This window comes from Canis aureus, chromosome 11, assembly GCF_053574225.1.
Source record: "Canis aureus isolate CA01 chromosome 11, VMU_Caureus_v.1.0, whole genome shotgun sequence".
Lineage (NCBI taxonomy): Eukaryota > Metazoa > Chordata > Mammalia > Carnivora > Canidae > Canis > Canis aureus.
The window spans coordinates 35,018,271-35,138,176 of NC_135621.1; the positions used below are offsets into that span (position 1 = coordinate 35,018,271).

Consider the following 119,906-nt stretch of genomic DNA (forward strand, 5'->3'; position numbering starts at 1 on the left):
CTGTGGACACAAGGGTCTGCGAAATGTGTAAGGCCTGCGTTTTTCCAGGGGAGACTTTTTCCTTTGCACATAAGCCAAAGATTCCTTCATACACAAATTCTTTCTTACGCAGGTCATCGGATTCTTATTCAGGGGACGTTGACGTGGAGTTCAGGGCGCACCGCTGAATGTAAATGTAGACACCATCCGGTAACTTGAGCGAGTGGACGCGCCGGTGGGAAGGCCGGCGATGCCACCAAGGGCCTGCCCCACGCTGCCTTCACACGTGGCCACTGCACCTGACCTAGGGCTAGTAAATCAGCTGTTGGTTTTCCGGAGTGGCCGCGGCTTCACCCTCCATCATCCTCAGCCTTCGACCCCGGGTCCACTGCGACCAAGGGTACACACAGCGTATTTACTGAGCACCTGTTACGCGGGTCACAGGCACTAGTTCCAGTAGCCCTAGGAGCAGGCACTTTTGGTACCTCATTTTCACAGCGAGGAAACTAAATTTCATACAACACCCGAGATCACCGCGCTAGTAGACGGTGGGGCCAGGATTTGAAGGCAGGGAGCCTGGCTGTAGTCCTCGCTCTGGCCCGGCACCCTCGTGCCTCCTGGCAGATGGGTTTAGGGCTGGCTGAGCTTGGTGTTCAAGGGTCTGAGGGCAAATTCAGGTTTCGCAGAGTAGCCCGCCGTGAATGATTAGGGAACTGCCTAAGGGGATCCAGACACAGAATAGAAGCACATGTCTGGGTATTTGCATCCTTGACTTTATTTCAAAGGTCCTACAACATCTGTACTCTCAGAAACTGTGCCTGTCTCAATCTCTACAAATATTTACTCCTAGATTTTTGTAACATCTGACACTGAGTAAGGTAATTAGAGTAACTCTCCCTGTAGGCAGAGCAGGTAATGAATCACTAACAGCCTTCTGTTTCATTTTCTGGACTGGCATTGGTATATTTCAGGTCCTGACAGATTGTAGATCTACTAGGGGAGTGGGGGGAAGGACCCAGAGTGATGGGAAGGAAGCTGTCCAGTTAACTCAGAAGGGCGGTTTGCTGCTGCTGAGATCCCTGCTCTGGGGACCCTACTGCCCATCTTCTAGTGTAGGAGGTACGTCAGCTGGCTAGGAGGGGGCTTAGGACCCCACTGACTTCCGGGGCCTTGGTGACCCACTCAAAGGGCAGAACAGTCCCTGCCACACGGCAGGCAGGCAGGCACAATGCTGAGGTTTGATTAGGTAAATGATGAAAATCAGGGTGCATCTCTGACCAAAAATGGCTTAGATCTTTTTTTAAAAAAGATTTTATTTATTTGACAGAGAAAGAGAGAGAGAGAGAGAGAGAGAGAAAGAGAGAGAGAGAAGAGGAGAGGGGAGGGGAGGAGAGGAGAGGAGAGGGAGAAACAAGCTGGGGAGAGGGAGAAGGAGAAGCAGACTCTCCACTGAGCATGGAGCCCGATACTGTGGCTTGAACCTAGGACCCTGGGATCATGACCTGAGCCAAGGGCAGATACTTAACTGACTGAGCCCGCTAGGTGCCCCCCGAAAATAGGTTAGATCTAAAATACCAGGCTATGAGCAAATGTGGACAAAAATGGAGATTATAACAACCTTACTTTTTAATAATTGTAACATTATCATCAGATATGAAACAGCAGATTTTACAACTGGAATGAAACTTACTTTATTGATGACCAATACGACTGATGTCACTTTTATCTTCTGTCACTACTGGGACCTTGATGGCAAAACAAGGCTGTGTCATGCTAACATAGTAGAGTCACTCGGTTCCCCAGCAGCACAGTGGCCGTGTCTACAAGAACCAATCCACAGCACTAAACCTGAAACTGAGCTGGAATTGTTCTTGTTGGCTTTGCAGTTCAAACCACTTTCATTAGCATCGTCTGGTTCCGTGGTTCTCAACTGCGAGAGACGGTTGGCAGCGTCTGGAGACACTCTTGTCACAGCTGGGGGATGCTGCTGGCATCTCATGGGTGGAGGCCAGGGGAGCCACTCCGCATCTGGAGAGAGTCGGAAAAGCCCAGCACCAGACTACCCCTGTGGGCCCCAGGAAGCCTTGCTCGCCGGAGGGCATCTGCTGACTCTGTGCTTGGCTTTGGAAGAGGGACTGTGTCCTCCCTGCGAGGACCCGCGAGGACCCGCGAGGACTGGGGTGAGCAGCCGGTGTCGAGACAGACATCCTGGCTTTCCCAGCAGTGACTTCAGAAGGGCCCACTTTTGATGCAGGCTCCGTTTGTGGGGCTGGCAGCAGCTCTGGTGGGCGGCGGGGGGCGGGGGGAGCTGCCGGGGGGAGCAGACACCTGAAGGCCAGAGCCCGCACCCAGCCCGCACCGAGCCCGCACAGGTGAGCAGCAGCAGCGCATCCTCCAGCGACTCTCGCCGTCCCCACCCGCGTCCTCCGTGCAGGCTCTCCTCCGGCAGGTGCAGGGGCCGGGGGATGCCGGGGGATGCCGGAGGGGGGGCGGTGTGGGGGTGCTGGGGGATGCCGAGGGGGCCAGAGGATGCCGGGGGGCGGTCAGAGGATGCCATGGGGGCTGGAGGATGCCAGGTGGAGTCAGAGGATGCCAAGGTGGTCTGGGGAATGCCAGGAGGGGCCAGGGGATGCCAGGGGGGTCAGAGAATGCCAGGGGGACTGGGGGATGCCGGGGGTGGGGGGCTGGAGCCAGCAGGAGGGGCAGGCCAATACAAGCTATGCCTGAGGAGGAGTATAACACCAGCAAAAAAGAGAGGAAAGTGGGCGGCTAGTTCCCAAGAGGTGGGGTGCTTTGGCATTCCCGAAAAATCCAAAGTCTGGCTCTAAGGACAGGATCCAAAACTCTTCAGGTAGCTCACAAGGGTGGACCTCAACTTTTAGCTTGCATTGGGCTTGTTAAGACAGGGATTGCGGGGTCGCAGCAAATATCTACCAAACTCCCGGATGAGGGTGATGCTGCTGGTCCAGGGACCACACTTTGAGGAACACTCCAGTGGCCAGGCTACCCGACCCTCCGGGATCTGTCATTACTTAAATCCAGTTTCTTCAAATACAGCGTTCATAGGAGTCACCAAAGTACAGCAGATGCAACAAGGCTTCACTCACGTTTCTTTATATTAAGAACGTGAGTATAAACTTCACCCCAGCATCCAACACAAAAGAATTTGGATCCCTCATCTGTTTAAATATATTCAGACCATTCCTTGCCTCTATCAACGTGAATGATTGGGACTTAACCAGACTTAAAATTTATTGTGCATAGAATTAGAGCTATTACCTGGATTGAAAAATACTTTAACTCCTCTGACCGTGGTCTGAGATCTTAGCCTCGTGAGTGAACATGTGAGTTTCTGGTTGTTCTGAGACCTTCTGCCCTGATATCCTGGTCACGATAGATCTGATTTGCTGAAGCAAATCTCTTAATTGCTCCTGGAGCCTGTGTCTGAGGTCCCAGTGAATAGCTTGATTTTGGCAACAAACAGCGTATACTTCCGGATTACCACTTGTTGTTTTTCTTTCTTCAATTAAAAACTGCCTAAACTTAAAGCTTGACTTTAATTTCCCACCAACTTGGCCCTGTGGGGGCTAATATAGAAAAACCCAACTTTTGTTCAGCAAATGAAATAAAGTGTTTTCAAGACACATATGGAGTAAATATGGATGGTAAAGAGGTGCTACTTTTACAGTCACTTTTCTGACCATCCGTTTCACAAATTATTTACAGGTCTCTCAGAAACGGGCTTCTCTGTTACTCAGGAGGCCGAGGTGTATGGGCCCAGCCACCAGCCCTAATGCTCATTCTCATGTGACTCATTACGGCAAATAGACGTGTTGGGCCCAAATGCTCTGAAGCAGCTGAAAACTATCCCATTATGTAGCACCCAATCAAGGCCTTTTTCTTCTCTCTTTTGAAATCCGTTTCTTGACTCTCCCCACATGGAAGCGTTTTGAGAACTGGTTCTGAGGGCTCCATGGAGCTATTCCGGGACTCCCGTGCCGCCAACAGGCCTCACTTTGATGTCTGTGGTAAATGGCTGTTCCGGGGAAGTGCGTTCTCTAACCCTCCCACCCTCCTGCCTTCCTATCACCACCAACCCAGGCAGTTTGTGCAAAACCCTACAGTTTCCGCACTTGGTCCCAGTTTCCAAACTCCCTCTTCCAAAGCAAACTCAGCATCTGCCTGTCCTCTTTCCCACGAAGTGGTACTGGCTATGGACTGTCCCAGCAGCGCTGTGGGGGAGAATGGTATCAAAGAAAACATGACAAGCATCTGTGAACATCTGTTAGGTGCCACTGTGCTGAGTCCTTTGGATGTATTATCTCATTTAATCTTAAAAAGGCCCTAGGTGTCAGTATCATTCCCATTTTGAAGATGAGAGAAACCAAAAAATGAGGCAACTAAAAGAATGAAGACAGTTGTGTTCTATTTGGGGTAACAAAGCTATGAAGTTAAGAGACAAACACAGATTTAGAACCTGTGTCCTTTTTTAAAACTTAAAGTATACCATACTCAGAAAAATGGAAAATCCTGTGTATATAGCTCAATGGATTTTCATAAAATAAACACACCCATGTAACCAACACTCAATCCATCCCCCCCCGCCCCCCGCCAATACTACCAGCAAACTAGAGGCCTTCCTGCTCCACTCATTAGCCACCCACTCTACAGACAGGAACTATTATTGTGACTTCTTAGATTTTGGATTAGTTTTGCCTATTTTTGACCTTAAATGGAACCACTACAGTATGTATTGTTTTGTGTGTGCGTTTTTTTTTTACCCAATATTACAGCTGTGAGATGTATCTATAATAGTGTTAAGTTTTTTCTTTGCTGTCTAGTGTTCCATGGTGTGAACATACCAACATTTATCCTATTGCTAGTGGGCAGGGATTATTTATAAACCGGGACCACTATAAATAATGCTGTGGGAAACATTTTGGTACATGCCCATTGGTGACATGTATGGATATGCGTCTGCTGGGCATACATACACCTATGAGGGAGATTGCTGGGTACGTTCAGCTTGAGCAGACACTGCTAGTATTTCCACCTGTGCGTTCCGAGTTGGCAAATGCCTTGAGGACTATTGTGTCCCTCCAAAACTCCTATGTTGAAGCCCCAGCTTCCGATGGGACTGTGTGTGGAGGTAGAGCCTTTAAGGAGGTGATTAATGTTAAGTGAGGTCACAGGAGCCATAATGTGACAGGAAAGGGAATTCTTTCAAGGAGTGGAAGAGACACTAGAGCTTGCTTGCTCTCCTCATGCACATCAAGGAAAGGCTGTGTGAGGACACGGTGGGAAGGTGACCATCTGTGGCCAGAAAGGAACAGAGTCCTCACCAGAAACCAAACCTGTTGGCAAGTACTCTGATCTTGGACTTCAAGCCTCCAGAATGGCAACAACATACATTTCTGTTGTGTAAGCCACCTGGTCTGTGGTATTCTGTTGTGGCAGCCTGAGCAGACTCATAAAAGGGAAAGGTGGTAGAGAAGTTGGGCTCACCTCAATGAGCTTTCTTTCTACTTGGGATGTTGGCCTTTCTTGTTTGGGTGTCTGGGCAACTCTGAGCTCACGGTTTTGTCTTCCAGCTCTTGTGCTCTGCCAAAGCTCAGGTCAGGGCTGTGGCCTCTCAGGCGCTTTGGTGTGGCTTTTCAGTCTCTTGTCCTTGTGCCACTTCCAACATGGCAAATCCTTGAGGGGAAAAGGGCTTCGAGGGTGGCCTGAAAAAGTTTACTCTATCATTACCTAAAATAGGAATCTAATTGGTAGTTGTTAAAACAAGGAACTTACAAATAACTTGAAAAAAGAAAACCATAGCAGGACGAACTCAACAATTTTGGCCACTTCATATTATGGTATTTCTCAAACACCTATTCAAATGCTGTATCTGCTAGTTTATAGAAATATCGACCCGACACAATTTTTTTTCCTCAAGGATGTCTCAGTTTGGAACACGCACTTTCTAATCTTTGTTAGAGAACTGAAAACTTCCTAGAAGGATAGGGAACTCTCCTCAAAATTATCAGAGTTGCCTGGAATGGTTTCTGGGGAAAAAAAAAAAAAAAAAGATATTAAAAAAATATAACCATTCACTTGATCTTTCTCATGAGTAGATGTCAAGATACCAGAACATAAATAAAAGTTTATTTATCTTTTAGGTCACATCCATTTGTGAATCGCATTCAGTACAGGAACAAGACATTGCATCACGGTCCGTGTTGGCAGCATATATCTCCCAGTGCCCGTGGCTCACTGATCAAGGCTGCGTGGTCCATCCCTAGTGTAAGAAAGCCTCCTCATCTTTCTTCTTTGAGGGGGTACATTCAAAGGAATTACAGAAGGAGACGTGGTCCTCAATCCCCTCTACTATCCACTGTGTTGGAACTACCGGTTGTTCTCTTTAAATAATCACCTTTTCTGTCCTTACTCATTGTATTTGGACAGTTTTAACCGGGGGATGATGTTCATAGACTGCAGCTCCTGGAAGAGCAGCTTGCAGGCATATGGGATGCGGAGGGAAGACACATGGCATGATGACTTGCAGTAATGGCACCTGAAACCCAAATCAGTACATGTTAGAGGGACGGCGACTCGGCAACGAAGCCCTGCATATAGAAGTAAGAATTTTCTCTACAAAGTTTTACTGCCATCCTATCAGTCTATTCTATTCATTGGGGTTCAGTCCTGCCTGCTACCAGATATGTACATTGTGCCCCCTCCAAGTCTCCCTCAGTCCCCAAAAAGCAGCATCCAAGAAGCAAAAGGAAAAACAAAACACCTATCACTCCTGCAGTTTTAAAAGCGTGCAATTTCATTCAGTTACTACCATGTTTCTAGATCTTTCTCTTTACAATGCAAAACATTTTCCAATTTACTTGTTTTGAGTGAGGCCCAGAAATCTGAGCCGTCTTGAAGTCACTCAGACTTAGACTTTTTCATTGTTGAAAACTTTGAAAATCAATTCAATCTCCAAGTATTTGATAGAAATTTATTATATTATACTCTTCAAGGCATGATTTTCAACAATTACAATTTCATCTGTCACTGAGACACTTTCAGTGTGATGAGGAACACAAGGCTTTCATATAGAATGTGGTGGCCATCAAATGTTATTTATTTTTCCAGCACTCTTCAAGCTTGGTTATTTCAACTAGTAGAAGCTACTGTACTTACAACATGCTCTCCCTGTGTGCATATATTTCCATCAAATCCCTACAAAAGCCTGTGCTCCTGATCAAGACATGTCTATTCCAATTAGAATTTTCTTTTCTCTTCCTTCAGGAAGAGCCAGGGAACCGAACTTAGTTCTTAATTAATGGCTACAACTAATGAAGAGTCTCCCCAGGGAGAAAGCAAACTATCCTCTCAGGTTTCAGACCAAAATAGGACCTCACCCTACACCTCGAGTCTGGGGCAGCTAAGGCTCACAAACAGATGTCCCAAAAAGAGTCACTAAAATGTTCATAGTGGTCATCTTTGGGTGATGAGAATTAATGTGACTACTTACATTTTTTCTTTATTTTTTTATAACACTGAATACCTTATAAAGTACAGGGATCATTTATAAAATCACCAAAATCAAGCTTTTAATATTTTAGAAAAGAAAAGTACTAAGATTTTGAGTGTGGTGTGAGTGATGCTACAGATGTGAGCTTCTTGAGAAGGGACGGGGGAAAGATGAGCCGGCACAGGCCTGTGCCACCAGTGTGGTCCCCGTGGAGAATTGAGGACACACAGAGAGTGCTGGGTCCCATCAACAGTACTAACACAAACATGGTGAAAGACTTCTTCCTAAAAGATTGCACCTAAAGACCTCTTAATGCATTATCATTTAAGAACTATGTTTTTAATGTGTCTGGTTGACTTAATTTATTCAGGAATCATGTTCATGCTTTAATTAGATTGGAGAAATGGTTTTAACTGAAGCAACTTCTTGCTGGTTCTGTCTATAGTACTCTGCAACTTCAATTCAAGCTTTCTAAAAATTTCCATACGTGCTGGTTTCATAATCCAGGAAGCCCTCAAACCTTCTCTATTATTAAATATTTCTCCATCATTTAAAGTGTTCCAATGCATATACCTACATACACACATACATAGAAATATATATACATATACACACACATACAAATTACAAGCCCTTTGGTTACCTTACCCTATGTCTGGAACAATTTCAAAAGGAAGAAGCTTGACCCAAAACAATAAAATAAACTGACTTTTTAGGGCAAAGGCAGCAAAAGAAGGCAGCTGTGGTTCCACATGAGAAATGACTGTCCAGGGAAACGTCCTCTATGAGCTAATTATCTTAATAGGGATTTTCTTTTCTCTGCAGTTTTCTTCCGGACCTCTCTTTTGTGACTTATGCCCCTCACGTCTACTGCTGAACAACAGTCTTGCTGTAAACATCCCCATAGCAATGCCTTACTAATGTGCAAATCACTGACAAAAGGCCAGTTTCAAGGTTCTGAACTGCTCTAATTACTCAGCCTCCATTGTGCTGTTCATTAAAGAGCGACTTCCTCCTACACACGCCCGTGCTCCCCCGACACTGCCCAGCACACACGCCCAGGTAATGATGGAAAGGCACAGCATCATTATGCTCTTCTGCCAGACAGCCGCACACAAGGAGGCTGTTAAGACTACCAGACTAGATTAGGATTTTTTTCTGTTGGCAACAAGGGTACAAGCGGGCCACTCAAAATCAGACACACTACATCCAGGTCTGTTTAATTACAGAGAATATCCTTAAACTGTGTAACCTGATTTAGCCCTCTTTCAAAGGATTTCAAATATAATACACATGACACACATGAGCTTCAAAATCAGGCACTGCCATCACATGATCTCTAAATGAGACAGAAATGAAGCAGGAAAGAAGGTAAGAATTTAACAGAATAATATTGAGATCAATTACTGCCTTCATTAGTTTCCCTGAAGATTCAGTGATAGAGAGGGCAAGGTTGTCAAAGTACATGAGAGAATCTGGTCTATTGCTTTCTCTTTCTCTCTCTTCTTTGGGTGGGGGGCACAGGAGAAAATGCAGGGAGGATGGAGAAGGAAAGGAAATCCATTCTGAAGTTTCTTGATCCCTATTTTTAATAAAATGGTTCTTCTACCATCTTTTCAAAGCAAATGACTTAAAAATCCTTGTGCCAAATCTGGAGATGCAAGCACAGTGGCATTGGTCCCGGGCACCTTCCTATTACACTGTGTGGCCGTTGTTACACAGCCAGGACAATAAAACACAAATTCAATATGCATTTCAAAAGGCGAATAGAATCTCCGAATTGAAATCCCCACCCCAGTCACTGATACAAGAGCCAGTCTCATGCTTAGAATCATATCACTTGTCTCTGCAACCTAATGAAAGGAATGAGCTGCAAATGGCCACCTCTTGTGTTCGTTTTTAAATGAAATGATTTCTTCATGGACAAGTCTCATCAACTCTTCTATGCAAAAACCCACTGAATAATTGGCTAAAAGGTCTGTCATTTACCAAGCGAGGCATATACTATATTTGAAGATGCTTGCTCACTCTGGCTCTTGATTTGCTTTATTCAACCAAGAAACTGGAGGCCTAGGGTGGCAGGGCTGAGAAGGAGGCTTCACTGAGGGGAGACTCAGCAGGGGAAGGTGGCCCAGGTAACCTTCAAGCCCTCGAACTCTGGCAAGGATTGCACAACTGGGCCTAATTTTCTCCTCCAGGGGATGATGCATCCCTGGGGAGAAGAGGCTCTGGGAGGTCAGGAGAAGGCTGACTAGGGAGTCAAGGCAGCTTCCTGTCCCTGCGGACCCACTTCAGACCTCGTTAGACCTCATCTCTGGTAGGAAAGTAAGTGGAGATGGTAAGCTACAGGTCCTCCTGCCAACAGGCTCAGTCAGGGTCACAAGAGGTGACTAACCCAAGGCACGGTAGCTGTTCCTCAGTGCAAGGAACACCTTTTCTCCACTTAAGAGGTGTAAAGATGCTCTGTCTACACAAACAAAACCAACAAACATGTAGCTTCATCTTTTTTAAAAAAATAAATTTAAAGATCTTTTTGAGAGAGAAAAAGAGCAAGAGAGCACAAGGAGGGGGAGGGGGAAGGAGAGGGAGAGAGAAGCAGGCTCCCACTGAGCAGGGAGCCCCTGCAGGAGGGCTTCCAATGTAGTTGGAATGAACTAGAAGGTAAATTCCCTGTGAGCAGTCATTCATGTGTCTTATTCACCACTGCACTCTGGGCCTGGAAGAGTGCCTGGCACTCAGCAAACTCTGTGTGTTGAGTGAGTGCCTGAGACAGACCTAGGCTCTGCTATCATGGAATTCATGGTGTAAAACAGCTTGCTGTTCAGCTGGAGCACAGACAAGGGGCCAGGGTGTCAGGTCCTGGTCCTGGTCACCAATGTGCTACGTAACCTGCACAACATACCGGGCTCTCTGGGTTTGAAGTTAAATAAGTGCATTCAACAAAATGTTCTCTAAAAAGTTCTAGTTACAACATGCTGTACTTCTCATATCTGACAATGGATCCGCTAGCAATTTTTTTACAGGTAAACAGTGATAAAAGGTGTTTGAAAAAATATTAAAAAGACAAAATCAGGTGCGTAATTGGTTCAGTTGGTTGAGCGTCTGCCTTTGGCTCAGGTCACGATCTGTGGGTCCTAGGATCGGGTCCCAAGTCCTGCTCAGCAGGGAGTCTGCTTCTCCCTCTGCCCTTCCCCGCTACTGCTTGTACTAGTTCTCTCTCTCTCACTCACTTGCAAAATAAAATCTTAAAAAAAAGAAGAAGAGCAAGTCCATACTCCTTGGGTATTTAAACTCTAGTGTAGAAAGCAGAGCATTAGGCAGACAAACTAAACAGATACATATAAAATCCCCAGTTCTAGGAGTGCGTGGATGGGGCAGTATGGGTAATATGTGGGTGGGATCTGGGGTCGATTCCTGAGCTATGATTTAAGAGGCAAGGTGTGCGGTACAAGAGGCATATGGCACCCACTTACCAGCCAGAATACCCCAGAAGTCCACACTGCCCACAGACATCAACTTCAAAGGCATCACTTGAAATCATCAGTCTCTCTAGTAGGAGCATGCTGGCTCCGTAGCCGATTAAACAGTCACGTTCCATTTCTCCAAGACGCAAACCGCCATCACGAGACCGACCTTCAGTGGGCTGCCTTGGAGACAAATCAGACAGATGTGTCATTATTCTGCTGAACCAACAAAGGGCAGCATCCCGTCCTGGCCAAGCACACGAGGCTCCAGAGCAGGCTCACCTTGGTTCAAATCATTCACGGGACGGTAACCTGAGGAGCTGCTCAGCCTGCCCCTCAGCCGCATCTGTACAACATAGGATGTAAGGCTCCCAAAGAGCCATGGGAGGACAATACTAGTGGCTGCTACTGTTATTAAGTGGTAGTAAGAAGTCATATTATGTGATGGAATAATAAATCAACATATCATCATACTACCACCATCATGATACCGTTACTGTTATTGTCCTCACATCAGGGAAGAATGTCTTTGGAGTATTTTCAGAGATGTTTCAGTTCTGTTGTCTGAAAGTGGAGAAACTAAACAGAAGAGAGCGTGGAGGAAGCCTGGGTCCCCCAGTAGTTGTTGGGGCTCCAGTTACTGAGAAACAAACATGGAAAGAATCAAATGGATTTTTTAAAAAATTGGAATAGATCAGGAATCACATGGAATCAGACACTGTCTGAGCTGTCCTTCATGTATGAACATGTTCCATTCCTCCTCAGACGGGGGTGAGCTGGGAGCTATGAGTCCCCTGAAGAGCTTCCCTGTGGCTTATGTATCTGCCGTGCTTGGGAATCCTTCAAAAGGATTCCAGGGTGCAGGGACAGTCAGGGGATTCTGAAACAGCACAGGCAGCCCTAGCCAGGTAGTGCTGACACAAACTATTAAAAAGGAAAAGAGAAAAAAAAAAAAAACAAAAAAAAAAAAAAAAAGAAAAGAAAAAACTGAGCTCCCTGGCTAGTTGATTTTTTTTTTTTAAAGATTTTATTTATTTATTCATGAGAGACAGAGAGAGAGAGAGAGAGAGAGAGAGAGAGAGAGGCAGAGACACAGGCAGAGGGAGAAGCAGGCTCCTAGCAGGGAGCCTGACGTAGGACTCCATCCCAGGTCTCCAGGATCAGGCCCTGGGCTGAAGTTGGCGCTAAACCGCTGAGCCACCAGGGCTGCCCTGGCTAGCTGATTTTGTTTTGTTTTGTTTTGTTTAATTTTTATTTATTTATGATAGGCACACAGTGAGAGAGAGAGGCAGAGACACAGGCAGAGGGAGAAGCAGGCTCCATGCACCGGGAGCCCGACGTGGGACTCGATCCCGGGTCTCCAGGATCACGCCCTGGGCCAAAGGCAGGCGCCAAACCGCTGCGCCACCCAGGGATCTCTGGCTAGCTGACTTTGGAGTGACACTCTCTGGGTCCCGGGGGGACCACCAACATCAAGCTTGCTTTATTTATTTATTTATTTTTTTAATTTTTATTTATTTATGATAGTCACACACACAGAGAGAGAGAGAGAGAGAGAGAGAGAGAGAGGCAGAGACACAGGCAGAGGGAGAAGCAGGCTCCATGCACCGGGAGCCCGACGTGGGACTCGATCCCGGGTCTCCAGGATCGCGCCCTGGGCCAAAGGCAGGCGCCAAACCGCTGCGCCACCCAGGGTTCCCTCAAGCTTGCTTTAGATTTAAAAAGGTAAACAGGGCGTATGCCAACCCATGCTGAAATTTTACCTTTTGTTGTTGCCAAAGTTATATTGGGAGCTCAATTTAAGTTGTAGATTATTCTTTCAAAGACAATCTACGTGTGAAAAACTTACAAATGATCAAAATGAACACACTGTAGTGGAAACTTCATCACTGAGCACAAGGGCTGTCTTTATCTGCTGACAGAATACCTGGGATAGGAGAGGAGTCCCTCCATCTGTGGCCATTGGACAAGTGAAGGTGGCTAGATCACATGTGGGCAGAAACCAAAACTTGGATTAAACCAATCAAAAAAGTGGGCGGACAAATGCACCCCTGGTAGTCTTCCCACAGAATGCACAGAAGTAATAACTCTGTACACAACAAAGTACAAAATAGAAAATAACTGTTTTGACACTCATTCCTCTGGAATAGTTTTTGGATGTTCTAACTGAAATGGAAGCTCCAGAGGGACAGCGCTCAAGGGACAGGAACACCTAAACCAAGTTGGGTCTCACTGCTGGGTCACTAGGGTCTTGAGAATCTTGACTTCACTTCCCTCTTCTGCAATTTGGACCACACACAGCATTTCAACAGGTATGTGCATTTACTCAGTTTTAAATGGTCATGGAACTGAGTCATCCATACCTCTCCCTTGGTTTAAAAAAGTAAAGTCAGACACTGACTGCTTCGCCCTGAACCCTTGCCCTATATGGAACATCGAGCCATGATGAGTGCAAGCAGGCAGGGACCTGGGCAGTTATGGAGCATCCCCCATGGATTGGCACCATATACATTCCGTATCTGAACATCTGACTGTTCCCCACACGCTGTGAAGTGGGCATTACTGTCACCTCTTGACGTATGAGAAAAACTGAAGCTGTGAGAAGCTAAGTGATCTGTCCAAGACTTGTGGTAAAGTTACGAGGTAGAGGTGAGTTCACATCCATGTCTATCTGGCCTCAAGGCCTATGCTCCCTCTCCTGGGAGCAGTTCCTCAGCCTTGGCACGAACCTCATACTGAGCTGGGTCATTTCCTGTGGTGCAGGCTGCCCTGGGCACTGTAGGATCTTCAGCAGCTTTCCTGGCCTCCACCTACCAGGTGCCAGTAGCTCCCTCCCCACACCTCTAGCTGTGACATCCCAAGATGTCAAATGTCCCCTGGGAGGCCAAAGTGCTTGTGGTGGAGAACCAATGCCCTGAAATATGCTTTTCTAGCCAGAAAATGTAGTACCCAGAACACACGAAACTTAGCATTTGTGATTCCCTTCCCAACATTTATACCCAACCATTCATTAACATACAACACTGTGCTTAGAGTGGAGAATACACTGGTGAATGGGGCACACTGGACCCCAGTGCAGGATCTTCTGCTCCAGTAACAGAAGTTTTAATAAATGACAGCTGTGGCTTGGGCTCCCAAACACTGTATGTTTGTGTTTTCTGTGTATACGAGGGAGCATGCAGGTGTATCCATGTGTGTAATGCGGTGGGTCTGTAAGTGTGTCCACATTCTCATATATGAACCTCTTTGAATAAGATGGTCTATGCAGACAGGTACAGTCAAGGACTATATTCAGCGACTACTGACAGGACCAGTGAGGGGTTTGCTCTCAAGCCTCTGGAATGATTCTGAATCAGCCGCTATTGTTTCATGCTAAGCAGACACACAGCATTCCTGTTGATGTCTAACACTCCAAATTTTGACATTTCTAGGAAACCAAAACTTCGCTGAGTCTGCTTATTGCTGCATCTAGGAAATGCAAGATAGACTTGGCTGCATTATAAATTCTGTAACTGCCCTTCTCTTACCTGGTGAGAACAGCTCGTGGCCCCCGGGCTCGGGCATGCATCTTATCCAACACCATGTGCTTCAGTTTCTGATAGTACACCGGGCCAAAATAGATGTATGCTTCTAAGGGCTCGCTGAAAGAAATGTCAGAGTTTTGGGCTAAGAAATCAGGTTTGGGTTAAGAAGAGGTAGCCTTTTCCAGGACCCCTTACTGGCAGGGCCTGGTTTGTTCCAGAACGGGTTCATGAGTGACTGGGAGGGTGATTTTCAGTCTGCATGGAATGAGAAGGCTATATCTGAAAATAGAAACACACCATAGATATATCAGAAGACCTACTGTTTCATTAATAAATGAAAACTCAAAAGGTTGTGAATAAGTACGTACAGGATGGTCCTTCCTTCACCCCTACCCCCCACCCAGGTCCGGCCACCAGGCTTTCTTGCCTGGACCCCCACAGACAGCCCTCTGGCTGCTCTCCCTGCCTCCGTTCCTGTCCCTCAACAATCTGTTTTTCACAAAACAAACCAGAGTGACTCCTAAAATGTAAATCACAGCAAGTTATTCTTCTGCTCTAAATTCCATATGGTTTCCTACCACTCAGAATCCGTATCATCCAAATTTTCTATCACACCATAAGGTTTAATATAATCTGCTTCTTGCCCCTCTCAGACTCACATCCTATTCCCTTTCCCCATTGTTCATTCTGCTCCAGTAATACCAGCCTCTTCATTGCTCTTCAAACATAGCAAGCCTGTCTGCCTCAGGGCCTTTGCACTTACTATTTGTAAAACATTCTTCTACCAGGTATTCACATGGCTGTGAAACATTTCACCCCCAGAGACTTCCTGTTCCCTTATCACCTTATGTAAAGGAGTGCTCCTCCCACCCCACCATCAGTGTGCCCCCACATTGTCTCAACTCTTACCTTGGTTTTACCTTCAGAGCACTTGTCACCACTTGATATTATAACATACATTTATTATTTCCCCGATTATTATAGGTCTTCCCCATCACAGATGAGGAACGCCTCAGGATCAGCACTTTGTCTCCTTGGTCACTATGGCTCTAGCAGCAGTGACCCTGCCTGGCACAGAATTGGTGCTCAGTAAATGTCTGTTAGAACGCAGCTGACTCAATGAATCCTTAGAAAAACTGTAATAAGGGTTATAAAAGACGGTGACTATTTCAGTGCTCTGACAGAAGAAACCTTTCTCCTTTAGTCTGGAGCAACAGCAGGGGTGGGGGGGGGTTGGTGCCTCTAAGAAAGTTTAACTGCCCCACAACCTCCTCAAAAGAAGGGGAGAAGTTACCATGTGCCACCTGCTCCATATAGCATCAGGGGAGGGAGCCACTGTCCTTCCTATCTTGAGGATGAAGGCACAGGCACAGAGAGTCTGAGGGGTTAATGAGAGCTGGTGAGCAGGGCAGCATGTCTAGGGCTCTCCCAGCCGCGCTGGCCCAGCTCAAACACTGTATGTGCACGTGTGGGCCATGGCACCAAGAAGGAGCGGAAACAGCAAAGGCCACGAGCACCACGCGGAGGCCCCTGCGCCCCTGCCTTACCTCCTAGCACCCTCAGCACCACCAGCACCAGTATCTTGGCCTCCAAGCCGCTGTGCCAGTAAGGGATGGCCAAATTCATGGGGACACAGAAGGGACTGCAGGGCACAAAAGACGGAGTGTCGGGAGACATGACCCCTGTCCCAGCTCTGTCATGCAGTCCTTATGTGACCTCCTTATCCCAAGTTTCCTAGTTGTACAAGGGGGTCAGAGCAAGGTCCTTTCCATCTCTGATCATCAATGATTCCAGTCCTCCTCGGTGTGGCTGCTCCTGGTAGACTCACCTAATGCCATCCATCACCCACTGAAGAGAGGCGTGTGCAATTTTCCCTTCTAGTTATGCTCAAGAATTTGGCAAGGGGTGAAGCTGGTGGGTGAATGTGTTTGCAAGCCCTTTGGGAAAACTTTCAACTCACAAGCTACACTACTATTTCTCAAACTTTGCCCCTGAGACAACTGGCAGACATGAAATACTAGCTAGGGCACAGAGGAAGGTGGTGTAGACAGAGCCTAAAGTTATCTATGGGAAGCAGAGCATAACCCATCCAAATTTTTCAGTAAAACTACGTTCAGCAGGCCAAACAAATTCATTCATTGTTCTGTACACTTTTTGGTCAACTTCTGCATTATTTCTGGATGAGGAACAAAACCAAGACCATGTTTTGCCACGGCAAATGCAAATTTTGAAGTGGACCTCAATTACTTCAATGAATCACTTTTGAAATGGACCATTACTCTCTTCCTGTAATGTGATTTTCTAGAACACCTAGGTATGACACACCTAAGGAAATCTATGTTACCACAGTTCGGACAGAACATTTTAGAGACCACTCAATATTTTTAACAGATACCAATTCTGACCATTTTAATCCCACCTGGATAATCTATGTGCAGCACCAAATCAAGTCCTGGGTTCTTACATATACTTTCAGGCCCAGTTTCACTTGTATACAAGCAGTTTGAAGCATCAGAAGAATGGTATAAACACTATGTCCCAGAGTTTTATCTGGCACAAAACACAATGTGTGTCTTAACTTAAGAAACTGAGTTGATCCTTTAAAACCATGTGTGAGTCAAGTTTCAAAAGTCTGTCATTTACGAGAATTTCAGGGATCTCTGGTTCTCCCAAGTTAATGGGAGGAGCAAGAGCTCTGCCCGTGAGAACATTCTTCCCCTTGTGCAGCCTCACCTCCCCTTGGAAGGTGTCAAACTCCCCTCTACAAGAAACAGTCTTCAAATGGGCTACTCTTTTCACCTTTTGTACCTCTGCTGGAACACACTCCACTTCACAGAGGTGTCCTAACCCATTCTCTGCCTCCATTTTGGTGAGAGCTGTTTGTACTGATTTGTTTTCATTTCTTTATTGAATAAATATTTATGGAGAGTCTGCTGTGTGCAGACACAGGAAATAAAACAACCAACAAAACAAATGAGCCCTGCTTTCACGGAGGAGACAGGTAATGGTATTAGTATTATTACACAGGGTATTTGATAATGATGCTAGAGAGAAAAATAAAGTAGGAAATGGGCAATACAGAGTTGTAGTTTCAGATTAAGGAGTCAGGGTAGGCTCTGCTAAGAAGGGACTCTTTTTTGTCTTAATTTTTAATAAGTCTAGAAACAAATATCATTGGTTAGCTCCACAGCTTAAGGACCCTATTCTGTTTGCCATTATATACTTAATGCCTAGCACATGTTAGATCTTTCACACACCAGTGAATGAATATGCAAATGTCAGGTCTCAGGCTATCTGAGCACAATTTACCTGATATTTGTCCTATTAATGCAGAGAAAGTTTAATAGTTATGGGATTTTGCATTATATATAATTAAAAATTGTATAGAAAATCTATGTTGGTAAATTAAGTCTTTTCTCCTTTTAAAATGATTGCCTCACCAGTAAAGCACCACTCCTTAATTTATCAGTTTGGTGAATTTGGATCCCCAATCCCCTTCCCCGCCCCTGTCACAGTTTTATTGAGATATAATTGACATATAACTGTGAACAAGTTTAAAGTGTGCTATGTGTTGATTTGATATGCTGACATAGTGCAACATGATCACTGTAGCATCAGCTAACACCTCCACAGCAAATTTAGATTTTCTTGTGTCCGATTTCTTACAAGAGTGAAGCTCATCTTAAGGTATACCTTAAAGACTCTGACTTCTTATTCTAATAAAATCAAACTTTTTCTTAAAAATGTCTACAAATGTACTTACCCTGTAATGCCAGATGTCACAAAGTCTTTCCCCAAGTAGTTATAACCATGGCGAACGAGGTCTTCACACACATCTTTCACTTTGCTGCCTCCAAACGCAGTGCCATAGTGGAACCTCCCGTCCAGCACGCCAGCCTTGCCCGCCAACAGCTCAATCAGCTTTCCCACCTGGGATGCAACAACCCAAGTGAGCCCCTTCCTGTGGTGTAGAAGATCTATTTATTTAGCTGTGGCCGACTCCCCCCAAAGACTGTGATATTACTACTATTAATAAGAGTGATAAATTAATAGTGGCAAGTATATATTGCTCTCTTAACGTGTGGCCTTAAGGTTGACATGTGGGACCCAGGTTTGTGCCCCCAGAAACTGAGACAGGCAGTTACTTCCCTCCCTGTACACGAGGGAGCTCAAGTATACACAGGTTAAGCAGCTTTCCCAAGTCATATAGCTGCTAAGTGGTGGAGCCAGACTGCCAAACAACAACCATGGAAAGGGAGATCCACTAGGGTCAATACAAGAGGCTCTCTTTGCCGTGGGCTAAGTTCATCCCTCAGAAGACAGCTCTCAAAGGGAAGGGCAGACCTGCTCCGCACGCGAGCCCTCCATAGGGAAGAGTAACCCAGCACAGTCGGGGGAACCTAGTGATGTGGCAAGAGGGTCAAAGGCCCTTTCTAAAAATAAGTTTCAGGGTCACATGGCTAATACTTCCTACGAACCCACTGCTGCTTTCTTCCTTAAAGCAGTACCTTTGAGAAATGTACTGACCGTCATTCGTGATGGGAAGCCGTGTGGGTTCATTATGATGTCCGGACAGATGCCAGAATCACAGAATGGCATGTCTTCCTGCGGGACGATCAAGCCGCAAACACCTGGGGAAGAGAAGATCTCATGCCATGTACAGCACGTGTGGAGAAGAGATGACTATGGTACTTAATTGGAATCTCCCCCTGCTACCTTTATCTCTGTCTCTGTGGTCTCTACCAAGAGTAACAAAAGCAATTTCCAGCAATAAAGCATTTGAAAATGGCTTTCATTGCAGGGAGGCATTGCAGCCTGCGGACCCGACTGCTAGCATGACACAATGATGGTGCTGCTAAGCTGCTCACACAACCTCCTGTGCCACGGAAGCCAAGATGGTGACTTTGGGCCCTGGCCCTGTCACCATCTCTGAAGTTTCCAGTCCACAGCAATTCTGCTCCTCATAAGCTAGTCTGTGATCTGCTGCCTAGTACACCCACCTCAGAGGGATCCGACTCCTCTATCAAACACAGAACTACCTGAAAAGTGTACTGACATTGTGGTTTTAAAAAAACGGTGACAAAAAGTATTCATGTGTGGCTGATGTGCTAATGGGGCAACCAGAGCACTGGCTGGTTGGTTAGCTTTTGCCAGGGCTTCCCTGGCTGAGCCTAAACCACCCTAAGGAATTTTAATTCCTATAGCTGACAACACATTAGAAAGTGATCTCTGATTGAAGTTGTAAAGTTGAACAAGAAAATTAAATGCCAGGTTATTATTGGAAGAAAAGGCTAGAATTAGAAGAATTCTAAGAACAGAAACAGTATAAAACAAAAACCTACCAGCTCTATGCACACTATTGTCTCTAAAATTAACTGTATTTTATTATTCTCTTCATATTAATCTAACCTGTAGGAGATTCTGTTGCTTAAATTGTTTTTAATTTCTCTTTCTTGGTAGGACGGATAAGGGCATAATTTGGATTGTTAACCCCAATCTACATAATTTAAAATTGGGAATGTGCAGTGGCTTTGAACAAAGAAATAAGATCCTTTTATCCTAAGATAAAATTTCTTTTCCTTTGTATATAAAGTTATCAACAATCTGTACCTACTGAAAAAAAATGCTCTCCAAGAAACTTAATTCCTCAGTTTGATTTCTACATAATCACTCAAACTATTTTAAAATAATTTTTTTTGTGATATGTTATAATCACCAAGAGCTAAAGTCTAAAGAAAAAGAAAGCCATTTGCTTATTTCAGTATTGGTTATTAATATTCTGATTTCTAGTGGCTGCCAACAATATGGTAATCAGGTTTGTGGTGTTGAATTCTAGAGCCTGTAGGTACATTTAATTGGCTTTTTGGTTGAAATTGTACTGTTTTATTATAAAAGAACATATGCTTTCCTACATGAAGCACAGAAACGATCATTCAGTTCAGTTTATTTCAAATTCAACTACAATATATTAGAATTTAAATCAAGCTGAGTGTGTGACCCCTTCTTTCTTCCCTCCAAAAATCCATCTTGTCCACACTGAAATTATCTGACAAACACTTGGGCTACTGGGAAATCTTCTCTGAAAGAGATCAAATTGTAAATCTAGGTACATCGACAACAACATTGTGTGGCAGTGACCAAAATGTTAAAAACGGCAATTCCTGCAGAGGCTGGTCCTGGGACGTGCTCTGGACAGAATGTCACTTTGGCTGTTGAGGAGGTGGAGGCTTGGCTAGATCCCTTAAAAACAAAACCAAAGGAAGACCTCGGCACCCTTCAGCAACAGTTCACAGGGGGAAGCTGGCGTCCACCCCCTAACTGGAGAAGGTGGGAGTGAGGGGCAGGAGGTACAGAAGCTCAAGGAGAAGTAGGGAATACTTACAAGGGGGGAGGTTAGGAGAGGGGATTTGCATCTGGTATTTTTAGTTTTCGTTGACACATTTAATCAGGCCCATTTAACTCCGCTATTAAAATGAAAGCAATGCTCCTTCCCCTGAAATCTGAAACTAATAACTTTGCTTGAAATCTGAGTAAAATGTAGTACGCTTTCTTTTTTGGGGGGGAAATAACTCCATTGGCCCCTTTTTGATGCTGCGTTTAAAAACATATAAGTAACTCTGGAAATTTTTCATTCCATTAGAGGAACTGCTTTGGTCACATCCGAATCAAGGGCACCTGTAAGCCAAAAATTAAATCTTAGCTAACTTAAAATTACTTTAGGCTCTGAAAACCCTTTTATATGCCAAGATGGTTCCCATAGCAGACAGCCCTGTGTTGTTTGTTTTGTGTGAAAGTGAATGATAAAAGATCCATGAAATCGACACAGAAAGCCAGAACAGCAGAAAGAACTGAGGGCTCTCCATCACTGGGGCTTCTACCCTCTGCTGACTCGCCGAACAATGGAAGCTACACATCCAACTGCAGATCTAACACAGCTGTGCATTTCATTAGATGAAGAGCACTAGTGACACAAGTAAATAATTAACTTATTCTGGTCCGCTGACTGTGCTTATGAGACCAGTCATAGCTGACAGATTTTAATACAAGTTAACACAAAGAAACCATAATGAGCTTAGAAGTTAAAACAAAATATTTAGACAGAATTTGATGATCTTGAATCTCAAATGAGACAGATGATTTTTAAAAGTTTGTATTCTACAGATTTCATTAGAGGGGAGAAAAGAGCTCTCAGTCTTCGAACCAGACTTTTCTTTTTTAAAAAGGTATTTCTTGGTTTCAGAATCATTCAAATCCTTCCTCAAAGCAAAGGGAGGTTTCTTTTCTTATTTTCAAATGAAAAATTAAAACTGTTTTCTCTAAGGATGGAGGCATAAAATCTCTCCCAATATTTAGAACTCTCGAAAGTTATGGTCATTTTCCTTTAATGCTGGTTTAAAAATGTAAATGATATGCAGTCTGCTCCAGTGTGTTAACACTCCCCTGGATCCTTGAAAAGAGGATGGACTACAAATAAACCATATCTAATGGAAGCTGTTACTGAAACAATTACCGATTCATACCTTAAATGCTTACACAGCATTTCAGATTTTAAAATAAAATTTCATCCCCTGGCTCATGCTGGTGTCTCAACCCCATTGTTTATAGCACAACCTCCTGGCAGCAAAATGCAAATACACCAGTTGAACAGGCCCGGAACATGTCATGGACTCATAGGGGCCAACAGAGAATTAAACCACAGACTACATGACAGGCCTTTTAAGAAATGAAAATAGGTAATAAGGAGAAACCAGAACACAGAATGAGCAGAATGGTTCCACAAATACCCAAAAGATAATAATGTTATTCCATCAACATCAATATTAATTTCAAATTGTAAAGGAGAATAATTTTAGGGAATCTAAAGCCACAAGTCTGACTGCCAAGCCATGCTGGAAAGGCACATCTGGGGACCCACGGTAACAGTTCTGGGTTATGTCCTAGACACTGGAGGATCTTACACCAATTTGTTATTTCTATTTCCGTGGCCTTGCAGAACAACATATAAATCATTTTAAGAATAGGTTTGCCCAGTGAAAGTTCAGTTAATCTAATGAATCATTCTTAGAAAGTATTTCTAATTATAAATAGCAAATGACTTGTTCACAAGTCATTTTTGGCTTTTTTTAAAAACTAGTTTTAGTGTAATGGATCTCTCTTAATTCAAATAGAAAAAAATAAAAAGAAAGTTAAAAAAAAAAAGAAGGAAAACCGAAAGCATTCTAGTACCGTGTCAAGACAGGAAAGGGAGTAGCAACTGGCAGAAGAAAACTGTAATGCAGTCTTTAATTCAAGAGCTGTTTTTGATGTGACTGAAGTGTGCTGAGCATTGACTAGTGAATGGTTTTGTTTTGTTGATAGCCAGGTCTCATTTGAATACCACACTCTGCTTCACTTTTTAATTGTTTCACTTTTTATTTAGCAAGTCTACCCTCCTTGTATAACCACTTTTGGATTCAGTGTAGCACTGTGAGGTTGATCTGTGTTAGGCCTCTCGCTTTTCTGAGTGGGGAGAGAGTCCTTTACCTCAGTTGCCAAGCCCACGCTGTGGGATAAGGGCTGCTTGGGGGAAAGAGGAAGAGGTTCAGGACTCCACTCCACTTGAAAGGTGTCCGATGCAGATTAAAACAACTGAATACTGAAAGTAGAAACATTTATACCACCCAACGTGACACGTTCGAATGCTCTAACTGCTGCAGAGAACACTGGCAGTGGGTTCTGCTGAAATACTACTAATTGGAGGCTAAATGATCTACTTTTACCTTCTGCAGGTACTTACCTCTGAGACAACGCTATTTATTCTGCACAGTTGAACATTGCACCAACTCTGCACATTTGAACATTGCACCAACGAAGGGTGAAATGCTGCTGTGATTTTTCTCTATCAGTCACAGTGTAAGAAAAGTGTTGGTGTTTAGTGAAAGAGTGACGCTCGGCCACGCCCAGTGCTAATGAGGTTCCTAGAGGGAGTGTGGGGGGCGGTTTCTATCTGCAGAGGGCTCATCACCTCCTGGACTCTAAGATCTAAGTAAGGCAGGCTATTGAGGAATCAGGCGACCTTAATTTGACTCTGCTGTTCAAGAGATATTGTGCTACTCTGGGCAGGGAAAGCACCACTTTCTCGGGTGAGCCTTAGTTGTTTGGTCTTTGTAATGGGAACAATTAGCACCTATCTCATGAGGCAATTGTGTGAGAAGAACAGATGAGCTAATGTCTGAGAGGCACTTTAAGGTCCTTAGAAAAAGGCAGCATTCTAAATACAAGGAATTATTATTATATAAGAAACCTAATTACTCTCAGCAGGAAGCAAACTAGCAAAGCAGAGGAGACCGGCCTAATGAATAGAAGGAGTAGCAGCAGTTGCACCAACTGGATGAAGAGGCCGAAAAGCAGTTCACTGGGGCCGGGCTATTCAGATCATCTCCCATTAGCAGGACGGTGTCCCCTACTAACTTTACAACTCACAGGGCCTGGGCTGCGGACTTCTAGGGCAAAAGAGTTGACCAAGTGAGGGAAGCAGGGCTGAGTGGCAGGGGTAAGCCATGGAGATGCTTTCCAGTTTGACTGTCTGCATCAAGGAAGAAATGGTTTTGCTTTGAATGAACTTATCTCGATTAGCCTTCCTATATTCAGAAATGTAAATCTCTAAATCAAAACGGGAAGGCTAACACAGGTGGCTCCTCCTTTCTTCCCTCCATCCTTTCCAGTTATTGAATTAACCTCCTTTTATTTTCCACACCAGCACCTTAAATAATCCCCAGGGGGAGGAGAGAAGACAAAAACTGTTGAATCATATGAGCTTTGTTTTGTCGTTGAATCACTTCCAGATCTATCACATCTCTTGCCATATCCCAGTTGACATAATTTTAATTCGGCTCTTCCTTACATGTTAACAGATAAATAATGCATAAGAAAACTTGATTAGCTTTCTTATTAAAACATCACTCTAAATGAGAGGAGGCGCTAGAAGACAATACAGTTTTTACACGGCTTTCCCATGAGCAGTTGAATGGTTTGATGTGATAAATTTGCATAGTCTGAAGCACACAAAGGGCTGATTAATTGAAACCCTTACAATGCTTCTGGAAGCAGCTATTGTAAAACAATAACCATAGGAACTTTACAAAATACACACGGCTGAATGTGTCAAGAGCTTAATAAAATGTGTTGAGGCTACACTATTTGGAAACAGAATTGGAGATTTTTATTCTGGGCCATAAAACACTAAACACCCTAATTTCAAAGCTTTAGTTGGGTATTTACTGAAAGGTCAGAGGGTTACTGGCTAGCTACCGAAGACCAAAATTTGTTCTTAAAAAAGTAAATCAAATAAAAACTTCTTACAATTAAGGGGTCCATGTGGACTAAATAATCCTGATTTCCAACATTAAAGAGTTCCCAGATTTTGTTTTTGGACCAAAATTCTGAAGGGTCACTTGGCATCCTACACCTCGTCCTGTCCCGGGGCTCCCCCACTGTTAGCTCCATCGGCCCCCTTCTCCCCTCCCACTTAGAATCTTTCATTCAAGCAGGATCAAGCAAAGTAGGGAGCCAAAGACATCCAGACTTTGAAGCTTCAGGCGAGCAGAGAGGATTTTAGGCAGCCTCAAGTGCCACATGTGTACAAGGTGCTGTTAGTATGATTATTATTTTCAATCAGAGTCTTTTCACCCTCTCAATATTAGGAAACAGAATCCAGAAAAAGGAAATACAGGAATACCTGGAAAAAGCAAGGTTTTTAACCAAAGCTGGTTTAACGAATGAACTTTCAGTTTTTCTGCCACACAGAATTGGCGTTTTCTTACTTCCCGAAGCCTCTTTATACCAACCATGTAAGGATTCTGTAATGTGCTGGAAAGTCAGTGTACTTTTTCTTTTCTCCTAATAAACACTCAACCAAAACCGTAATACATTAATTCAGCAAGGTGTGGAATAACTTTTATTCACACGCCACAGAAGTAAGTAGCCTTCGAACGAACTGCCATTGACAGGAGAGGGTCAAAGAAGAATCTTCTAAACCATTTTATCCCTAAATACATGATCTTTATTAACCAAAGATATTCGGAGCCGGTCCATGAAAACACTGTATTTTGACAAGACTATACTTCTATTTTAAAACAAAAGTCAGCGTCACTCTGTTTAAACTGGCTGTCTGAGGATTTACGGGGAGACTCTGAGGAGCATAGGCCTTTATCTCAGATTTGCAGTTATTAAAAAGCTTCTGTTTGCCAGGACAAACATTCTTGCTCAAATACAGTTTTTCCTCTCCTTAGGAGTACTATTTGGTATTGCTGCCCGATTCTGTGATCTACAGGACCTTTGTTGGAGGTGCTAATCCTTTTTCACATGAGAGACTGAGAAATGTGCTTTCAGGGAAGTGATATATTGCTTTTTTTCCCCCCACATCAAAGGAGTCCACTTTTTCCTCCCTCCTTGTGAATGGCAGCAAAAGTAGGAGGAAATCTGGAAATATAGTAATTTGGTTTGTCTGCACACTGAAAGGAAACTTGGGAACTCCTCTGGCCAACAGATAATTTCTGTCAAAAATTCCTTTTTTTAAAAAGGAGCAGGAATCTGCTCACCCTTCTCATAAATGAAATAACCATCAGAAAAAGCAAGGCTCAAGATAATAAATGTTTAGGGGCTCCTGTTAGGGTGGCTCAGTCGGTTAAGTGTCTGCCTTTGGCTCAGGTCGTGATTCAGGGTCCTGGGATCGAGCCCCAGTCTCCCTGCTCAGTGGGGAGCCTGCTTCTTCCTCTCTTCCCTGGCTGTGTTCTCTCTTGCTATCTCTGTTTCTCAAACAAATAAATAAAATCTTAAAAACAAAAACAAAAAAAAAAGAAATAACATTTGCTTTTGATGAGTTCCCTTCAGGAAGAACTTACACCAAAGCTTGAGACGCTTAAACACATAATTTTTTTAAAAAGATTTTATTTATTTATTCATGAGAGACACAGAGAGAGAGACAGAGACAGAGACATAGGGAGACAGAGGGAGAAGCAGGCTCCATTCAGGGAGCCTGATGTGGGACTCAATCCCGGGTCTCCAGGGTCACACCCTGGGCTGAAGGCAGAGCTAAACCACTGAGCCACCCGGGCTGCCCATAAACACGTAATTTTGATTTTAATAAAGTCATATTTCAAACAGAACTCTAATCACATTATATGCGCATGTCTTTTTCTATCTTCAGCTCTGTGTACAAACTAAGGAAGATTATGAAGAGAAAACATGAACATTCTAGGCTCACATACTGCTCTACTTTCCCCCATTCGCAGCCTCACTGTGCCCATATCACAGGTCCTTCTAAGGTACTCAGAGGTCTGGAACATAGGAAAAGAGAATAAGATCTCAGGGTTTTAACACTTCTCCCCAGTGGAGATTGAAACACACTAAACAAAGCTTTTCTTGCTTTGTAAACAAACATAACAAATTCACAATTTTGATGTATGGGAAGTATTCTGGGTTCTACCAAAGGATGAACAGCTCTAGAGATTCTTGATTAAAGGCCCAGCTCTTCTGGGGGGAGCTGATGCAGTGGCAGTTAGTGATGAGATACCTAATAGGCCTTGCAAAGACCCAAAGTAGGGCTGTATTTCATTAAAATTCTTTGAATTTCTCATTAGAAGACTACTGGAATTCCCTTATCTAAAAAGTGTGCTGTGAGTCAATCCTGCCTCCCGCTCAAGCTGGAGTAGTCTCTGTGTTGTGATACCCACTTCTTCATGAAGCACTTCCTTCCTCCTCCACACTGGACTCTCTGCTTAGTGCTCCTCGATATGAGGCCACAGAGGGCAGCGCTGCTTACCACACTGTCACATTTGTAACAGCTCCTGCTCAAACATTTCCATTGTTCAGTCGGCCTTCTCCGATCACTTACCTCCCTGACTGCCTACCCACAGCACTGGTGCTGGCTCCCACTACTTGGTGTTGAGTTCACCCCTGCTCTGTCCCCTTCCACCTGCCTCCTAGGCTGTTACGACACATAAATAGAATGGCCATGTAGCCTCCGCTTCACATTTGTTTCACTGAGCTACTAAAGACCTCACCACCTTTGAACTGATCAGGCCTAGAGCAGGATAGACACTCATGTTCTGTGAAACTAGATTTTGAAGCCTCCTCTAATTGCTGAAGAGGATATTTTAAGAAGCCTTAGGGGCAGAAAATGCAATCTACACACTACAGGTGTACCAAAAGAATCCTTGCTCACAATAGCTTCGTCAAAGTAAACTACTAACAAAGGACAACAATCGGGCAATCTGTAGGGCCACACTGCTTTCTGAACACCAAAGATAACAAATATAATGCTCTAAATGCAAGATGAGGGGCACCTGGGTGGTTCAGTTGTTAAGCATCTGCCTTCGGCTCAGGGCGTGATCCCAAGGTCCAGGGACTGAGTCCCAAATCGGGCTCCTGCAGGGAGCCTGTGTCTGTGTCTCTGCCTCTCTCTGTGTGTCTCTCATGGATAAATAAATAAATAAGATCTCTTAAAAAAATTCAGGATGAAAAAATAAATAGGCATAAAGATACATTAAATTAAAATGATCTTCACATTGTCTCCTAGAACGTATGTACATGTCAAGTTGCAGGACAAAATACCTACGAAGGACAAAATACTATTTCCAGACAATCCTGCCTTCTGAGAGTGGAAACAAAGTCCAGCTAACACTGCTCTTACTCTGGCACATGTCTGGGCCAAAAAGAGAAACAAATCACTGCAGGAATCATGGTATGACACATATACCCTGCAGACTCCCAGCACTGGGGAACTTTTGCTGGCTCATTTCATAACGACCATGGAGAGCACGGCTGAGACTGGGAACTGCCTTCTCCATCCCTTTCACATCCCACTGGCTAACATGCAGCTCTTCCAGGGCCCCACATGAAGGGGATGGGTTGTGTGGTCCCTTACAGATGCCACCAGCTGTGCCCGCTGCATGCGAATGTTCCAAACCAGCTGTCCTCACTGGCTCCATCACAGCTAGCCAGAGGAATCAGGAGAATGGTCAAAGCTGAGGGCTCAATAATTTACTTCCTTTCATATTTGCTCAAATTCTTGATAGAATTTTAACCAAGGCCATGAAAGCCTGGCAGAGGACTGATTAAAGAAGGGAATGGGGACAGTATTTTTCAAGGAGTTGATTCTACAAGGGAAGGGATCCCAGAAAAACACAGCTTTCTGCTAGGAGTAGCTCTTAACATGGGGGTTTGGCAGGTATTTCTTGAACAAAGTACATGAGGATGAGTATTTCCTCCAGATTGGTGGCAGAGAAAAACCATGTAAACCTGCTTATCCAAGAATGGGAATTTTGAAAAATGACCACCTTGAGTACGAGATATAGGAAAGATATAAGAAATATCTTTTTTTAAAAAGATTTATTTATTCATGATAGACATAGAGAGAGCGAGAGGCAGAGACACAGGAGGAAGGAGAAGCAGGCTCTACACCAGGAGCCCGACGCGGGACTTGATCCCGGGACTCCAGGACCGTGCCCTGGGCCAAAGGAAGGCGCTAAACCGCTGAGCCACCCAGGGATCCCAAGAAATATCTTATATCCCTGGGTTCCCAGGGAATATGGCAATCTTAGGGAAGAGTGATAGTGGGCTACCAGGAGAGACAAGAACCACCTTTAACAAGACTGAACAGAATGGGAAATGTACTGATATCAAAACTCTGGATTTGAATCTTGCCTCTGCCAGCACTGAGGTAGTATAGGCAAGTTATCCATCACCTTTCTGAGCCTCAACGTTCTGGTTCTACAGAGTAGGAGTACCAATACCAATTAGTCTGCAGAGGTTAAGGATGGAATGAAAATGCTTGTAAATTATTAATAATGCAGAAGGTAAAAGCTATAAATTTACACACGCACGACTCCCACATTGTATCTGCAGATTTAACCTCTCCCTAGAGCTCCAGACTCTACATCCAAATGCCCACGAAATATCTTCACTTGGGAGTCTCCTGGGCGTCTCAGACCTGAGGTCCCAACTCTCAACCCCTGCCCCTGCCTAACTCTGAATGCTCCCTCCCCAGTCCTCCCTTGCTTGGTAAACAGCATCCAGCAGCTGCTCAGGCCTCATCCTGGCCTTCAGTTCCTGCCCTTCCTCCCCCAAAACCTTGGCCAGCAGCAAGTCTTGCCGGCCAGACCTCCTGAGCACACCCCGAGTCCATCACTTCCCTCCATTTCTCCAGCACTCCTCCCAAGCACCCACTGCCATCCTCTTTGCCTGGACCACCTGACAGTCACCCTGCTTCCTTCCTTGTTCCCCTCTAACCTGCTCTCCACAGGAATCCAGGGTGATCTCTGAAACTGGAATTCAGATCTCCTTGTGCCTTTCTTAGACTCGTCACCCAACAGCCCTCGGGGCTCCCAGCGTATTTCAAACAAGTCTCTGTGGGATGCCCCTCTTGCTTCTCTTACATTGTGTGCTTCTCCACAGGCCACACAGGCCAGAACAGCCTTCATTCAGTCCCTTGAATATGCCAAGATCGCTCATGCTTCAGGGCTTTTCGACTTAATTGTTCCAGGCTTCTGCTTGTCTGGCTCCTTCTCTTCCTTCAATCTTGGCTCAAATATCACTTCCTCCAAGATGCATGCCATTCTTGATCACCAATCTAAAGTGCACCCCACTCACCCTCAAATCAGTCACTCTCCCACGTCATCTTCCATTCACAGCACTTAACAGTATCTTAAATGATCGTGTTCATATTTTTATTTCTTTTCTGTTTCCTCCTCCAGGAAAACATCAGCTCCAGAAGAGCTGAGACCCTGTCAGTCCTGTTTAACCACTGTGAGTCCAGGATCTAGAACAGTGCCTGTCTGGTACACAGTGAAAGCTTGATAAACAGATGAGTTAATGACATAAGCACTCAGCACAATCTTCTATGCCTCAAGTTCAATGAGACAAAGCTGCTTTGTGACTGGTGCCATCATTTACCAAGCTTAAAACCAGGCATGGGGCCTCCTTCCTCTCCTTGTTGCTGTTGGTCAACAAGCCCCACTGACTTGCCTGCATCCACATCACCCAGCCTCCGACATTCCTTTCCTGCCTGGTGTGCATGAGACCAGGGAGGGACCTACCAGCGGCAGCTCACCTTTGCTGACTGCACCAAACACCGGGTTCACTGGTTTACACACATTAATTTCTTCAATTCCAGTGACAACTCCTAGGACACAGTCTCCATTTTAGAGACAAGGAGATCAAGGCACAAAGAGATAAAACAGCTCAAGGCACAAAGAGATAAAACAGCTCACTTGGTTAGGGTTCAAGACCTTTACCTCTTTGCTCTACCTTTTCCCAACCTGAAGGCCTTCCTTCGATGCTGTATAGAGAGTGGCCATGAAGAAAAGGGGAAGGTGTCTGCCTACCCACACAGGACAGGGCAAGATGGGTATAGCCTAGAGAGAAGTACATGCAGGCTCAGGGAACCATCAGAATGGTGCCACCATGGAGCACGTTGCCTTGGAGAACAGTAGGGCCTTCCCCACACAGCCCACACACAAAGTGGAAAACCACTTGCCAAAGATGAGCTAGAAGAATTCTTACTCCAGGAAGATGGATCTAGACAAGGCTACTAAAAGGTCTTTTCAAACTTGGAAGATTTTATTCCCATCCACAAATAACTCCAAACCTGTCACTACTGGTCTTTCTCACGTTATTTAGCCTGTGACCACACAGGATTTTCTTGCTTCAACTGCAGAGTCAACTCTTCCTGGATATTAGCAGAGGGGGGAATTTCCCTTCTAGCTCCTGGGAGCCCAACAGAGTTTTGAGTCCACAGTAGTGACTTAAATATGACCACACAGATTTCTCTAGGGCAGTCAAGGCACATTCCCAGTGGTGGCCAGGGTGAGCATTTGTATTCAGGCACCTGGCTGGAAATGCTCCAGGGGTCTTGTGATCTCAGTTAGGCCCCGGGTGCTAGCAGTCTTGAGTGGTGATGCTCCTGGTACCAGCCAGACAAAGATAACACATCCCATTTCACATATTTACTAGGAAGAATAAATTACACTCATTGGGAAGATGATGAATTTAGCTTATTATGTCTATACATTTCAGATACTCTACTTAATAAATTATCTACATATTGACAGGATACTATATTATACACAAAGTGTTGTGCTGGGTGCTCTGGAGGTTAAATAAATTTGCAGGGTGTGTTTCCTATCCTCAGTGAACTTAAAACATACTTCCTGAAGTTACCCAACATGGTATTCTGGATATTTAACCACATATATGATTATTTTAACAGAATCACTGCTATTTTGAATCTTCACAATTTTATTTGTAATTAAAAAGAACTTGAAAAAACAGGCATCTGCTAGTGTCATGCCTCTTGTTTCAGATGAGTAACATTCATGGGAAGGAACGAAATGGCAGACCTGAGCTACAATTATGACCCAGGAGAAAGATGAGATATTCTCAGATAATTAAGAATTGACCGAATGTGAGTAATATTCTTATAATAATGGTTACATTTAGGTCAAAATCCTGAGTGTGTGAGCTTTAAACGTTTGTAAGTTAGTTTTCAATCTTAGAAATGATTAAAATATCCAATAAAAACATGAAGCCTTAGAGGCAAGGCTCTGGTCATTAGACAAAAGTTTGGTGTGCTAAATACCCTCTTACCTTTGGTTAATTTAGAAATAATAAATTTAACTTCAGTTCTACAAATTGTAGTAAAAAACCACCGAGCACACAAACACTCTTGTGCTGGAGTGCAGAGGGGTTCCCAGTAAATATGGCTGTTGAAACATGTATGTTTAGTTCTTCCTTCTGCAAACCTAACATTAGAGTTGAAAAAAAATTAAGGTATAAATCTACAAGAAAAAGAACTGGCAGAGGTAATGGTAGAGTTGGGAAGGCTGCAGAGTAAAGGTAAGTGGCTTAACAGAAGGAGAAAGGTAAAGCCCAGTACCCTCAGGTCACTGCATGAAGCAGTGACCTGGCCCAGCCCTCTCCTCAGCTCGGTGGAAGGTCAGGAAGCAGAGGCGCAAAGTATGATGATAAGCAGGATAAAGTGTGGGGCTGTTATCCCAGCCCTCAGCAAGTCTAATGGGTGCTAATTCTAGAGTATGTCCAGACTGATCCTTTCTCATGGTTTCCCCACTGTCATTCTTTTCCCGCTCCTCACTGACTCGCACTCAGGTTCCTGTAAAAGCATCTGGCTGGTACTGTGCCTCTCCCTTGGCCTCCAGTCTGTTTTCATCACTGTAGCCAGAGTAAGTCAGATCATTTCTCTCGTCTGCTCAGACTCTTCCAGCAGCTCTCCATCTGACACAGAGGAAAAGCCCAAGTTCACGAGTGGCTTTGACAACTCAGCACTCACCCCTCTGCTCCCATCATACTGGCCTCCAGCCCTCCTGGATGGTTCTCCAGCTCCATCGCTCGTGGCATGCCCTCAGGCCTTCCTTTTGTCTCTAGTGCCAGGGAGGGTTGACTACTCCATTATTTCTCTCAATGCCACCTTTTCAAGAAGGTATAGCTCCTCAGCCATTTTACCCAAAATTTCAACTACTGACCATATGCCTTCCCCTCACATGCTTCCTATTCTCCCCTTTTGTTTTATTTCAAAATGTATCATTATCTCTTTTGCCCACAAGTAAACCCCATGAGGACTGGAATTTTGTCTGGTTTGTTCACTGCTTATTACAAGGGCTTAGAATACTATCAGACACTTAGAAGACACTTAACAAACATCTGTAAAGATAAATGTTTGAATAAGAAATCATCGACCCCTGACTTTCCATTCCCTGCCCTGTATAGCCAGGAAACTACACTTTTCCCCCAGCCCTTGCTTGAGAAACTGAACCACAATGACCTGACACCCCAGGGTAGCAAGCACAACAGATGGTGGCATGAGGAACCAGCCTGACACAGCGGAATTAAATCAAAGTCCGTGCAGTAAACAGTGGGCCCCAGCTCCCTGTCCCTACCTGGCTCCCTGAAGGCCAGCTGGTAGTCTTAAATACTGTCCCTTAAATACTCCAATGTTTCAGCAAAAGTTAGAAAGATCCTAATATGTAGACTAGCACCAGCAATAACTGTAGCTCATGGCCTGATCCCCCTACAGTGATGTCCACCAGTCAACCAATTCTATTCCTAGGCCATAAAGCTTCCAAAGGCTTTTTAGGGTTCACAGGTATACCAGGAAAGTTCCCAGCAATGACAAATCAGACCCTAAAACACACAGGAAGGGAAGAAACTGCTGAAGGAATACAGACGATTAGGAACACAAGAAAGCTAAAAAGAAAACAACACCTAAAAAACTAAAACTAAAGATGAAAATAATACTAAAAATATACACTCATAGTTATAAAAAAGACTACAAATACAAATTTTTAATTATAAATTGAAACATAATAGGTTAAAAAAAATCTGGAAAATAAAAGTCAGTCAAATCTCCTACAAAAAAAAAAAAAAAAGAAGAGAAGGAAATGGGCAATGAGGGTACAAAGAACATGACAGAGATTATCAATAAAGTAATATAAGAAAGTGTCTGAAAATGGAAGGAACTTGAACTTCCAGAAAAGAAGGTACCTGATTTCCTGGGACAAGGAATGAAAATTCAAAAATTCTAAGAATAGAAGAAGGATAGTAAAAGCTTCAGAGGGAGGAGGAGGGAAGTGAGGAAAGGAGGGAAAGAGTGAAACAAGGTGTACATGCTCACACACATAACAGATTAGGAAGAATGATGCAACATGGAATCCAGATGGTGATGCAGCAATGTCATCAGAACCCTTAGAGAAAAGAACTTTTCAATCTAGAATTCTATAATCAGAGTATAAATCACGTATGAGGATACAACATGTTCAGATGTACATGATCTTACAAAGTTACTTCTTGTGCATCCTTTCTCAGCAACTTAATGAATAGACTATTCCATTGTTGCACGGTGTGGGGAGTGAGGATAGCATTGGATGAGCCATGAAATGGGGGTTCAAATGGGAATTTCATAAATGACTACTGCTGAGCAGATCTCGAGTGTTTTATGAACTGTGTCCCTCACCCCCAGATTCCTATGTTGAAGTCCTAACCCCCAGAGGACCTCAGAATGTGACTCTATTTGGGGACAGCTTCTTTAAAGAGGTAATTAAGGCTAACTGAGGTCACAGCGTGGGCCCTAACCCAATGTGGCTGGCATCCTTGTAAAAAGAGGGAGAGGCGTCAGGGTGCAGGTGCACAGGGAAAAGACCCTGTGAGGACACTGGGACCAACTGGCTGCCTGCAAGCCACAGAAAGAGGTCTAAGGAGAAGCCAAAGCTGCCACTACCCTGACCTCAGACTTCAGCCTCCAGAACCTTATAGAACAAATTTCTGTTGTTGAAGCCCTCAGCCTGTGGTATCTGGTTACAGCAGACTCACGCAGAGCATGTTCTCACCTTTCTTGAAAACGTTCTGCAGCACACAGTGGAAGCCACTCTGGGCCCTGGCTGAGGCAGGCTCTGCTCAGCACTCCAGTAGCCAGTGGGGATCAATCCTTAACACACTGGCTGGGAAGCTAGGGCTCAGTGTGGATAGGAAGAATGGAGGTGCTATAGAGGAGGTCTTTTGTTGAGGGGGAAATGGTCCTAATAGACTACTGATCATGTGGGAAATTGTGTTGAGAGGCTGTTGATGGTACCAAAGAATGGTAACAGGAATAAGAAAATGAAGCAAATTTTTAAAATGAGGTAATCATTAACTTCTGAAAAAAATACACTCAAATAAATAAAGAAAATGCACTTAACTACTTGGTTTGGAAGTGAACAATATTTATGTGGTCATAATAACGCAATCCAAATAATTAAGTAACCCAAAATTATGATGAATCTGTGCAGGGAATGGAGGTGGGGAGTGAGAAAGAGAGGTAGCGAAGTGCTGCTCCTCCTGTCTATCATAACAGAAAATCAATAGGTAATCTCTAAAATGGATGACTGAATATACAGTTGCTTAAAAACAGTACTTTGAAATATGAAGGTAAAAATGAGAAGAAATTGCTTCTGGGAAGGAGAACTGGAGAAAAGGCAGGGACTGATGTTTTTCAGTTCAAATCCCCCTTTTTGTACTATTTGACTTTTTAAACCATCTGCATTTATTATTTGATTTAAAAACTATACTTAAAAGAAACAAAAATTATGTTCAATTAATGGTCCTACATCACTGTCTTATAACTTACAGTACCTATTTTTTGTTTGCCCGTTTCCTCCCAGTCTTTTCAATAAATCTGATGAAGCTGTAAGAGAAGGGAGTATCAAGGGAATCTAGGCTAATCAGAAGGTTTTCATCCTTGGATTAAAAGCCATCTGGAAAAAAAAAAAAACTTGTGAGAGAAACTCCTCACTATGAGTGAAAGGTCACCTAACCCCAGAGGGCTTCTTTCCGTTTCATAGAGATGTACAAGTCAAGCCCCACTAAGGTTGAACCGATCTCCAAAATGTGCTGTTTCAGATCACACAGACTGGAAACCACTTCTGTCAATGAACATGATCCCTATCATATTAATAGTTTGAAAAAATGTTATAGTGCAAAGACTCACAGATATCTTCCCTGTACCTGTAGAGGTCTGTATTTACTTACTAACGATGTGTTTCTCATTTTCAAAGCTACTGTTTTGTCTACACTATATACACACACTTACATATTATGTATAGATGAAAACCTCAGTAAAATCAATCCATCAGGAGTACAGAATCTGTCCCCTTTCATACTTCCCCACCTTCAATTTATTCATCTATTCAACCATTATCAACTACCTATTAGGTATCCTCCATGAGGAAGGCTCTATCAGGCTTTATGAAAATTTAAGGACATGATCTCTGTCTTCAAGTTTAGTGGAGTTAGAATACAGTGGATTATCACTGAAATGTTTGCCATCCTTCTATTCTACTCTTTGCACAATATTCTGGTGGAATAAAACATAAGGATATGGGATATTTGAAGTTTATAAATGGATTCAGAATGGAGATCATCTCTTATAGTGAGCAATCTTGTAAAACGTCCAGTGCCAACATTTTATCTATCAGAAGAGTATCAAACTTTGCCCTTATCCAGGGGATAAGTCAAGTAAAATAGAGGCTATAAATAAGATTAATGGGGTTACCCCAGAATGACTTAGGAATACATCTCAGAAATTGTCTCGACCAAGAGAGAGGAGAAATAGTTTCAATACAGAGAATTTGATTTTCAATGGTAAGTAGTAGAAAATACTAGAATCTCAAGAAATGTTTACAAATACTGAAAAGGTTATTAGAAGTTAGCATCTTAGGGAACTGTTTGAAGTAGTAGAAGTGTCAAATTCACATGAATAAAATAGATTTATTTATTTATTTATTTATTTAAAATCAATTTTAAAATAAGCTATGACAGGCTAAAATAATCTTGTGTCTATCAAGTGAACTAAAAATGCTTTTGATGAAACCGTATCTTAGTCTGGAATAGTTTCATTGATGCAAGTAATGACAACTAAGGCTGGATTCATCGACTAAACAAATTGTAATATTTTATACACTTGCTTAGCAAATAAAAGTTGAAATCAGCAAGAACATAATATGCAATGATCTTCAATCAATTAAAAACAAGAAGACATCACACTAGGAATTTATGAGTAAAGAAGAGACACAACGTTGGAGAGCAGAATGCATGATAACCGACACCAGTGAGCACTGCTCTCCCTTATTGAGTACCTACTGTGTGCCAGGCACAACATTAAATGTTCACCACTGAGGACAGCACAGTTGTTAGGCAAGAGTGTAGACTCTGGGGCCAGACGGTTAGGTTTCAAAAACCAGTTCTACCACCGACTGGGGGCACCAAATAAGCTACTCACGCCACTGTGCCTCTGTTTCTTCATCTATAAAATGCAGATGAGAATAACACCGACCTCCCAGGCATATGTGAGAAGCCAATGAGTTAGTAAAAAGAAAATGCTGAAAAGACTGCCAGGCACATGGTCAGTGCCACAGAAGTGTTAGCTGCTCTGGTTGTTCTTAAGCCAGTTAAGTGGCAGGCATAGCCACAATTCAATCCCCAGGGCCAACAATCCACTCTGAAATGTGATGGATATATACGAAAAAAGACCCTGCTGAAAATGAGTTAATCAGTAGTGACACAGTGCTGTGTTTCTTGAAGATAAAAAACAAGACAAAGGAAAGCTCAAATGCATGAGTACTCATCGGCAACTACCAGTGACGAATGGGGCTTGCCAGTGGCACCAGGTGAAGAAACCCATCAAAGTAAGGGACCACTGGGCAGCGGACAGGGTCCTGTGTAGGCATCAGGAGACCTGGGCTGTAATATGGCTCAAGAGCCAACCTGCCTGTGCCTCTGCCTGGCCACCTGACACCACAGTCTGCAATTCCTCACTGCTACATACATACAGGCCCAGGTAATCCAGAAGTGCCTGCTGACATCCCATGATCCTACGACCCAACAGACAGTACTGTACATAAGCACCACTACAGATTATATTATTTATTTTTTTCAAACAGCTACCTGTACTTTCGTAGGTACATCATCTAGAATGTATTCATAATTATAATTTCAAGTGGAGCAGTTGCAAAAGAATGAAATAAATGGCAAAGAAAAGCAATCCTGCAGTGCATTTTTTTTTCAATGCTATTAAAGTATAAACAGGTTAACCTAAGAAATAAAACAAGCATAATTTTGGTAACAATATAATAATTTCTCCAAAAGACTAAATTTTCTTTACCTGTATAACCTTATGCAACATTTTTCATGTATATGGTCAATAAATACTATTTTCAGTTTTATAAAGAAGTTGAGGAACGACACAATTTACCTTTTTGCCCATGACGGCTGCTGAATTTGTCTCCAATCTCTGGACGCCTGGTCTGTCTCAGCAGCATTTTGATCAGAAAAGCATCTTCAGCATTTGAAGAGATCATCACTTTTTCAATGTAGGAATCCGTTGCTCCTTTGTAGCTAACAGTAAGAGGAAGTCACCAAAACAGAGTTTGCAAACTGCCCTTTGTGAACCTATTACCCATGAGCCATATTTTACTTAATATCAACCACAGGATGTTTTGACATTGCCATTTTGGACTCTGAAACGTGCCTTTCATTTCTCAATGTTAAACTCAAAGGTTACCACCTCCCTTTTACAGTCTTAGTCTGAATTGGCTAACATTTACTAAATACTTATCATGAGGCTGGCGTAAGGTAATGTAGCCTGCACCACGCATATCATTCACACGTGGCTACTCCCTTACTGCAGACAAGGAAAAGGGATGCTTGGAGAGCAAGGGTGGCAGCTTGGAAGGATCACAGAGCCCCGAGGAAGGTTTTGTTTTCTTTTAAAGATAAGAATACACAAGTACATTTGCTAGCCTGTAGGTAAGGAATCAATAGAAAACCAGTTGAAGATGTGGAAGGACAGAAGAGAAAAATGATAGGTCCCTAAAAAACTAAATTAAATGAAGAACCCAGGAGGAGGAGGAGCAAGCTTTGAAGAGGAAAAAAGATCTCCTCCAGGACAGGAAGAAAACCAGCTAGCATAACCATCTTTGTCATTCTGAAACTTACTTTTTGTTTTGCAGGATTGGGTGCAAGGGTCCTGACCCTTCTCCTAGGTAGAAGACCCACTTTCTCCCCTGTGCTCCCTACTCTACAGATAGATCCATGGTATCCACAGCACTACAGCATTTTGCATAGTGGGCAGGAGTTGGGCTCTGAGTTCGAATCCTAACTGCCACTTGTCACTCTGTGACCTTGATAAATTACTTAACCTCTCTGTGCCTCAGTTTCTGTGTCTTTCAAACAAAGCCATTAATAGAGCTCAGGGGATGGTGGTAGGAGCAAATGAGCTAACACATGTAAAATGCCTGGAATGGTAACTAGTATAGTAAAAGATCTCCATTAAGCCACTATGATCATATTCACCACACTTATTTTTTTATGTAAGCCTTCACTAACTAGATGTGGCTCCTTGCAGGCTTGTGGTTTCTTCCAGCTCTCATCCCCAGTATGAGTGGCACAGTGGCTGGCCCAGAGCAAATCTCAGCTGTTGTTGAATGGATCTGCTGGACTGCCTTCTATGCCCAGGAATACAACTCTCCTATGTCACTCTCTGCCCCCACCTGATTTAACCTAATTCTGGGCCAGATTAAGTATCTTGTTACTTCTTCTAGTTTGGTTTTTACGCTATCATTGGCCCACGGCTCATCTCATGAAGTATCATATTTTACTATATTTGAAATATTTCATTGTACAGATGAAAAATCTGAGCCCAAGAGTTTGAGTACTTCATCCAAGTAAGGTAACACATGACACAACTAGTACAATTTCCAACTGTGTAGTCCAGTATAGTGGTGATGCCACACTGTGGCCAGAGCGTTTATTTTACTTATTTAACACAAATCTGATCATAGCGATAACCTGCCCTCTACCAACTGAATTCCCAAGTACTGCACAACCTCGTCCTGGCAGGCTACACTGGTCCTCCAAATCCAGGCATGTGCTCTTCTGCCCATGGGGCCTTCATGTCACTGCTCCCTCTACCTGGAACCTTTATTAGGTTCCCAGTTCAAACCCAGGTTGGAAGGCCTACACAATTCCACAGCCTACTTTCTTCCTCCACGCCATGCTATCGTCATGACAACTATTATTACCCAAAACTGTAATTTCCACTCTCTAATCCTCTAAGAGGTAACTTCTGATTTCTCCTGTCCCTTCTCTCTCTCTCTCTCTCTCTCTTTTTTTTTTTTTGAATCTTTTTATGTATTTCCGAGACACATGCAATACATACGTGATGGGCACATCTTTGTACTGTGGCTGCTGTGGCACATTACTTCCTTCCAAAGGAATCTGGGTTACTGTGGGCATGGACTTATTTACCAGCACTTGTTTGTTTTCTACCTTCTCACCTAAGAATAAGAGAAGGGAATTACAGGCCAATCATTATCATCTCTGTGGAATGCAAACATTATTGGGACATAGAACTACATGATTAGATTGGTCCATGAAAGGCAGAGAAGAAAGGAAAAAGTTGATACAGTGTAGGCTAGTGTCCAATGAGGGCTCGTCTCTAATTGTGACAGCCCATTTGAAAAATCACAGATTAGCTTACAGTGTGTAAAAAAAATCAAGAAACTGATTTAGGGTCCATACAAACAAGAGAAACTCATGTTATAAGTGGCAATTTTACTTTCTTTTAAAAAGATTTTATTCATTTATTTATTCATTTATTTTAGAGACAGAGTGTGTACGTGTGTGTGTGTGTGCACACTTGAGTGGGGGAAGGGGGAGAGGGGAGAGAGAATCTCAAACAGACTCCACACTGAGCGAAGAAGAGCCCAATGCGGGGCTTCATCTCACAACCCTGAGATCATGACCTGATCTCAACCAACTGAACCACCCAGGTGCCCCAATAAGTTGGAAATTTTATATATCTCTCAGAGTGTTAGAATAAGCCCAAGCCATTTACTTTTTATTAATAGTTATTATTTCAACCAATAGTAAGTCACTGCCAACTTGAACAATGAGGAAATCAAAATATTTCTTGGATTTTCTTCCTATTCTCACCTTTCTTTGCAACTATTCCTGGTAAGCTCAAAGGCCAACTACTATAGTACTGTCACAGAACTGTCTTCCCAGCCACATAACCCAGGTTAAAAGTGAAAGAAATTCTCCAAGAAACACACACAGCAAGGAGAGGAAGCCGTGCACCACATGGCTGTGGGCCCCAAAGATGCAGCACTTACCATCTGTGCACCATCACAAGTCATGTGGATTTCCCCTCCCAGTGACCTCCCTGACACAGCCTATCTCTCCACCTCACTGTGGCTCTCATCACCTGCTCTGCCGGAGCTCTCGGTTGGTCTCCTCTCTTTTGGCCCTTTTCTACTCTTTTCTCCACTGTGATCAGAATGATCATTTCAAAATGCAAATTACAGCATTGCTTTTAGGATCATAATGAAGTAGTAGCATGGCTGCAAGGTCTTGTGTCTGTGCCCTGGTACTCTCTCTCCTTCTCTCTCTAGATTCTAGTTTACTACCCTCCCCTGGCCTCTCCCCATGAGCCACTCTCACACTGGCTTCCTTTCACAAGTTTTAAATATCAGGTTCTGCAGCTTGATAGTTACACAAGCCCTTCCCACTGCTCAGAACACACTTCCTCCCATATTTACTAGTTAACTCTATTCATCCTCCAGATCTTGGATCACTTCCTTAGGGAAGTCTACACGAGCTTCCTGCCTAGGTCAGATCCTCTTGCTATCTAATGCCTTCATAGCTCTTTATAGGATCCCTTAACCTGGTTGTGACTGGACAAATGTTTACATGTGATCCTTTGGCCAATGTCAGTCTCCTACACTAGCCTCTAAGACTCGTAAGGGCAGTTGTTACAGGTTGCATCAACAAAATTCATTACAAGTTTGTCATTATAATGGAGTCACACTTTTTAGTGGAAGAGGATTCTAATAAAGTTAGTCTAAGCTAAATGCACAAATGATGACACACCAGTGTAGATGCAGGGATACACCCTTATTCTAAACATTTCCTTAAAGTGGTTCTTTTGTGATTAAAAATTTTAAGTAGAAAAGTATAACTAGAATGATTACTACCATGTAAAAATATATGCACAGAAAAACAGACTGGAGGGAAATTCATGAAAAATGACCACATTGAGGTGCCAGGGTGGCTCAGTCAGCCAAACGTCTGACTCTTGATTCTGGCTCAGGTCACAATTCAGGGTCATGAGATTGAGCCCGTGTCAGGCTCCAAGCTCAGCAGGCGGAGTCTGCCTGAGGTGCTTTCCCTGTCCTTCTAGTCTTCCCCCTGCTTGCATGCTCTCTCTCTAAAATCAAAGACAAAGCAAAAGAAAACAGAACAAAACCCCTTAGAAAAATGACCACACTGAGTCAGGAAAGTGGTTTTGTAAGTTGTTATTTTTTCTTTTCTGTCTACCAAATATTCAGAAATATTGTTGAATAGCTTTCATATTTCAAAAAGTATAAATATAAATAGTTTTTTAAAAAGGCTCTTACCTGGAGAACAAATACCATCCGCATCTAAAATTTCATGTCGCCAGATGGGTTTCCTTGTAGCAGCATCCAACATCGGCCCCATCACTTTATCAAAGGTCTGATTGGTATAGCGTTTCAGTGTACATTTAGCATTTTTATATACAAGACAACGCCCAAAGCCTAAAATGGGGATCAGATTTGTGTTAGTGAACACCCTACCCCCCTCAAACATGTTCTATATTTGGATAATCTGGGATGGGCCAAACAACGATCTGATAATCTAAAGAACTGGCTCAGGGCTTCTCCCCTACCACTGTCCATATCGACATTGGTATAACTATAACCATGTTTCACTATGGCATAGACTGTGCCATGCTGGAGGGAGGTGAGAGAAATTCGAGTGTCATTATGATTCTTTCAGAACACGAAGCCACAGAATATGGGAACCAGAAAGGGCCCCAGAAGCCACCTGGCTTAACCCCTCTAGCTACAGGTGCTATAATTGCTACAAAATGAGGTCCAGGGAGGTGACGTGGCCAAGGTCACCCAGCAAGTTGGTGGCAGAGCTGAAACACCCCAAGTCTGCTGATCAGCCACGATTCTTCCTACACATCCTTCTGGTGCATAACTTCTGCTAACCTTCCCTGGAAAGTTTTCCTTTTTCTAATTTTGGCATTCAGAGGAAGTCTCAAACAAGGAAACAAAAGATTAATTTTCCTCCAGAGAGGAGAGAAAATGAAAAGCAGCTGCAATCAAATAATTTTAATGGGAGAAAATGTTTGCCTGTGTCCTGAAGATCAGAATTTATGCTGATTATATTTTTAGATCACATTTATCTAGTCCCTGAGGAAAAGTCATGAGACCAACTAACAAGCTAAATGAACATTATGAAAGATCAGCAAAATGAACAGAAGGAAACCTTTCGATGGAGCAAAAACTTCCAGGACTGAATCCCACAAGAAGATTCATCAGCTGTAGAGTTGCCCAGAAGAGCTGTCAAGCCTTCAGCACTAAATATCATTTCCCAAGATCCTGTGACTGCATTTCTTTCTTTTTGTCTTTTTCTCCCTTTGGCCAAGCAATTATTCTAAGCTGGATTCTCTCTAATCTCCCCAGGATATACTGAGCCATGTTAGAGCTTCACTGAAATAGGAAAATGACTTGGGATTAAATTCCAGCTATCACTGATGAGATAAATGCATAGCTGTAAAATCCTTCACTTAAGATTCTCCACCAAAGGCAGAACTCTTAAAAGAAATCTAAGAATGGAAGTTTAGAAAATCAGGAAAAAAGTAGATTTCTAAATAAAACCTTAATGCTCTAATGTAATTTTTAAAATATGAAGGCAACCGTGTAATGAAATAACAAATTTCTATATCTGGATGGTAGATGAAGATATTAGTCTGTCTTCAGGAAAGGTCTCAATCATTATGGCTCCTAGTAAATTGTGTATGGCCATAATAAACTCTGCTCAGACAGGCAGCTGCTTTGGAAACATTACATGATCTTGAAATTCCGTACAATGGCCATTAACTGCAACGTGCTGGAGTGCAATGAGAATCTGAACTTCCTGAAATCAAGAAGTGTTTTCCTCCAAGTATAAATGGACATTTTATTTACAGGTGATAGCTGAAAAGTGAGAGTACAGTAAACTCAGATCATTAAATTGTGTTGTGCAGTTTCTGACAGATATCACAAAGTCTTCAGATTTCCACATAAACGTTACCAGTTAATCAGAAAGGAAAACATCTAGTTTTAAAGCATGGCTGTTGTCATTTGGAGGAAAAAAAGAGGCATAAATTAAGTGCAGCCAACATTAATGCCAAAGACACATGTCTAGGAGTACTATTATGGCTGCCTAGCAACTACAGAGTGAAGGGGAAAGCAGAGTGGGTGTGCCAGGGCGGAAAAAGAGAAACAGATTATGAAGAGAGAGGAGTCAGACTTCAGGTCAGGTGACGAGTAACAAACCATGAAGTGGTGACTTGCAAAAGTAAACTGTCAAAAAATTGACAAAGGGTTGCATAAAAACTCTAACAAATCAGTGTTTGTGTATGTGTATTTCTAACTTCTAGTATTTTGCTAACAAAAAGGTATGAACATCAGGAGGTTGAGACATACAATTTAAAAAAATAACCTTTAATACAGAAATACTGCGACTGTTTTAGCAGTTTGTTGTTGAATACATAACTGGATAGATTCCAAGACCATATTTCATTTATTATAATTCCTGCCAAGAAATAAACAAATTCTTACCCATGATTTTCTGTTGAGAAACTGTCTCATCAATAAAGTAAAATAACAAAGAAAAAAATACATTTAGTAACACATTTAACAAATTACCTCTATGTAATAATATTCACTAAAAAAGTCAACACTGGGGCAGCCCAGGTGGCTCAGCAGTTTAGGTGCAGCCTTAGGCTCCATGTGGCTCAGCGGTTTAGGCATGGCCTTCGGCCTAGAGCATGATCCTGGGGACCCAGGAATGAGTCCCACATCGGGCTCCCTACCGGGGCCTGCTTCTCCCTCTGCCTGTGTCTCTCTGTCTCTGTCTCTGTCTCTCATGGATAAATAAAATCATAAAAAAACAAAAGTCAACACTGAAACCTAATTGCCTCCTGTTTGTATGTTATAAAATTCAAATCACTTAAAATCAATGTTAACATTTTGACACGGGGTAATTTTTAACTGACTGTCCTCATACCTAATTCTTCTGGGCAGAACACCTCTGGTGTCAGAACTCTGAAAACCCACTTACCCCTGTCCAGGGACGCCTTGTTTAGAACCAGGGCATCTTCAATATCATAGCCACTGTAACTCATCACGGCAACTGTTGCATTTTGTCCAGCTGGCAGTTTCTCAAATTCTATCAACTCAATGGTCTTTGTTTTAACCATGGGTTTTTGTGGGTATGCTAGTAGATACATGAGAGTATCGATTCTGTTCCGCTGGTTGTATCCAATGGTACCTTCATTGATATTGGAGAAAGCAAAATGCAACACTGTATTATGTCAAATAACTAGGTAGCCATGAGTACAGATATGAAAACAAAAACAAAAACAAAAACATAACCCATATTCATTTCACTGATTAACATGAAGAAAACCTTCAGGTTAAACATTTCAAGAAAAAAAAATTTTCAAAAACAATATTCTCACAGTGCCTAACAACACGTAAAAGCAATTTTTCTTGGTAATGTTAATAGTTCTACAATAAAGAAAAATCACACCCAATGTATTCTAACCTAAATAACTTCAACCTACTGGATTTATACAATTGACCCCATTTTAGGAATTACCAGTCTCCACTGGTTAATCTCACAGGGAAGTCAACAGTTCTGTACTCAGTTCTGCTAAGTTGCGGACACATTTTCAGCTGCTGTAGGAAGATAATTAGAAACCACACCCAATGTTGACAGGAAAGGAGCTTATACAGTAGGACAAACAGATACATTCCATAAAAAGAAATCAATCATTACAAAAGTTCTAAATAAAAAAGAAAGCAGGACAAAAGGAAAGAAGAGGAAGAAAGTGAAAGCAGAAGATTGGATTTACTCATCTCCTTAACTCTTCATTTCACAAAGCAGAATAAACACCTACTCTGTGCCCCACACACTGGAGATAAAATGGGGAAAGGAACTGTCCTTCCCCCTTAGGAATCCAGGGTCCTGTCCAATCAGGTACAGGCTTTTAGGTCCTTAGCAATCAGGTTTCCCACCTAATTGGACCTTGTAAGGTTGTTACTATCAACTAGAAGTGAAATCAGAATGCTGTCTTTCTTCTTTTACCCTATAGGGGTTCACTAAGGTCTGCACCCAAAAAAAGGGTTTCACTCTCATGGTCTTGTGAATACAATATACTCTCCTATTCACAGACCGTAAAATGGGGACTAATGTTTGCCTGACTACTAAACTTATTCGTAAGTTACTGAGCCTCGTTAACTTCTCCCAGATATCTCTTTTTTTCCCTCGAGTGGCTAAGAAGGTAGCCTTAAGTCTCTTGTTCTCTTGCACATGCTTCCATAGAGACACAGCCTCAACACCCACATACCTCAAGATGCCTAAGTGTTATTTAATGGAGTTAAGCTCCAAGATAAGCAGATAGCAAAACTCAGTACTCATGTCAAGAAATCAACAGTGATTTCCATTCAGGGATGAAAAGAACCTATGCAGGCAGCAAAAATGATATGGTATTCCTTGAGTACTGAAAAAAATAATGATATCTGTAGGGTATTAACACCTAGATGCTCAATAAATGTCAGTAAATGAAATGTAATTATACTTTTTGTGATAGTATATATTTGTACTTAAATCTCTAGGAAATTTATCAAGATTGAGTTGAAAAACAACAGCTAAACTGAATCTCAAACTTTTTCTGGAGTTTACACGAGCAATAAATTGCTAATTAATTTATGCTATTTTAGTGCCAACTAATAAACTGGGCAGGATACCTGGTAATAGATCACTTACTGTTTTAGAAATAAAATCACTGTTGCCCGGATCATGGTAAAGTTCACTGACAATAAGTTTGTCCTCTTACATGAAATTATTTAAAATTTATGTTGAGATTTCAGCTTCAATTGTATACTTCACCCAGCTTGAGACAAGGGTTCATGCAATGTCCCACCAGGCTGCCAAACACAGCTTCTGAAACCTGAGACAAGCATTATTATGCAGCAGGGAAGCATTAATGGCTGCACCTCTAAACAATGGTGAAAGAGATTGGATCCCGCTATAAATTGTGCTACCAGGCCCAGAACGTAATTCTCAGGCATCACAAATGACCTGACCACTGAGTGGATGAACAGCAAAATGGTTTAGCAAATGTCTGGCACTTATGATTGCATTAGAAATTTTCCTTAAAGATTTTTTAAAGAACTTGTAGGAGTCCACATGTATATATGTTTTTAGCAGCCCTGACGGGTGTGTTGGTTACAACATGATTTATAAGCTAGGAGGACTTCTGCATTATAAAACTTCAAAATGCCATCATACCCCAGAGTTTTTATAAAAATCCTAAATGACTATTTTGCCAGTAAGCAAGCTCTTTTTGAGAAAATGTCATGCAGAAATTAAAAGACTAGTCTGGTTAAAGCACATGCTTAAAGTAGGATGCCTTTTACTATTTTCAACTTCCTTAAAAAGTGCATTGCACATACATAATAACTAACACAATGAGAATATCTGTAAGCAGGGCTCTCCCTCTACTGCTCCATTTTGCTGTAATTGCAGTCTTCAGTATTATAACTAAGAACGCATTTCCTTACTACCCAGGACATGATCTTTCTTACAAAAATCATATTTTCTTGATCATAACTTTCTTAAGAAGTCACAGGTTGGCACAGCAAGGTACATTAAATGTAGGTTAAAATAGTGAGGAAGTTTTTTATTTTAAGGTGGTATGAGAAAAGGTTAGTAAGCACACATACAGCTTAGGATATATACCTTAGGAAATGTATACTGAAAAAAATAAGATGAAGTTTTATCCATTTAACTATTTTTGTCTTCCTTTGCCCAGTTTTTAAAAAAAAATTAGTAACATTATTAAATACATAAACTTTACTCATTTACAGTATACATATTAATGGGTTCTGACAGATTTATGCCTTTGTAAAACCACCACCACCACCACCAAGATCTAGAACATTTCTGACACTCCCAAAATATCCCTCCCTCTATTCCTGACCCCAGGCAATCACAGCTGTTTATCATTACAGTTTACATTTTCTAGAATTTTTTTTTAAGATTTTTTAATTTACTTATTCATGATTGACATAGAGAGAGAGAGAGGCAGAGACACAGGCAGAGGGAGAAGCAGGCTCCATGCCGGGAGCCCGACGTGGGACTCGATCCCGGGACTCCAGGATCACGCCCTGGGCCAAAGGCAGGCTAAACCGCTGAGCCACCCAGGGATTCCCATTTTCTAGAATTTTATATGAATGGAATCCTGCAGTATGGACACTCTTGTGCTGCTTTTCTCATTTAGCATAATGATTCTGAGATCCATCCATGCGGCTCTATCATACTTGATTCTTTGCTATCGCTGAGAACTATTCCACTACATGTTTATACTGTTTATTTACCCATTTACCTGCTGATGGATATCTGAATTGTTTCCAGTTTGGGGCTCTTGTGAATAAAGCTGCTATGAACATTCACACATAAGACTATGTGTGTTCACTTCTCTTGGATAAATACACCAGAGTGGAATTTCTCGGTGGTTTCCTAAGGGTACAGTTAACCTAAAACACTGCGTAAGAGTTTTCCACAGTATTAAACCTTTTTATGTTTGTACCAGCAGCGTATGTACTCCTCAGCTGCTGTACATCCTCACTGACACTGAGTATGTCCACCTTTTCAATTTTAGTCATTCTAATGAGTGGGTCTTGGTTTAAATTTACATTTATCTAAAGACTAATAACATTGAACATAATTTCATGAGCTTACTGGTCATTCCTCTTACTCTTACTGAAGTGTCTGGTTTTCATTTTTGCCATCTTTTAACCAAGTAGCCTTATCATTGAAGAGTTCTGTATATGTACCCGACACAAATCCTTTATCAGATGTATATATTGCAAGTACTTGTTCCCATTCTGTGGATTAATGTCTCTCACATTCTTAACAGTGTCTTTCAAAGGGCAAAAGTTTAACTTTGAGAAAGTCTAAATTATTTTTTTTCCTTTGTCATAACCTGTGATTTCTGAGTTCTAAGAAATGACGTAGGTCATTCAAGGAAGGTCATGAAGACTTTTGCCTTGGTTTCTTGCTACACATTTTATGAGTTTAGCTCTTACATTCTGAGCTATGACCCACTTTGTGTTAGTTCCTTGTATGGTATGAGGTAGGAGTTGATGTTCATTTATTTCTATATAGATACACATATATACATTTTGTTGAAAACAGTTTCCTTTCCCCTAGAATTGTCCTGTCACACTCACTAAAAATCAAATGCCCACAGAAATGTGGGTCTGTTTCTGGATTCTTGATTCTGTTCCACTGATCTATACGTCCACCCTTACGTCAGCATCATACTGTCTTTGTTACACTGGCTTTATAGCAGAGCTTAAAATCAGGTTATATAAGCTTTCCAACTTAGTTCTTTTCAAAGATTCTTCTCAAAAATATGTACCTGATTTCTTAACAACCTTAATGTGCTCAGATATTAATTTGCTGTTGAAACATTTATTAAGTACTTATTAAGCCTACTGAGCTGGCACTATGCTAGGCACCAAGGATATAGTAATAAATAACAAAGATGTGGTCCTGTCCTCAAAGTGCTTTTATTCTACTGTCTCGCAGGGAAAGCATGCACTTTTTAGCTGCTTTACATCCTCACTGACACTTAGTAGGTCATGATCCACAGTGAAGGGGAAAAAGTGAGGAAAGAAGTTAGTTTCAACCGAGAAGAATCTTTTAAGTTTTATAGTTACATTAAGTTTTATAGTTACATAGTTACATTACGTTGTGCACAGAAGACATAATGTAATATTTTTAAGTTACTCAACCAAAGTGGGATTCCTTTTCCTTGTCAGAAACAAAGTTGTATCGGACAGTTGTATCTGAAACAAAGTTGTATCTGACAGGGTTACTATGATCATTTGAGTAGTCAATATGTGGTAATATTCACTAATGATACTATTGACAACAGTAGTAGTAATAAATACACACCCCTTGACCCTGTGCTATCACTCGTTCTGCCTCTAATCCTTTTTTCTTTTTGAAAATATTTTATTCATTTATTCATGAGAGACACAGAGAAGCAGAGACACAGGCAGAGGGAGAAGCAGGTTCCCTGCAGGGAACCTGATGGGGACTCGATCCCAGGACCCCGGGATCATGACCTGAGCTGAAGGCAGATGCTCAACCACTGAGCCACCCAGGGGTCCCTCTGCCTCTAATTTTAACCTTACATACTGAATTACATTTTAGTTTTATCTTCACAAGTATTTATTATTAACTTCCCAATCTCAGGAAATGTCATATCATCTTACATCTGAAATAGCTACAATGATTTTAATTTTCTTTTTGAACCAACAGTGAGATTCTAAAATATAATTGTCAGGAATAATTTGGCCAAGACATCTTCCATTTTCTATCCACCAAATGGATAAAGAATAAATATTCTAAAAAAAATTCAAACAGAAATTTGGATGACATACAGAGGAAGGAGATGTACAGTGAAAGAAAATTTTATGAGGATCTTTATATATTATGTGTTTTTAAGACCTCAAATTCTTCTGGGCTATTCCCGACATCCCATCCTACTGTAAAGTGGGGAATACAAGAGAAGGAACTATCTGCTTTGGAACAGAATCTAATGGCAACAAAACAAAACAAAACAGAAGCTGCATTAGCTCCTGAGCTTTAAAAAAAAGGGGGGGAAAAAAGTCCCAGCAATTTGGAGGTGAAGGGGGGTTGGGAAGAGGCCATGGCTAGGGGAGGTATGTGATGCATATTCATTAACTGAGCTGATAGTGACTGAAAGATCCTTTTAACCAGGAAAAAGTGTTCCACTAGAGGATTGCCAACTAATAAAATGGACAGGATATGAAAGTGTGACTCATGTGGACATGGCATCTGGTGCCAAAAGGTACACACAATGCAGCTCCAACAAACAACTTTTACTTGTAGGGCTGACTGACCTGGAGACCTGGCCATTTCCAGACATGTCTACCTGGCTTCTTGTTCTGAACCTTGTCACAACAGAGCCATATCCAAGGATATGGTGTTCCTCAGTAGCACAGTAAGGTGTAATGTGGAAACCTGTACTTTATCAACAAGTGAAAGAGCCCTAGACTTAAGAAACACCTCTGCTTGGATGCCTGGATGGCTCAGTGGTTGAGCAGTTGAGTGTTGGCCTTCGACTTAGGGCACATTAGGCTCCCCGGAGGGAGTCTGCTTCTCCCTCTGCCTGTGTCTCTGCCTCTCATGAATAAATAAAATCTTAAAAAAAAAGAAAAAGAAACATCTCAGCTGGTGTTTCATGTTTACTAAAGTGAACTCATTCTCAACGTACAAGGTAAGGCTTTTAGTCTGCACTTTGTGCTTGTCTTGGTCTCCTTCATAGTGATAGAAAAATGACTTTCTCTCATTTCATCACTGTTCACTGGGGGCAGGCGGCGGTTGGTAGTGAAAATTAGGTAGCATATCTTCCAGGTTGGTTAGAATATGCAATGATTTAATTCTGGGCTACTGTCTTCCATTTTCCACATGGACTCAGGGATGAACAGCAGTTAAAATATTACTTCAGAACATTCACACAGAATCTCTGAGATGTATATAGTCTTTAGCAATGGCTCATACTTAAAATGGGATAACGTGCCTTTTAGTTATCAGCTGCCAAGACTGCATGGAATTAAAATAACTCAGAGAAGTCCAACTCAAAGTGCCAGGTCTGCTTTACAGACCTGGGTTTCTGCTGTGGGTTTTCTCCCTCTGCCGGCCTTGTTCCTTTTGTGATTTTTCATACAGACCTCGCTCAGTACTTCTGCAGCTATTTGAGTGTCCAAAGAGAAACGTGGTCATGTAATGTGCCAACTTTGAATGTACTTTTATCTTGATGCTTTTCTTTCCAGTCAGGTGTTTTATAATAACAAACAGTAACAAAGCCTTTTTTTTATTACTTAAGATATTCAGTGGCTTTTGTCTTCCTAGCGTCAGCAGTAACGTCAGAGGATTGTATCCAAGGAGCTAAATGTGCAGGACCCAGGGTCAGAGCAGCTGAATACACCAACCTCAGAAAACACAGACAATGAATTGCAAATGACACTCAAAACAAAACGAGAAAAAAAACCTTCACACAGAAAACTACAAAAGAACTCTACAGACACTGAATTGGCTTTCTGTACACACTGATCCTGCTTAACTGTGTGTGGTAACTAACCAAACGTTTCAGATACTCATGGCCACAAAATAAAGGCTTTTTTTTGTAGGGTGAGGAGTTACAAAAATAAAAATATTATTTCTTTCCTTCAAGTCACTTCTTTATTAAAAAAAAAAAAAAAAAAGATTCACCAAGTGGAGATAAATTTGTAGCCCTTTCTGTTTTAATCTTCAAACACAACCAAGGAGTGGCATTAGTGATGAAGTGATTAGTCTTCCGTTAATTCTGAAGGTTCTACACAAAAGGTGTATTGTTTCAGCCAGGATTCACATCATGAAACAAAATGGTTTGGTAAACCCAATAGAAGTGATAGCCCTTTCATGACACACAGGGTTCAGTACTGTATATTTCAACTTGTTAGCAAGTCACAAGCACACGCGGGAAATCACTACGTTGCTGCTGAGGATGAATGGAAAAGACGAAATTGATGAGCCGCTGTTTAGATTTTCCCACTGGGAATTATTCCAAACTGTCGAAGCATTACATCATTCAGGTAAATGGTTGCAGGACAACATGTTTTGACAACCAAAAGGACAGTATAAAAACTCAGAAAAGAAATACACACTGTTTACTCCAGGATAAGATGGAGGATTCCTTAACCGTCAAGCCATAGTCAATTGCAGCTGATTGCTGGTAACTGAGAAGCTAAATGCATTCTGGTTGTTACCGAAAGGCAATGCAAAAACCTTTTAGTTTCTTCATGAAGCCCCCTGTAGCATACTTAAACCAGAAATGACAAATCATATTGACATCATAGACATATATGAAAATAAATGTATTAAGCTTATTTTTAAAAACACTTCCAAAAAAGTTTATAAGCAAAACTTTTGTTTTTTTGGCCTCGTAGCCTCTCTGTATCACCTTCAAGATAAAACCCAAACTCCTTATTCTGTGGTACCTCTCCAGTACAGACTATATTCCTATTATGTTTAACAGCCATACCAAAGCACCAAGATCCCCATGCAATGCTTGCTTCTATTTCCATGCCTATAAAAAATACTCAAGGTCTTTCAAGGCTGTTTAGTTCTATTCTTCAGAAACAACCTACTCTCAACTTCAAGTGATCTTTCTGTTCTCATTCCTCGAGAGTTTAGCTGCTGGTCTACTACAGCATTTATCATATATATTCAACTACAGTTGTACTTGTTGGGCTCTCCTACTAGATTGTGAACTCCTTGGGGACAGGGCTCTCTCTCCCTTCCATTTTCAGGTTCTAGCCTCACCATCTGGTCTATCCATGATGCTCAATAAGTGTTAGCAATGGATAATCAATTAAAAGGGAAGGAAGGAAGGAAAATGAATTCAGATTTTGGTGTGACATGAACTGGATGTTTCAGAAGCTACAGGAGAACTGCAAGGATGTAATGTGCTCAATGACTATCACCAAGACCATCATGAATGCCTTCTAATACACACTGTGCATCTTCGACTCTATTCCCTTTCCCTTTCTTCCCTTAAAACTTGTGTTTTCCTGCTCTTGCTTCCATTTCTCCTGGTTCACAACTTATACTTCATAGAGCTTTATAGAGCTTTTCTCTTTATATTTACCCCCTCATCATTCTGTGACATTTATTATACATCCCCTTGTTTGGTCAAAGGAATAAGTTCAGAGAGGTTTTTTTCCTTTTTTTTTTTTTTTATGCTTTAGATATGGCAGTGGCATCTGCAAGCCCTCTGAGGTTAGTGACACTTGGGTATTAGCAATGCCTGACTTAGCCAAACATTTAATACTAGTAAAGTAAAAATAAAGACTTAAATCTTTTTATTCAAGTACTTAGAACCAAGTTCAAGAAGGAAATCTTACCCATGGCTTGCTTCCCCATGGCACACTGATATGTGTTTCTTGGGGACTGGTTGTGATGAGGGTATGGGATGAGGCCGGCACAAACACCAAGGAGAGTAAAGGGCTCAATCTCCAAGTGGGTGGTATCCCTGTCAAGTTAATTAAGAACAGACATTTTAGAAACCAAGGACCAAAATAAGTCTCTCTTAAAGGTCATAAAAATATTATCAGCAAGGTCCCCAAAGGGCTCCAACAAAATGTGCAAGTTTATATAAATGTTTATGAAAATTTATATGTAAAAAATATATAAGTAATTTATATAAAACCTCAAGAACAATAAAATCTGATTCTAGTAAAACTGATATCCACATGGATGAGTGGGCTGCTTTTCTTCACTTCTCCAACTTGTGTCAATGGCAAAGTTGTATTACCATCTTAGAGAAGAATATATCCCATTTCAGAAAGTTACCACAGACCTAATGGGACCAAGACCACAGCCACCAGCTAAGTGTGGCTGTTCAGCACTTTTCACTGAATTTTTAATTTTACTTAATTTTAATCACTTTACATTTTAAAACTCAAATTTAAATAACTCAGTTCAGTTACTCAAAAGCCTTTGAGTTATGTTTGTAACAACTTACACTTGTGAATCTACTTTTTCAACTGTAAATGTTATGATCAGATAAGGTATTTCCAATAAACATTTAGCCTTCAAATTGAGATGTGCTATAAGTGCACAGCAGATTTTGAAGCCTTGTAGGAAAAAAAAAACCTCAAAGTTTTTATACTGATTGCATGTTGACATACAATATTTTAGATAGAGTGAGTTAAATAAAATTATTAAGATTAACTTTATTTGGTTCTTTTTGCTTTTTTCAGTGTGGCTATTGGAAAACTTCAGTGTATGGACTTGCATGGTATTTTTTTGGACAACTCAGCTGTAGGAACTGGATATAAAGTAAGACTTTATCTAGTAGGTGTTAAAATTGTGGCTGCTTTTGTAACATATTATTGTAAAAATCCCAGTTTTGGCTAACTGATATAGCAACTCAGGTATTTCAAAGGGGAGAAGGGCAGCCAGATTTTTCTGGATCTTGCTGGAAGTAACAGACATCACATGTAGTGTCTGTGCAGTCTGCTGATCCCCTATATTCCTTCTTCAAGTACTCGTAAGGCATAACTTCAGTAATTTCAATGGTTTATAGTACCTGTGAGGACAAGGGATTTCCAAGATAATCCAGCCCTTTGTGGAAAATTAGTTGCAGCGCACATGGCAAATGACCTCCCACTTATCCATTGAGTTTTTTTTTTTCAATACCTGTATGAATTATGTCCCTAGTTTAGTTACAGAGGATTTCCATGCAGCTCTTTGTTTGAAGAAGATAGTTTTGACCCTATGATCTAGCAGAACTCCAACTCTCTCAGACAGCTTAGGCCTTTGTCAGCAGAGAGGGAAAGGGCTAGGATTTGTTTTCTTTGTGTGTGTGTGTGTGTGTGTGTGTGTGTGTTTAAAGAGAAACAGCTTATAGTGACATTTTATGGCCTAGAGTAAAACAGAGTTTGCTTTAAATGTATCATTTTGTTTAAATATTGGCCAATTTGACAATATGGGCCAATTGCCCCATATAAATAAAAACTACTTTTTCAGATGTACAGATTCGAGCAAGCTGAAAATGAACAAGATACAGACCTAAGTTTCTTCTTTTTTTGTAACACAATATATATAAAATGAGATCATACATTACCTAATAATTATTCAAAGTCTAAATGCTCTGGATTTTGACTTTTGTCAAACAAAAGAGGATACTACTATTAAAAAAGATAACCACCATAATCTTCTGTCCTGAACAGGAAATAGAAGACTTTCTAGACAACGTGTATAAGGGCCTTAAACTTGGCTCAAATGAAGACTCAGTAACCTGTTGTTTCCAACAGCAGAAAAACTGGAAAGCGTCTCAATATTCATTAATAGGTTAAATAAACTATGTGTAGTCAGACAATGTAATATAAAGAAATTAAAGTAATATATTTATATAAACATACAAGTAGACATTAATATAGAAAAATATCTAGAATGATAAAGTTGATAATGATGCTAACTTTAAAAATGAAGGTAACTGAAATACATTGCCTTGAGGTCATGTATATATGTTTATATTCACTTAGGAAAAAACTGAAGAGTATACATTAAACCACTGGCACTGGTGATGTCTGGAGGCTGGAGTTCAGTAGGATAGGGAAGAAGGGGGTTCAATCTTTTTACTTCATGCATGTCCACATTGAAAAAAAGGTCACAAGGATGAATTACAGAATACCACAGTTTTTCTATTTTTGAAACAAAATGTATTTGGATGATTGGTGCTGATACTAATGGCTGCATTCCTTTTTAACAGTGAATAAGAAAAATCTGCTTTTGTGAAGCTTCTAGTGGAGAGACAAATAAGACAAATAAATAAGACAAATAAGACAGATAAGTCAATAAAATACACATTTTATAGATCTTTTTGTAAGGTAATAAGCATTAGAAAAATACAGCAGAGGGCAGCCTGGGTGGCCCAGTGGTTTAGCGCCGCCTTCAGCCCAGGGCCTGATCCTGGAGACCCAGGATCTAGTCCCACGTCGAGCTCCCTGCATGGAGCCTGCTTCTGCCTCAGCCTGTGTCTCTGCCTCTCTCTCTGTGTCTCTAATAAATAAATAAAAATATTTAAAAAAAAAAAGAAAAAGAAAAATACAGCAGAGAAGAGGGTGCACAGAGGAGGGGTATCTATCTAATTGGGGTCATCAGGAAATAGCACTGAGAAGGTGACCTCTGAGGAAGACCAGGAGGTGAAGGAGTGAGTCATGAAGGATGTGAGCATCCCAGGGAGGGGACAGCCAGTGCAAAGATGCTAAGGCAGAAACACGCTTGAGGTGTGAGGAAGCAGTTAAAGAGGAGAGGTAGGAGATAGTGCTGCAGGTACCAGGAGGGGTAGGCAGATCTGTAAGGATTTCCAAGGGAGAGGGAACCCACTGGGGGTTTGAGAAGAGAAGGGAAAAGAGCACTTTCACCGATGAAGAAGACTATATGAGAACAAGTGCAATAGAGTCAGGAGCCTCTTGCAAGTCCCCACGCAAGCAATGGCAGCAGCCTAGATGAGGGTGGCAGATGGAGGGGTGGAAAGGGTTGAGAGCGCTGAAGGTCGACATGATAAGCTAAGGGCCTGGATGTGGGCGTAGAGGAGTCAAGGCTGAAACTGAGGTTTCTAGCTGAGAAACAAGAAGGACGGATTCCTATTCACCGGGTTACTACACACCACACTACACAAGGTTACTACATACTACCAACATACTCCTTTGTATTTTACTCAATCTTCAAATGAGGAGTATAGTACTTTGTTAGAGTCATACCTTTAAGGAATAAAGATTTGACTGAAAATCAATGTTTACTAAATTATAATAAGAAACTAATGAAGTAGTACATTTTTCATTTGGTAGCAGGAAAACAGAAAAGTACTTTCTTGACTGAAGACCTAAAATAGGTGTATCAAACTCCCTAATTATTTAACAATAAAAGTACAAAAACTCCAGTTTCAGGTAAGTAGTACCACCAGTCACACACAGCAAACAGAAAGCTATATAAATGTTTTCTAATGTATTTCAAGTAGAACAGATGCTTCTAAAAATATTACTATTCTTGAAATATCAACATATTACTATTTCTTGTTTATACTGCATATAAGTTTAGAGACATCCTTATAACACAAAACATATGGAATTCCTGTATAAACAAGAAATCAGATGTCTTCTCTAGAAGAGAGAAATCCATCTTTCCATAGTGTGATCCATTATTTCAATTTTGACAGTTATCAAATTTCAGAATCAGAGAAGCACTTCCTTTCAAAACATATACACTAAGTGTAAAATGAATAGAAAAGATAATTAAGTCTAAAAATTGTTAGCAGTTTTGTGATAATCCTACATTGAGATAAATGATAGGTTATACTTTATAAAAGGATAGTACACTTTTAACAGATCCTACTAATAGGGAACACTACAGAAGAGATGAAATGAAACGGTGATTTCTATAATCAGAACAGGTGTTAATTATGGTTGTTATTATTACTTACTTATTAATTGTATGTTCATAGAGTGCGATGTTACAGTCATTTTCTTCATTCACATCTAAATATTCAACCAGACTCTCATGTAAGAAGTCTTCAAAATTCCTGGGAAAATATTGGTGAAATATACATAATTAATAAATTTTACTGCAATGCTTTATGTGTGATAATGGAGGATACCAGCTTTCATTTATATCCAAAGCACCTTTCTCTCCCAGAAAGTACCATACATTGGGATGCTTGAAACATGTTATTCATGGATCACAGAATGAAGGCAAATCATTGAAACAAAAACATCCATGGTATTTGTCAATCTGGTCACTCACTCCTCTCCCTGTTTTTGTTTGAGAGAGAGAGACAGAGACAGAGAGAAAGTGAGGTGTACTGCACGAGGGGAGCGGCAGAGGGAGAGAGAGAATCTTTTTTTTTTTTTTTTAGGGCTTAAACTTTTTTTTTTTTTTAGATTTTTTATTTATTTATTCATAGAGAAGCAGAGAGAGAGAGAGGCAGAGACACAGGCAAAGGGAGAAGCAGGCTCCATGCAGAGAGCCTAACATGGGACTCGATCCCGGGTCTCCAGGATCACGCCCTGGGCTGCAGGCGGCGCTAAACCGCTGCGCCACAGGGGCTGCCCGAGAGAGAATCTTAACCAGGCTCCCACACCCAGCACAGAGCCTGACACGGGGCTGGATCTCATGACCTTGAGATCAAGACTTGAGCCAAAATCAAGAATTGGATGCTTAACTGACTGAGCCACCAACGTGCCCTAATCTGGTTCCCACTTCTGAAAATATCTTCTATGACTTTTAAGAGCCCCTATGATGAGAGACCCAGCACTGACATTGATATATCCCTGTTACTTCATAGTGTGCTAATTTACACCAACACTCTGTGATCCTCATGATACAAACTGGTAAATATTTTACAAAGTCTACGCAAGTTCACACAGAGAGGAATGGGTTAACTGGCTGATACATTTGGTAGGGAGGAATTAAGAGACTAAAAATGAAAATACACTTTTCTTAAAAGCTCAGATCAAATAATGTTGTTGCTGATTAAATTATATAAATAAATATTACAGAGTTTGAGAAGTTTTGCTTTTGGTCATTTACCTGTATCCCTGAGCCAGCTCTTCCATATGCTTATTTGTGACTGCAGGCTTCTGTTTCTTAACGATAATGTAGGGTCTGAAATGAAAAAAAAAAAAAAAAAAAAAAAAAAAATCATAGTAGTTCAAAAGAATTAAGTCAGCAAGTAAGTTCACTATAGTGAAATGAGGGAAGCTGGGATATAATCAAACTGATTCCTAGACTGCCTTGAGGACACCAGGTATTCTCTGCATGTGCAAATACATTGGGGCCTCTTTACTCTCTCTCCCATATACAGGCACAGGCACACATGCCAACAATGTTTGTATGTGTGCACATGTATGCACAAACAGGACTTCCTCCAACTATCTTAGGAAATATCTGGTTTTAAATGGAAAGGCAACACAAAAATAATAAGACCTAGAAAGGAAACAAAATCCTTCATGCTTTATTTTTTTAAAAGAGTATAAACGCATCATACCAAAGGCATTTCATAGGATTTCACAGAGGAAATATGGGGCCTGCTCCCCAAGACGCAGGCAGAGAATTGTCATTGAGAATAACAATGTGTCCTGTAGTGAAAGTCTGGTGAACGTCAGCTTCTTTTTGGACAGACATCACAGGGCTACACTGGCAGGTTACCTAAGGCTACATGTTCACAGAGAATAAAGCTTTTTACATTGTGATTTTTAGTGAGATAACGGGTGTTAAGGTAGAGAGAGCTTTCGGTCTCCCCATTCTGGTAGATTAACCTGTAACTGTCAGTGGTGATCTGCTGCTGAGGGCCTCGCCACCACAAGGAAATACGGACACAAAGGATGGCATGCGGCCCCAAGACATCAAGGGCTGTTGCTATTTGGATAAGCGGCTCTTACAGAGAGGAGAGCGCAACCAGCAGACACTTGTGCGCTCTACCCTAAAGTCCAAATAACTATTTGAGGACTAATGAGCACTTTTGAACAGTTAAGAAGAGCTGCACAATTACAAAAAGGGAACACAAGTTGCTGAAAAAATGAACTGAATGAACTTTTCATGGAAATCAACATTACCTCAAAATCTTGGCTTTTTCTTGAGAGGGAGGCAGAGAGCACTGCTACCTCATTCAAGGGCTACAGCAAGCAGAGGCTACGAGATTCAAAAGTGAGGATAGGGACGGACGTGGGAGCAGGAGATGGCACAGGTCACAGCTACCTCACTCATGTTCTATTTATTCCATAAACTACCTGTACGTCCAGATCTATGCCAGGCCGGTATAAACTGACTTCTAAAAAAGAATTTGTTTTTTAGACTATCCCATCATATACTGGATGTAATTAAAGAGAAAAACCCCAAGAAAGAGTAGTAACCTAAGAACTAAGAACACATTACTTTTTTCCCCACCAAACCGAACGGATTATGTTAATAGCTATAGGTAAGCACCTGCTACATGCCTGGCATCTACAAGGCCCTGACCACACTGTCTACCACTTAGTTCTCAGGACAGTCCTAGGGGGGGTATTATGATTATTTACATTTTTTTCAGCCAAGGAAAGTAATACAATCAGAGCCACGCAAGTTAGTAAGTGAGAAGTCAGGACTCAAACAGGTATGTCATCACCTAGGGTTCTTTGGTTGCAAAGAACAGAAACCAATTCTGGCTAATGTAAGCAAAAATGGAATTTACTAATAAAAATTTTAAAAAAATTTAAAGGAATTTACTGAAAGCATAAGAATTTATAAGGATAAGAATCCAAAAACAAAAAATCAATAAACAAAACAAAACAAAACAAAACATCAAAAAGGTAATATGCCCAGCCTCACAAAGGAAAAGATCCCAAAGCTCCAGAACGGGAGGAATAACATGCAGTCTCTCAACACGTGCTGCTGTCAGGATAAATCAGTTCCAACCACTTATTCCTTGAGTTATTCTATTTGGGATTTGAATTCTCTGAGGAGAGTGTGACTGGCCTAGCTTGGATAACATGTCTGACCTCTGGTTGAGGAGGAGAGGGCACCTGACTGTTCCGAGAAGACTGCCAGTGGGGAGGAGCAGGTCCTAAAGGAAAGTGAGGAGGGTAACTAGAAGGAGAAGCTGGCTACTCAACAGATAAGGGCGGTCTATTCTCCGCTCTAACAGACGTCGAAGCCCAAACTCTTCCCACCACCCCAGCCATTGTCAGCTCACTAACTTAGGCCCTAGCCCTACCTGAGGTCCACAAGGAATGACCACAGTAAAACACACAGAAGCTTACGAGACAAGGTAAGATCCTCACGGATGTCCCTGAATGTTCCCCAAAGACCAGACACCCTGTCCTATTCATCTCTGCCCTGACTTCTTGGCCAGGACCTGAGCATTACAAGCCCTTCAGATGTGCTGAGTGACTAGAAGGCACCTGCTTTCCACAGGGTTTAATGCAACATGCTCATGCCTTCATGTTTTTGTTCCTGACATTCCCTAGCCTTTCTCCTTTCCTCCTTCGTCCAGGGTAACACCATCTCACTCATCCTTTAAAGTTCAGCTCACAGCAGGAGAATACAGTGGGTAAAATCATGACTGTTGGAGTCAAATGAACTATAAGGACTATCAAGTAAAGAACAGACCTGTCACAATCTAGCTTTAAGTAAGTTACTTATATCTTCTTCCTCGTTTGTTAAATGAAAATAGTAATCCACCCGTACACAGCTGAATGTAGTAAAAGCCTTACATGTGGCACATCTACTGAAATCATCAGTAATGGCAGGTAAGCATTATTCCTAGCATGGTGGTTATTAGTAATTACTGCTGCTTTGACCGTGAACAGAGCTCTCTGAGGGCAGAGACTGACCCCCATTAATCTTTGGGTCCTCAGCACCCACATGCATATTCATGAGGGATCTGCTAACTGAAGTCCTCTCAACAATGAAAAAGGTGAAAGTGGATTCAAAAACAAAAACAAGCACATTTCTTTCAGAAGTACACATAAAAACTCTTTTTTAGCAACTTATACCTGCAAAGCCTTCCTCCATCAGAGGAAATATAGACACATCGATCTGTGAGATTTGTTGAGATGGAAACAAATTCATTGATATAGCCTGCTCTTCGCATCAGTCGAAATGTATTCACTAGCTTCTTGTGGTCTCGAATCACACCCAGGATGTTACCTAAGCAGAAAGAATATTTGCTAGAGGAACAAAAAACCAGATCTATTCAATTGGAAATATCCACCCAATAAAGATGAAAAGCAGCAGTGAGCAGTTCATTTGAAAATTCTATTCTTCACACAGGGCAGCCAGTCCACAGGCTGCAGGAAGGCAACACAGCGGAGCAGCTGAGGGTGGCCAAGGACGTGAGTTGAGAGGCAGCCCTACCACATGCAAGTCCAAGTTGCAAAAGTGAGCCTCATTTTCCTCATTGGTCAGCACCATGCTGGGACTATGAATGCGGGGTCCAGACCACCTGGGTTCAAACACTGGTTCTAACACTTCCAAAGGGTTGATGTGAGAACAAAATGAGTTGATCTTCCATCAAACACTTAGAGCTGCTCTGCCCAGCACTGAGTACCGCTATTCTTCTTCAACTGCTCTTCCTGCCATTGTCATCTGCGAAATGAGGAAGGTGGACTTTGTGCCCCAGGGTCCATGTGAGGACTCAGAGGGGCCCTGGATGACAATGCAGACTAAGAGCTCTTTCCGTGCTAGCCACTGGGATTTCCTGAATGAAGTGGCCAGGGAGCAGGCCTGTTTTGCTTCTCACCAGCCCACACGGGGAGGGACTAATGCCCCTGGAATGAGGCGAAAGGGGAGAAGAGCATGGGAGCCAGGTAGTCAGGATGAGCACACACTTGCTGCCAAGGCTCTGGAGGGCTCTGAAGGGGATGAAAGGAGCAACTGAATCATGAACTGAAGAGAGGGACCTCTTGCTACAGGCCACTGACAGTCCATCATCAAGTGGCTGAATATAAGTCAACTTGCTGTCAGGACTGGTCAGTTTTTGCAGTACGTCTCACATATTTAACTTGAACTTAAAGATACTGCGTTGAACTTTATCGCTGTAGATCAGCTGGCAGCTGTCAAAGGGCAGAAGGCAGCTAGCTTCTGCAATGCTACCTTGGGCTCTGACAGCAGGACCTCTAAGACCCTAAGGACCCAGCCAGTGGGATAACAGTTTCTATCACCATTTTTCTACCTTTAAATTAAGGCCCCCTGGACCCAGAATTGAGGTTTATTTGTCCTTAAACACCTGGATGATATGGCTTCCTTCCACCTCCCCAAGACTAATCAGGCTCAACAGGTCTCCTTGATACACTCACCATTGAGGAAGACGAGAAACACATTTGGATAAGAGAGTTCTTCCCCACATAATAAATTCACATCTTCTACCCCCAGGTTACTGGCTAATTTAACAATGGGTCCATCTTCCATGTCAGTTGTGATGTGCGTCATAAGGGCCAAGTTTTTAACCAAACCACATGCCTAAAAAACAAAAGTCATTTCTAAGAATGGCCATGAGTAATACAAGGTACGGTTTATGTCTGAAAATAGCTCACTGCTTTGCTGGTGGCAATGCAAAGCAGTACAGTCCTGTGGGGGACAGTCTGGAGATTCAAACAAAAGACTTAAACGTATACACAGAGGAATTTATCCTAAGGTAATAAGCAAGGATACAAACATAGATTTAGCCACAGAAATGCTCAGTAAAGTACTATGTGAAATGGCAAATAAGGATGGCATCATGAATGCTGCCTTAAAAAAAGAAACAGAGGGACACCTGGGTGGCTCAGTGATTGAGCGTCTGCCTTCGGCTCAGGATGTGATCCTGGAGTTCCGGGATCAAGTCCCGCATTGGGCTCCTGCATGGAGCCTGCTTCTCCCTCCCTCTGCCTATGTCTCTGCCTCTCTTCTGTATCTCTCATGAATAAATAAATAAAATCTTAAAAAAAAAAAAAAAAAAAAAGAAACCGATTACGTAAACTGTTATGCCCAGACAATGAAACACCACAGTCATTAACATGACACTGTATAGAAACAGTAAAACAAAATAGTAATAGATGTGGGCACCTAAAAATCTACAACTGGCCAGAAATAAGAGAGTCAACAAAGTCAATGCTCAGTACTCTATAAAGCTTGTTGGTCATAGAAGGCAAAGGAAAGACTGAAGAATAGCTCCGGATTAAGAGACTTAAGGAGACGTGGCAACTGGAAGCAATGTGTAATCCCGGGTCAGAAAAAAGATATTGGTGGGATAACTGGCAACATTTGAATAAGGTAAGATTCTATAATCTAGATTATAATCCTGTTATCAATGTGAATTTCACAAGGTTGATAACTGAGCAACGGTCATGTAAGATGTTCATATTTGGGGAATCTAGGTTAGGCACTATAGAAATTCTTTGTACTATTTTTGCAACTTTTGTGTACAACTGAAATTACTTCAAAATGAAAAAGAAATAAAATGTCTTTATATTTTTATACAACCAAAAAAATATTTAAGGCAAAATATGAACAAGGACATAACACAGGAAGTAGAAAACAAAACACTTGAGATCTGATGTGTAAAGACTGTATCTTTGATTCTTTGAAATTATCTGCTAGTGATGCACAACATAGGTACTTTACTGAGGTTAGCTGAAACAAACTCTGGAAAATTCAGTGTTCCAAAGCCCAAGGGTTATAAATTATGCAACTGTGACAAGCTGCATAAATTCTAGTGTGAATTTCCATATGGTTTAAGATAAATTAAGATAGGAATGATAATTTTCTAAAAATCTTAACTCATATGGACTTCTATTTTCACCTCCCCCAGTCATAACAAATTCCTACACTTTGGAACTTACATGTTTTATACATCGTAACTAACGTATTGATTCATTTAGCAGGTATCTATGGGGTATCTACTATGAATGAAGCTCTGTGCCAGGAGCTTGCGATAGAATGTGAACCTAACAAAGTTCCTTCTTCCAGAAGTTTACAATGAACAGAATCCAGTGAAACCAACAACGGTCAGCATGAGGGAGAAAGGGCCATGATGCAGAAGTGGTGGTGTGTCAGAAGCAAACCTACTTAAGCTGCTTGGTTCTGTGCTCCCTGTTGGCTGCAAGTCTGATGCCCTCTAAGTACACCTAAGGAAAGTAAGGAGTTGCTTTAAAAAAGATCTTTGCAAACAAAGATGAGGGTCTCTTAATTTTCCCTCACATTCTTATCCTGTCTTCACTGCATGGTTTGATTCTTGTGATAAACCAAAGTAAGTAAGAAAACTGGGACTGTATTTCTATCAGGTGAGATACTAAATTGAATGCCTTGTCAGTACTGGTTTTCAAATGGACACTGATGTTGTCCTAACAGGCTGCATCAATTATTTCTCTGCCAGATAAGTGGCTGACCCAAAAAAGGATATGCCCCAGAGAAATGGAGGTAGAAGCAGAACATCACCAACAGGTACTACCTATGACATAGCAGAGACTCCTCGGGTATCTTACCTCTCCTTCAGGAGTGTCCGAGGGACAGAGCATTCCCCACTGAGATGGCTGGAGGGAACGAGGACCACTCACTTTTCTTGTTTTTTCAAACTGAGAGGAGATTCTTGTCATCATGCCCAGGGCAGATATATATGACAAGCGAGACAAGACTTGAGTCACACCCTGGCGGTCCATTTTAAATCTCTTGAGAGACCAATTTCCCTGTAGAGGAGAAAAAAAAGACATAAGACCACTTCTGATCTGTTCATATGTTGCCTGGTACTTTACAGTTACTCTGAGAAGCTCATCACAGGAACTATGTATTTGTGAAATTAGAGCCATAATGTATATTCAGAAATCAAAATACCACAATTAAAATGAAAATTGAGTCAGGTCATTCACTGGTGCTTTCTAGGGGTTTAATGAATATCACCTGTGTCTAGCAACCAGGTCAGAACGCTCTGATATATCAACCTTATCACACTGCAACATTTACTTTCTGAAGAACTGGTAATATCCTGAACAAACCAGTTTAACCAGAGATTTCCACTGGAAGCAATAAGCTCATTAATAGAACACGAGTTAAAGGAAAAGTAAAAGTAGCTTGTAGCTCAAAGAGTAATTTCATGTTGGAATATGTCATTATTTGGATGTCTTCCAAAATCTGTCTTAATTAGAGGAAAATACACGAATAGAAAATACCAGAAAAATGACTCCAATAGCAGTTATTAGGGATAATGAATAAACTGTTGGCTTCCTAATCAAGGCTAAAAATTGCATATATATATTCACGTGAAGAAATAGTATATATTCTCTGTGACTATCATGTTGATCTTAAAATAGATTCATAGGAAATAAATCTTGAACATTAAATTTAGTTTCTCTTGTACGTACTGAATATATCGTGTTATATTAAATATATTACTTTATAGTTGTATCCAATATACACATTAACTATTCTGAAAGGTAATTTAAAGATGAAGGTTAGGAATGGTTAAATTTTCAATTCATGGCAATGGGACAGGAAAAAACAGTATGACTAGAAAAGTGAAGTTAAAGATGTCAAAGAAATTACTGATTCAATAATCTTTCCGATTCAAAAGAAAAAAATTACATCTGCTAAATGGTGGCTCTTTATTTTTCTTTTGAGAATCTGATGAAAGAGATGTCTGTTCTCTTGGGGAAAATGCAGGTAGGCCCATGAACCAAAATTTCACATTCCACTTCCAGGGAAGACCCATGAATCCCAGGTTAAAAACCCTAACAGGAGAAAAACTGCTAGAGTTTCAGGAGGAGATAGGTAATCTGCTTGAATTAAAATTTGTAACCCTGGGGGCATTCCCAGGGTCACTAAAGTTTAATCATTATTATGGAAGAGCTATCATTGCAGAAACTTGAGTTTTTCGATAATGTGGAAAAGAGTTAAATTCTAGGAAGAAACTATCCTTTACAAAGCGAAGAAACGGAGCAAACATATTTATTCCACTGGTTAAACACATGTTGCTTTTTCGGTTAACTCCTTTTCTGCTCTGAACGGGGTAAGCTCAGTAAACCGATGTCCCGCAAGTAGGCATAAGGATGGTAAATAAATATTCCACACAGAGCTAAAGGAAGGCCACAGCTGCCGGCAAATAGGAAGTAGATGGGGAGTAAAGCCAAGATGTCCAACAAGAGGATTTGTTCTAGTATTCCGTGCAAGTCTAATGAAAGGGAGAGGAGAAACAGACAAGGAGTCTAAAAATGCTCTTCTGAGAAAACTTATGTGTTGAAAATATGCTCCTAATGGTAACAGAGAATTTTAGAAGTTGATCCTGGGGTATACCTGCAACAAGGTCTACTACAAACTTTTTCAACAAGCAGTTTTCTCCAGGCGGTAAAGCAGAGTACTAAGGGGCAAAAGAACTACCTTAAAAAGCTATCATAACCTGAAACTCATGGGTCAGAAAGCAAGAAAAAATAATTCTAACAAACGTGTGTTCAAGTGCTCTTTGGAGGCTTTTCCTCAAACATCTAGGGATCTTGTTTCTGACACGTTTGGGCCACAAGAATATAACAAGCCTACACAGGCACAAAGGTCTGGTTCACCTCCAGTTTGAGGTAGCTGTCCCTTGCAGGAGCTGTTCACACGGACTCATGGGCTAGTTTCTAAAGATGAGCACTGCAGCAAGTCTGCCACTAATTCTTTTCATTGTTAAGGGAATAAACATGTTATACCAAACTATTCTTCTGTTGGGGTGAAATCCCATCTATAAAACCAGTTTTATGTCTGGCATACAAAGCACAACTAGATTTCATCAGATAGACCTATAGTCATGATGCTTTAAGAAAGGGAGCAAAAACCTATCTGATAAGCCTTTATGAACAGCCAGGAGCCCTGCGTACATAGCAGCTGCCCAGGCCTGAATTCATCACTCATGTGAGGCACAGCTGATAGCCCTTTTAGGAATATAAACTTACAATGAAATGAAACATTTTGTATTGTTGTGAACAAAAGCTATCATTAATAAACCTACTCCCACTATGTCAGTTTTATTACAGAAAAAAAATGGGAAGAAGTATCCATTAAAAGAATGCCTATTACCAGTTAAACTAAAAGATTTTCCCTCTATGTAAGAGTTACCGGTTTTTTTTTTACTGCCTGTTAAAACAGGGACTATAATTGGCAATAAAGCTACACAGTATCAAAATTCCTAATGATTAACATTTAAACTGTAGACTGTATTTCAAAGTAGAAAATCTGTGATTTGTTAACATCCTTTAAATATAAATGTATTTTTTAACCTAGATTCCCAAAGTGCTTTGAACTTCCATTTCATGGAATAGATGTGTAACTAAGTCAGGAAACCCTAAACAAATGACTGAAGACTTACTGTAGAAATGGCATTCACCATGCCGTTGGTAATCTGGTCCTGACGCATGTGTTTCACAACATCAAACTGAGCTGCTCTTTGCTTAGGAATCACCTGGTCTGCAATCTTCTTCATTTCAGAATTAAATTTTTTGAATAAATCTTCAAAAAGAAGTGATAAAAGCTAAAAAAATAAAAAAAAAAAAAGTATATGGTGATGCATTACTCATCTATTTAGTAAACTTTAGGTCTCTATTAAACTGTTTTTTAAAAAAAGATGGAGAAACTGCTTAACAACGAAGAAATATTCAAAAATTCAATTTGATAAATATGCATTTTTCTATGTGTTTATCACTATACTAGGCACTGGCAATAAAAGCAAAAACAGTGACATAATTTCTGTACTAATTTAGACCAGTCACGTCCAGACTTTTAGATGTTACTGTCCAGAGACCTATGTTTTAATTTTATAGATAAAGATAATTAAAATCCCAAAAAGGGGGTGGTGGAGAAGAATTACCATTAAAAAGTCTGACAACTTGGATGATACAGTGCTGTTTGGACCTCTCCTATATCTCTGGTAAAAATGTAAATTGGTACCACTACTAGGAGGACAGTTTGCCATTAATCTCATCTTCCCTATGCCCCCTCAGTTCCTCCCCTAGGTACATCTCCACAGCAGTGCTTCTCAAACATCAGCATGCGTGGTAAAAATGCTCAAGGATTGTTAAAATGCAAATTGCTGGCCCCACCCCTACAGTTTCTAATTCAACAGGTCCAATAATTTGCATTTCTAACAAGTTCCCAGGAGATGTCAGAGCTGCTGGTGGGGGAAAGGCACCTTGAAAATCACTGCCCTACAGAAATGGGCATCCCTAGACAGATACAAGATGTTCACAGCAGCATTATTTGTACGAACTAAAACCTGAAAGCCATACAAATAATATTTAGTTAGACAAATTGTGGCATATTCGAAATAATGGAACACTATAAAGCAATGAAAATGAACAAAAAAACGCACAAAATCATGGCTGGATCTTAAAAGCATAATATTGAGTGAAAGAAGCCACATACAAAAGAATATGTATGGTATGATTCCACTGACACAAGGTTCAAAATCAGCAAAACTGAACTATAATTTGATGGCAAAACTCTACAGAAAAATCAAGGATATGAATATCATAAAAATCAGGCTGGGGGAGGATTTTGATCAGGTAGGAGCATGTTGTGGGCAAGGGATGACTTCTATTTTTTTTTTTTTAAAGTCTCCCATCCGTTTTTTTTTTTTTTTTTAAGATTTTATTTATTTATTCATGATAGTCACAGAGAGAGAGAGAGAGAGAGAGGCAGAGACACAGGCGGAGGGAGAAGCAGGCTCCATGGAGGGAGCCCGACGTGGGATTCAATCCTGGGTCTCCAGGATCGCGCCCCGGGCCAAAGGCAGGCACCAAACCACTGCGCCACCCAGGGATCCCCAAGGGATGACTTCTAAACTGTTCAAATGATTTTTTTTTCTCAATCTGAGTGCTATGTACAAAGGTATCTGTTTTATTACAATTTGTTAAGCTAAAATGTACGTTTCATGAACTTTTTTGTACGTAATATTTCTTAATAAAAAGGTTATATAATACAATATCCACCAATTACTCTAACATCATCTCATTTCAAAATGACATTTTAAGGCAGAGCAAATAATCTCAGAAGAAAAACAAGAAGTAAATACAATTTGCTCCATAAAACCCTTACCATCCATACTTATTCATCCCTCTCCAGACCAGTGAAAACTGGCCCATGGACAATACCAATCCTCAGACTAGTGGTCTGGGCACAAGTCTACATAAGCAGAGAATGATATAAAGGCAACAGAGACCAAAGTAAAGTCTGAAACAAGACAGCTCAGCCCATGCTAGGAAAAAAAAAATTAAAGTGTTTAAGTCCTCATCCTAAGATTATTGGAAAACAACATTAATGAATGATTTCATGAAACAGATGAATACCAGAGATGGAAGGAAGGCTAGGATTTGGAGGGAGTGGAGAGCTTATGAATGATTTGCAAATTCCACATCCAGTAGGAAGGAGAAAGCCAGAAGACAACATCCCTTCCACTCTAATAAAAAAAGATAAATCGGCTACAAAATCATGTATTTCTGGAGTCCAGCAGAGAGGTAAGGTTGCAAGGCACCCAGGTGAACAGAATACAAATGGTGACAGTCTGTCCAGAGAGAGATGGGACATATGACAAAGATGATGATGTCTGCCCCAGAAGAATCAGACAAAATTTTAAGGACTTCTTAAATGCCAAATGTGAGCTACTATGGAAGCTTAGAATCATTTGGAGCCTCAGACACAAGAGGATTTGCACTCACAAGTTCTTTTCCATGGAGTGCTCACAAAAGACTGGAGTAAATAAAACAAAAGACCTGAGAAAGATGCCTTCGTTGGAACAAGCAACAAAACCCTATTTCCTTGGACTTTTGCTCATATGAAACAAAATCTTTAAGTTGCCAGAGAAGCATCAGGAAACCCTCCTGCCAATATAGTTCCAGGGAAAGGTGACCTGCACTGAGAAGGGATAGAAGAAGCCTTCTGTCCTTGAGGGTGGAAAGGAAAGCCCCCCTGCTCCCACCATTAAGCCCTGCATCCAGTAATAAGAACAGCAAGTCTACCGCTGGAGGAAGGCCAGTTAACCCTTTGGCCACCAATTCCAGGAAAAGATACCAGGCCAGATGGAAGAGGACCAGAAGCCAAACTGCAACTTTCCCTGAGAGGAGCAGGAAACAGTCCTGGGTCAAGGATCCTGCACTGGTACATAGCAAAAGCTGCATACCACAGGAAAGGGCAGGAAACTGAAAGCTTCACTTTATAAAATTGAGGAATAGGACAGATTGCCCATTTTTACCACTTCTATTCAACATGGGATTGGGGGTACCATTCAGGGAATTAGGGGCAAGAAAAAGAAAATATATAAATGTTGGAAGGGAAGAAGTAAAACTGCCATTACTTGCAAATAACATGTATGTCCACGTAAGAAATCTCAGAGTCTTTAAAAAAACAAAACAGAACCTACTAGAACCAATTAAGTTCAGCAAGCCTGCAAGATACAAGGTTAGTATACAAAAAGAAACTGTATTTAAATTTTATTAAAAGATTTATTTGAGAGAGAGAAAGAGAAAGAGGGAGAGCATGAGCAGGGAGTGGGACAGAGGGAGAAGGAAAGAGAGAATCTCAAGCAGACTCCAGCTGAGCACTGAGCCCAATGCGGGCTTCAGTCTCACGAGTCTGAGATGATCTGAGCAGAAACCAAGAGTCAGATGCTTAACTGACTGAGCTGCCCAGGTGCCCCTAAAAGAAACTGTATTTAAAACATTACTGAGAGACATTAAAGAGAATCTCAGTAGTAGAGATATACTATGTTCACAGATTTGAAGACTCAGTATTACTTAGATGTCAATTCTCCCCAAATTATTCTATAAATTCAATCAAAATATCAATCAGAAACTAGCATCCCTTTTTTAAAAAAAATGGAAATGGTAATACTAACATTTAAGTAAAAATGTTAAAAAAATAAAAATAATAAGTAAAAATGTTAAACTCCTAAGTTTATGATGATAGAAAGGAAAAAAAAAAAAACCCTTCATCTGTGGAAGAAATGAGATAGCTAAATCAATAGTCTATAACCTGGTTTAAAAAAATCTAGCAAGCATTTACCCTGCCTTTCCCATATAAATTGTCTCGGTAACCAGAGATGATAATGAAAAATATTCTTTATTGAAAAAACTCCAGCTTAAAAAAAAAAAAAAAAAAGCAGAAAGAGTAGAGTATGACTATTTTGCATGCCCTAATCAGGGTAATGGAATGATCACCATCAGCTGTTAAATAAAACCATCAGGAGAAAAGCTGATAGGGAACTTTAAAACAGATCAATCAGGGCCCAAACACCTAAACCAGTGACCAATTACAATGGCACAAAGTGTAGATACAACCAGTCATATTCTTCCTGATAGGATACAACAGCAAACTGTATAGTGCAACCCACAAAGCATACTAGCCAAAAAAGAAAAGAGAGAGAGAGAGAATTTGAATATGATCTAGCCTCTGAATTTAACTCCTGGTTTACAAGAAATTTAGAGAAGAGAAAAATAGAGAGGAAAAAAAATATATATATAGAAAGACATCATGAGTATATCATTAGCAAAACCCAAACTTACAAAAAAAAACCTCTTTAAATCAATAAGGAAAATGCAAATTAATACCATAAGGAGATGCTACTTCACACCCACTAGACAAAAGTTTTTAAAGTTTGATACTAAGACATAGGATGGAGATCATGAGGAACTCATAAACAGTCAACATACAAGTATTTGGGAAACTAGTCTGATAGTCTCCAGTTAAACTGAAGATTTAACTTGACTCCAGGACTAAGCATTCCTATTTGTAGAAATTCTTGCACTAGAAAATATAAATGTTAATAATTTTTAAAAAGGGAAATCATAAAGAGAAATGATTGGTAGAATGGATAAAGTGTTATTTATCATATATATCTTATATATCACATCATATTCCATATATACAATAGAATATAATACAAAACTGGAAGTATAGTGACATGCAACAAAATAAATATTAAATATAATGCTGAGTGACAAAAAATGTTGCAAAAAATGAATAAATTATGAACCTTTTTTTTAAGTATTTTTATTTATTTGAGAGAGTGAGAGTGTGAGAGAGTAAGCATGAGCGGGGTCAGGGTCAGAGGGAGAAGCAGACCCCTCGCTGAGCAGGGACCCTGATATGGGGCTTGATCCTGGGACTCCAAGACCATGACCTGAGCCAAAGGCAGATGTTTATTAACCAACTAAGCCAGGCACCCCAGTATGAATCTATTTTTACAAAACCCAAAAATAAGCAAAAAAACTTATATGTAATAAAATATTTAAAAATTTTTAAATTTTAGGGATCCCTGGGTGGCGCAGCTGTTTGGTGCCTGCCTTTGGCCCAGGGCGCGATCCTGGAGACCCGGGATCGAGTCCCACGTCGGGCTCCCGGTGCGTGGAGCCTGCTTCTCCCTCTGCCTGTGTCTCTGCCTCTCTCTCTCTCTCTCTCTCTATCATAAATAAATAAAAATTTTAAAAAAATTTTTAAATTTTAAAGAAATTTCTGTTTGACCCTTGAACTACACATTGAGAGGTGTGGCGCAAGTCCTCCCACTAGCCCAAATGTGGGTAGAAGTTATAACTGCTTCTTCCAATATAGTAGAAATAAATGAAACTGAAGCCTAGCTCATTAAGGTGACATGGGTTCTGTCTCATTGATGGGAAACATTCGTCTGGAGCTCTGAGCCACAGCCCTGGTCAGGTCCTAGCCAAGACCAGCCTTCCAGCCCTCCCCACAGCCATTTGTAGAATACTACCAACTGACCTCCAACACCATGTAAAACAGAAGAATCAAACAGCCAAATCCTGCTTGAACTCCTGACCCATAAAGCTGTAAGTTATAAAGTAATGGTTGTTGTTTTAAGCCACCGTTTTGGGATACCATGCCACATAGCAAGAGATAACCAGTCATTTATATAAAGTTCTTAAAACTAGGGCAGCCCGGATGGCTCAGCAGGTTAGCACTGCCTTCAGCCTGGGGTGTGATCCTGGAGACCTGGGATCGAGTCCCGCGTCAGGTTCCCTGCATGGAGTCTGCTTCTCCCTCTGCCTGTGTCTCTGCCTCTCTCTCTGCGTCTCTCATGAATAAATAAATAAAATCTTAAAAAAAAAAAAAGTTCTTAGGTGTCTTGAGACACCTAAGTAGGTGTCTCACTACTAATAAATAGCAAGTACACTTCTTCAATATTAAAATATAATGGATATTACAAGTACTTCAGTTCCTCTGTAAAATTAATTACATTAGTTTTTTGTCCCTTTGTAGGCCTTTTTTTTCCTTTAAAAGAAAAAGCCTTGACATATTTGTAATGTACGTTACCTAACAAAACATTAAAGTATTATCACTGAGGTGTTACATACCACATCATTTACTTACAAGGAAATTCTGAACCTCAGTAAGCTAAAGATATTCCAAGTTCCAAACAGACTATATTCTTGAATGTTTATAAACCCATAGGTAGTTTTTGGATTCATAATGAAGATATTCAAAACAAATGAGTCTTCTCAAGCTACTTACTACCAAAGTGAGATTTCGAAAGTGGAATGTGATTTTAAGTTAGACACGTCTTTCTACTAAAATTCACTCTGCAGATAGGAAAACCCGGATCTTAAATTTGACTATACCATGTCAGAAGTGTTCTAAAAAAGAAAACTTCCTCCTCTGAGAGCTTAATCCTTTCTTCCACGCAGACCCTGCAGTTTCACTCATGGAAAGAAAAGGATGTGGGAATGGGAGCAGGTGCAGAGGGGTGAGTGGGATGAAGAAGCCCATTGCAGCAACTTCCTGTGGAAACTGGCAAAAGGAACTTGAATAAAGCGTCTTGAACAGAAGTAAATGCCCTTAACCTAAATCACAGAAGCTCAGCTCTATTTTAATTAGCCCTTTACACTTAGACTTCTGTGTCTCAAGTTATGACAAAGATTTTCTGGATTCCAGCTGAACTTGTCTCCCCCTTCACCTCCCCCCGCCCCCCCTCCCCGATTCACACGCAAGGAAATGCCTCTCACATTAAAGAAGTAAAACGTAGGAGTACGCTCGACGCAACTACTGCCTCATTAAATTTCCGCACCTCTAGATGTTCGGTTTAAGAGAAACTGCATTCTCCTGTTCACAGGGCAGTGAGAAACTATAGGGCCACATCGTATAATAAGTCACATTATTTAGGTCAAGAGTAAAATGATTAAAAGCGATGAAGCGCTGGTGATAATATTCAACACCTTTCGTTGCTAGTATGAGGCCTTCCAGCCTGCTTACAACAGGAACACTAAAGAGCAAATTATATTTAAGGGAAAAAATGCTGACAGCTCATCAATTGATTTGCAATGAAAATGCTAAAAAAATTAATAAAGAAGTTAAGCTGCTGAAATACAGTTTCACCAATTAGCTTAATGTCAGAGAATTCTAATTAGGCGTCTTGAGATTGCTATTTAGTGTTAAGCCTTCATTGTGCCAAATTCTCCTTTTCACACAAACTGGTTGCAAAATTAAAGACATTAGGCAGCCTTAATTACATTATCAGAACAGCTGGGATTAGGCAATCTCTGAAGTCAAGACGGCATTCTTTTGTCACAGGGTGGAAATCCCTGGCTTTCCAGGGTGCCGGATTTTTGGTGCCGTTCCATATCTCACCCATACAAAGCAAGCTGCATTAGAAACAAAAAATTTGCAGACAAAGAATAGAGTAATGCTCAGCAAATAATGAACACATTACCGAAAAAGAAAAGGTAGGTGAAAAGATTAAGCCTGAAATCGGTAGGTTTTGCTAACACCTCTACTGGCGGCTGGCCTGCCAGCCCTCTGGTGGCAGGAAGACTGAGGAAAAGCTCTGTGAACCCACTTGGCCAGTGGATGCAGCTCTGTTATCTAAAGCTGAAGCACATTTATACTCCCCCGTCCCATGGGGTGTGAAATTAGCAGCTATTGTTTTTACACATTTTTGCCAACACAATGCCTTTTATGTCCTTACATTGTTTATAAAGCAATGTTTTCTTGCACATGGGAACCCTCTTTTTAATTCTAATTTTTTAAGCAACAGGATAGTCTCTCCTCTCCTGACTCCATTCCTTATTCCTCTAAACAATCAACATTTTTTAATGAACTCATTTAATACCATGATTTCTTCCCATTAAGAAACTAAAAATTAGGATTGATAGTGGTGGGGATACCTGTAATACCCTGAACAGAGGTCAATCTGAAAGTGGCAGAAAACTCGCCTGCTAACATTACCTAGTAACCACACAAAACTTCTCCAGTAGTCTAGACACTAGCCCTTTTCTAAAACCCAAAATTGCTATCATTTTTTAATCCTAGTTTTAAAATTTTAGTTGTAGTATCTGTTATGCTAGCCACCATCATGTGTCATCTAGAATATTGCCACAGCCTCCTAACTGCTCATTTCCTGGCCTGTTTGTCTCCAAATCTGATCAACTGAAAATCAGATAGCGTTACTTCCCTGGTTGAAACTCTCCAATGGTTGTCCACTATGTGGAAAACTGAATCCAAACCCCTTCTTTGGCCCACAGGCTGTTCTCCAAGTCCTCCCCATCCCCACACCTCATTCAGGTCAGCCCAGTGATCCTCCTCCAGCTCCCCATTGCTGGAACTCTGTGGGGATGGATGCGCTCACAAGGGTCTCTTGCTGGAACATGGTTCCTGAGGTTGCAAGAGACTGGCTTCTCTTCACTCAAGTCTCAGCAGGAATGTCTGAGGGCTCAGCTTAAAATACATCACTTTTTTCAAAGAGATCTTTCTTGATCTTACCTCACTAAGGTAACATCCTTCCCTCCACCAACACGCCAGCTCTCGAACATTAACCTTTTTGGGGAGTTTTCTTTAAATACCTAGGACTATTTAATACTATCTCATTTCTTTCCTGTTCACTTGTTCACTGTCTCTCTCCCCTCCACCAACTTGTGAGAGCAGGTGCCTCACAGAGTGTCACTCACCCAGACATCCTCTGGTGCCTAGTAACTTTGCATGTGGATCCAAGAGAGAAATATAAGCGATTCCTGTCCTCGATGAGCTTACTGGCTAAGGGGGAAAGAAACTTGCAGGTAAAGAATTATATACACTTCAGCATGTAAAAAAACCTAAACAAGTGCCACTGGCACATCTGAAAGACAGATCAACTAACATCTCCTAGGATTCATGGAAGGTTTCAAAGAGGATAACTCAAAGAATGAAGGATGGGCGGGAGCACCTCACTAGGGAGGGGGCAGAGGGAAACAAGGGAGCAACTTAGGCAGAAGGCATGAGTCAAAGGCATGGTAGGATGAACAAGCATCAGGGTATGCTTGGGAAGATGTAAGTGGCCTGCCCTGGCAAGAGGCAGGGCTAGAAAGGTGTACTGGCGCCAACATCATCAGGGATCCCGCAAGCCCTGCTAAGAGTCTACACTTTGTTCTATAGAGTGAACTTTTATGAATTCCACAGAGGAGCTGGAGGAAAAGGGAAAGTGGGCAGAGAAATAAGCCCTAGGACTGCATGTCAGGCAGCGAGGCTCGTCTTTTACTTGTTTTAATATGAGGATTGCAAGTAAGCATTCATGCTTTGAAAAACCTTGAAGCCCACATCTGAAGTTCAGGCCTGCTGACATAAAGTAATTAAATCACCTGTCCTGCCAACTCCAATCGCTTGTTACCATAATAGTCTCGGTCATCCACTTTATTATCTCCTTGGGCCAAAATTACTCTTCGCACCATCACTGCAGTGTAGATACACTTCGCTCGGAAATTGAATTCTTTAACCTGTAATTAATTCAGGAGTTAGAGAAAATTTCTGAGGCAATGCACATTAGCCACTATCAACTCCTTCCTTCCCTATACATTTCATGTATATATTCCTCCACTCTTCCAAAGAGGTGGCACCCACTAACCCTGCTTGGGCTGGTCTGGGAACTCAGAGTTGTCACTTCCTTTCTCTGGGTCACTAGGCACCATGGCAAAAGGGCCAGGACACTCTACCAGGGACAGAGAGGCTGCTTAGAAAAGCACTGGGGAGCCAGAGACACTCACTGTTGCTATTTGACTTTTAAATGGTCTTTCCAGTCATTCAGAGGAGTTTAAAATTCCTTTGAGTCCCAGCTTTAGTATTAAGAATTTTCTAATTCTTTGAATTAGCTCAAAACACATACAAATGGCAGCCAAAGGGCAGAATCAGATTTCTGTATATTTTTTAGCCAGCAAGGTGTTTTAAAATGAGAAATTCCTGTTTAGGTGGTCAGTCTCCACTTCTATAGATCCTTCAACTGTCCTTTATGATCAGCTCCTGACAGTAGAGTCTGCAACCCCTGAATTAGATCGTTCATGAACAACAGACATGTAACTCATTATAAACCAGACTATTTGGTGAGCAAGATTGTTTAACAAGTAATTCTATTGCTTAGAAGAATAATATCATATTAGAGAGGAATGATAGCTCTTGCCCACATCCCACATGGCCAATCTCTGTTTAACGAAAATGAATAAAAAGTAAGTACAACTGACCTTTGAACAACATGGGTTAGGGGCACCGACCCATCGCTATGTCAAAAATCTGTGTATACTTTTAATTCCTCCAAAACTTAACCACTAATAGCCTACTGTTGACCAAAAATCTTATGATAACATAAACAGCCAAGAACACATATTTTTGATTGTTATATAATATATTCTTCTAATAAAGTAAGCTACAAAAAAGAGTTCTCAAGAAAATCATAAGAGAAAATACATTTACAGTACTATACTTACTGAAAGAAAAAACAAATTTAAGTGGATCCACACAGTTCAAACCTGTATTATTCGAGGGTCAACTGTTCTAGGGTCTGAAGACAGATTCTAGTTCTCTCTCTGACCAGTAACCAGCTGGGTGACAAGATAAACCATCCAGCTTGTCTGGACCTGAGCATCTTCACTCTAAGTAAAGGAGGCTGGACAATGTGAACTTGAACATTCAAGGTCTAAGAGATGAACCATCCAATATTTTAAAAAGTCTGTGGTGGCACAACAGTGAGAATGCACTCAGGGCTGTACACTTAAGAATGGTAAATTTTATGTTATGTATTTTACAATAAAAGAGAGTATATGAGCAAGGCACTGTAAGCCTGTTTCATTTAAAAACATCTAACACCATCTCTGTCCTTCAAAACCATGAAATCTAGTAGCAGCACTAACATATATATGAATATAAGAAACTATAATTTTAGATTGAAACCAGGACCCATGAGAGAATAAACATGATGCCAATGATAGTAGACAGCTAACATTCCTGAAGTACAAACAAACTACTGATAATGGAAGATTATTTCCATGGTGCAGTCCAGTCTGTTCAGAGTCCATCTTTTCTTATGGAACTAAATGTTAAATAATGTAAACCTGTATTCAAAATTCTTTAACAGACGGGCCCCCCCTTGACCACAGTTCACAGCTGTGCAGCTGCCACTCACTGGTACGTGTGTGAGGATGGTAGAAGCCAGGAGCTCTCTTGCCTCTTCTATCTTCGTCTTCTTTGGTCCACCGCCCCACATCCTTTGCCTCCTTACTTTGTTCCCTATATATTTTAATGCCTATAAAAACAGAATATAATAATGCTTGAATGACACCCATTGCAGGGAATTTTTTAAAGATTTTATTCATTTACTTATGAGAGACACAGAAAGAGAGGCAGAGACACAGGCAGAGGGAGAAGCAGGCTCCCTACAGGGAGCCTGATGTGGGACTTGATCCCAGGACTCCAGGATCACGACCTGAGCTGAAGGCAGATGTTCAACCACTGAGCCACCCAGGTGTCCCCATTGCAGGGAATTTATTAAACACCTACCCATACAAAACACTATAAACAGAAAGATGAGGATCTTGGCTATGGAGATTGCTGCATGAGGCTTAGTCAAAAATCAACATTTATCATAAATCAATAACAAAGTAGCATTATATGCTGTCCAATAAACTTGTTTCCTTTCTATAATTTGCTTTCTTACTACAAAATTGATACCTGATCACTTTACATATATGAAGCAGCCAGCAATCCTCTACCCAAAGAGAACTACAGTCCTCAGTTAACATTCTAGAGCTGTACTTTTCTTCCCTTAAAAAGGAATCATACCATATAAAGATCCTGAGAGCTGCAAAGCACTGCTAAAAGAAAATAAAACCTAAGTAAATCAAGGACTATGCTGGTTTCATGGACTGGAAGGTTTAATAGTGTTAAGATGGCTTACTGTTAAAATTCTCTCTGAACTGACCATAGATACATCATAATTATTCCTGGCAGTTTTTAAAAAACAAAAATCAGTTGATTCTAAAATTGACATGCAAATGCAAAGGACCTGGAATAGCTGAAATACTTTTGAAAAGGAAAAGTTGGAAGATTTTACATTACCTGCTTTCAATTAGAAAGCTATGGTAATTAAGACAGTGTGAGACTGGCATAAGGGCAGACAAATAGATGGAACAAAGTATGTCCAGAAATAAACTCATGCTTTTAAGATCAGATGATTTTTGGCAAAAGCCGCCAAAACAGTTCAACAGGCAAGGGAAAAATCTTTTCAACAAATGTTGAAATACCAACATATCTACACAGTAAAAAATTAACTTTGACCCCTACCTCACACCAAATAAAAAATCCGTCTAAATGGATTTGAGACATAAACATAAAAACTAAAACTTTTATAAAGCTTCTAGGAAAGAACACAGAAGACTATATTCTTGCCCTTGTGGTAGGCAAAATTTCTTTACACAGGACACAGAAATCAACAACCATAAGACAAACAAACAAACAAAAAAACCCTCCTGACAATCAGATTTTATCAAAATTAACACTGCTCATCAAAAGATACTGTTATGATAATGAATAGGGAAGCAATGGACAGAGAAAAAATAGTTACAATACATAAATCTGACAAGGGATTTATACCCAGCATACTTTTTTAAAAAAAGAACTCTGAAATTCAATACTAAAAAGACAAACAGGGATCCCTGGGTGGCGCAGCGGTTTGGCGCCTGCCTTTGGCCCAGGGCGTGATCCTGGAGACCCGGGATCGAATCCCACATCGGGCTCCCGGTGCATGGAGCCTGCTTCTCCCTCTGCCTATGTCTCTGCCTCTCTCTCTCTGTGACTATCATAAATAAAAAAAAAAAAAAAAAAAAAGACAAACAACTCAGTGAGGAAAATGGCAAAAGATTTGGACACTTTACAAAGAAGGTCAGCAAGTCCAAGAAAAGTGTCCAATATCATTAATTATCAGGGAAATGTATGTTAAAACCTTAATGGTATAGACACCATCCAACACCTAGTAGAATGTCTAAAATTAAAAAGACTGGTAAGACCAAATGTTGGTGAGGACATGAAGCAATGAGAACTCTCATGCACTGGGATGGAACTGCAAAATGGTACAATTACTCTGGGGAAAGGTTTGGCAGTTCCAAACTTATAAAGGGATCCCTGGGTGGCACAGCGGTTTGGTGCCTGCCTTTGGCCCAGGGCGCGATCCTGGAGACCCGGGATCGAATCCCACATCGGGCTCCCGGTGCATGGAGCCTGCTTCTCCCTCTGCCTGTGTCTCTGCCTTTCTCTCTCTCTCTGTGACTATCATAAATAAATAAAAATTTTTTTAAAAAAAGAGAAATGCTGACCTGTTGAGGCAAAGACTTATACAAGAATGTTTACAGAAACTTTATTCTTAATACCCAGAGTAAAAAAAACAAATGTTCATCAACAGGAAAAGATAAAGTGTGGAACACTTGTATAATGGGTACTACTCAGCAATAAGAAGGCACTGCATCGACAAATGATATAAAATTATCAGACAGTACATTCAGCAAAAGAAACTGGACAAAAAAAGAGTATATTCTGTATAATTCCATATACATAAAGTTCTAGAACGGCAAAATTAATCTGTGGTGAAAAATCAGAACAGTGGGGAAAAAAAAATCAGAGGATGGAGATAAAAAGTGACTAAGAGGAGGCATGTGGGAACTTCCCAGGGTAATGGAAAAACACTCTATATCTTATGCAAAATGATGCAATTAGGATTTGTACATTTCAGCATACATAAATTCTATCTAAAAAATGAAGTATGAAAAACTAATCAAATAGTGGGTATGAGGGGTAGGTGGAGATTCAGGTGAAACAAGAACATCACAGTGTTGGTAATTATTGAAGCTGGGTGATGGGCAGAGGAGGGCTCATAACACTCTTCTGTATATTTTATGTATGTTGATGTTTATTCATAACAAAAAGTTTTTAAAGGAGAGGGTAATTTTGTAACAACAATGAATGTACTTTTTAAAACTGGCTTTCAGTTAGTCAGAAGAAAGAGCGGAGATTCCTGATTCTTTATCTTAGAACCCCTGTCCCAATTATGTGTCCTGGAAGTATCTTTCCTGTGCTTCAAAACCTAGCTCTGGTGTCACTTCCTCACATCACTCCTTTTTCTCTTCTGTGTGAATTTCTTATGTATAAAGAATTAAGTGCTTTCATTCCACTTCAGTCCACGCCATATTTTACCTATTTACGGGTATGTTGCTCCTACTAGGTGTTGTGTCATTCTTTGATTCCTGAGGACTAGTTCAGGACCAGGAACAGAATGGATCTCCTTCGTGGTTAGATCGGGATATCAGACCTAGGATTCTCTCCATTTAGTGTCCATTAAAGCGTTAAGATAAACTAAGATGGTGCCAACCCTTGCTGTGGCGACCTAGCAAGAAGTAGGACCCAGAAGCAGATAAAAGCAAGTCTGCAGTCAGCAGAAACCACCAGGAGATAGGCAGTTCGGTCTTCTCTCAACTGAGCTGTCTCATTAAATTTTGGTCTTCCCGTTCCTTTGGGAAAGGGGTCAAAGATTCTTCACTTTGAGGGAAAAAATGGAGGAACACAGGGGAGCCTAGAACCCCTTCTGAGTTAGCAGGAAGCCGGCTTTTCCCTGGAGTGACTAATAATGTTGCCAGGGTTTCAACAGTGTGAGGGTTGGGGTGAGAGCCCAATCTGCTCACAAATAGGCCAAGATGACACCCCTCGTGTCATCTTGGAGGACATCCTATTCTCCAAAAAGGTAATAAATAATTCTTTCTATGCCACAGCCCTTAGAAAGATGACAGGAAATGTCCGTTAGCAAGAGCCAGCAAAAGGAATGGAGGAGAGATAACAAGGGAAGCATTAAACACAAACACGACATGGGCATTTAGCAATCCACTAAGTGCAGAAGCTCTATTACATAAGACACCGTGCACCTGCCACACACTCAGAGTAACATGCAATATTCACGTGCCCTAACTCATAGGTTCCAGTTACCAATGACTTTGGATTATGCATGCCTCTATAGCCTCTTATTAGTTGCAAATTATTAATCCCTGCTCTAATCCAGCACACAGAGTATGAGTCACATCACTCAGCTCCTGTTTGCATATTCCTCTCATCTTTGAACTGAACCTTGCTCATTGGGTTAATTAACATTTTCTGTCAGCACCTATTTAGGGGAAATAAATGATTTTCCAACCCACTATTTAGCCCTCTGCTCACACAGCTTTACGATGCTGGGGTTTTTGGGTTATCTGAGCAACAATGGTGCTGTTTGTTATGAAATGAATAACGGATCTCCCTGAAGTATCATTGAGGTAAACTGCTCTTCCTGAGCATTACACAGCTTTAAAGGAAATCGTGTGTCTCCCCAAATTGAGCCAACTCCTGGGTATTTCTCTGTGTTTCCTCTTCATGTTCTTGGAACCCTTGAACAATATAATTCCAGTTTGTAACAAAGATTCATGCTTACTAAATATTTCATTTTCAATAAAGACCAAAAATAGAAACTCCTAAATCCAAATAGCTTCTCCTCATGCTGCCTGCCCAAGAACCTGAATTGGCTATTACTTAACTGCATAAAAAGAGGAAGGCAGTGGTAAGAATAATCCCTACTGATTTGTGCTTTGGAATTATATAAACTTACATATGATGATTAACCTTAAATGTCTGTCTGGCTCAGTCTATGAAAATATCAAGAGTGTGTGATTTTCAGAACACACACTAACAGATGATATAAGTGGGAAAATGTTATCTCTGTAAGCATCCTGAGTAACAAGAAAAAAGCAGCCTGGAATTTATACCTTGTTGTAAGTAACCCACAGAATTGACAATGTACATATGGATAAGTAAGAACTATTGTACTTGTACTGCAGGGAGTCCCTACCTCCCAGGATGTCTATGAGGAGTGTTGCCACTGATTTATATTTAGTGAAGTACTTTACAAATGTAGGACTAAGCACCCTAAGCATGGCTCTTAGGGCTCCCTGTCACAAACAAAGGGAAGTAAAATTATTCTTAATATGTTGAGCATATATATAGATGAAGGCAGGGAGCTATGGATATATATAGCTTGAGTCTTATCCTAAAATCCCCAAGTTCCAACTAGGAGTTCTACATCAGGCTGATGAAGGCTCTGTACTAGTAAAGGGTTTCTGATCCTGGCTTTTTCACTGCTGACATGGGGAATTCAGAAAAAGAGTTTGAGACCACATTCAACTAAACACTGAGAACTGGAAATAGGGAATAAAAAGAGAAATTGAAGAGAAATGCAGGAAAAAAACAATCTTCTACACTAGAGTTGCTATAGTTCAAAAACATCTATTAGAGCAGCTGGGTGGGCAGTAGGTTAAGTGTCCCACTTCTGGTTTCAGCTCAGGTCGTGATCTCAGGGTCGTGAGATAGAGCCCCACATCAGGCTCCACACTCAGCACAGAGTCTGCTCAGGATTCTCTCTCTCTCTATCCCTCCTGCTTGTGCGCTCCCTCATGCACACTTTCTCTAATAAACAAACAAATCTTAAAAAAAAAAAAACAAATAAACAAAAACATATCACTCAGGCAAATAAGTGAAAAACAGAATACTTGTTATTATATCAGAACAAAAGCCTCTTGGCCACATATCCCCCTTCTAAGTTAGACACCACAGGCTGATAACTGTTAAGGCAAATTCCTTCCTCTAATTCCTAAAACATGAGTCAAAGAAGCTTCCCTACTGTTCCTCCCAACTCCCCAACACCCTCCCACACCTACACCCCAAGAAGTCACCGCATCCGATGCTTTATCCATGAGCAGCATTAAATCTCCAATTCCCTTTCATGGCAAAGGACAACATGAAAAGACACACCTGCATCTGTGTGAAAATCTGAGCTTTCTGGCACTCTTCCAAACTGGGCCCAAATGCAGCCATCACGTGCTCCTCTGTTCCAATCATCTGTACAATTTCCTGGTCACTCTCAACACCCATGGCCTAGGAAGGAAAGAAAAGATAGAAAGAGTGTTGGCTTTGTGTTAACTCACTGACATTTGCTTATGCTAATTTGGCATTGTTTGTGGGTATTACTTCTAAGCAAAAGCTAGCTCTTTTCTCAGAAACGGTGCCATCTGGCATTGGCAGCTCTAGCCCAAGCTGCAGAAGAACCTGAAACAGAAATTTCGATTGGGAAGAGGAAAACAAACATTCTCAAGCACTTTTTGCAATCTTCTAAAATATTTAAATATCCTATGACTGTCATCACTGAAAAAAGAAAAAAGGAGGTAGAAAGGTATAGTGGAGACACTGGTCACAATTACGAAAGCAAACTGAAAAAATTAAAACAGCCAAAGAGCAGTAAATCAGAAAATATGCATTGCTGAAAATAAACAGAACCCCAATTAGTTTTGTCACAAGACTAATTTTTCTGAGAACTGTCAAATCATTCACATTCGGGCTTGAAGAATTTTCCCTAAAGGATGTTGTACCTCACTATTCTAGAAATATCAAGCTATGTTTTACACAGGTTTTAAGAAGAGATTTTTTTTTTTTAAACTAAAAACGCACTTAAGAGGTTTCAGAAACCCACTCCTCTTAAGTGTTTCAAGGTGGCAGCCGGCAAGGCAGGTCTTTGTGGATTCCATATGGCACGATGGCTCCCTCCTTCACACGTTTGCCTGGCATTCTGCCATTTCAAGAAATAGAACATAATCTCACTAAACCTCTCTTGGCAGAGAAAGAATCTGCTTCTTAGAAGTTATGGGAAAAGTTATGTTTGCATTAAAATTCTTCCTTTAGCTATACAGAGAAGACAGAAGCAGAGATACCTGTCTAGCTGGGCTTTGAAGCTCTGGTGGCCAGTTCAGACAAAAGGGAGAGGGAGGGAAAACTGAATCCCAAGTTCCAGGGAGGAACATCAAGAACCTAAGCCAGAATACAATGGAAAGGGCACCTAAGTCAAGAGATCTGAGGTGTCTGTCCTAAAACAAGGCCAATGACAGACCTCACAACCACCACTGCCAAGTCAACTTTGTCCACCTCTATTTCTTCAGGTCTATAATAAGAGGACTCAAAATTCTACAAGTCTACATTTGAATTTGAGTTATCTGTGATCCAGAAATTCGATACAGATACTTTAGGATCAGATGTAAACTTACTGAAAGTTTTTAAACTTTTGTTGGGGAAGCTAAATATGTGCTATGTCCCTTTTAGGCCAACTGTATGGTTTGAAAAATGTTCACCAATTCTCTGACACTCTCTTCAAAAGGTAAAGACAAACTCCCTTCCTCTTGAGTGTAGGCTAAACTTAATGACTCACTTCTATAGGAAAAATGTGCAAGACACAGTACAACTTTGGAGGCCTGGTTATGAAATGCACTGCAGCTTCCTGCTTCCTCTTTCTCTTAGAGTGCTCCTTGGTGGAGCGAGGGGCTATGTCTGCAAGACACTCACTCAGTCTATGGAAAGGTCCAGTGGGGAGGAGCCAACTCCCATTATAGTGGAGCTGCAAGGGGAGCAGACCCTGACATGCTCCAGTCCAGCCCTCGGGTGACTTCAGCCCTGGCTGACATCTGAAAGAGCCCTGGTTGACTCCTGAAAGACCCTGAGTCAGAACCACCCAACTGAGCCACTTCCAAATCTCTGACCAACAGAAACTCTGCTGTAATTTGTTACACAGCACATACAACTAACAAACCAACTTTTGGAATTAAATTTGCCATTTAAACTTTAAAAAGCTTCATAAAGGGAGGCCTGGGTGGCTCAGCGGTTGAGCTCTGCCTTTGGCTTATGGCGTGATCCTGGAGTTCCAGGATTGAGTCCCACATCAGGCTCCCTGCAGGGAGCCTGCTTCTCCCTCTGCCTGTGTCTCCGCCCCTCTCTGTGTGTCTCTCATGAATAAATAAAATCTTTAAAGAAACAAAAGCTTCATAAAGATATAACTTGTTTTGTTCAAATTTGTTTTTGTTTAGTGAACAAATAAAGATGCTCTCACAACACAAATCTCTTTTCTATATTTTAATTTTCATCTTTTTATCTCTAATTTGATAGGATGCATTTATTTAAAAGGACGCTAGACATAAAACTCCACTATTTAAAAATTATATAAATTCATAAAATACTGAGCATTTCATGGATTTAACAGAGTAATTCTAAAAAATTATCAGTTCTAATTTTTAAACAAATGAAGAAAAAAATTATATTTTTTTTCTAATTTTCTAGATTATCCTTTGATCAAGCACACTGAGTCCATCTACTCTGACAGTGATGGCATGTATGTAGGACCATCTACATTTTCTCCTTGGTCTGCAAGAAGCCAGCCAGAAATATGAGAATACTTCTGTGAAAAGCTAATTAGAATATAAACTTTTACCTGTCAATATCTCAAAAGAGTGTTATCTGGGTTTCAAATGAATTAAAATATAAGAAAAACAACACTAAGGCAATTAGTTAGCAGTAGAATCTAGTCACTCTTCTCTGAAATCATTGATAATAAAACTTTGTAACAAATGCATTTCCCTCCTCAGGGGAAAGTGCAAACACTAAAAGATATCTACATGGGCAGATGCCAAATCGAGCATGCAAAATAATATAGCAGGAGAAGGTCTCACTGGGACAGAAATAGAATCTTAGAGCTGAAGTGGCAGTAGCTTTCTGGATCATCCCCCTTTCTTGAGGCATATCAACCTCTAGATCTTCTGAACTGAAGCCACCTGAAGTATTTTAATAATTAATTTTTAGTTCAGCAATCTCCAAGTGAAAAAGACTATATATGCTTCATTACCTATTTTGGCATTTAATAACAGCGGAAAAAGTCCTTCCTCATTTGACATATGGATTGCTGCTTCAAGTTGTCTCGAGGCTGAATCTGAGCAGTAATTTTATAACTGCATAAAATTTTCAAGTGTTCTAATGTGGATCTAAACAGACTGCTTAGGCCTTCCAAATATTTCTAAGCCATGAAGGAAAGATATGCCAAGTACATGGTAAATGACACCATATGTGCAGAAAGAATGATCGGTGGCAAAGCTCTGTTCTACAAGGACTAAACTCCTCCTGTATCAGGTCACTGAACTACAGGGTGATAACTCAGTCAGGTTATCATCAAAAGCACTCTAGCTCCAAAGACCAAACTGATTTTATGACTATTTAGCCTTGTGAAGTCACAGCTACAAATAAATGACATATTGCTATGGAAACGACAGCAAAATGCTCAACCATTTTGCTTTACAGACATAATTTAGACATCTGAAAACTAGCTTTATATGGAACTCTTTGTACTCCAGATATCTGAAATCATTTCACCTAACTAATAAGTCAGAAATGAATGCTATATAATAACCTTATGAAGAAACAGCAGAGAAAATACGTTTCAACAGAAGGTCACCCAGTCTGACCATTGGCAAGAAGACAGAACACAAATAAGGGCATATGCTCTTTAAGAAGTGGCATAAGTCTTCTCTTTGGATACCCGCTAAGTGTGATTACAAGTGTGACTTTTAAAGACAGAATACTAATGAGAGAAGAGAAGAACATGCCCACTGATGGTGATATGCTGAAATATATTACCTGAAGGAGGGAATGGGAATAAGTTCTTAAAATACCTACTATTCAGAAATCTCGAATCTTTCTTTAGACAGGAATCAATCTATTATTACTAAAGCAGTCTTAGCAGATAATAAAAGAACTATGATGGCCCTCTTTGATTCTGCAATTTTTTTCTTAAAAGATCAAAAATTTCAGGGTAAGTTAGTTTCTAAGAAACAATGCCCAGCTCCCTTGAAATCTGATCTTTTTTTCTGTAAAAACTTTCAGACTACAGATGCCATCACAGAGCAACTGCTGAATACTTGGGAATACAAAATGTAAAATGGGAAAGATTCATGGGCAGGGGAACCTTTGTAGTGATTCAAGTCCATAAATAAGGCTGATCTAGGTCTTAAAAAGCTTTAGTCGTCATATTCAGACCCAGCATGGAACCTGGAAACCCTGCTGCTTCTGTCACTTTTAGCCAATTGTTGGTTACAATCAACAACCATCAAGTCCTAATGACTGTCAAGGTCTGTGTTAGGGCCACACAACACAAAAAGAGAAATGATGTGACTTTCCTGGTCTCCCAGTTTATTTTCCCCAGCTCCTGACATTAAATGTGTAAGCAGGGTAAAGCCAAGAGTAACAGTATCTTCCTTCTAGGCTGTCCACTTTTCAAAAAATGTATTATCTCCTTTGCTCTTCAGAATAAATCTCTGAAGTCACTTTATAGGGGAGTTGTCCAAGACTGGGAAATCTGCCTGGGGTCACACAGCTTACAAATGGAGAAGCTGGAATTAGGCCTAGATCTGTTGCTAAAATCTTCCATATTCTGTGCTGCTCCCCAGATGAAAAAGTCTTCATAGAAGTTATCAGACAAGGTTCCATCAGGCTATTAAAACATCCCTCTAGCGGGAGACCACAAAATGGGACTATCTGTGACCAATGTACTTATTTATTTAAACCGAAAACATTTAGATAGTTGTTTTAGTTCTTATACACTGCTGATTACTATGCAACAGTTATGTTCCAGGAAAAAATTTTGGCAACATGCAACAAGATTTGTTGTTTTTTTTTTTTTTTAGATTTTATTTATTTATTCATGAGAAACACAGAGACATACATAGAAGGAGAAGCAGGCTTCCCGCAGGGAGCCTGATGTGGGACTTGGTCCTAGAACCCTGGGATCACGACCTGAGACAAAGGCAGACACTCAACCACAGCCACCCAGGTGCCCCTGCATCAAGTTTTAAAAAAAATGTATAATCCCACTCTCAAGAATTAAGTCTCATAAAATATTTAGCAATATGCACAAACATGTATATAGAACACCCAGGGTTATGTATCAGAGTGAAAACTTGGGGGGAAAAGGACACCTAAATGTCCCCCTATAGGGAACTGGTTAAACAGATTACACCAACCATGTGTAATTCCTGTTTGATACCTACTAAAAATAATGATGTAGATCTATAAATAGATCTAGATGTAGATCGAGTTGTAGAACAAATGATGTAGATTTATAAATATGAAAAACTATTCACAATTCCCTGTTAAGTGGGAAAAAAAAATAGTAAAATCGCTGTATATACTACTACCAAAGCAAAGAAAAAAGGGCTTGGAAAAAAAAAATTCCAAAAATGTAGTTCTACTTCTTAGTGGCTTCCTAAATTTGTACAATTCAAGGACTGTTTCATAATCAGAAAAGGAGAAATCTGAAATCTCAACTGCAGGTTACATAAAAGTGCACATTGTTAATTTACAGACACATTTTAGAAAGGATTTAAGTTGGCTATAAACAGTGGACACGTTTGTAACATAATATTAAATTTGACAGAAGAAACTGTCTTACCAAAATTTTGTTACCTAGCCAAAAAAAGTATTTGATAAAGGTTTTCTGATTTTAATGTGTCCATGTGTCTAGCAATGTATTTTCCAAGTGAGTAATAGAAGACTACATGTATTATAATTAACTTATAAATTCTGGTCGAAGGAAAGCAGTCCTATACATTTTTTAAATTTAAATCCAATTAGCCAACATACAGTACATACTTAGTTTCAGATGTAGTATGCAATAATTTCAGTTGCATCAGTCCTATGCATCTTTAAGTCTCTTAATACAACGGCGAAGTCTTTTTGATGCATGGGAACACACTGCCCTCTACTGGAGATGTAATTCCACATAGATGAAATTCTCTTCATCTGCCAATCAACACTATGCTCACAAGGCACTGCCATTGGGGGCTGTGGGATGCCTCCAAAAAAAGCCAAAATTACTTCAGTGCTTTACAAATATAAGCTTTAAGGAGACATAATAAGTTAAGAATTCTCTCTGGCTTCTCCCAATCCCATATAAATAGTATTGCTGTTATGATTATCATCCTAAAAAGAAAATGACACCATCTCATTTAGAGAAAATAAAAGTATATTAAGTTGCACTAAACTTAAAAAAATCGCCTATAGGAATGCCTGTGTGGCTCAGTCCATTAGGTATCTGACTTCGGCTCAGGTCATAATCCTGAGGTCCCAGGGTCAAGCCCAAGTAAGGCTCCTTCGGAGCAGGGGGGGTCTACTTCTCCCTCTCCCTCTGTCCATCCCTCTGCTCAAACACGGTTGCTCTTGCTCTCTCCCAAATAACAAAATAATCTTAAAAAAACCCAGAAACCTCCTACAATCTTCTTCATGTAATTGCATTCAGAATACAATGATTTCCTGAGTCAAAGAACCTGACTGTTCAACATCCACTCAACACCTATGAGCACCCCAGGACCCCCAAACCGGCCCTGCACTAACCTGACATGAAGAGGACTGTCTCCCCCACTCCTTTGCTGTCACTGGGTCACAACTCCAACAAGACAAGTTTAAGTCTTTCTCTCTTACTCCTCTGAGGCGAGTACCCAAATGTCTTTCCTTTCTAAGCAACTCAGTTACTGCCATCTGAGATGTTTCTACTACTGTAACAACTGCTGAACAGGAATATTTGACTCTGAAGTGAAACTAAATGAGAAAAGAGTGTTAACCTCTACCTTTATCCCAAGTACCCACTCTCCTCAGGACTGACTCAAACCGAGCCCTTCATTTCGATCAGCCTCGTCAGCAAGATTCACTTCCGGCCCATACATGGTCAGGTCTGAGCCTCCTGGGCTGCGTTCCACAGAGCTGCCACAAACCCTGCAGGGAGAACAGGGAAGCTCTGCTCGTGGGAAACACAGGTGGGTCCTGTTGGCCTCTGGTTACATTTCCTTCAGCCCATCAATATGGAGCCTTGTTTTATGTGTGTTTCTGCTCAAAGATGCCTTGGGTAACGTATGTTGTTGACTCCTAGTTCTGAACTCAAGGACAGCAGCAGTGTAACTCATGCCTGAATACAGCATACCTGACACTCGTGGTTTTTCCATAAGGCACATCATTGCCTTCTTGCACTTAGAAACACCAGACAGCACTTCAGCCTTGGAACTAGTGGCCATTTTACCCAGCAAAACCCCACCAGAAAGCACAAAAATGTGAAAGAACATGGCACCGCAGAGGTGGCAGAGAGGGTACCTATTTACAGCATGAAAGCAGAGATGGGAGGTGGAGTGCGGCTCTCTTGGGCCTCAGCTGGGAACGGAGAGTTTGGGGACCCAAAGTTTTCAAGACTGAGCCAGTGGGTGTGCATAAATAATCGTAAAACCACCACGGGTGATGATTTCAACGTCACAAATAAATTTTAGCAAGTAGAATTGGCAAATAACTGAATTCGCAAATTCCACGGATCAACTGTATCAGATAATGCTATTTTAAAATCTTGTTTAATGACTAATACAACGATTCAAGTGTTCCTAAAACATGTGTAATGTTTAAGCCTCAGAGCAGGTTAAGTGAGCCATCTTGCAATTATGTGCGAAGAAGGCACCATTTAAATATAATTTCTATGGAAAAAATGTCTTTTGGCTTCTAAGTTACTAGTTTACAAACAAGCTGGAAAACATCAGTTTTAAAGATTCACATTAATGTAGAAACACACCAGACTCCCAAAGTCCATAAAAAGTAACAAACTTGGTTCACATTCTTTGACCTGGAAAATTCCACTGCTAGGAATTTAATTTGCCTATAGATATCCTTGTCTCTGTGTAACGTGGTATTACAGCAGTTCTGTAACAGCAACAGATGTGTATATCCACCAATGGAGGAACAATTAAGTAAACTATCATACACCCATAACGGAACAGTTTGTCAGAAACAACGTGGCAGCAATGTATGAACTAATAATATAACACCATTGATCTCCAAGATGGAAGTTACAAAAAAAGAAAACAAGCCAAGTGCAAAATGGTGTGCAATGTAAGTAAAAAGTAAAACAGAATAAAAACCTGCTATACACTCACGTGCTTGTACAGGCACAGACTATCTTTAGAAAGATGCACAAGAAACCAGGAGCAGTAGTGTCCTTGGGTAGGATAACTAGGTGGTTATGTACAGGTGAGTGGAAGGCTCATTTCTCACTATATATCCCTTTGTACTTTAGGATTTTTTATTGTGTAACTATTAAAAAATAGTATTTCTGAAAACATCTGAACCCTGATCTTAGTAGCTTTCAGGTTAAAATTACATACCTGACACAACTTATCTATGCCACAAATCTTTCTATTCCTAGAACTCCTTATCCTCGAAATTTCTAATGACATATGAGAATTAACCAGAGAAAGACTCCTTATAATTTTCAGTAGGTACTTGCAGCTTTACCTTAAATATGATGACAATGGGAATATCTTCTGACAGAGTATTATGTCTCAAATAAAATCGCCCCTGTTTCACAGCCATATTGGTTCTGCTTTTTTTCTCATGGGTAGAGCTACAAGGAAACACAGGTTGGTTAAAGCACATCCCCACTTGGTTTCAAGCTAGTAGCATGATCATCAGTCAATAAGGTTCACCAATCAGTAGGTCCTTCCTAACAGATACACAATTCCTTTTAAAGATACACAACTCCTTTCCTAGCTTCCCTGTCACTTCCATGACTATTTAAAAACACACTATAGATGTTTCTTTAGCTTTGAGATTATGGTAGAAGTTTTAGGGGTGAATGAGTGACACTCACCAATTCATTTTGACCACTTTGACTCCACCTGAATCGCTTTAAATTCAGTATGGGGTATATTCATGATGAATTTTACACATTTCAAAAGAAAAACCTCAAAATGAGTCTACACCATAATGACAAAACTACGAAGAAAGAAAGTCATACACTGTATTTAAATTAATAATCCATTAAAACACATCTATGTTCTTACTCTACAGTGAAGCCAAAAGAAACTAAGTAATTGCCTTTTACTGGTATCTCTATTAGCTACAAAGTTGCTAACAGATTTAAAAGTATTTCCAAGCTTAATCAGCCACAACAGGGCATATACTGATCACCTGCTACATACCATGTACACTGCTCTGCATACTCCACTAATACTAGCTCTGATCTCCATACTAATAACACTTACATTCAAGTAGTATCTCCAAATCACATAAGGAAACCAATGCTTAGAGAAGATGTGTAACTGTCACCCTCCCCAAAATGCCTCAGAGCTACCGAATAACAACTCTGGGATTCAACTCCCAATTCCCTGGCTCTGAAAGTTGCATATGGTAGGAAGACATTGGTCGAAGAATTATTAGATCTGGGTCCAAATGCTGGCCACCTCTTCTGATCAGTATGACCTTGAGCCCAAAGCTTGTTTCTCAGCAGTAAAATAGAGATGCACCACTTACTTATCTTGGAGGGCTGAGGTGACAAATAACACAGAGCACCTGATACATTGCCTGGCTCCTAGTACTGCTCAATAAATGGCCATTATTGTTGGCTGACCCCCCATTAGAAAGAAAAATTTTAAAAGTCTGAGTGAAACATCTTATTATAGGTTGTTAGAAGACACATTATTGCATACTGACATCTTCATTATTCTATGATTTTTTTCTCAGAATTCATTGATTTATAAATCTCAAATTACATATGATAATAAATCAGAGAAAAGAAGTTACAAGAGACATGAGATGGAGAAAAATGACATGTTGGAGAAAAATGAGTACACTGTAAAAGAGACCAGTCAAGAAAAGTAACAATAAGATGTTAAGTCCATGACAATTCATTAAATATTAAGTAAAAAATAATCTCTAATTATATCAATGTTGGAATACATTATGTAGAATGATCAAAGACTAAAAACAAACGTGACAAAGAGTGGTTTCATATTTTTTTTTCAAGATTCCTTAAATGCAACAAAATTCAACTTGAATAAAACTAGTGGCCTTTCAACAACCAATGTCTCACACACTTCCATCACTAAAAATTTTAAAACAATATTCTATATGCTTCCCATCTTACACAATAAATTCAATAAACAGGTAAATATTTTGCTGCCTGCTATCAGAAATAAGTGGCTACCACTGTACTGAAAGACAGCCATGATATTAGTGGAATTATCAGTATTTCTTAACACTACCCCTGCTGTGCATACCTGGTAACTGAAGCACCAACCGTCCCTTTCCTGTCAGCCTCCACAATGATCCTGTTCTTAGACAGCTGCTCTTGGATAAGAATTACTTTTTCTACTCCTTTGACAATGAAGTAGCCACCTGTCCAAAGGAAGCAAGGTAAGTTTCACTGCCTCTTTTTCTGACAGTGTGATTTAGTAACAACAAGCAATCTTCTGATTTAGAGACCATTGCTCTGTGGTGCTAACCAATACTCAGGAGTTTGCTGATACTGTTTTATGAATTGATGACAGTGTCAGCACATGAGTTTATACACATGAGCCACAAGAAAATAAATTTCCTGAGGATAGGGTATAGATCTCACTGTTGTATTTATCACCAGCACCTGACATGTACAGAGATGAATGAAAAAAGTATGTTAAATAAATTAGTCTCTAAGTTTCTTAAGCATAGAAATAACCAACAATCTTCAATATAAACTCAAAATTGCCCTAAGTTTTCTAACATATCAGTGACAATGGTAGATTAGGATCAGGTTTCCTGGATGGCTCAGCAGTTGAGCGTCTGTCTTTGGCTCAGGGCGTGATCCCAGGATTACAGGATTGAGTCCCACATCGGGCTCTCTGTGAGGAGCCTGCTTCTCCCTCTGCCTGTGTCTCTGGCTCTCTCTCTCATGAATAAACAAATAAAATCTTAAAAAAAAAAAAAAAAAAGGATCAGGTTTCCTAACTATTCCATACTGAACAAAACCCATAAAACATTATCATATAGCCTTTTTTTGCACACAATTCAGAATAAAACGAAATTTTATTTTACTTTTAGAATATAAATAAAAACAAGCAGTATATTTGACTTACATAACATTTTGTTATAGTCTAATAAAGTCATGTCCTTTGTTAACCTCTTTCCAAAACCCTCTGTGATTCTGTATCAATGCAACTTTAAAGCAATAGGTGAAAATAACTACAAATTAAATGTGCAACCTGAACTGAGGAATTAAGAAAAATTTTCTGTTAAGCGCTAAGCCTGAAACTTTGCAAAATGAACTGCCTAGGACTACGTATAAATATGTAAGTTTTTAAAATTTAAACAAAAGACTTTGGTTTTTGCCCCTTTATTGCATTTAAAACAGCCTGAAGTAATAAGCTATTTGAGTTTTTCCTAACCAGCTAAAGAAGCCACTTTTTAAGATTATTCTTGAATTTTTAGGCATACCAAAAGAAATCACTGAGCAAAGACAAAGAAAAGTCTGACAAACCATAACAATAAATCACTTCTTGGAGTGTTACAGTTTTAAACCTGAAATAAAAGAGGAAACTACACCTTTCACAAATATAGACTAAAAGAATAGAGTTGGAGCTAAATTTCTGATTGTTATGTGAACTTTTTTTTTTTTTTAAGAGCAAGCAAGCACACATGAGTCAGTGAGAGGGTGGGAGGAGAGGCAGAGGGAGAAAGAGACAGAATCTTAAGCAGACTGTGCTGAGAGCAGAGCCTGATGCTCTTCCCTGTAAGAACACAGTTCGAACTACACAGCATTATGGGCATTCTGTTGAAAATAAAAGAAAATATCACATAAAGATGTTCACTGGCAAAAGAGGTGAAAAGAGGAGAATCCTGCCCTGTACATATCCCCAAGGGGTCCACATTCCTCTTGGATATTTTAGAAAAGGCAGAGGAGTGGCAGTCACATTAAGAACCAAGTGAAATGAAGGATTATTGAGTTGATGCAGGACTTAATCTCATGACCCAGAGATCATGACATGAGCTGAAATTAAGAGTTGGAAGACTAATCAACTAAACTACCCAGATGCCCCATGTTCTGTAAACAGTTTTATTCAAGTTCATTATAAAGCAGAAAAGCTGGCATTGTTTTTGAGAATTAAAGAAACAGCAACAGTAAATAGAAAGCCAAAGAAGGGCAAGAGTTGGGGGGCAAAAATCCAAGGAATCAGACATACCTGGATCTAAAGGACATTCGTTCAGTTTGGCAAATTCTGCTGGTGTCTTCCCTGTAAGAACACAGTTCGAACTACGCAGCATTATGGGCATTCTGTTGAAAATAAAAGAAAATATCACATAAAGATGTTCACTGGCAAAAGAGGTGAAAAGAGGAGAATCCTGCCCTGTACATATCCCCAAGGGGTCCATATTCCTCTTGGACATTTTAGAAAAGGCAGAGGAGTGGCAGTCACATTAAAAACCAAGTGAAATGAAGAATTATTGAGTTGTAAAAGAGACAGAATTATTGAGTTGTAAAAGAGAACCAAAGAAATTACTGAGATTACATTTCAGGAAAATAAAGAAGGTATGACAGTTTAAGAAACATGGAAGGACAAAGTGAAAACGTCTCATAGACATCTAATCAGGTTCTAGGTGGAAAAAAACACACATTGGGCAAGAAGTCCTATTCAGAGATAGTGGCTCTGGACTTTCAGAAATGTACGAAAGCCATAAACCTGCACAATCATATCTACATGGGTAAATAACAGAAAAGCCACATCAAAACACACCATAGTCAAGATACAATCATCAAAACAAAGAGAAGAGTTAAAACCCTGAGAGAAGAAAAGGCCGCTTACTAAACAGGGAAAGATGACTGGACAGGCACACACCTGCAATCAATGAGGGACAGTGGTGGGGGGACATGCAAAGTGCGGACAGAAAGTCACTGGCAACCTAACTGGTGTGTTGTTAGGTCATCTTTCAGAATGAGGTCCAGATGAGGAGATTTCCAGACAAAACGAGAATTCTGGAGTTTTTAAGAAATAGCATCTAGAGTTGATGTACCAAGAAACAGAGGTATATATGTAACCACCAGAATGAGAGACATAGTCATGAGATTGGGAACGGGACTAGGGTAAGGAAAGGGGGAGGCTATCACTTTGTATAAAGTGCTCTCATATACTATTTGATTTGTTACTGAGAAGGAACATTACCTGAATTAAACGGAAACCTTTTTCACTCAGGAAAAAAAAAAGTCCCAAACCCACAATACTTGCACAAGGTGATGCATATAATGTAGACAGTGCATGGTACGTACAAGCACTCTGATTCACCAAGGTCACTTTTATGAGTGCAGTAAATGCAATCATCTCTCCCAGATCCTGGTACATAGCAGGTATTCACCAAACACTGGTGAAACACACATTTTTCACCTAACACTAAACACCCTTCCCTGCCTCCTCTTAGCCAGGATTTAATCCCTAAATCATACTAGTTATGCTTTGCTCCTGTCTCTCCAATCTTCCCTTCATAATATTCAATCTGGGAAAGAATTTATTAACGATCCAATATTTAACTGGACACAACCAGGTCCATATGTGAGAAAGAGAGAAGGTCTTAACACAAATAAATAGTCCTGATAAAATGAAGATTATTATTCTGCTATCCCAACTTATTTTCCTGACTGAAGAGTGAGGACAGGAACGATACAAACAGCCCCCTCTGGCTTCCCTGGCAGCTAGAAATGAACATAGCTAACAGGACTTACATCTAAATATCTTCTGTTTACCCAAGTACCCAGCATAGTGCAGAACAAGTGACAGGCAACTGGTGCATATTTGCTGAACCAGTGGATGTTTATTAAGCTCTTAGCATTTTTAAAGGTGGGGTTTTGAAAAACACTGGACAGGAACTGTTTGCACTAAGTTTTAAATTCAACACCTTATCAGATTCACAGTACCGTTGAGTTTTGTCCATTTCTACAGGCAAGTATCTTTCCCTAATTAGGAAAAGCAGACTGCAACAATGCTAGCTGAAGCAATCTGTCATTTCCAAACCTGTTCCAGGCAAATAAGTAACTTTTCCCTTAAATACTGCTATATTGGAAACAGTTCAATTTTCAAGAAACTCAAAATACACATGAATCCACTAAGAAGGTGAGGCCAGGAAACTTCACTGAAACGCTATCTTACCTGACGTTTCCCTAGTAGCCTGGATTTCAGGAAGAAAAGGAAGTATTTTCCTTAGCTTTACAGAAAAGAGTTCAATGAAAAAGCATTCACCACCACAGCTATGCATTCGATATTGCTCTGAGTGCTGTGCTGGGCTGACTCACTGGGTCCCCAAAAAAGACTCCTATGAAGTAGGCACCATTTCACACATTTTTCAGATAAGGAAATGAGGGCAGAGGGAACTGTGGTCCTTGCTCAAGGTCACCCCAGAGGGCTAGAATGCAGGCAGCGTGGCTCCAACCCAGACATCATTTCTCACCTGCCAATTGGTAAGGCATTACGGATGATCCTCTGGCTGCCTCGGGTATATTCAATATCCACGGTGATGGGGGCAGAGTACGTCATATCCCGTAAACGGCACTGAAAGATAATCAGACAGTCACTGCTTCTCCTCCCTCGAAAAGGGTCCTGAAGCCTCCAAGAGCCACATTTCCAGTACAAGTATAGCCCACACTGAACTGAGTTGTTAAATGTGCTGCCGTAAGGATGCTGGGAGTGATGAGCCTACCTTCTCCATAGGGGGAATGATGCTGGCCACTGATCTAGACAGCCCCATGGCCTCTCTGCCCCTGCCAGCCCAGACATGAAATAAATATGGTGCTGACTTTCTTCTCGCTATCTGATCCCATCACCGGTCTGCTCCCACCTTTGAAGCAATTAGATTGTTCCTTGAAAATCTGGTCCATGGAAAGTAATCAATGTGGTTACCTTATTCAAAAAGTTAACCACCAGTATAATGCCTAAAGTATACACATACACAAACTAAAAAAATTAAACTATACTTCCTTTTATTTTCCAAATAAATTCTATCACAGAATTCCTTAACAAGTGGTATCCTATAGCACAAATCATTCATCACATCATATTAACAATTTCTGCACCATTTGGGGAACTTTAGAAATTACTGGTGTGTGTGTCAGTTTGACAAAGTGATAATTAGCTCAATGATGCCCTTACCTGAGCCATGATCAGACATAGCAAACCCCACAAAAATCTTTTATGATGTCCCCTTTATTTAATTTTTTTTAAATTATTATTTTATTTTATTTATTCATGAGAGGCACAGAGTGAGAGGCAGAGGGAGAAGCAGGCTCCCCACAGGGAGCCTGATGCAGGACTCAATCCTAGGACCCTGGGATCACCACCTGAACCAAAGGAAGACGCTTAACCACTGAGCCACACAGGTGCCCCAACGTCCCTGTTTTATTGATGGTCATCAGTGGCTTGTATTCTCAAAAAGAGAGTAACATCAGTCATACAATTCATGTTACTGCATCCTCTCTCTGCCTTCATCTGAACCAAAGACAGATTTAAACTTTTTATTTCTTTTCCAGGGCCTGGGATCTTAAAATATTAGATATCTCTATTAATGTTGAATAAAAATAGTTTATTTTATATTTAATTAGATTGAGCCTCCATCTTCAGGCCACACCAAAGGCGATATGTGTAGAGGTTCTGTGTGCACCCTGTTGCCTGAGCTCAAATCCTGGTTCTACCACCTAAGTTTTGAATAACCCTTCTGTGTCTTGGTCTCCTCGTATGTAAAGTGGGGATGAGAATAGTTTTAATTCCCAAGAGGTTTTATATATATGTATGTGGTATATATATATATATATATATATATATATATATATATATATATATAGGAATAGTGTCTGGCAACAGAGTATTACATAAATAATATCCCATTTTTATTTAAAAAATTAAAAATTAACATAACACCCATGATGGGCAAATATTTGTGTTTCTTTTTTTCTTTTTTTTTTAAGATTTTATTTATTTGAGAGAGAGTGTGAACTAGAGAGAGAAAGCAAAAGTGGGAAGAGGGAAAGGGAGAAGCAGAATCCTCACAGAGCAGGGAGCCTAATGCAGGGGCTCAATTCCAGGACCCCAGGATCATGACTTGAGCAGAAGGCAAATGCTTAACCAACTGACCTACCCAAACATTTGTGTTTCAACAAACTCCTCTCCTTCAAATGGAAATAAAATTTGATAAATGTGGTGAAAATGGGGACCCTTTCCAGAGGCCCCAAAGAACCCCCGTGAGCTCCCTCTCTCCCGCTCTGTCTCTCTGTCATCACAGGAGTAGAACTGCTCAGGGGAATCTGCAGAATCAGCATCCCACCACTCCTACTGTAGGTACCCTGACTGCCCACCCGCCTGCTCTCCCACTCTCCCTGCCTCTCCAAGGATCAAAATCCCTCCAAGAAATCTCTGTGCCCTCTCTCCCTAACTGCAATAACATCCACGTGTTTCTTCCAACATCAGGAAGAATAATTATGACAACTGTGGCCTCAGGCTTCTCGAACTACTTCAAACCACTTTGTCTTCTCTCTTCTCTACACTCAGTAATGCAGTTCAGAAGATGACTTAGAAATTGCTAATCGGCTGCATAGTTCTTAAAAAATTGGAAAACTCCAGCAACATGAAATGGGGAAGTGGGGAAAGCCAAAGTGGGGCACATGCTTCCCAACATTCCACACCTCACCACTTCCTACTCAATACAACGTCACCTACCATGCCTACCTCACCCTCCTGGGCATTCCAGTGTGCAACCCCTGCTGTCTGTTTCATGTATTTTGTTATTTTACTCTCTCCACAGAGTATGAACTCCTTGAGGAAGGACAGGGTATCATTTCTTTGGTATCTCTCAATGCGGAGGCACAAAATAAACGTTCAACTGACACTCAATACTTGGCGATTAAATAACACTAACATTTAGCTTGTGTGAAATGTCTGGTTCCATGATCATACTTCCTGTCTAACTTTGCTCAGACAACAACCCTAACATTCTAACAACTTACTTGTTGTTTAATAGAGTCCTCTGCCACTTTCCCTAATTGCTTTACAGTTTAGCTTTACATTAACACAAACTAGATAAATCTACAAGAATCATTTTCTTTCCTAAATCAATTCCAAATTATGGACATTAAGTGGAAGACTTTCCAGAGGAATCTAGAACATGTTAAAAGCCAATAAATAGGCCTGTTCTATAACCCTTTAGGTCTGTTAAAATCCTGGTAGTTAAATTTTCTTCCTATCCATCTCTTCTACCAGACTGTGAACTCCTGTCCTTGGTCTCCCCTGCCTAACACAATGCCTGACTCTCAAAAAATGTGCTCAGTAATATCTACAAATGCACCGCACACTGCACTAGGCAAAAGTGGCTGGCCAGGGCAGGGGATGATGGAGAGGCTGCTCAAAAGTCAGAAGCACGGATGTACATAGGACAAAGTTATATAACAGTGCAGATTAACTAATAGTGCAGGATTAAATAATAAACTAGTGCAAAACTGTTTCCTAATACAGTATTATATAAGTGCTAATTTATTTTGGTCATCTTTATGTCATAAGAGATATTTTTTCCTTGTTTTAAAATCATTTTAAGAGCATATGTTGGGCGCCTGGGTGGCTCATTCAGTAAAGCGTCAGCCTTCAGCTCAGGTCCTGATCACAGGGTCCTGGGATCCAGGCCCACATTGGGCTCCCTGCTCAGCAGGCAGTCTGCTTCTCCCTCTGCCCAGCCCCCTCCACTCTGCTCATGATCACATACGTGTGTGCTTGTGTTCCCCCACCCCCTTGCAAAAATATAGACCTAAAAATCTTTTTTAAAAAGCTCACATGTTAAGAGCACAGACTCCATGAGTCAAGGCAAACAAATACAATTATAGTAAGGTAGTTAATTACCTCATGAGGGGATACTGGTCTAGTTACATTGAAGCTTTCTTCAACATCAGGAAGCCCCACATAGATATTAAGATACCTGAAAAGCAAATTATTCCATTACCAATTATACTTTTTCAAAGAACATACAAACAAACAAGCTATTTTCTTCCCAAATACAAGGATTATACTTTGAGTATAATCAGTATATTATACTTGAGTATATTATAAATACTTACCTTGCTAAGAACGTCAAAAACTGTAATTGGAGATCTTCTTGACATGATAATACATATAGCTCTATGAAGGAGGGAAAAAACTATCGAAGTCTTTAAGAAATTACTGTAAATTTATTTTTTTTAAATACTGCAAAGATAGCTCTCTAGAGATGATATTTAATGAAAAGAACTATTATTCATGTAAGAAATAAGAGGTTATAAAGGGGAAAAAAATACAGCTCTTCCTTGACTTACAGCAGGGTCACAGCCCAATAAACACATTGTAAGTTGAAAAGACTATTAAGCCAAAAATTCATTTAATATACCTAACCTGCCAACCATCATAACTTAGCTTGGCCTACCTTAAATGCGCTCAGAATAATTATATTAGCTTATAGGAGGGGAAAATCATTTAACACGGAGCCTATTTTAAAATAATGTGTTAACTATCTCATGTAATTTACTAAATACTATACAGAAAGTGAAAAACAAAAACAATTTTAAGAGTGTCGGTTCTTGATCCCTGTGACTGTGGGGCTGGCCGGGGGCTGTGGCCACGCTGCCCAGCAACATAAGAGGATTGTACTGCATATTGCTAGCCTGGGAAAAAAAAAGATCAAAATTCAAAATTGAAAGTACAGTTTCTACTGAATGTATCTAGTTTTCACACCATCATAAAGTTGAACCACTGTAAATCAGGGACCATCTGTATATACTCATTACAGCAAAAGAAATAGGAAGAAAGCAGAAACTAACGAGACTGGATACCTACTGGGAGTGTCTGACAACAGGGGTGGAAAGAACTGGAAAGGGTGACAATTTCCTGAAAGTATTTTTTTCTAAAGGACTAACTCTTACAACCATGTTTCACACACTCAAAAAGTAAACGCATAATTAAAATCTACCAGGATGCAGAATGGGACCCAGAATGGAATACAAATGGCACTGCCTTACAAATGAATAACATAACTGCATTGAGAAGGTGAGAATGGAAACAAGTCTAAGTTGCTTTGGAAACAATATTTTGCTTGGATACTGTAGAGGTAAAGACAAAAAAGCAATGTACAGATACTGTACTCTAATTAGCAAATTTTATTCTCACAGAGTTATCAATTAGCAATTCTGAAATATGCATATTCTAGGATTGAATAAATAGGTACAAATAGTGTGGATAATGAGAGCCAGGTTTTTCATTTTAGGGACAGGAGTTACAAATAAGGAAAGAGGTCAGTTAGAATGAGTCCCGTGGAGTTGAACAGAAATTGGAGGTATCAGTATGCTGGTTTTTTATATAAAAATGGATAGGATATGGAAATATGGATGTGTGCATGCATGTTAGCAAACACACACATATTTCCTTGCTCCATCTACCAAGGTTTTAATATCTCTACCTTGGTTTTTAAACACTTGTCCAGAAAAGGAGATTAGGGCTTCCTGGGGAAATGGATGATTCCAGGCTGGTGCAGGGTAGAAAAAGCTCTTCCTTCCAATAAAATTCTAGTATGAATGTATAAGGAACGATGACAAGAAAGCCTCATCAATAGGTAAACATACAGCAGTAACTGTTAGAAGAACCATCCTTGATGCTAAAATTAGTGTGTAAGCTATTTGTATAGTATCAAAGGATCTCCCCCTAAGACCCTTGTTACAAAAGGAAAAATACATATGTGGACAAACACGCATATACCATCTTAATCAAGTGAACAAAGTTAAAACCACCAACAGTAAAATATACTGACATCTGTAGCCCTGATATGATGCAGTGAAGATGGCACAAAACATTACTTCTGTGCCAAAAAAGCATAAGCCAACTGAATCACGAGCAAACATCTTACAAACCCAAATTGAAGGACCTCCTACAAAACAATGGATCAGAATTCTTCAGAAGTGTCAAAGTGATAAAAGACCAAGAAAGTACGAGGAACTGTTACAGGCTGGAGGCGGCTAAAGAGACGTGAGAACTAATCATCATGTCGGGCTCTGGATTGAAGCCTGGGCCAGAAAAAAAGACATGAGAGGGAAAGCTTGAAATAGGACGTGCAGAGTAGTTGACAGTATTATATTGGTGCTAATTGCCTGGGTCTTCTAATGTGGTTTGGTTATGTAAGCTGCTAATATTAGCACAGGCTGGGCAAAGGATAATATGGAACTCTTTGTACTATGTTGGTAATTTTCTCTAAGTTTAAAAACTGTTCTAAAAAGTGTTTAAACCTCAGTTTCAGTACTTCTCAAACATAACTCTACTTGTTATAATTAGTTTACCAATTAAAAATTGAGTGCTTTTCTTATTAACCAGATAAAGACAGTTATTTTGATAGGCTTTTGGTTAACAACCATATTCACTTTTAAACATGTTAGATGAAATCAAAGCAGCAAGAGTAGATGACTCCTTACTTCAGGTACCACATGGGGTCGGCATCACTCGTGACCTTTTCGTTGGCCTTCATGATCTTCTTTATCTACAGTGGAAAGAGCACCATTAGGGCATTTCTGGCTTCCATCAATTCTCATCTCTACTTTTCTTTTTAAATAGGTTCCATGCCCAACAAGGGACTCGAACTCAACAACTCTGAGATCAAGTCACCTGCTACCCTGATGAGCCTACCAGGCACCCCTCTCTCTGCTTCTAGGCCCTGCTGCTTACCTCCACATTAATGAAATAGTTGAATGAATCTATATGCTGTTTCACAAGGCCTTTCACCTAGACAGACAAAAAATAGAAAGCAGGTTAGCAACAATACAGCATACTATGTCAGACTCTAACCACAGGTGATCTTCAGATTTTTCTCAAAACCAAAGTGAGAAAAAAAAATCCACAAATGTCACCTGGTGGAACTTCACATTTATGTTTCCTCATTCCATTTCTCCTCCATCCTGCTAATACACACTCAAATTTTCCTCCCTGAAAATCAATCTGACCTGAAAATTCAAGGTAGGAGTATTTGAACATATCTAAGGACTCTCCATAAGCTAACAAATGAGGCAAGATGTTTTCTGCATACTTTGAATTTACAAAAAAGACAAGAAACAAAATACAGCAATTGAGCATCATTTCCTCAACCCTCAAAATGTCTGTTTTCCCCTATCTGGGTAATTTCAAAACTCAGATAACTTAGAGAAGACTGAGGGGGAAAAAATGAGGATCTTTATCAAGAAAATTGAAAATCACGGCATTTGAAATGGAAAGGCAGGTGAAATTCATGGAAGAACACATACTAGCCAGCAGAGACTCTCCTTTCAACTCAGAAGTAGGAAACAACCGGGCAGAGGTAGTGTAGTGTGCTATGGAGAACACTGCAACAGTAACACGGACTCTAAAGTGCTAGAATTTAAAAGGCCTGCATGTGTTCTTTTTTTTTTTTTTCACTTTATTCTTCAAGCACAATGGGTTCAGCACTGCAAGAACAATCCTAACACATAATCAGAGCCTTTGCTTTAATTACACTTCCTTCTTGGGATCTCACAGGCTCACAGAGCAACCATCCCATTTAGAAGCGGTCCTAATTACTGAGGGAAAAATTTAACCTCATATACTGATCTGAGGTCTCCCTTCCCCCAGGTCCCACCCCTTGAACTTAACTGTCCCTCTGGAAAGAAAGGCCTGCTCTCCAACAGTCCATTTATTTACTATTTACCACAACTCTCCATGTTGTCACATTCAGGATAACTAGGAACTATTCAACTATGTCTCACATGCATGCCTTCCAGACCCTTCTATCAGCCTGGTCCTGGGCATGCTCCAGGTGGCCAATGTTCCTTCTAACATGGGGACCCTGAACTCACTGACAGTGTTCTTGACAATCTGATGCATACAGTGGGGATATGGCCTCCCTCATTCTGGATATTACAGCACTTTTATTAAAAAAAAAAAAAAATCAAGGACAGGGTATGATCCTGGAGACCCAGGATTGAGTCCCATGTCAGGCTCCCTGCATGGAGCCTGCTTCTCCCTCTGCCTGTGTCTCTGTCTCTCTCTCTGTGTCTGTCATGAATAAATAAAATCTTTAAAAATCAAGGCCACACTACTAACTCATCAACTAAATCTCAAAAGGTAATGTTTATTTTCACCAAGCAATGCTATCAAGTCAAATACACCTAATTTGGTGCTTGTGTGAAACCAAGTACAAGGATTTACATTTGTCCCTCTTCACTGTTGTCATCCTAGCCTAAGAACTAAGTCTTGATTCAGTTGGCCAGCAGCATCGGCAGCCTTATAAACTTTGTGTTTCTATCTTCAGTTGTGTATTAAAATCTTTATACCTATATTTTTGGACAAATATATTGTGGTGTGAGTAAAGGAGATTCTCAACTTTGAGTGACTGAATGAATGAACGAATGAATGAATGAAATGACCACAGACTTAGGTTTCTACTGAATTCTCACTCTCTTCTTGGACTGTCATCAGTTGTCTCCTCTTTTTTGAATCATAAATACCACCTTTTCTCCTCTGCTTATATATAGTCCCTTAAAAAAAAGGGAATAATTAAAAACAACAAAAAAACCTTTCCTTCCCTTGACCTTCTTACCATTTTATATCATCCTGGGTCACTCTTCTTCCTAAAACCTCCTTAACAGCTTCCTATTGATGTTAAAAGAAAAACCAACTCCTTAACGTGGCTTCAAATCTGGTTAACAATCTGGCCCTGACAGCCTCCCCAGAACCACCCCCCAACACTCTCTTTTTGCCTACAACACACAACCAAGTCAGGTAAGACTTTACTCATTTTTCAAGCCTCCATCTTTTCATTTAGCATACTTTCAACATCCATCCATATTGTAGTATGTACCAGCACTTGATTTCTTCATATTGTAAATAATAGCCCACTGTAGAGCCACAGTATGGATATACCGTATTTTATTTACCCATCCATCAGTTGATTCCATTTGGGTTGTTCCTACTTTTTGGCTATGATGAACATGTATGTACAAGTTTTATGTGGACATGTGTTTTCATTTCTCTTGAGTAAATAAGTAGGAGTAGAATCGCTGGATCATATGTGGTAACTCTGTTTAACCATTTGAGGCTGTTATCCGAAGCAGTTGCAATATTTTATATTCCCACCAGTAGGGTTCCAATTTCCCCACATCCTCATCGACATTTATTATTACCTTTCTTTTCAACTACAGCCATCCTAGTGGGTGTCAAGCGATCTGTCATTGTGGAACCCGCCCCCGGCCTAGCATAAGCTCTTTTAAAGTGAATTGAAGCCCTCCACTAACCTTATATTCAGCAGTTCCTATGACTATCCACTTATCCATTCCAGCCACACAGACTGGTCACTGTTCCTATAAACACTGTGGAGGCTCCCCTGAGTGCTTTTATCATGGCATGCTCTCTGCATTATACCTTTCAGCTTACAAACCCTGTCCTCCTAAGATGCCGTTTATATCTTACCTCTTTGAGAGACCTTCTCTGGCCACCTATAGCATCACTCTTTTGCTAACCACCACTTTACTACTGCTTAAACTACAACCTACCTCTAAAATTAGATTACCACTCTCCCAACCAGCACCTTAGATATAGGCAGGGAAGCTGCCTTATAATTTTTTGTATTTCTAAAATATAGCAAATTACATAGTTGTGCAAAGTCAAAAATTATTAGTTGATGATAAACACTAAATCATTTTTAAAAAGATGAACTTGGCTTTTTCATTTAAAAAATAACCAATTATTATTAAATGTTAAATGATTACCTTTAAAAATGCTGGAAGTAGCCTCCATTTTTCCTGTGAACCAAAACAAGAGGAGTATCAGCATTCTGTGCCAGCAACCACAATATTCTTGTAAGAAGTTATTTTAGTCTACTAAAAAGAACTTACTTGATCACAGAAAACAGAAGAAAATAAACAAAAATGAAAAGAACAATTTAAAAATTGTAACCACCTGGACCCCTGGGTGGTTCAGCGGTTAAGTGTCTGCCTTCAGCGGAGGGTGAGATCCTGGAGACCTGAGATCAGGTCCTGCATCGGGCTGCCTACATGGAGCCTGCCTCTTTTTTTTTTAAGATTTTATTTATTTATTCATGAGACACACACACACACATACACACACACAAAGAGAGAGAAAGAGAGAGAGGGAAAGAGAAAGAGAGGCAGAGACACAGGCAGAGGGAGAAGCAAGCTCCATGCAGGGAGCCTGACGTGGGACTCCATCCCAGGTCTCCAGGATCACGCCCTGGGCTGAAGGAGGCGCTAAACCACTGAGCCACCGGGGCTGCCCATGGAGTCTGCTTCTCCCTCTGCCTGTGTCTCTGCCTCTGTGTCTCTCATGAATAAATAAACAAAATCTTAAAAAAAAAAAACTGTAACCACCTTTACGGAAATCATATATGTATATATGTGCATACAAATACATATGTATATATACACATATATATACGTACACGTATATAAAAAATTTCTTTAGCAGAATAGACTTTAATCTCTTGATGACTCAAGGTTCCAAGCACTGTTCATACTTTATGTCATGACACCTCCTGAGCAAGTGGGACTTGCCAGTCTGAGACAGGGAAAGTAAGTTTGGGGAAGCTGGATCTCTTGGCCCAAAAAGAGTTATTTCTCCCTCCCATTCTTCTCCAACTAGTGCCTGATCAAAGCTCATCTCATGGCTGCAGGAGGACCACACATGATATTTATCTCCTTCATTAAATAACTTCAAACTCACACACTGCTCAAGCTCTTAGGTCTGCTTTTTATACCTTCCTGAGATTGTAAGTGGCTTGAGATAAGAAGTCTATGTACAGCACCTACTCTGCTAATGGGAAATCCGATAAATGGTTAGAAAGGAGTCTAAAGCAAGAATCGCAGTTTCTGAGTAAAGGCCTGAGGACCACACAGGACTGGCAATAGCTGTAAAGACTGACTTTCACTAGAAGCATCAGTAGGTTCTGAGCAAAAGAGTGATGTGATGATGACTCATTTTAACTGGATGACTCTAGCTGCTGGGTTGAGAACAGACAAGGTTAGAAGCAGAGAAATGACTTAGGAGTTTATTTAAATACTCCAGGCCAATGGTCACAGTATAGAGAGTGAGAAATTGTAGTTAGGAGGCACAATTGAAGTCAATAGGACTTGATCCTAGATTAGAGACTCTGAGAAAGAGGAGTCAGGACTGACACCCCAGAGCTTCCATTTATGGAGAGGAGGAGACTGGGGTACTGTTGAGCAGCAGGTTCAGGTGTGGAGTCGGGAGTCAGGCTGGGAACATATTAAGTTTGATGTACCCATTAGAGATTCAGGGGGAGATGGCAAATAGACAACAAATGGGGATCTGGAACTTGGGAAGAGAGTGGCCTAGAGATATAACTTAGGGAGAGGTGAGCGGATGGAGGACAATTAAAGACATGTAATGATGAGATCACCTAAGGAGTGTGGATGGAGAAGAGTCCATGAAGTGAGATTACAAACACTCCAACATGCAGAAAGGAGCAGCAGAAGGCAGATTCAGCAAAGAAGATTGACCAGGAGTGGTCAGGGAGGGAAGCAAACAACCTAGAGAAAGTAAAAAACATTCTTCAAGAAGAGGAGGCGGGTGGCATATGGAGTACATATGTACCTGTAACTTCCTCTCAATGTTGCTGTGGCCCTAAAACTACTCTAAAAAAAGTCAGTCTACTAAAAAAGAAGGGAGCCAGGCAAAACTAATCTAAAGGTACTTGGGGTTCAAAAAGGTTCATAAGGGAACTTTCTGGGGTAATGGAAAAGTTCTAGACCTTGTATTTGAGGGGTAGTTATTTGGGAATACATAACTGTCAAAACAAATGTCATTGAACACTCGACATCTGTGCATTTTATTATATGTAAATCTACAAAAAGGATTAAGTGAAAAATCTAGAAGGAACTGTGAGTAGAGAATGAAGATTTCAGGGCAAAATGGGGAAGGAGGTGGGAATGGTGGGAAAGGAATCTGTAGAAGTAAATAGTGGCCAGATTGAGCAGAACCTTATAAACATGGTTAAGATGTTAGATTGTGCCCTAAGAGCACAGGGCAGAGATTGAAGAATTTTAACCAAGGGAGCAACACGATCTTATTTGTGTATTTAAACTGACGGTAAAATAAAAATAAAACTGAGGGCTCTGGCTTGGAGTGAGACAAGTAAGTCAGCAGTGTAAGAAGAGAGGACAGTAGTAGTTCAAAAGTAATGAGAATGAAGCAACAGATTTGAGTGTATTTAGTAGGTAGCACCCTTAAGATATGACGGTGGAGGGGATCCCTGGGTGGTGCAGCGGTTTGGCGCCTGCCTTCAGCCCAGGGCGTGATCCTGGAGTCCCGGGATCGAATCCCACCTCGGGCTCCCTGCATGGAGCCTGCTTCTCCCTCTGCCTGTGTCTCTGCCTCTCTCTCTCTCTCTCTCTCTCTCTCTCTCTGTGTGTGATCGTAAATAAATAAAAATTTAAAAAAAGAATTAAAAAAAAAAAGATATGATGGTGGACTGGACACAGAGGGCCAGGAAGAGGATTGTTATTCCTGATTCAGAAGCCTGGGACTGTGCTTCTGGTTCCTTCACAATTTGTGCAAATTCAGGAAAGATATAGAAATCCTTTACGATTAGGGAGACGTGCCTAAGGATGAAGACTAAAATCCGACTGTCAAGAATCCAAAATCCAAATCAGCCACTTAATGGCTTTTAGACACTGGATTAATTACATAACCTCTCTGGGCCTCAAAAATCTTCACTGGCAAAATGGAGTGAAAATTGTACTTATTTCAGAGAATCAAATAATGCAATGCACGCTAGGCTTAACCAGAGCCTGTCACATAGCACGTGGTCAGGAAATGCTGGCTCTTAACTTCAACCAAGTTTTAAAAAAAGAAAGAAAAGAAAAAAAAAAAAAATCCAGGAATGCCTGATGATCATCCATGTACTTCAGGCACTCATGGGCTAAATCTGATGGACCGGGGACGCCTGGGAGGCCCATCGGTGGAGCGTCTGCCTTCGGCTCAGGGCGTGATCCCCGGGTCCTGGGATCGAGTCCCGCATCGGGCTCCCCGCAGGGAGCCTGCTTCTCCCTCTGCCTGGGTCTCTCATGAATAAACACATAAAATCTTGAAAATAAATAAATAAATAAAAAACAAACCTGATGGACTCATCGTGATGGACCTCACTAATCTGCCAAATGGTTATAAAGAAATTCTTATAATGCAATGGATTCACAGATCACGTCACTGGCGGGCTTAGACCCTTCAAGAGCATCCCGCACGGCTCCTTCCGAGGTCTACGCAAGGTCCAAAGCGTCCCCGGTGAGCGCCCCCCTCACTACTCACTGCCCGTCTCTCTCCCTGCGCTCTCCGCACTCCAGTTCCCCCGGACGGCCCCGAGAACGCCGCAGGCCTGACCCTCACCCTCCCTGCTCCTCCCCCTTAAAGCCCTCCTGGACTGGTCCACGTCCCCGTTCCCCGCCGGTCGATTGTGAGCCGCAGAGAGGTACCGTGAGCCTTTCCAGAGAGCACAATCCTGTCCCCGGCGGAACCTCACGAGGCGGCTCACGGTAGGGCTCGCCTCCGGTTATCCGATGAAAGAGATGGGGCTACTCCCCAAAATGTAGATTTTTTTTTTTTTTTAACTCAAAAGATATTGGGTAAATATTCAGGGCGTTGAAAATACTCGTGCAGCCCGAAAGTGACTTCCAGGTTAAAATGATGCCTAGCCCGGGACGCGGAGGTGGGACCTCCCCAAGGCGTCCTCCCAACCCTGCGAGGATGCGCTCCGGGCCCGCAGCTGGGCGCGAGGACCCAGGCCGCAGCGACACACGCAAAGCCTCAAAGGGGCGCTGCCCCCTCCCCGCGCACGCGGCGACCCGCACCGGAAGAGACCCGGCCCCGCGCCCCGGGCATGCGCAGAGCTGCCGCGCCCGTCCCGCTCGCCGCGCCGCGAGAGCTCTCGGGGCAACGCCTCCTGCGGCTGCTCCCGGCCCCTTCCGCTCCCCGCCTGCCCGGCCCTCACCTCTACGGTGGGGATGGGCGCCGCCAGCTGCTCTGGGGTCAGGTTCCCGAACTCCTCCGCGAGCACATCCATGCTGCGCTGCTCCCGACCAAGGCAGAAACAAGCGGAGCCCCCGCGCCCGCTTTCGCTGCAACACGCGTGAAGAGCGACGCGCCCCTGCCTAAACGGTCCCCGCGCGCAGGTTAATCGGCGGCGTGACAGAAACGTTCCGCCTGCTCCTGGCCCGAACCTGCGGTGGAACCCGGATGTGGCTGCGGCGAAGCCGGGAACCTGCGCCCCCTGCCGTCGCCCGGAGGTCTCTGCCAGCTCATCTGAACCACAGGACAGGTTTAGTGCCGGCTCTCCCACGGTGGACACCAGTTTTGTGATTTTTTACACTACACTATCGTTTGTAATGTTTATATACGCTGTTGTTTGTGTACACTACTGCTTGCAATGTTTTAAATAATCCAGAGAAAAGGGTAAACGGATACTCTGTGCGACTTGAGCTGCCGAGGCAGAGAATTCGTTTAATCCAATCCAAAAACGACACGTTGTATAGAATGGAAAACTAGGGAAACTTATATGCTTAGTAGTAGGGGATTGGTTAAAAAAAAATTATAGTACGTGTGTGATGGAATATTGTGCAACCATCAAGATGACCTAAAGTGAGCGATTCACTCACTAGAGAGTAGAGCAGAACAGGATGGTAATTAGGACAATGTTCAGTTCTCACAGGACTGGGAATAAATACCAGGATGTGGAGAAATTTAGTATGAAATTGTCATTTTAAATCAGGCAAAGACAGGTTACCCAATAAACGATACTGGAACAGCTGATGAGCCATTTAGGAAAAAAAAAAAAGACTTTAAGTAAACCCTATATGGCTTAAGTATTTAAATTTAAGACGTTAAAAGAAAATGTAAGTAAATGTGTTCATTAGATTGAGATTGTGAAAGCCTTCAAGGACAGCAACATAGAAATCCTAAAGGGAAATATTCATAGATTTGGTAATGTAATTGTAACCATAGTTATAATGGTTCCATAAAAGTGCAGATTTTTCTGCACAGATTTTTAAACTCACCATGCATAGAGTTCTTTAAAAACACAAGTTGAGAGAAGACAAAGGATTGGACTGGTAGCCCTAATTTAAAATGAACTCCTACAGATCAATAGGAAAAGCTCCCATTGGAAGAAAACAGGGTGAAAGACCAACAGTTGTTTAATTGGTACACAGTTTACCTTTGGGAAAATACAAAAAAATCATGGAATTGGGCAATGGTAAGGGTTGCGGGACAGTGTGAACATCCTTAAAGCATACTGAACTGCACACTTCAAAACAGTTGTAATGGTAAATTTTGTGTATTTTGCCACAGTAAATTTTGAAAATTTGTAGATCTACCGTTTTCTCATCGTGAACGTATAACCCTTGCATGCAGTTTGTGAATTAGCTACTTCAAGTAAATTTCAGTGCTTATCTCCTAAGTATTGCACTGAGATCTGAAAGTAGAAGGGAAAGAAACGTTAAAAGAAGCTTAACCCTGTTCTCAGAGATCTTCGGGTTTAACTTAAAGAGGCATATATACTTTTGTATCATCTTTGTGAATTACCAGAGAGCAGCCTATTTCTAATCGAGCCTGTAGGGGACTGCGAGGTGATGTTTAGATGTTCTTAAGTTTGGCTCAGATGTGTTGGCTTACTGCTCCAAAGTCCTTTTGGCTTTCCATGCTCAAAGTGGTTCTCCAATTTTAGCGTTTGAATCACCTGGAGAGCTTGTTAAAACAACCTCAATTTTCATATTAGGCAGGTTTGAGCTGGGGCCTGCCAGTTTGCATTTCCAGTAAGTTCCCAGGTGATGCGGACGCTGCTGGCCCAGTGATCACACTTCGGGAATCACTCTCCAATGTAAGACATATCGCAGCATACCGTATTCTCTGTTCATGCATCTAGCTCTTCAGACGGGGAGCTCCTGGAACGGGGACCATCTTGTTTGTCTTTGCATTCCCGGGTTCTCACCCACTGTGCCTTCCTGAATAAATTTTTGTTGAATAATTTGAAAGAAAATAATGCAATGAGTGTTAATAAATTTGATATTTCATGTTTTTAAAAAGTTGATTTTAGTTTCTCTTGCTAAGAGGTGGATCAGGTGGCAGTGGTCCCAGACTCGCGCATGGCAGCAGTCAGCTGATGCTGAGTGGTGTGGGGACCCCTTACACCACAGCTGCCACAATCCTTGCAATCCTTCCCTTGGTACACCTGCCTCCCCCCTCCAAATTCCCCCTTCTCCTGGTATTGGTATTTGCCCCCAGGTCAATCCATGACCATTGACCATGACCAAGCCACCATATTTTTTATAATTATTTTTAATATCATTTAGTCACATAATTTATAGTAGCATGGGTTTATAAAAGATGTTTAAGACTGGTTGGTAACTTAGTCTTGTCTTAGATTTTTTTTGAAAATGGAGAAGAAGGGAGTTACGAGTCAGAGAATATTTCAGGCTGACGTGTTGAATATAAATTCTACAAACAGCAAATAGGAATGTAACTTATTTAAGCCTATCGGTTCACATTTTTAAAAGCACCCTCATTTCTTTAAGGTGAAGTACTATTAATGTACTTTTTTTTAGCTTTAAAAATAGTTTATTTCCTTCTTCACAAACACTTGAGCCTTCTGAACATTATGCAAGGCACCACAAATTAAATAAAAACATTTATTAGATTCTAATTGTCTTACACGATTCAAAAATAAGTGGGATTTTTCAAAGCAAATAGGTGCCAACTGTGGGGGGCTGGGGTAGGGTGGTAGGGGGCATGAATGCAGGCATCGGGACAGAGGGCACGTGCTTTCCTACACTGTCTACTCAAACAGGCAGTGACAGTACGTGAGCATCAGATGAGCAGTAATTCAAAATGAGTACACCCAGGAGAGGTGCTGCATCTCATGGATTCTCTGTCTACAGGATACAATGCCTCAAGAACCTCCCTAAAAAGACCTCTCTAATTACCTAAGGAACTGAATTTTAAAAACCAAAAAGCCAGAAGCAGTTCTCCTATTTCTCTGTTTTCTGTTGTCACTTGAGATATTAGTGCAAAAAAGACTCATGGTTTGAATAGAAGCCTGGACGTTTGGGGAAGGAATCTCAGAGGGAAACCTGGCTGACATCTTGGAATACGGGACCATCACTTAAGTATAAAGTGCCAAGGGGCCAGGTGAGAAGGTGACCAGTGCCGTGGAGAAGTGGGGAGGGGAATAGGGGCATTGGTTAAAGCAGAGCAAAAGAAAGGGAACAGTGGAATTGTCCAAGCTGGATGCCCATTTACTCTTTGCCAGGCATTGGAATACACTCTGTGTGCATTCTCTGATGGAATGATCAACCTCTGGGAGCTAAGTATGCTTATATCCAGGTGAAGACACTAAGGTTCATAGGGATTAAGAAATCTGCCAAGCAGATGTGCAATTTAAATCCCTAAGTATCTGACACCAGAGCTCGTGCTTCCAGTCGCTCTATCACGATACCACACTGAGTGGATACGGTGGCAGAAGACACTCCAAGCAGAGAAAAACAGCGTGAGCAGTGGCATGAGAGCTTTACACAGCACTACACCGAGTGTGGTTCTCCATCAGCCTGTCTATAGGGAAGTGTCTATAAAGGACACTAGAAAGATCCAGTGGGGCTGGGCTGTTGTTAGCTTTTATGCCATGTTAAAGAAATTAGACCTTATTCTGAGAGGCTTCAACATGAAGACGCTAGAAACAAAAGAAAAAGATGGTCCTCTCTTCTTCAAAATCCCCAGACTGGGAGAAAACCTGTGATCCTGATTTCTATACCTGAGTAAACAATAGAACTAGAAAAGACTACAAGTGTTGGAGAAAGAATATGGGCTCTTCAGTCTGAAAAGGCAAGGGCAAAGATGGGAGTCTGTGAAGCCTATCATTTCACAAATAGCAAGGTAAGAAAGAACATGGACAGACGCCCCAAACCACTGTAATCAGAGAACAGCCTGCCTTTTGAGCAAGGATGGCTGGTCCAAAAACCTCTTGCTGCTTGACATGCCCACAAGCCCCTTCTCTGAAAAGCCTTGCATTGTGTCAAGGGATCCACCCGTACTGTGAGAATTGATAGGGCCAGGAACCTGCCAAAGACGGTGATGTAGGGGAGCCAAGGTGTCTTGCCATAAAGGAGACCCCTATCAGTGCAGGAGAGTGGGGAAGAGTGTCCATACTGAGTAATGGCAATTGGACCAAATAACTTCTCTCTGGGATGTTCTTAATGAGATATCAGAAGGAGGGCAGCCATAGAAAGAAGCAGAGAAGTAAAATGCCAAGGATGCATTTGGTAGCATCATGACAGTCAGTGAGAAATACTTTTGATTGGAGGCCCTTAGGACACCAATATAACAAGTAGTTTAGGAGCACACATTCCAGAGCTAGACTCCTCGGGTTCAAAAACACTAGCTCTGTGACCTTGAACAACTTCCTCAGTCAATCTGAGTTTCATTTTGCCTACATGGAAAATAGTGATAAAGTCAGTCTCTCAGTCTTCCAAATGGAAAAGGCTTGTTGAATAGCAGAAACAAACAAACAAACAAAAAAATCCATGATCACATACATTTGTGAAGTTTTAATAATTTGAATGTGAGAAATGTGTGAGGCCACCTAATCTAGCATTGCTTCTGAGAAGAACACTAAAAAATGATTCAAGGGAAGGTATAGGCATGTGAAGTCAACTTTTATTGGTGTGTGCAGATGAACTGTTGAACAAATAGTTCCCAGATCTCAGTGGCCTCACATACCCACATTTCTCAAATTATCGCTGAAAGCAGGGGGTAGGTTGGTGCTCAGGGTGGTGTGCATTTATAGATCAGGTGTATGAAGTGCTTAGAGTATTTCTTGCCATATGGCAAGTGCTCAGTGGCTATTGCTATTTAATTATTATTATTATTATTATTATTATTATTATTATTATTATTTTCCTGAAAGATTAAAGAATTATATTCAGGTTCTCTATCAAGCCTGCCAGTGAAGCTGCTGAGACAGATTCCTGGGTTTTCTTTCTTCTCTATAAAGCCTTGCAATAAATGTCTCGGTCTCTTTCCATTGAAATCTGAAAGAGGCTCACGTAAGTTTAGAAAGAAAAAGAGAAAGCTTCACCCCAAAAATAGAGAATAAGAGGACATAAATTGATAATACCAACATACTTTCTAAAAGATTAGATCGTAAGTGATTACTAAATACAACTAGAACATGTTGGGTTTGTCACTTTGCTTTGCAGTTGACACCAAGGACAATTACCGCCACCTTCTGCATATCCTTGAGTTTCTCTGCCAATGACAATACTGAGCTTAATGAACCGTGGTTCTGATGGGATATGACAATTTCTTTTCTGATGTAGTTAAGTGCTTGACCATCACAGCTCACAATACTAAAACCTCCTGAAGCTTGAAAGAGATTTAGGACTAATAAATTATAGTTATTTTAATGTATTCTGACTACATTATGCTTTAGAGTCTGCAGACAATTTTGAATACATTATTTGATTCTCACAACATTTCTGTGAGGTAGGATAGGAAACAGGCTCAAGGGGATTAAAACTGGCTTGAGTTCATAGAGCTATTAAGTAGAGGAAGTGAATTCAAACTCAGGTCTTGTGACTCCTCAGTCCCATGTTACTTTTACTAAACAATGAGTGGAAAATTTTGTAACTTAACATCCCCAGAAGTAAAACAAGCTGAACTTGAGTTGGAAGAATGATTCGAGTTAGAAATAAAAATATGTTGCACAACAGGTGGCGCACTTCACAGCCGTGGCAGGCTTTGCCAACCAGCACTCTTTACTGCTTATCCTGGATCTGGCTTCAAAATCCTCTCTGCATGGTGCTCTGGAGAACTACGACTAAAAAAAATCAGAGCAAGCACATGGTTTTAAATCTTTTTCATGGGAAGAAGTTCCATGGGGCTTGTGGAAGGAAGCTGGAAGGACCCGAGGTAGAGACTGCTAATGCTTACCAACATACCCAAATCGGCCTCTTCTTCCTCAACACATTGTTCTGCCTCTGTTGCAGTTAGATGAGGCCACATGATTGAGTTCTGGCCAATGAACCATGAGTGGAAGTGGGCAAGCCTTTTCTTTCCCTATTTTCTGAGTGAATGGAGACTTTGAAGATCTAGGGGGCAGCAGCAACAGAATGGACGAAGTTGGGCTACTGAAAGGCTGAATGGAGCAGCACCTCCCCCCGAGCCCACCAACCTACCCCCTGCTTTCAGCCATAATTTGAGAAATGTGGGTATGTGAGGCCACTGAGATCTGGGAACTATTTGTTCAACAGTTCATCTGCACACACCAATAAAAGTTGACTTCACATGCCTATACCTTCCCTTGAATCATTTTTTAGTGTTATTCTCAGAAGCAATGCTAGATTAGGTGGCCTCACACATTTCTCACATTCAAATTATTAAAACTTCACAAATGTATGTGATCATGGATTTTTGTTTGTTTGTTTGTTTGTTTCTGCTATTCAACAAGTCTTTTCCATTTGGAAGAAATCTCTAGTTGGGTAACCTTGATGGGATCATGGGAATCTAAGGGTCAGCTACTCACTCATTCCATGCCCTACAAATCAGAGCCTGGGCACTTGGCCTGGATTCTTCTAACTGCTTGTTGATATCTGGGTTAAAACCCTTGAGCAAATGAGGCAAAGAAGCAAGGACAGTT

The 119,906-nt window shown here is 40.9% G+C and overlaps 1 protein-coding gene and 1 long non-coding RNA gene across 5 annotated transcripts; both read right to left on the reverse strand.

The window, feature by feature from the left end:
* Positions 1 to 6,104: 6,104 nt before the first annotated feature.
* On the reverse strand, positions 6,105 to 113,454 carry POLR3B (RNA polymerase III subunit B). Of its 4 annotated transcripts, none has more exons than XM_077914775.1 (28): positions 113,214 to 113,450; positions 108,964 to 108,996; positions 105,914 to 105,970; positions 105,664 to 105,728; positions 103,076 to 103,151; positions 99,648 to 99,748; positions 97,394 to 97,485; positions 95,456 to 95,573; positions 93,693 to 93,801; positions 85,317 to 85,439; positions 79,624 to 79,743; positions 77,813 to 77,947; positions 68,572 to 68,733; positions 65,723 to 65,923; positions 63,557 to 63,719; positions 62,255 to 62,408; positions 59,313 to 59,387; positions 58,207 to 58,305; positions 54,122 to 54,249; positions 45,195 to 45,404; positions 42,458 to 42,616; positions 40,219 to 40,336; positions 38,254 to 38,396; positions 19,005 to 19,108; positions 18,241 to 18,407; positions 14,481 to 14,594; positions 10,963 to 11,136; positions 6,105 to 6,535 (listed from the first exon to the last, which is right to left on the reverse strand). In XM_077914775.1, the coding sequence occupies exons 1-28, from the start codon at positions 113,283 to 113,285 to the stop codon at positions 6,406 to 6,408; spliced, it is 3,402 nt and encodes a 1,133-aa protein (XP_077770901.1). In that variant the 5' UTR covers positions 113,286 to 113,450; the 3' UTR covers positions 6,105 to 6,405. The 4 variants fall into 4 exon arrangements, with proteins under 4 accessions (XP_077770901.1, XP_077770903.1, XP_077770902.1 ...); XM_077914777.1 differs by lacking the exon at positions 113,214 to 113,450 and adding an exon at positions 112,348 to 112,515; XM_077914776.1 differs by lacking the exon at positions 68,572 to 68,733.
* Positions 19,115 to 35,627, reverse strand: LOC144323860 (uncharacterized). The gene is made up of 3 exons (XR_013389222.1): positions 34,014 to 35,627; positions 32,103 to 32,257; positions 19,115 to 23,355 (listed from the first exon to the last, which is right to left on the reverse strand). It is a non-coding gene; the product is annotated as an uncharacterized LOC144323860 (long non-coding RNA).
* Positions 113,455 to 119,906: the final 6,452 nt, after the last annotated feature.

What these genes read in the sequence shown, in the direction of transcription:
- POLR3B (XM_077914775.1), bottom strand. Translation starts at nt 113,285, where the DNA reads ATGGATGTGCTCGCGGAGGAGTTCGGGAACCTGACCCCAGAGCAGCTG. An exon ending in GACCCCATGTGGTACCTGAA is followed by an intron (nt 103,152 to 105,663) that starts GTAAGGAGTCAT and finishes TTTGCTTTTCAG; the next exon opens with GTATCTTAATATCTATGTGG. An exon ending in GATGGAGGAAGGCTTTGCAG is followed by an intron (nt 59,388 to 62,254) that starts GTATAAGTTGCT and finishes TTTTCATTTCAG; the next exon opens with ACCCTACATTATCGTTAAGA.